Consider the following 143,719-nt stretch of genomic DNA (forward strand, 5'->3'; position numbering starts at 1 on the left):
CCATACATTAAATGGGGACTTGTGAAAGGGGTTTGTGAAAGAAAACGCAATGATCCCTCCCCACTTCGTCCGACGACTGGGTGGTTGGATGGAGGGCCACTGGAGATGCACGGGCCACCGCACGTCATGCGCAGTCCCCATTCCCCTTCCCCGTCTCAGTCCTCCTCCTTCTGTCCTTGAGAAGTGACCAGCTTGCCCCCAGGAGACCCTGAGACAGCACTTTTGGCCACTCCCCATTTATATGGTGCCCTTCATTTACACACTTAACCTATTGTTTAAATACTTTTCTTAGTCTGAATCCATGTTCTTTTCAATCCTTTATTATTTATTGTTACGTTTTCTTTTTATTTATTTTATTGTATTATCTTTTTATTGTCTCATTAATTTGACATTATTGTGTATTTTAATTTTTTAAGGTAATATTTAAGGACACATCATCAGTAGTGGACCTTGGAATCATTGGGTGTTTCGGCCATTATCACTAGACACCCTCTTCCAAGGAAGGCCCTCCCAAGGTTGATCACGCCTTGGAGTGTGTCATCAACTAAATAAAATAACAGTAATTAATTAATGCCTATCTGGGCTTTAATTTTTAATTTTTAATAAAGAAAACGCAATGATCCCTCCCCACTTCGTCCGACGACTGGGTGGTTGGATGGAGGGCCACTGGAGATGCACGGGCCACCGCACGTCATGCGCAGTCCCCATTCCCCTTCCCCGTCTCAGTCCTCCTCCTTCTGTCCTTGAGAAGTGACCAGCTTGCCCCCAGGAGACCCTGAGACAGCACTTTTGGCCACTCCCCATTTATATGGTGCCCTTCATTTACACACTTAACCTATTGTTTAAATACTTTTCTTAGTCTGAATCCATGTTCTTTTCAATCCTTTATTATTTATTGTTACGTTTTCTTTTTATTTATTTTATTGTATTATCTTTTTATTGTCTCATTAATTTGACATTATTGTGTATTTTAATTTTTTAAGGTAATATTTAAGGACACATCATCAGTAGTGGACCTTGGAATCATTGGGTGTTTCGGCCATTATCACTAGACACCCTCTTCCAAGGAAGGCCCTCCCAAGGTTGATCACGCCTTGGAGTGTGTCATCAACTAAATAAAATAACAGTAATTAATTAATGCCTATCTGGGCTTTAATTTTTAATTTTTAATAAAGAAAACGCAATGATCCCTCCCCACTTCATCCGACGACTGGGTGGTTGGATGGAGGGCCACTGGAGATGCACGGGCCACCGCACGTCATGCGCAGTCCCCATTCCCCCCATTAAAGCGACCATACAGCAGCACGCCGGTCTTTGTATCCATAACAATACTGCAGAGACGCATCACTTCCTCTGTAATCAAGGATTTACTCACAGCTGCTTGTTTTGACAGCCTTACATCAACTGTTTTGACAGCAGCTCAGCTCAGTTAAACTTTTCAACCATTCAGCTCTTTTTTAGCCATTTGCTAATGTCTCTGTGCTGCTCATCACACAACAAACACACACGTATCTTTATCATTTAAATTTTAGAGCACACGGGCAGCTCCAGAAACCCTAAACATGACACGTTTGAACTCTCAGCACAAGTTTTTTGCTTCAACTTATGTTCATTGCACTTCATAGTGTCTGTTAAATAATAATACTATAGGTGTTAAACTCAATTACTCAAAAGCCATTTTTTCACTCCACTCCACAGGGTATAAAGTTTTTGTTTGGTAGAGTTCCTCGATGTCCTGAAATACCTTGAAGAGCTGCTTTAAATGTGAAATCGCTATTCAGCAAAACAAAGAGTCCCATAGTCTGAGGACACAAAGAACATGAAGAGGGTTTGTGATAGAAACCAGAAGGACAACCTGAGTGAACATCAGGTAAGCATTTACTCAGTCGAGAGCGCTCTAGGACTTATGAGGGTTCAGAAGCTCCATTCAGTTGGCTTTATGTCCATTAGATCATTCAGCAACAAAATCTGCCTACTTGTTAGTGTACTGCAAATAAGACTGGAATGCAGTCTGTTCAAACAATGATTTTAGAGTTATCACAGATATCTACAGTTCAGTGCAGGAGAAAAGAAAATAAGGCAGATTTCACGTTCACCTCAACGGACTACAGGCAGGCCATGGTTGGAAATATTTTGGTTTTCATACTTTCACCAGTTCTTGCAGCCCAATTTGGCCTCAATATGCAGAGACCTGTTACAGCTGCACAACACCCAACGTTTTTGAATGTAAAGAAGTACATTTAAAAGAATATCAGGTGTGGTTGCATGTCTTATTGCATGTGCATTACAGTTCCATTCATTCGGTTCACAGAGCATATATAAAAGTTTTACATGGGTTTTTGGAGATTTGTTTTAACTTTATGTCATAACAGAATAGTAATCAACAATAAAGCCATCTTTATATGAACGTGCCTTTTTGCACTCTGCACAGCAGCAGCAGTTCTCCACCTGCTGCAGATTCTGCTTAAAGCATCCCTCCGGCTTGCTGTGGATCTCCAGAGTGGAACAAGGACTATCGTTCCCAGTTGGAGTTCAAAAAGGTGGCGCTGGTGTCTGTCTAGTAGCTGGATTCAAGACAGCTGAACGACATCCAGCACCGCTAAAACTGCAACTTGGTGTCCCTGCCCTCAAGATAAAACTAGATGAAAAGCTGGTTAGAAAAGACTGAGATCAACTCTGTTGTTTTGGATGGACATAGAAAGAAAAACACAAATATATGAAAAAACCCAGGCAAGTGAAAGGTCCATGTCTGAAAAACACTGCTGCATAGATGAAGAGAAACAAGTACATGCCTTGAACAACAAGAACTGATTCAAATTTAAGGCTAAACCACAGAAGCATCCTTTGCATATGGGTTAGCTGTAATGTTAAGTATTTGTGAGTCTTATGATTAAGTGTTGCTGTACTCAGTTGCAGAAGGAAAGACTGTTTTTAATTTTTCCAAGTCCTTGCTGTCCAGCGCCAAACGATAGAGCCCAGCCACTGTGACAGTGACATGTGTAACTTCAATTTTATTGCCTTTAGCTCATTTCACTCTTCATGTTCCCCAGCTATTGTAGGCCTGCTGTGTTTCTGACAGTACTGACATGGAGACATCATGCGAACACGCGTTAAACCTGCAGTCCTGTCCTGCTCTGCAGAGGCTTCTGGTGAGGTTTTCTTTTGGTTGAGTTTCTGGAGACGAGTCACTGAAAAGAAGTTAAGATGGGTAGCTTAAAGAAAGCAGCATCTTACATCTGCCTCGTCTCATGTCGTTCTTGTTTTTTTGTTCGTCCTTCATTCTTTTGTATCGCGGTTGCCATTCCTACGGAACGTCTCGGGATCGTCTTTTCCATTCCCAGACAGCTGGAGCGAGTTACTGGCTGTTTGGCAATCGGGCCAGCGGGGGAGAAGCAGATGGTTCAATTCTCATGTCACCCCGTCTGCTTGGCAGAGATGTCGAGGAGCAAGTGGAGAAGGATTTACTCACACATACTGAACATATACTGTATATACATGCATACAGATGCACACACAAATAGGATTCAATGCATACGCGGTCACGCATGTATGTGTTGAGAGCTTTCGCACACATTTTTTCCATTTACATTGGAGGCTTTTCCTTGACGCTCTCATCCAGAGACACTTTAACCGAGCTGCAGTTTAAGCCATCAAAATGAGAAAAAGAAAATGACTCAGAGCAATAACAGCCACGCAGGACATCACAAACATACAAAAACTGGTGGAGTGGTCCCAAATGTTTATTCTAACAGTTCTGTACTTGAGGTGAAAAGCCAGACAAAAAAACAAAACAAGGAATACTTGCAGATGGATTGCTAAAAAAGAATAGTTTTCATTTACTGCTAGCTATTTTCTAACTTTATGAAAAGTTTTGTTGATAAGATGTTATAAAATGATGATTCCATGATGCTACCAATCATGCTGTCTTTAAGCTGCAGTCCAAATATTCAGTCCCTGCAAATGTGTCATTTTTAATTATTTAGGGAGCTGGGTGAGTGTTTGGCATTTTCATATTCATATTGGTTATTTTTTGTCTTATTTGTTATTCCCAAGGTTATTAGCAGTCAGTCAACCCTCATATACTGATGAATTAATTCAGTTGTTGAACTTGAAGGTTCGTTGTTGACTTTGAAAATAGGGACTTTCGGCTGCTTGATTGTTTCCCAAGGGGTTGCCACAGCAGATGGATCAGCATGTGTGATTTGGCACAGCTTTTACATCGGATGCCCTTCCTGATACAGCCCCAATATTTATCCCGGCTTGGGACTGGCACTACGACTACACTAGCTTGTGACCGCCTGAAGCTGGGTTTGTGTCTCCTCCTGATCTCGAATCAGTGTTAACAACTACGCCATGAAACCAAAATGGACCAACAGTTGAAAAAAAAAACTCGTAGCTTTCAGTTTACACAGGAGGTGTCAACCACCATTTTAGATGGAGTACACTTCTTGTTATTGAGGTAAAGATGTAGGAAACAATTATTTTACATTTTTTCTTGCCTTATTTTATCTGTATCTATTAAATGAATAAGCAAAGCCTTTGTTCTATGCTCTGATAGCATGAGCAGTGAGACTGTGTCAGCATGCTGTATTGAGATGCTAATTAATGCATAATTGCTCTGAAACTGCAAAGGAGTTCAAGGACAAAAAGATCTTTTAACCCTTATTTTGGGTCAAAGTCACCAGACTTTTGTCTGTTATATCCCTTTAGCTTTAGAAATGAAACATCTGGATCGTCCTGGTCATATTTTTAGGAGTTTTAAGTTAACACCTGCACCTTTGCCCAAATTTGCAGCAGATTCAGAATCAATACAGTGTGGCTGAAGACTCCAGAAATGTATTCCTGATCCTGAAAATCCATTTACTTGCTTCACAGGTTATCCCAAAATGTACTTTTGTTTGTTTGTTTAAATGTGCAGTTTCAAAACTTAAAGGTGAAAATATTCTGAACCTCATGGCCACTTCCTGTTTTGGTCTGACAGCTAACTGATAAAGTACCCAACCCTCTACTTTGTGTGTTCACCAGCATGGGCATGCCCAGTGTAGCTGAAAGGTCATGTAACCCTTACCTCTAAACCTGTTATAAACTGTTATTAACACTGTTTTTTATTGTTTGCTTTTTAATGAGAGTATTGTAGGGTGGATGTAGCCTTATAATAAGCAAAGCCACACATCAAGTGAAAAAAACAGTACATGCACACACACTTACACCAATGCACATCTGTTTTCGGTTGGACCTTTTTTAAATGATCATCTGCATGTTTGCTGTGTTGTGTTCAACCTTCACATTTTTCCATATTTTGCAGAAAATATACATTTTCTAGTAACAGTTTTGTAAATGTGAGAAATATCTGAAAGAAACTGTGATACTGTGGAAAAAGTGGAAGAAAAATTCATCTTCATCAGATGAAAGCAAAATCAGAAAATCAACTCCTCCACTCACTTTCCTACACAACTAGAACATGAGCGGGCTTACTGTTTACACAAATACACAAAAAACATCATGCACTCCCAGTCATATTAATATTTACCTCACCACAATCATATTTTTCACGTTGCTACAACATGAGTGTGCCACGCGCCACACTTGCACTTTATTCAAAACATACTGTTGGCGGTGATGTGGCTGCCTGGGAGCGATACTCTGAAAAAGCCCCAGAGCGAAAAAGAGCTTCAAAGGTGTCGTTTTCTACTTGAATAACTTCGTCTTCTCTCTTTTTCTTTTTGGCTTGTTTGTACAAAAAGTTCAATTGAGTAGTTTTTTTTGTTGTCATACCTAATTTTGGTAGAAAGGCCATCAGCATTCCAGCTCAGCCTTTGTGCTCATCAAGGTCCATCTCCGGCTGGGTAGGAGATGACTGTTGCTCTGTGTGACTGTGCGGGTTAACTGTGCTGTATCTGTAGCAAGAAGGTCCTGCTGACAGCTGCAGACAGGTGGGAAACCTTGCAATAATATCACATTAGAGTTAAGGGAATGGGTGTTTGTGAGGAAATGAGTGCATACGTGCTCCGTTCGCATTTTCACATTGAACGACAGTGTCAGACTGAATTCAGCTAGTTTCAGCTGATATCTACTCATCTAATATCTAATATGATAAAATGAGCGGATATCAGAAATGATAAAATCTGCCTCACATTTTTTTTTTGCAATTTTGAAGCTGCTGTTTGCTTCTGCATTTTTACATGTAGGGGTAAAACGCAGGAAGCTAGCTGATTGGTTGGCATCACATGTCTGACCCAACTTACCCTACCATATAGTGCATTCCAGATTAAGCTGCAAACTGGAATTTTCAAGTTTCCAGTTCAAATTTTCTACAACACCCCCTCATCTTGGAAAGTCGGAGCAGCCCCGCCAACCGCTAGTTAACAATCTGAGATGGCGGCAGTGAATGTAAACAGTAATAAAACTTAAACTTTGAATCTGTTCGGCCACTGTTGTGTATTTGAGAATCGCTAAATAATCCATACGTAGAATATTGACCAGGCACACACACAAAAGTATTGCACTGTTGTTAGTGACAAAGTAGCAAAACAAATCCTGTATATCTTTGCTTTTCCAACTTTGCTACCAGAACGGACTCAACGTCACATCTGAGTTTCAACTTCCAAGGTATCTGGAATGCAGTAGTCTTCCTCATCAGGGCTGTCTTCATCCTTGACAAAACTAGAAAATCCTTTTTAAAATGGTGATCTGCAAAACCAAGTAGCAACATCTGGAGACAAAAAACAAATGAAGTACCTGTAACTGCAGTTCTTCTATTGGTCACTTGAGGCAGACTTCAAAAGTGTCACTCCAATATTAAAGTACCCACTAAAACTGAATCAAAAAGCATGTTATTGGCTCATCTAAGTAAAAGGTTTTGGCTTTTATTGATATTTCTTTTTGATTGTAACCCACTCATCCGTTTGGTTACTGGAAGCCTTTGAGGCCTGGCTGCTTCACTGATGTCTGCTAGGCCTCAACCAACTAATCTAAGTGTTTGTGCTGTTGTTTACTTTTGCATTTTTATTTAATTATCTCACCATCCAGAGGTAAACTTTGCCATTTGGATTATCTTTAGTATCAGTTGGGATGTCCAGCTCTTTTCACTGTGTATCTCTCCTCCTCTGTCTAACATCATTAGCACATGACATTACAGTTAATGGGATACATTTCCATACAGCTGCAGGACACACTATTGAAGTTACTGCTCATGCTGAATGCCACTAAAATACCACACTTTTTACTACTACAATTTCTACAAGTTTTTTTTTTTAATTAAAAAAGAACAATATCCATTATATTTTATATCCCCCTCAAAAAAAAAACCCAAAACATTTTTTGTTTAGTTTTAAAACAAGTTGCTTTTTTGTTCATCCTAAAATAGTTTATTGGTCTGGATCTCGGTGACTGGTTTTGTGTCCTATGGCTTTCCCACAGTAATGTGAACACTGAATTCTTGTAATATTTGTGGATTTAATTTGTCAAATGTGTGGATATTGAATATCAGGACCTAATATCCGTAACTGTCTTCAAAGTCACTGCTGGTCGAACCGTAAAACATGCATGTGTTTTATCCATACTCCCTGCTGCTAAAGAATCCTCACCTGTGGACCGAGTTCATCATTTTATCTTACTCCCTCATTACATGACAGCCAAGCAGCCTGTGCACAAGTATTGCAGCACCCGCCAGCCTGCACACACTGAAAGGAAAACTTCACATGCAAGATTACACAATCGTGCCAACATGAGTCATATCATCGAAACTGAAGTGAAAAATGAAAAGCTCTTAGAAGTGGCTTTTTTTGTTATCTGTGACTCTGGATCTGCTTTACAAATGTGTGCAGGACATCTATGACTGAGCTGTCCCTCGCTGGGGTTTTTATGGTGAGATAAAAGAAAACCGAGGAGGTTATCTCCAACTCAGCTGACATTCCAAGTCGGAGGATGGTGTTGACTGCAGATCGCTAATTGAAGACACATTTGAAAGATGTTGCATTGCAGGCTGAATAAGCTTTCACTGTCTTGCAATCCTGGTGCAAGAGAGACCTCCAGTGGCTGTGGCACTCACAAATGATATACTGCTGCCTGTCAAAGTATCAAATACGATGTAGAAATGACAATTATGATTGAGTGGAGTTCACAAAAGATCGAGCAGATGAACACGTACAGTAACTGTTCGGATTGTTTCAGTAAAATGTTTGGATCTGTTTATTAATAATTTATCAGAATGTGATACTTTTTACCTTTCAGTGAATGTTTTTACAGCTAAAGCACTTTGTGAATTTAGTTTGCAGTTCTTCTGTTTAAAAAGATGTACTTTAAATGCAATCATTACGTTACAATGGATCTGTTTTTGTACAAAATGCTTTTTTTGATTTAGTTTTGGAAAAAATGTTTTGAAAAATACGTAATCTGAAGGAATGAACCAGAACGTGGACCAAACAAATATGTGTAAAACTGCTGATTCTGGATCTGTGTTGCTGCGCCAACATTTTCTTCTCAGTTTTAGACATCAAGTTTAAAACAGGTTTCATCAGGTATTCAGGTTCATCCTGATTAAAAGAGTCCCGACACAGACAACATGACACACACCCAGCAGGAGTAAAACTGTTGCTTTAAAGGCTAAACAAACAATGGCCGAAGTAAGACGTCGTTCCTTCACTAATGATGTCTGACACAAAGCTCTGAGTTTCTTGCCAGGGTCTATGACTTCTTGTCTTTTAAGGTGCCAAATGAAGGAAATACAAGAATTGGTGACGTTAAAATGGGAGAAAAAGAAGAAATAGATTGAGTTTGGAAGAAAAGTAAAAATACTCCTGCCCTGGCACACAAAAGCCATTTCAGGTCTGAGGGAAAATAGATTGCAGCTGTTGGAGCCAAAACCTGAAGAGGAAATGTTTACAACCTCGGTACACCTTGTATAGCACGTCGGTGCCAGCAACAGGACTCAAAGTCTTGCTGGTTTTACACTGAAGGAGAAAGTCGGCCCAAACAATTGTCCAAAAACGTGACAGAGGCCATTTCTCTCCTCTATGGCGTCATTTTCTCATGACATCAGATCTAAATCACACTCTGCATTCCTGAAAGGAACGGTTTGACATTTGCTTCGACATGTGTTTATTTGCTTTTTCACCGACATGACAGATACCGTTCTCATGTTTTTTGTGGTAAATACAATGCCAGGGGCAACAGACAGTTAGTTTACCACATAGAGACTGGAAACGGGGAAACAAGTCTGACTCTGTACAAATCAGGTCTCTGCAATGTGGCCAAAAAATAAAATGTCTTTATTATTTTTATTATTTCACGTTTTGCTTCCAGCAAAATACAGGAAAGCTAAACTGTGATTGAAACATCATGTTTTTCAGAACTTAATGTTCTAAACAAGCAAGCAAAGATCTGCGCTACATGCGAGGCTGTCACCCTCAAGCATGTTTTTAAAAAAATACAGTCCTGTAGTTTATCCTTCTGTAACTTAATATTTATGTATTTAATTCACTCAACATTTTGCAAGAAATACTGTATGGATTTCATTCCCCAATAAATTGGGAAAAAATTGGCAAAAGACTAAGAATATAATATACAAGAGAATAAGAATAAGTTAAACATAAATAATAGTGTGACTGACAACAATGAGATTCAGTTTTTTTCATGGAATTAAGACGCTGTTTCTTGTTATTAGGATATTTTTCTATTCGTTTTTTGTCTGTTATTCTACTTTTAAAGAGGGCTCGTTATTATTATTTTCTCTACAGATCCAGTAGGAAAGTCAGCTAATAAAGATACAGTATGTGCGCTTGTTGTTTGTGTTTCCTGACTGGTTGTACCTTGGATAATTCAAATTGCTCCCCGGCTGCATGAGCCAAGTCTTCAGGCTTCTCGAGATTTGCTTTGTTCGCAGGTTCCTGCAGCACTCGTGGTCTCCATGAGGCAACTAAACTGTAACTCACTGGTGAGTGCTGGAAGACAAGTTTGGAAACGTCCTGTCAAAGGTTTTTATAGACAACTCTTCATGATTTAGTTCTCTTGACAGTGTAGTACAAAAGACAGATGTAGCCACTGTGACATCACCCACTGGTTGATGAACTCTAAGCTTCAGGCTGAGCACCATCACCATCTTGTTGTGACAATAACAAGGATCTGACTATGAATCTGTGTCACGGTCCTGGGTCGGTAACCCAGTGTTTTGTATTTTTTTATTTATTAAATAGTTTTTGAGTTCATGATTTACCACTGCTAGTTTCTGTCTCAGTATTTCTAGCTCCATAGTTCTTTTGTATTTCCTTATTTCTAGTTTTCCGGTTTTGTTATGTGCCTTCCCTGTGTTCCGTGTTGTGTTTGCTCTTTGTCTTCCTGTCCCACGTTTCAGGTCTCTATGTTCTCTGTGTCTCCTCGGTCATTGTGTTATCTTACGTGTCTTGAGTTCAGCCTGTGTGTTTCCTGTTTTACTTTGATAGTCCTGGTCCTTTGTCAGTGTAGTCTGCTTTACTTCCTGTGTCTCGTTATGTCCGATTAATCCCAGCCGTGTCTCCCTCCTGTTGTGCATTCCTGCCTCGTTACCTGGTGTGTATACAGTTTGTGCTTTCCTTTGTTTAGTGTTGGATCGTCTGTGTTTTCTCCTGCGTGTTTTCATCCATATTGCCTCTGTGATTCATCCCCTGCATACCTTTGTGAATCATCCTTGATATTTTCATGTCTCAGGCTCCTCATTCCTGGTTGTCGAGTTTTGCTATGTTTTCTACATTTCACTTGTTCCTTTGTTTAGCTGTTCCCAGTCTAGGCTTTGTTAGTGTTTTCAGTTCCTCATGTTGTTGTTGTTGCTTTGTAATGTTTTTTGTTGTATCTGTAAATAAACACCCACTTACAGTTTAACCTCCGTTTGTCTGTGTTTGGGTCCACTCTCCATCATCTCCACATGCTTTGCCTCACAAACTGTGATAATCTGCACTCTCATCAGCTAAAGATGTCTGTATAGATTTTCAGTTATCCAGGTCATAGTAGTTTGAGTTGAAGGTAAATTGTCTTTTAGGTTCTTGAGATGTTTTATCACTTGTTCGAAATGCTTCTTAATTTCTGAAAGTTGATGGCATGTCAAAATACCACCAGGATGACTCGTCTCCTTAAGGTTATATACCTGAATTTGCCCATCAAGATTTCTCCAGCGACTTAAAACATCGTCAGGAGTCCAGAACGAGTCCAGCTGCCTCCAGTTCAAGCACTTTAGACACTGGCTGATAGGTGATCGACAGGTTGTTAGCTAATTAGCATATCATGGATAATCCCACTTTCTTAGACTTAGAATGATCCAAGCACAACACCAGTTCACACCAGTAATGTGAATTGGTGTTACGCAGCTGGAATCATAATTTCCCTGAGGGGACCTCCCCAAGGGGTTAATAAAATTCTATTTTATTCTAAATGTACTACTTAATTAAAATTTTTATTGAGTATGATCTGAAATATGTGACTGACCACATGTAAAATCTGAAAATTATTTGCTGACAACTTATTTTTCTTTTTTGCCCCTCAGTAAGTACTGTGGGGAGCAGGCAGTGCTCCCTGCAGACCGAAATGGAAAACTATTTCCTGTCTTCAGTTTCCATGACCGTACTTTAATTATTACGTAGATATGCAAATTGACAGAGAATCCCATGTTTTTCGCTGCTCAAGTCCAGAAGAAAAATTTGTCAACTAACACCCATAAAGTTTGTTAAACAACACTTAAATTTCAGCATAGATGAAATGTATGAAACGGATGTAAAAGTGGGACCAATCTTCTCATCTGACTCTCAGTAAGAAATTAGATAAGCCTACTTCCCAAAACTATTCCTCTACAAAGAATCACAACTTCTCCAGATTTGTATAGTCGCATGTCAAGAATAACAAAATAAACGGCTGAATGGGAATCATTCAATAATCACGTGGACTCAATAGCTGAACCTTTACCCTTGTTTTCACAATTTATGTCGCTAAGGGGCTGAAGAAAAACTTTATCTACATCATCTGTGTGTGAATGAGATCATGAAAAGTTGATTTAATAGCTGAAAATCAAATTAAAGCTTTAGCCTCCATCCATCTGGTCAACGGGTCATCCTGAAAATCTCCCTAAAAGCCATTTATTAAAATCTAGCAAGAACTCTGGCAATATCGACAGAGCAATAACAATGAGAAACAGCCACCATTAATGTCAGTCAAACAGTCTTGCCAGTGTAAACACTCAATAGAGTGGAAAGAACATTTCTCAACATAAAATACATCTGTCCTCCAGACCACTGATATTTAGTCTCATACGACAGCGAAGGGAGGCTGTTCCTGATCGACCTCGTCGCTGTGGTTCACCTGTGCACTCGATGGTCCCAGTGGCTTTGCCATCCATCTGGTGCTCATCGCTGCCTCCACACACGCATACACACAGAGTCACCTTTCAGTCAGTTCACGGGGTGTAAAATAAGCCACTGCCACATGCCAGATAGGGGTCAACTGCATGTCAGCGTCTTGCCTCTGTCAAGCAAGAAGACGCAGCTACACATGCTTATATTACTACACTAACGTCAAACCAGTTTCCTTCCAGCTCTACATGCAAAACCACAACTTTTACCTTAAATCTAACCCAAGTCCAAACCTGTAAATGCTACTTGAAGAACCACAAAGACCTCACCAAGGAGGGGAAAAAAACACCAACTCAGACACTGTTACACCTGACGTCACCCATAATTCGTGTGCAGAGACTCAATACAAAGGGGCATTGAGTGAGATAGTTTCCTTCTCCTGTTAAAGAAACCCCTACCTTGTCAGAAACCTCAGATACTTCACTCATTTGATATCTTTGATATTTCATACCATATTTCTACCATCCTGTCACCACATCAAGAAATCTTCAGCTCATTTATCAAAGAGCAGAGGGTGTCTTCCTGTACATTTCGCAGGGTAGCATTGCCATCTCAGGTATGCTAAATTTAAAGGACTATCATTGTCTTTTTTAAATTCTTAAGCTCTATTATTTAATTCAATTCAATTCAGTTTTATTTATACAGGGTCAAATCACAACAACAGTCATCTCAAGGCGCTTTATATTGTAAGGTAGATCCTACAATAATACATACAGAGAAAAACCCAACAATCAAATGACCCCCTATGAGCAAGCACTTTGGCGACAGTGGGAAGGAAAAACTCCCTTTCAACGGGAAGAAACCTCCAGCAGAACCAGGCTCAGGGAGGGGCGGCCATCTGCCGTGACCGGTTGGGGTGAGAGAAGGAAGACAGGATAAAAGACATGCTATGGTAGAGAGAGAGAGAGATTACTAGAGCAGTTTTCCCTGTTAAGAAATCTAAAGAATATATATGTTCTTTTAGTTATAGTGGTCCTACTGCAGGCCCCTAGTCAACGTTGCCTAAAATGTTGAACAAGTGATTTTTGGTAAGACTACCTTCCTTTTAAGTCATCTTTCTTGTGATTGGCTGCCCCTCCCAAACAGATTGTTTGAATAGCTGGTGGGCGGGGCTTCTGTGTCTCAGTTGACCATATTACGAATATTTGTTCTCCTTGATATCATACAGCGCCTAAAGTTGAGTTTTTGGTTTACTGGGACTTGCTAATACGCTGACCTCATTATTTGTGTTTAATATGAATGAATATACACTGTAACAGTATACATTTGATAATAAAATAAGTAAAAGCTTAGTAGGGCTAGCTGTTACGAAACTCAAGCCCCTTTTGATTAAAATTACAATTTTAGGTTTTGTATCATTTTAAACTATATGTAAAATGTATCTATATACCACTGTGGTAAATATAAATGTGGTTTTATAAAAAAAACTGTATAAAAAATATGAATAGACTTTCAGTATATGCCTAACGTAAGTGGCTAGTTGTTTTACATGAACAATGTCACAGTGGTGAGTAAGCAGAGAAATATCAGCTGAATTTAAATCTACTCTCAGATTTTAAAGTGAAATGAATTAGATGTCCAAAAGCCCTGCTTTACAGTCTGGTACGTGCTCATAACCATAGACTTGGTTTAAGGTTAAAGCTAAAAGTTTAGACGTCAACTTTTAATATCAAGCGGCATTGTCGAAGACTGAAAAAACAAGTGGAGGTTCTAAAAAGTAGGGTGTAGTTCCTTTAATGGCCAGTTGGGGTTTCCTCATTGCCCATATTTTTCAATTTTAAAAATACCTGACTATAAATATGAAAAACATGTTTATTCTCTGGTACAAAGACAGATGTGGTCTGTATAACTTTTTTAATGATTATTTTATAAAACATTTAAAGTTTTATTAGTCATCCATCTGGAATTCATCAAGGCATGTTGACACAGGCAGCTACTAAATAGACTTTAGCTAATTGGAGTTGCTGAACTGGACCTCTTGGTCATGTTTGTTTGTTGATGCCTTTTGGGTCGTCTTTAATATATATCACACATAACACAGCCTGCTGTGAGGTAGAGACCATTACAATGATCTGTGCTCTCTCTGTGAGCTGTGTCTCTATTTTTGTTGGTTTTTCCTCATTGTGTTCTGCTCTATGGTCAGTTCTCGCTTTAAAAAACCAGAGTGTTAGCAATAAGATTTAAAGATGCCCAGTCCAGAAAGCACAAGGTGACATCAGTCATTTATTTACAGTCTATGTTTAAAATATGCCAGATTTCTACTGCTCCCAGGTGGCCAAAAAAAAGTAATTTCAAGATTAAATCTACAATCAAGACACAGACATCCTTGACTATTGCCATCTAGTCAAGGCTGTCTGTGTCTGTAGAGAACTTCTATTATGCCTCTTCTTTGCATCCATATTTGAAAACACAAAGCACACTGGTCATAAATGCCTAAAGTGTGCTGTTTGCTTTTCTTTTGCTGCCAAACTGCTAAGTAAAGACTGCCTGTTTGTTACACTGCCAGCTTTGCATCTTAGGTATTTGTTTGGTCTTTGAGGATTCCTCTCCATGTGACATCAGTGTTTCTTTAAGGCAACGATAGCTTCGTGTTTACATGACGCTTTGTGCTGCGAGGTTGCTCGCAAGTACTCGGCATTGGTTGTCAACAGCTGCCAAACAAGGCCCTCTCAAATCCCGACACCTAACCTTCATGTGCGTTTACTCACGCCACTATTAAACATTTACATACTCGTCCAAACAGTGTCAGCGGGAGAGCCGAATCATCTCGCTCTGTTTTGCATTAGCATGCGACCAAGCAGTTTGATTCTTCCTCCAAAAAGGAGTCCCAAAGCATCCATAGTAATCAATCTGAAGAAACCAAACAGCTATATACACAGAGGATACAGGGGTAAACAACTTCTAACGCCGCTGGACTCGAGTCTCATCTCCATGAGAAACGACAAAGTCGTGACTCCGTGTTGAACCAACTCTTTGTATTTTAGTTTATGCTCCAAACCGCAAACAACTTTTGTGTGTTTTGTGAGTGGAGACATTTCTCCAAATGGACCCCAGCACTCATAAATGTTTAATAAACACTTTTCTATTTGCAATAACCGAACCATTTCCAAGCCCATGTGGTGCTCTTTATAATCCACATAAGCTATGGACACCACATGCTTGTTCCCAATAATCTGTGTTTGTACAAGCAAGTGCACAGACAAAAGTCACACGTGGAAATACAAGTCTCCCGTTCTGCGTTTTAACAAGCCTCACTTTTTAATGGGTATATCCCGGTGTTAAATGTCTGTAATGTGTTTTCCCTGGCTGTGACGACGCTCGGACATAAACATGCTATTCTTGCCGCACCTATAATTGTTCTATTAATAACACGTATAACGTCTGAGTCTCGTTCTGCATGGAAGGGTGCAAGAGTATTTACTGTGTGCAAAGGCGACCCGTTTCCAGCTGCCACACGTTGTTAATCTCTGGCTACACCTCGGCCGTTCACAGCCCATTTGGGTCAGACTCTTTTAGCGCTTTGCAGTCAGAGGGCAGGCTGCTGCCGCTGCCACTGATGTCCCTCGTGGTAAAGGGCGCCACTGCCAATCCGGGGCCACACCTTTCTGACGAGACGTACGATAAATTGAGAACAGCATCACCTCGCCGGAGTTACCTATGCCCTCAGGTTTCGGTATTACAAAACCCTCCGATGTGCGCACATTGCTTTCCAGTGACATGCACATGGTTTAAGTGGCAGGGGCGCACATGGACCACCTGTACTGGTACTCGACACAGTTGAAATGTAAGAATGTGTTAAGAATTTTTGGTTTTCAGGAGAAGTTATCGAGTGTTTAAAATCAGGCTGAAGAGTACTAGTCTTTTTCTATGCATGTTTTTATTATAAATGACTGCTTGAAGGTTTGTGCTGTGAGCCACACAGACAGTAGTTTCACAAGCTGCCTGCAATTGGCTCTGACCTACAGACAGCAGGGATGTAATTGGATTATTAATGTATGACCCAATAGGTTTGTTTATTAAGCTTGAGAGCTGGCCTGTGTATACTGCCGGCAACTATCCTGAATGGATTGGGATAGATGTATTAGGGAGAACTGAATTCCAGTTACAAGATGGCTACTCATTAATTTCAGTAAAAAAAAAAAAAAAAACTGCTGAGTGGTGCACAGGCCAAAAAAGTTTGCAAAAAACATTCAGGTACATGATGATGAAGAGAGATTGGAGTTTCCCAGTTTTGAGCCAGAGCATGCTCATTAGCATCTTTGTCAATCACGAGAACATGTGTGAATTTGTTGCATTATTACACATAAATAAGCTTAAGTAAAACAAGAGCAGTCCAAGACCACATATCGCCGCCAAGGCTAAAAATTCCCACAAACCAGACGGTTGAGAGCAAGATTACTTCATTTCTTGATAATAATGAAGATGATGTCTTCCAATTTCTCTCATTTCATTTTAATATTTGTGAAGTTGGCACAATGTGTCCAGTGTTGGAGATCCTGTAATGGCAAAGGATCTTTCCAAAAACCTGCCATAATTAATCACAACCTGTAGTAAGATTCATAATTCACAATTTCTTAATCAAAAAAGAAACAAACTGAATAAATGTCCATCTCAGTTACAAAAGCCCAAAGACCAATCAACGACCCCAGCATCCACCAGTTGCTAGGTAAAAATCTGTATTCCCTGACTGGTTGTTTGTTCACTGTCATGGTCTGGTGACCTCGTGTTTATGTTTTGTTTATTTAGTGTTCTGTTATTTAGTGATTCTTCATGAATATGTCTTTTGCACTTCTAGATTCCTTAGTTATTCTTTAGTACTTTAGTGATTTTCCAGCCCTTAGGTTTTGTCACTGTGCCTCCCTCCCTTTCCTTGTGTTACGTCTAGTGCTCCTAGTTTTGATGTTCGTGTATTTCCTGATTTAGTTTGACAGTCTCGTGTCCTGTGTCAGTGTATTCTGTTTTGCTTCCTCCCTGTCTCGTCTCATCTAGTTAGATTCAGCTGTGTCTCCCTCCTGTTACATATTCCCTCATTGCCCTCTGCGTTTATACAGGGAGTGCAGAATTATTAGGCAAAAACAAAACAAAAACAAATCAGTGACCAATATAGCCACCTTTCTTTGCAAGGACACTCAAAAGCCTACCATCCATGGATTCTGTCAGTGTTTTGATCTGTTCACCATCAACATTGCGTGCAGCAGCAACCACAGCCTCCCAGACACTGTTCAGAGAGGTGTACTGTTTTCCCTCCTTGTAAATCTCACATTTGATGATGGACCACAGGTTCTCAATGGGGTTCAGATCAGGTGAACAAGGAGGCCATGTCATTAGTTTTTCTTCTTTTATACCCTTTCTTGCCAGCCACGCTGTGGAGTACTTGGACGCGTGTGATGGAGCATTGTCCTGTCATGTTTTTCCTGCAGGATGCAGACTTCTTCCTGTACCACTGCTTGAAGAAGGTGTCTTCCAGAAACTGGCAGTAGGACTGGGAGTTGAGCTTGACTCCATCCTCAACCCGAAAAGGCCCCACAAGCTCATCTTTGATGATACCAGCCCAAACCAGTACTCCACCTCCACCTTGCTGGCGTCTGAGTCGGACTGGAGCTCTCTGCCCTTTACCAATCCAGCCACGGGCCCATCCATCTGGCCCATCAAGACTCACTCTCATTTCATCAGTCCATAGAACCTTAGAAAAACCAGTCTTGAGATATTTCTTGGCCCAGTCTTGACTTTTCAGCTTGTGTGTCTTGTTCAGTGGTGGTCGTCTTTCAGCCTTTCTTACCTTGGCCATGTCTCTGAGTATTGCACACCTTGTGCTTTTGGGCACTCCAGTGATGTTGCAGCTCTGAAATATGGCCAAACTGGTGGCAAGTGGCATCTTGGCAGCTGCACGCTTGACTTTTCTCAGTTCATGGGCAGTTATTTTGCACCTTGGTTTTTCCACACGCTTCTTGCGACCCTGTTGACTATTTTGAATGAAACGCTTGATTGTTCGATGATCACGCTTCAGAAGCTTTGCAATTTTGAGACTGCTGCATCCCTCTGCAAAATATCTCACTATTTTTGACTTTTCTGAGCCTGTCAAGTCCTTCTTTTGACCCATTTTGCCAAAGGAAAGGACGTTGCCTAATAATTATGCACACCTGATATAGGGTGTTGATGTCATTAGACCACACCCCTTCTCATTACAGAGATGCACATCACCTAATATGCTTAATTGGTAGTAGGCTTTCGAGCCTATACAGCTTGGAGTAAGACAACATGCATGAAGAGGATGATGTGGACAAAATACTCATTTGCCTAATAATTCTGCACTCCCTGTAGTGCGTTTTTCCTGTGTTCCTTGTCATCTGCATGTCTTCCTCCGTGTTGCCTCTGCGTTTCCAGGTTTTTTTCTATCTATTTCTATGTCTCAGGTTTCTTGTTTAGTTTTTCTCATTTAGGTTTTTTTTTTGTTTGTTTGTTTATCTTAGTTCCCCGTCGCCTTTTGTTTTGTAGTGTTTTGTGCAGCCAACAATAAAGGCTCACTTTCTGTTAGACATCCACCTTCATCTCTCTGTTTTCTGCATTTGGGTCCAATTCATTCTCTCCACACTATCTGCCCTACACGAAATCGTGAGAGTTCACTTGCACATTGCTGCAGTTTGCCTCTAACACTCTGACTCGTCTGCAACACTTGGAAACAACAAAAAGCAGGTGACCACTGCAATCTGCTAGTGACCAAAGCAATCACTGTATATCGCTTTGCTACTAATTTCCCCTTGTGACTGTCAGCACCCACTGGCCAACCATTGAGGGAATCCACATTTTTACCTAGCAACTGGTGGTAGGAGGGTGACTGACCTGTCTCTAAACCTGTGTTACTGAAGTCAAATGGCCTTTTAAAAAACAGCCTGAAATTGAAAAACTTTTCACTATCTACTGTAGAAATTTCAAACCTTTCTCTCATATTATTGTTTCTATTACTTAGTTACTTTGGTGTAGTATTAATGGCCATCGGAGGAGTTTTTATTAGTAGGAATAGCTGCATGTACACAGTTAAAAGTCCAAAATTTATAAGCCATCCAGTGGATGAAGGGAAACTTTGACCTTGAATGCCACCATATAAGATCCTCAAATGGAAATCTGCCTAATTATCACATGGATAATAGAGAAAAAAAGACCGACTTGGCTGAAGTGTTCATAAATATTCTTTCATCATTTAAAATGACAAAAAGACTTTAATGCCTGAGCAATGAGTATTCATCGTCAGTATTCACTCCAGTATCTCCACTTTGTGTAAATGTGTTTTCACAAAAAATCTGCCACTTTGTTAGGAGTTGATTCTTTTCCTTTTCTCTGGTTTGCTTTTCATTTTTTTCAAGGTACTTCTTCGAAGATATTTACACTTTTGTGACCCATCAAACTCCTCTTTAAATCCTCACATTCCCCTGCTGTTGGGTGCTTAATAGATGTGTGACCCATCTGGCATCAGTTGGAGAGTAAATGAAGAACACAATGATTGTGATTCAACTTCATGCAAAGTCAGCCTCAGTGTACATCGACCTCAATATGCAGGATTAACTTTGGTGTGTGGTCTAATTATCACACAGGAAGAGGTGATGAAATTCAGTGTTTTGGTTGATGACTAAGATGCTGAACTAATCTTCAGACTGAAAAATAAAGAGTCAGTAGAAAGTATTTGCTTAAAAAGTTTTGGTCGGCCTCGAAGGTTAATCGTATTACATCCCCTGAAAAGGTACAAAGTGTTATCCATTATCCACACACACCCTTAAGCATTAATATAGATCTTACTTATATATGGTACTGTCTTTAGTTATCTGCCAGGTGTGTCTTGGTCCTTTCAAATTCAAACAAGTACATCCAAAAAGATTACATAATATATATCTCACAAATATGTAAAAAAAAAAATGTAATTGAATGTTAGCAAAAGTATTTGTGATTTATTTATTTCCATAAAGCTAACCTTTTCGTAAGTTTCTAATTGACACTGATGTTATCAATATCATTATGTCAGTAGCTAAAATTTTAGTGGCAATGTTTACGTGAAACCTTAAATTGTTTCTACTCTTATATGTTGAATACACACATTTCAGTGTAGATTTTAACCTCTTAACATCCCTACATACATAACCTGCTTTGGAATAGGTTATGGTCGCAGAATAAGTTACCACCCTGGAAAGAAGTGAACCAGAAAACCCAGGGTTCCCTAAAGTTACCTGGACAAAAGAAAGTCCTGCTTCGTAGTACTGAGGGGGATGTTCAGAGGTTTATTTGCTGTCAGACAGGCTTGTAACCTGTTATAAATTCATTTTTAAAGAGCATAAGTTCATTTGGCAAAAGGAAGAATTCTATAATAGCATAAACTACCAAATAAGTCACTTCCTTTTCTGTCAGTTTGTTACCATAACAACTAAGCAAAAGAGTCAAGAAACCTTTCAATTTGGGGGTTTACAATTAAGCAAAGGCAGAGCTCCAAGATGGATGTGGTCCTGGTGTGATTTAGTTGAATATGTCCTCCAGTTCTGAAATATAGAATTTCATTTTTATAACACAATTTATAGGTTAATGCCCAACTATCTCTCCTCTGTAGTACACCATGTAAAATTTATGGTCTGATAGGCTATGGGCCAACATAACTTAATCATGTAAGTTAATCATAACTTAATCATGTAAGTTATGAACATACATATATATATATATATATATATATATATATATATATACATATATATATATATATATAGATAGATATAGATATATAGATATATATAATTTTTATTTCACATAGAGAATTAGTGATATTTCCAGGCTAAAAATTGATTACCTCAAATACTGGATCAAGCCCTGAAACCAGTAAGTACTTTAATGGTTCACTCATCATGAAGTCAGCAGGTTTTTGGTTGTGAGCTTTAAACATAAAATGTGTAGCAATATACCCAAAGTTTTAGTTATATGTTTGATATTTGCAAACAAATGTTTGCTATTCAGCATCATCGGACTGAGTGCAGGAGCTTGGTGGTCGTGCCATTAAAGCTATGAGACTGTGGTGTAGTTTGTGTAAAGCCTGTTGAACATGGAGTCAAAACTTAAATCACACATCTTGTCTGCTGTTTGTCAAACGAACCCCTGTCATGCTAACAAAAAATGTTGTCCCAGCACCGCCGATGAAATATAATGATGCTTCCTGTATCATTAATGGTTTAGTGTTGTTAAGATTTTTTTATGCATGTTGAAAGTTTGCTGTAGTCCTGAATAAACGTGTAGCTCCTCATGTTGATTGCAGTGTAATGTTTGTGGTGTGACAGAATGCATACTTTAAATGTCTTGGCTCACCGTGTGTAAACTGCGTTTGCAATAAGCATGTATCATATGGTTCACATATAATAAAGCGTCTGAGTCACCGTGTTTAATCTGAGCCACATGCAAATTGATGAATGAAGCGATCTGCTCATCAGAGTCAAGCAGTACCAGTGGGGGGATAATCAGTATTGCTTCATTTTGGTTGAAAGAACATTTGTTGCTTCCTCTGCACGCCAGCTGCTGGTTGTCCTGCAACGTTTCATTGGCAAAACAACAAAAAGAGAACATTTGCAGGTGCTTGTGCTCTTGTTAGTGGTGTTGATTACAAGGTTTGAACAATGGACAATTACTGAAAAATGTGACCAGACAGAGTCGAGGCACATGTGATGTGCATGTGTGACATCAAAAGCGGGACAGGAGCACATTGTATTTTAATTCGGTCATATATCACGATGAACAATAGTGGAAACAAAACAATGCGTGTGTGGTTTCACGGGTGTGTTTTTCCAAGGGTGTTTGGTTTTTCAAAACAATGACTGGAAGGTAAGCTAACCACAAACACATAAAACATTGCATCTCCTGGCTTGCAGAAAGTGAGAAAAGAAAGCAAAGACATCCAGGCTTCTGTCCTCATGGAGGTTTTTGGTATCCGTCGATAGGGCTCCCTGCCTGAGGGCAGAAAAATAAAATGTAAGTGAAGATGACCAAAGACAATAAACATAAGAGTGCACAAGAAGGGAATTGAGAGTGAGAAAAAACCTCAAAGAAAGTAAGTACAGGTCAAAGGATGGCTGGAAATGAATGCTACAAGTGAGATTGAGGGATATTTCTATTTTAACCAGCTGTATTTTCCTGTTAATGTGACTGTCGTAACTCTGTGTATTCTCCACACCGATTGTAAAAAGCAAATCTACTTGCAAGCAGCATATATTATAGCAAAAAGTGCAAGCTCTCTGCAGCTTTCCAAAACACGCAATTGTACATATAACAGGTTAGTCTGCTTTGTAATTTAATTCAAAACTCAAAATGGCACTCAGCACTTGTTCCTATGGTGTCCTAGGGGATCTCCTCCCAGATCTAGACAGGGCATCACTGAGCTCCTGAAAGTCTGAGGTGCAATCTGGTGCGTCAGATGGACAAGCATAATGTCCCAGAGGCATTCTATTAGATTTAGGTCAGATGTGCGTGGGGGTCAGTGTTATCAATTCCTTCATCTTCCAGGATCTGCTTGTAAAGTTTTGCCTCATGAGGTCGGGCTTTGTCATACATCGGGAGGAAGCCCAGGGCCCACTGCACCAGTGTATGGTCTGATAGTGGGGCCAAGGATTTCACCCCGATATTTAATGGCAGTCAGGATGCCACTTGCTGAGTCTGTAGAGGTCAGTGCATCCCTCCGTGGTCCCTCCCTGAACGATGATACAGGCAGCATAACGTTCTCCACAGCTTCTCCAGGTCCTTTCAAATCTGTCACATGTCTTCAAGGTGAAGCTGCCCTCATTTGTGAAAAGCACAGGGCACTAGTGGTGGACCTGCCAATTATGGTATTCTGTGGCAAATGCCAATCAGACTACATGGTATCAGGTATATTCTGTGATCTTGAGACTGTGCTGGGAGACACAGCAAACCTTGCAATGGCATGTATTGACGTATTAATACTGAGCAATCGGAAAAAATGGTCGGTGGCCTCCACCTGTAAAACCATTCCTGTTTTGGGGTTGTCTCATTGTTCCACATCTAGTGGACCTGTTGTAAATTTAATTAACACAAAAGAACCAGAATTTATTTAACAATCCTCTCTGTTATTCAACTGAACAGATCAATATCCCAGAATTTTAACTGAGTTGATGCCATACTCTGATTTAAAAGGGTTTCTTTTTTTAAAGGCAGAGTATCTTCTCCTATATTTCCAAAACTACCCAGAGAACCAGAGTTAGACTTATTGGTCTCTCAATAAGTTACTTAATCTAAACACTAGAAGAAGATTCACACTGATATTTAGCCAAGAATTTGAGACTTTTTTATTCACCTGTACTTCAGCAGCACCACTCTGTCTGAAATAGCACATCTCTCTATCTCTGCAGATGTCAGCCCAATGAACAGTAAGCGTCCTCCTTTTCTCTTTCTGTCATCTAACAATACTTATGTCTACACAATGTGAATCTCCCATTTGTATAAATCATGTCAGAGCTGGTAATGTGTTTTTTCATGGCTGTTTCCTCTATGACTCCGGTGCTCCCTGCTCCTCCAGCTAAATTTCTTCCCTCTCTCAGCTCAGCAAGGACTGCAAAAAAACCCCACTCTGCATCATCTGCACTCAATCAGAATAATTATCCCAAGAAATGCACTGCAGAGTCTGTGAGAGGTGAGGGGAATGAAGCACAGAGGCTATTGGCAATCACCTCCCTCCAGTCATTATTAGTCATCTCTTTGCTGCTTTGGAAAAGGACTCGAATGGCTTGGGAGGAAGCCATGTGCAGCCGACAGACAGACAGACAGTGAAAAGGTCTGATGTGAATCCGGAGCCCAAAAAATATCAGCCACCTCTGAAGTCTCTGGCAGCCTGGCAGCTCATCTGGGGGACTGGCAGCCATCCGCACACGATTATTAGCCTTATGTTCTGTCTGTCAGGCTTCCTCTTATCCCCATTTTTTAAAACACTGAACTTGTCATTCTGAAGATGTGAGGGCTTTGAAAAATCCCCAAAGTGGCCAGGCAGACACCTTCCACTATAAAAATCCTGCAGGAGGATGAAGTGTTTGAGGTCCTGTCAGGATTTGTGAGCTCTTCCTGAAGGACTTCTTTGTGAGACATCGTGGGGTTCCTATTTGATTGCAAAATGGCTTTGAAACCTCAAGTTCCTCAAAGCCCTCTAACTTTTTAAAGCATGCTGCAGACAGAAAAACAAAACACTGATTAGACTCTGGTACCCATGAAGTATCAGTTATATGAATGCTCTGGCTGTTCTGCAAGTCCACAGGGGACTGGCAGCCATCCTCGCATGACTATCGCTGTTTTGAATGTCTGTTTTGCTCTTGAGTTGTGCATTCTTCTTTTATCCAAAGATTTTAAAACATTACACTGGTCACTCTTACAGAATCCTTTCAAACAATCCCAAGGCTGCTACTATCTGCACACTGCTCTTCAAATGAATACACTCAGGAGAAATATGGTTAGTTTAGCTTAGCATAAAGACTGGAAAAACTAAACTGGAAAAACATAACGTTCTGGTTTTATGGGCATTAAGCAGAGGACTTTTCTTGGCTTGGAGCAGTGACTCACTGGTGAATCTGCTGAGTGATGGAAAACATCCCAGTAATGACATATTTGTTGTTTTCACACTGTTTATTTTATAGATTAAACAACCAATATAAAACACAATACTAAGTAAGCTGAAAAGCCAGTGGTAGATTATGCTACCTGCGCACAAAACTAGACTGTTTCCTTGTATTTCGGTTCTGAATGCTAAGCTAAGCTAACTAGTTGCTCGCTCCAGCTTCATATTCAATAGAAAGAGGCTTCAATGCTTTCAACTAACCCTTGAAAATAAACCCATTAAGCTTATCTCTCAAAATGTTAAACTTTAACAAACACAACACGTCAGACATATGAATCCTCCTGAACAAGTTTCCTCAGAAAATTCAGCAAATGTGATGCCCCTATCAATGCCATCACAGCAACAACAACAGAAAACTGTGTGTACTCAGTTCTGAGTGTAGCATACTATGGATGTGTATAAATAAAATAATAAAAGCCCCAGTTATACAAAGAATTAAAAACTACTAACACAATCTAAACTGGTACTTTGATTAAATCCAATATGCAATGAACATGTCATAAACTAAGCTGCAACTTTCAGTGCATAAAAATTAGGTAGTGGGAAAGAAGAACTCCCTTCCAACAACTGGTTTGGTGATTGCATTGCATTTTTTCACATTTTGTGACCAGTTTTCAAGCAGATGTGGCAAATAACTGATCGCCCAGAGGTTGAAATGCATCATCTTCAGACTCTAGGTGACTATTGTCGATAGCAAGGCGACTGCATGGGTTGCCTGGTGGGAGGCAATTGCAGTCTGTCTCAGACTGACTACAATCACTCTGAGACAGACTGGTGAAGGTTTGAGTGAGTTTGTGTCAATGAATGCAACTTGTCTGCAATATTCAACCAAACTGGTTACCAACTGGTTGCATTGTGGTTATATTCCTGTATAAATACAAGGGTACCAAGCACCTGTGCCGTGTTGCAGTTAAATTGCCGCTCTGCATCAACTATGTCACTATTTGTGGAGGAATTTCTGTTTCAAAATCTATGAGGTCTTACTGGACTCCGGTGTGTTAAGACAGTGATAAAACACCAGTGAGACAGTCTGCTGCCAACTATTTACATTCAAAGTCGGTTTGACGATAACAACTGATTGCAAGTGGTTGCACACCTGGTTCCCATCTTAAGAGCAAGTTACAAGGAGATAGCTTAGATGGTTCAACAACATCATTTAAACAAAAACAACATGGCAGTGACCAAAAACACTAAAGCTGATGGTTCAAAATGGAAAAATCCAGAAGTCAGTGGGTGAGGTCACTGTGCCTACACCATCTTTTAGATACCGCCTATAATCATAACTAATTTATTTCTATCTGTTTTCATCTGTTACATTGGTTATGCTACCCCAACTTTTTCAGATGTGTTTCACTATTGGATTCTCCAAAGACCTAAAAAGTCAACGACTGCCATCAGTTATTATTGGAAGCAGTCCTGCAGGGTGACTTTCTAAAACTTTGAATGGTTCCACTTTATGTGCTGAGTGGATATTTGTAAATCCAGTTTTTACCCAGATTGTTATTTTTTCAATGTTCTGTTTTTTGGCTTATTTAGTCCTCCTATATGCATGCAGTCTGCTGTACAGACTCGTGTGTCCATGTTTAAAAACACTGATGATACTTCAGTGCACATGAATGTTCAGAGTCTTTTGGAAAACTCTCTGGCACTGCAATGAGCCCACAGCGGACTGGCAGCTGTGACCAGATGAATATGGTTTGGATTTCTAATATTTCAACACGAGTCTGCTCTTGTTTTTGATCCAAATATTTCGAAACACTGAAAAGATGGCTGTAGAGATAGAGGTGACATTGGAGGGGGGAAAAGGGGGGGAACTACAGACTGGTTCGTGAATTCTAAGGCCAAAGGAAACAGCCGATGTTTCAGGTGTCCCAAAGAAAGCACAGCACGAGCCGATTGTTCAAACAGCCTACTTTTACGTTTAGCAGCCAACAAGAACTCCATCTATATGATTAAATTGGACCTTTTTCTGTAGTTCCATACAGAAGTGTTAAAGCAGAGATTGTTGACCTAGGAGGCAGTACATCTGACTGCCCCCACAAGGGTCCCAATACAAGGATTCAATGAAGGATGGTGCTTTGGGTTGAAATACGCTGAGTTACAGTGTATTATAAGATTAGAAAGGTCAGTAAAAGTGACAATACAAGCACACATTTACATGCACATATTATGCCAACTGTCACAGTTTCTTCATGAAGAGGACACTAGAACTGTATGTATGTAAACTTGGTTATTTGGGGAACGCGCAGCAGTTACTCACTGAATACTTGAAGACTACTCAACCATAAAAAGTAAAAAAGAAAAAAACAATTATTAGACTGTGAGTCTCCTGGATATTTGACAATTCCTTCAGGGACTGGCAGTCACATCCAGATGAATGTTAGCTCTCTTTTTTCATGTCTTCTATTTCAGTCCTGAGATCACCACCAGATTTCTTAAAATAAAGGTTCATCTGAGGGCTGCAGTGACACGCGAAGAGAGCCAGCAAGCATTCGAAACTTCGAGCTGCCACAAAACTTCAGTTTCTCATAACATTATTACAGAAAATAATCACCGCCGTGCTCCACACATGAGAAGTAACAGAGCCACACAGGTACCTTAAAGTGTGCCCTTTAGACGATCCACAGCAGAGATGTTAGACACGTTTATCCAAAGCACACTTGTAATTTCTGGAAGAACTGACAGCACGGCAGCTCCTCTGGGGACTGGCAACCATACTCGAATGAATATTGGCACTGTAATGAAGGTCTAATGTTTCACGTCCAAGGTTTCCACGTGTCATCAGAGATTTCACGAGACCGAACAGGCGTGGAGACATTTTGAGTAACCTTTAAGCTGCCGTGAGAAGATTTCTTCTGCAGCAAATTTCGATAAGAAAACCATTCAGGAAGAAAAAATTAAAGTGATACCTGGTCGAGGAGCTCTTCGCACAGCATGTTTGACTTCTCCACCTGAGACTCCAGGTTGGTCACTGTGTCTGCCTCCCATGATATTATACTGCTTTAAGAGACAGGAAGTTTAAATGTGTTATAAGGTGAGTAAAAGTTGAAAAAGACACTCAGATAATAATGAACTAGTTCCTCATTAAATCTGTTCATCTATCACTACCTGTCACAGCCCTCGGCGTCCTGAAGGGGGCAGACAAGTCTCCGTGTTGGACTGCCGTCGTGTGAACGCTTTAGTTTCTCAGCTTTCTTTTCCAACCTGCTGACCTGTCGCAGCAGAGCTTCTCTCTCCTCCATGAGGCAGTCTTTGAACCTGTAGAATATGATAACTCAGCAACTCTTCGAGCACAGCGTACATAATCTCACGAGTTTCTAAATATTTGCTAATTAATCTATAAAGGAAGCAGCAGCAGCATGTAGCCTGGCTGGAGGAGGGGGTTATAAATTGTAGGGTTGATTTCCAGACCTTCCTATCCACATGTAAAAATGTCCTAAAGCAAGATGTTGAACCCCCGTGTGCTTTCTAAATTTTAGCTGCTTTGGATACGAGTTTGCCAATGTGTCTAATGCAATGTGCATAAGCAGGGCCCAGAATATGAATTATGTGCACTACCTGTACTGATTGCATTAGAAATTTCTGGAGCGGGGCTTGTAATATATCAATGTATCAATTTGAAGTGAAAAGATAGGGGGGAAAAATGCACATTTACGCTCTCAGTCAAAATTCCTCTGATGTAAACACCAGACCAACAGAACAATACAATTTAGTTTCTTACCCTGTCCTTGACAGACTGTCATACGATCCAACTTATCCTAAACATGAAATCTGTATTAATCTTTTGGAAAGTTTAATGTGAGGAATTCTGGGGCCTAAGGCTGGGACACTAACAGGAAACATTTGGGTCACAGAGGGGAGATGTTTGAAAGCACTTAACTTTCTTCAAGAATCATCAATCTCTATTTTTTTGTATAAAGTTGATCTAGTGACTCACGAAAACAGATTTTAAGTGATTCCTTAAGGCTGCAATGTTTCTTGTTTCAGTTATAAAGGCGAAACATGGGAGATGCTTTAAAAATATCATCCAGTGTGTTAGAAGGGCCTCGGGGATTCTAGCAGAGCTTTCTGACTGATGAACAAACATTGCTGGTTAGTTTTAAAGAAACTTATGGTTACTTCTGTGACCTAAATGCATGATGATGAGTGGTATCCTACCCACATACACTATAGTACTTAGTTAATTTCTAGCAAACTCAGCTGTCAGACCTCTATCTCAACTTATTGGTCTTTCTTTAATTACAAGAGACATATAAAAGTATTAAAAAGAGGTTTTTGTGACATTTTTGGAAGCTACAACACTCTTTCCAGATCTCTTGTCCGTAACATTTTAGCACCTTTAAGCATGTTGTTTCAGTTTTACGACCTGTAGCAGCTTATGTGCTGTGGTGCACCCTCACTGCTGTTTCCAGCTGGTGCAGACAGCTGTTTTCAGCTGTGACAAACCAACCTGCATGGCAGCACAAAGATGCAGTCAGAGGCTTGTTGGGAATTGAATTTTGAAGTTTTTTTCCCCAGAGAAGATGGTGAAGACGGAGTTAAAGTAAATAAGATGGGTAGAAAGCAGACTACAAAGTCAATTAGGTCCCTCTGTGTCTGCTTATTGTGAGTATGTGTAGCTCATACTAACACAGTGCTACCAGTAACATCATAACAAGGCCAAATCATACCATGGGAATTTTAGGTAGCTTTGTAGTTCTGCCACAAAGAAACAGACAGATCAAAGATGTTAATGCTTAAAAAATAGTTTAAAAACTTTTTAAATTCATCCAAATCTCTCAAAAACAGCTATGATGTTACATCTATTGATGTCTTTGTATTGTGTTGCAGTGATATCAAGAAATCAGGATGGACTGTGCTCTCTTGTAATACCACTTTGATCCACATGATGGTGCACTGAGTGTCTATTCCAGGGGTGTCAAACTCAAATACACAGTGGGCCAAAATTCAAAACTGGAACAAAGTCGCGGGCTAACATTAATATTTATTGAAATATATTTATTCCTCCAGATATAAGAATGAATCTTTTCTTATGGACTCAAACACGTTTTGCTGAAAAACTGAATATGGAACAAGCAAAGCTTAATACTAAACAATATATATATATTAGCTGTATAATACCAGTAGGCCGCTCTAATAGTAATTTGGTATGGCTTCGCGGGCCAAATGTCATTAGGCTGCGGGCCAAATGTGGCCCGCGGGCCAGAGTTTGACACCTATGGTCTAATCTGATTTAAGTCCAAAAACACCCATTACAGCAGTATTCACGCAACATTTTAAAGAATTCTTGTTACTATCACACTTTTGTTGTGTTTTAGGTGGACAACTACACTAGAACCTTCTGGTAAAACACTGCCATCTTGTGGTGAAATGTTTAATGACATTTGCAGAAGGTAATTGCAAAAAGTACCTTTAATCACTGTTTAGAATAAATCAAGTATTTCTATACAAATAAAAAATAATTGTGTTTGAGTAAATGACAGTCAGTTAAACAACTGGAATAGTTTGCTTGTTTATTTTAATCACATTTGACATGCATTAACTCTGGTAGATGCTTTGTATATTATAAGAAATCAGAACTTTACTCACTTCCAGCTAGATAAAAACGCAAGTAGATAAGTCTCCTTTCCAATAATCATTTACAAATGTATTTTCTATGCAGAACCACATTATTTATATTAAGAAGGGGTTTTCAGGGTTTCGTTTACATCAACTTTGAGCATGTGTGCAGACTTTAAAATCTGATCCTGTTATGTTTTTTGGTACACACAGCTGAGATATATTTAAAAACAAAGCAAAACAAAAAAAGAACCCTACTCACCTCTTCACACAAGACATCCAGTAACGCTGTTGCTGACAAAGCCACTCGAACTGCTCTGCCGTCTCCTGAAGTTTCCTCAGGCTTCCCTCATTTTCCTGCTGCAGTTCCCTCACCTCAAAAAAAAAAAATACAAATAAATAAATATATTTCTCCCAAAACCAGGATGTGACCAAGACAACAAAATTAGAAAATTATGATGTGGGCGTGTAAATATAAATCAGGAAAAGACGACATGTCATGTGGAAAAATGAGCGGGTCCAGTGGAGTCAGACTTAATCTTCTGCTCCCAGGCCTTTCACAATAATTTACAGGCCTTATCCCCTGCAAATAATTGTTCTCATGAAGTTTCTCACTGACTCTGCAGTCTGTTGTTCTCTTCTCTTGGCCTTGTGGAGATGTCTCAAAGGAAAGATAATTGTAGACCTGGATTGTTTGCTGTTTGATGGACTGGATGAAGCAGACGCCAATGCGGGAGTGAGTCTTTGAAGCCGAGTGTAAATAAATGAGGAATGTTCCGCTAATGCCTGGACCCAACACACCGACACACACCAATGCAGACCTAATGCCAGCAACATCTGAATTAGTGCTCTCACTTGGGTGGTTGTAGTTTTTAAAATTTGGACACAGTACATAAATTTGAACCGTGAGGTTTTCGGAATCCAGCGGCAGATCATTATTCACAGCTGGCACTCTGCCACACTGACCTGAACTAACCTGAGACCGCACAAACAGTGTTAATCCATTACTTCTGATTGGAGGAGCCGGCTACAGAGAAATAATCCCCGTTCACGGCAAATTCATTAAAGCTCTGTCACTCATCAACAGTTTTATTTGTGTTTCAACCCCAAAAAAAGGCCAAAGCAGTGTTTAAATAAGTGTCTGATCCTGACATCTGCTGGACAAAATCAGCACTGCAATCACTAAACTGATGATTTTATTGAACCTCCTCATTAGCCAAAGTCTTGCATTTTACACTTTTTTTCTTTTCCAGCAGCATTTGCCTTGATGAAGGGATGTCTCCCCCGGTGCTTCTGCTGAGATTTCTCCCATCATGTACAGCTAATAGGTTGTTTTAGAGGGTGGTTCTTTTCAGGGTCCAAGAATAGAGGATTTTGATGTTATATGTGATAGTCCTGAGCCCTCCTTGTTTTGCCTGCATGCTGCACCTTTCAGGTACAAATGCTTGACTGCTCTTACCTCAATAAGGAAATTACTTTACTTGCTCGATGTGCAGTTTATAGTCAATTTTGCTTATGAATTTTCCTAATTGAATGAAGTGACCCATGAGTATCTGCGTAGCAGCCATAATAAGAGCTGGTCAGAGTATATACATACTAAGGAATGTTGCTCTGATGCTTCCTTTATTACCTGCTTTACCACAAGACACACTGGCTCATCCTTTATGAAAGGAAATGCAGTAAGGCTATCTCATAAGTCGAAGTGACACACTATCTGAAGATCATTAAAAACAAACAATCAACATAACTGACAAAACCCATGAGCCTCTCAACGTTCTTTTTTTATTGTCTTGCAGTTTCTTGTTTAAGCCAGAAATGTTTGACTTTGTTAAATAAATGTTAACGTAATTAAAATTCTTGCCGCGTGGGTCCAGCATCTTTATAACATCAGAGTGAGGTTATTCACGATTTGAACCTGTGACTTTGCGCATACCAAGCAAGATCACACTCAACAATGTCCAAACACATGGACAGTTTCACACAGGAAACTTCTTGCCTCCTTTATTATTTTATTTAAATTCAATCAGTTTAATAAAGCACTGTGTACTTTTTGTTATGATGCTATGGACAGTTTGCTTTTACCGACAGCAGTATTTACTTTATTGCTTCAGAGGCCTGATATGAGTTTGTTTCTTCAGCAGTGTTTATCTAACAGTTCTCAGATCACAGCAGAGAATCATTTTAAAATACTTTTGCTTTTTCCATAAATCCTAATCATCAGTAAGGACGCGTATCAGATCTCCAGACGCAGTGCAAACACTGCAGCTCTCTCCGCTTGGCTCATCCTGAACTACTCATCAAAAACATGGTGAAGCTGCTCAAATGTGGAACAAATTACCAAAGGAGCTCAGGCTGGTGCCGACTACTTTTAAAATAGTTTTACATTCAAAATATAGACCTGCACATTTACCAGCGATTTCAATAAAACGTACTGTATCCAGATTTCTTACAGCAGATTCCCCTCCTGACGCAAACCCCAAAGAGATTTGGCAAATGTGTAAACTGCTACACAATAAAGAGAACTAAAAGTATGGAAGGTTTTGGAAAGTATGAGTAGCTTGTTGAGTGTTACTAACGTCATGAGTGTGCAGCTTCCCCTCACTGCCCCCTCACCTGTGATATCTACTTTCAAAGAATGAAGATGACCACCCTGAAAAAGTCGATGGTTCAAAACAGGACCTCACAACACAGTGGCTGTGTCCATCCTTTGTATACAGTCTCTGCATGACTTTTCAGAGACACTTTTTAAGTCTTTGCACCACAAATATTACACCTTCAGCCTTTTGTTTCGAATTTATATGCAGTAAACTCTGAGCTTTGACCCACGTCACTCCTAAACTCTTCCTTCTCACCTCCTTCTGATAAGTTCTGCGGAGATCCGTCAGCTCTTCTGTCAGCATCCTGTTAGTTTCTTCTAGCCTTTCCAGCTCCACTGTCTTACTGTTGATGACAATTAGAAAAATGTCTTATTTACCTGTGTCAGCTCATTAAACTCTGCTTGTAGCCAGTTTAATTTTAGTATCTTTATTTGATCTTTCATCAATGTAAAGTTTACTGTAAGATAAACACTCATACTTAAAATTTACATTACTAAAGTAACTAAAATACTCACTCTTATCGTAGTGTGCTTAGATGTATTTTGTTTTTTCACACTCCATTTATTCATTTCTTTGTAGCCATCAGATAAGGAAACATGTTGGTCTTGATAAAAGTTTTAGGGTAAATATTTTGCTCTCTGCGAACGCCCAAATTTCTTTCATCTGCATTTCTGGAGTCATAATGTGATAACAAACTCTGACACTAAGCCGACACTCTGCAGGGATTTAACGTCAGCAGACTGAAGCTCGCCGCTGCTCGGAGGACTTTTCAGCTGATTTAAAGTCGCGGGTCCAGACTCGATGTTTTTGTTCAGCCTTGAAACAACAGTCTGAGACAATTTTCTTCTCTGTGCCGGGCAGCCCGTGACAGCTTTACTTGGCTTCAGTTTCCACAAGATGGTAATCAAAAGTCAACCGTTTTAATGTTTTTTCTTTTTCTGTCTGCAGCCTTATCTGGGTTAATGTTCATTGTGTATGTTTTAATGTCGATAAGGTTTTAATCAAGTCATTAACAATTCAGCAATACAGAGGACAGGCGGCTATTTTAGTTTCTCCAGAGCTATGCAATTTTTAAAAAATGGAAACTGTACACAGAAAGGTCCCAGACGGGGTTTAAAACTCTTCTTGCTGTGAGGTGACAGTGCTAACCACTGTACCACTGTGCCACCCACAGTAATTAGTGGATTAGTCCATTTTTTTTGTGTAGAATACGAAGTAAGAACACAGCATTATAATGACGGCTTTAAAGCCCAGAGTAGAGGTCCTGAGCCTCTTACATCTAAAGTCAAATGTTAGTATGTTAAAAATGGCAAAAATGACTTCAGACAACCACAAAAAGAAAATAAAGTTAAAAAGTAATCCAAGATTTCTATTAAAAATAACAACAAAGAGTTTTGAAACAATTACAAAGAGCAACAAAATGACCACAAAGAGACACAAAACGTATAAATTGTTTCAGAACTAGCTGGTGTCAGTTACAGAGAGATGCAAAACTACCACAGGAGATGCAAAATGGCCACAAAGAGATTTAAAAGTTAATACAAAGATACCTTAATATAATATAAAAATGGCACAAAGAAAATGTAACAACGTGAAAAAGATGCAAAACTACTGTCTTCATCAAACATAAGGAGGTGCTTTCATGTCTCCGAACCCCTCCACTGTCTAAATGTGCGTCTGTTTTGGAGCATGTCAGAGTATTAACTTAAAGTTAAAAAAATGTATTCCTATATTACATGAACTCATTGTGTGTTTTGCGGCTTACCTCTGCAAGTTTTTCTAAGTAAACGTAAACCAAATTGTGCTGTGTAAAGTAAAGAAAGAAAACATGATTCCGTGTTTTGTCATACTGGAGAGACTGAAGATTTACCTGCGCAGCTCTGCGTGGAGGCTCTCAGTGAGTGTAGCTCTGTGCTGGGCCTCAGCGTACAGCTCTGTCTGGAGATTTTCTGCCACCTCAGTTCTGTGTTGGGCCTCAGCCTGCAGCTCCTCCACCAGGCTCTCCAGCTTCACCTCAGAGCTCTGCAGGCAAAGCAGCTCTGCGCCGACCTGCCGCAGTAGCTCTGCATCCCGGGAGCTCGCCTCCACTAGCAGGACCACGCGCTGCCGAAGCAAGTTCACCAGGTCCTGCGGGGAAGATACGGACATACTGAGAATACTGCAGATGTGCTCACGTGAACACTTCAGCACTTCCTATCCTTTTCAAATCTCACTGGAGACATGCTATGCTCCAATACAGTCTGCATAAGTGATATCAGACACACCTTTAGGTCAAAGAGTTTGGGACAAGCCTAAACCTGATACTGTCTTTGAGGGGAAAGTGAAGGAGTCAAGCTCTCCAAAACTGTAATAAATACCACTGATGTCTCTAAGAGGCCTGATAATTTGTTACTGTGCAACCTTAAAGTAGGACACAGGATAAATGCTGAGCTGTGCCCTGCTGAAAAATGACTTGTGTCTCTAAAAGCATGAAAAATAATCCTTCTGACCACTTTGATAAGCTGCTGAAACAACTTTAACCTAATTTTAGAAGTTCCAGGGAAATTAATATGACAAGAAAGCTGTTTTGATGCTCATTAGATTTCTTTAGTTCAGTGAAATGTCTCTGTGGTTCAAAACTCTTACTTCTTGTAGCTCATACTTATGCAGTTTGTAAGTAACCAATGCCAAAACATCAGCATTTTCCATGTGCAAACACATTTACTGTAAACTTAATTCCACTGTAACTAACAGACAGCAAAGATGAGCTGATTTGTTGATGTCAGAGGTACAGATTATGTGGATAAATGGAAAGTTTCCTATTCATTTCATAAGCTGTATTTATCCACTACTTCTTAAGAATATTTAAACTAGTTTAAGTCTAGTTTAAATGATTTAAACTAGACTTAAACTAGAAGCAATATATTTAAAAGAGAGAGATTTCTGTACAGAAACCAACCAATAAGAAAATCTATAGATATACACAGATGTCACTCAGCAGCAACACTCAGTGACAGTTTAAATTTCAACCAAGTAACAAATACAATCCAACAAATACTTACATCCTGCAAAATGTAATTTATTTCCACTTCTACTGTAAAATGAGTAGCGTATGAATGAGCAAGAACTATTGGGAAGTGGCAGTGATTACAGATTCAACTAAAAGCGAATACCTCAGAGCTTTGTGCAAGTAAGATGTGAAGGTAAAACTTTACGGTGTATTTATTAGTAAATTATTAGCAACTTACTCTATTTGATCTATGTTGAATATATAAATGTAACATTTATAGCAGACAGCCTTGTTCTGTCTACATGTAAAATATAAGTCATAATCGGTCCACCTGCTGCTGCTGGATCCTGCTGATGAGTTGGGTCTGGTTCATCCTGAGGTCCATATTGAGCTGGTCTTGCTTGAGGAGTTGGGCGGTCACAGCTTCCAGATCATTCTGCAGCCTTCTCTCCCTCTCTCGGGACACCAGAAACTCTCTGTCCAACACCGCTGAGGCCACAAAACCAAGAAGAGTTAGTTAAACTGAGCACATTAGATGTAACTGTGTGGCTGACTTTACTTAAATACTTAATGTTAAACAGTCAATTTTGTACTGCAGACATTTATCACTCCAAAGACATTAATCACTGATGGTTTCATTTCATTAACTGATTAGTGCGGGAAAAAAATAAAAAACAAAAAAGTAAGTTAACTAAAAAATAAATCATATTTTAAAAAATAAAATATGAACAGTGTATCAGAACTTCTCTGTAGTTTGTATAACAGTTGCCAGTATGTCTATTATAATACTTAATGCACTTAATGTAATAAATAAATTCTGCTTAAAAACTGATACATCAGTTTTACCAAGCAGAAAATCTACTGCATAGACTACTTTTGATACTTAAAAATACCGATTCCGTCAGTTATACTTAATTAGCTCAGTTATTTAAAAGTTCTATATTTAAACCATTAAGTAAGTAAACTCTGAATTGTTGTAGTTTTATTGATGTAGCTGCTCAATAATTGTTTTTGCTGCAACAAATTATTTTTTATTCAGGATTAACATTTTCTTAAAGAATAAATGAATATAAATAAATAAAATTTAAAAACAAAGTTAAGATGTGAACTTTAACCACTGATTGTTTTAGTTTTGCTTGTACTTATTTTTGTGTGTGATATGTTTAATTAAGGAGTAAAAAGTTGTAATGTAGCACAATTTTGTAGAGTATAATACTTACATTCTGATTTTTTTCTATAGTATATTTTTCTATAATACAGTACTTGAGTAAATATACTTAGTTACATTGTTAAGTTTTTATGTCAGTACAGCTCTAAATCCTTATGATACCAAAACAATAAACACACAACCAGAAAGGCTCTCAAGTACTAACATCAGTACTAATGTAGGATTTAGCCTGTTACAATATTTTTTAATTTTATAACATGGAATAAAATTTTAATTAAACATGGAATTTAATTGAATTAAAAAAGTAGATAACACCACTGTCACCACTCGCTACTCTTACATCTTATTACAGAGGTAAATGTGCATTGTAACTCAGTATGGGCTTTAAGTAGATCAACACTGACCCAGATTGCAATAAAAACAGATAATACAAACTGTAGTTATATTACATGTTAAAAAAAACTACCAGAAATTTCTGTAAATAAACTTTGCTCTAGTCAGATACCCTGTAACTGTGACTGCATTGACTTGGAAACTGTTGCACAATGACTATAAAGTTGATTCTGTTAAAGTGTAATCTGCTGCAGGAAACATGCACTTTGTTTTCTGTTTATTAAGAACACCGGGCTCAAACTAATGCAGCGACCCTGCAATAAAGCCTGTTTTCATTAAAGATCAGTGTTTTAGTTTGTCACATTTTACTTGACAGCGTAAAGATGAAAGTATTTCTTTTCACGCAAAACATGTGTGGTTCTTCTAACAAATCTGTGACCTTCGATTGAATTTGATGTTTATTTGGCAAGCGTGTTTTTCCATTCAGGAAATTTGACCCTGGGTCAAGTGGATTCCAATGCACACACACAATGCAACAGCACATAAAGAGATATTTACATATAAATAGATGAAACAGCAGGTCAGACTGTTCCTATACATGGAATGCAGAATGTATTAATATGCATTCAGCATATGCTCTTTATCATAGTGTAAAATAAAATTAATACATTTTATAAACTGAGCTAAATTAAGTTTAGAAATTAAGCTAAACTGAAGCTAATCAATTTATATTTTGAAACATGTTTGCCATGTTTCATGTAGTTTTTCTTTCTTTTTTTCCAAGACATTTTTCAAATTATTATTACTTTATTTTTCAGATTTATTAGTAAAGTCTAACTATGGACATTTGTGACGGGCATTTGTTTATTACCTTTACTATTTTTACAAACAAAGCAATCTTTAAAAACTCATGAATCTATAAGTAAGCAGCAGCACTTCCATTTTCAACAGTCACATAATTATACTAAGCAACTTTTTCTGTGCAGGACTTTGACTTGTAGCAAAGCATGATAATAAAGCCAGCAATACTTTGACTAAAGAAAAGGATGGGAGCACTTTCTGCAGTTCTGATGACATTTTAAATATTAATTTCCATCTTATTTAAACTGTTAGCTGTATAGACATTGTGTGGTGCTCATCTGATCTACTACTTGACTATAATCTGAACGCCTCAGTGGACTCAACATTATAACCTTCCTGAAGGGAGAAGAGGGTTTTTTTTCCCTTTGTAGTAAACTAGCAGTTTTCATGTAGATAAGAGATTAACAGTCAGCTGAACCCGTCTTGACCTTTGTGACTTACCTTTGTCATGAGCTAGGCGGGTGCACTTGGCCGTCAGATACTGGATCTGACTGAAGTCCTCGTCCCGGTGTGCTCGGAAAAACCGCCTCATGATCATCTGTGTCTCATCTGCTCCCTGAAAGACCTAAAACCGCCTTCCCATGATCCTCGGGGCAGGGCGGGTGTGTCCCACATGGTCTGAGAGGACATAGCGTGCACATTTCCCGCAATATTTAACCTTACCTGAAGGTCTTAAAGAGGACTCCTACCTGGTGCACACCTACAAGGGGCAGGTTTCAGCATTAAAACAAGCTGCTGTTGTCACAACATGGAAGCGAGTGCTGCTGCGGTGTCTCACTGTGGATTTTCTTGCCATCTGGCCTGCTACTTGAATAAAGAGGGAAAACTAAAGTTTGCATCATGCACAAAGTAAAAGGCTGATCTTATTTTATATGCAAATTGTGTTGTGAAGTTCTCCCCCGAGGCAGTGGCTGAGCTGAAGAGGTTGGGCATGTTGTATCTAGCAGACAGGAGTCTTTATGGCAGCAGCCTCAGGTTAGTGCTTTATTATATATGACTGCATAAGAGGTTTAATAAAGGAAAATCCCATGAATGTGCATTAAAATCTAGAACTTTATCAAATGTATTCTGTTAAAGTGTCTATGTGTTGGTTTAGGTTTGATATATTGCCATGGAGATGAGCTCACTATGTTTTCAGTATTTTGTTGCTAGCAAGTAAAAAAATCCAGAGGACTGTGCAGCCTTGGTGAAGGTGAGCGTGTTCAGGTCACTGACTGTTATTTACTTTACAAACAACATGGAAAAGCCTTCTCTGTAAGTGATACACAGCTTTTCCATTTATTTGAGGTCATGTACAGGAAGTCTTGAACTTTTTAGGACAAATTTACCTTCAGCGGTGTGAGGCCACGGCGCATTGGTGCTCATAAAGGAGACGCTTTGTCTTTATTTTCCTAAATCCTTTCTCCTGCTTTATATAATAGAGCTGGACACCTCGAGAGGGGACTGTGGTTCGCTCTCGAACCTGTGGTCCAGTTTTTCTGCCACCAGAGGGAGACACACTGCCTCTAAGAGCCACTCCCCTGTGTGTACAATCGAAGACATTTTTTGGATTAGGTTTACATTCATGGATATTTAAAATGAAGACAGCCGCAAAGCTTGTTACAAGCCCAGCAAAGGAACACGAAAATAATAAATAATAAAATATTGAAATTATTTTAAAAAACATAATCAAAATAAGTTGATATTTTAATTAATTAACTGGTACTATTATTTATTTAGTTTGCTTTTTCTGGTGACAATCTGCACATTTTCCACCATAATGGAGAACCATGTCCCAAAGCAAATGTAGCAGATAGCTATGAGGCTCAGAGATCTCCATTTTGGATCTACAATCAGGCCTAAAAAGGCAGGAGAAGAACAAAGTGATCAATGTGGAGCACTGATAACCACGCATGGATCGCCATCAATCAGGATTTGATTATCTGAATGCATCTGAATAAAAAGTGAAAGTGAAACAAAAAGTTCTGCCACTATCAAAATTTGTGTTCATAACTGCAGAGCTAGAAAATTAACTGGGAGATTTTTTTTTGATAAGTTATTAAAGCAAGCAGGAGATATTTACCAAACTTCTGAGGAGTGACACCTTTCTTCTTTTTATTATTTTACACAAGAGTGAACTGGATATTTGGGGGATTTTGTGCAGTAGGTTAGACAAAAATAAGACACTGGAAGACATCGGAGTCCGTGTTTCTGTGTCTTTAAAAAATAACTATGGAAATGTTAAGCATATCAGAATACTATTCTTGCAACCTACAGAGGGTTTATGAGACGTTTTCGCTGTTTTTTTTCCCCTCACACTCATGAGCGTCTCTTAACAGCATCACTAACTCACTCAGTTATTCCCTCTGAAGACAAATCAGCATCTCTCCACCTGATACAGTTGTGCTAAGTGCATCTGTAGTCATTCAAATGAAGAAGACTTTCAAAAATGGCGTTTATTAAAAAAAAAGAAACCACCATGCTGACTTCCTCATCTTCAACATAACAATTGAGATAGAAAATGGCGTTGAACCTTGACACAAAGCATTCAGTCAAATAAATAAATACAACATCCTTCAAAGATCTGTGAGAGAAACCTAAGAATAATCCCACATCTTCACGCCAGACTGACAGTTCAGAATTAACGGCAGACTACAAAACAGAAAATCTGAGAACATTTAGAACACGTTTAGCTAAACGTGTCATACAGATGCGCACGTCCCAGAAACACCACGCAGAGTTACCCTGCTTGTCTGAACCACAGACAGGCTCACAGACTACCACCAGAGGATTCGTTCATGGGATTACATCGTGATACGCACAAATCATGTCAGTAGTACATTTTAAAGCATGTTTTTAACATAAAACAAAAATCTGCCGTCAATGTGTTGCTTTTAAAAATATTTGTATCTTTCGTAGGGCTGAACGAAGGCCGGAAATATGAGCTCTGTGATCACAAGTTCAAATTAACCCAGCAAAGGTCAGTCAGCCCATATATTTCAGCCAGAGGGTCACTCAAATGGTTCCTAATGATTTTCTTGGATGGTCTTTGACTAATGCAGGAAATACTGTAAGAGTCATACTCGAAGTCTGATTTGACAAAGCTCAAATACAGATCTAATTAATTGACCATTAAAGACTGGAACAAAGGGGTACACAGCTATAATACAGCTCTGCTAAAATACCTAAAGTTTACTTTTTAAATTGTAAGTAAAGGGAAATTAAACTAAAATACAAAATTACCAATATTTCTTAACAAAGAGTAGTTAGAGCTCAAAAACTAACTCTAAAATCACAAATAGCTTTAAACTTTAGTTGTATGGATTAAAACAAATTCAGTAAATTCTGATTAATGTTGAACTTTGGACTTGTTGACAGGCTTGGTTTTCTTTCAGAGCCCAGATGTCCTCCTGTGAAAGTTCTTATGATAAGCAATCAATCACGTCTAGCTTCATATGCAAGACATGTGAGCGAGTTCACCAAAATGCTAAACAATTCCTGTAGGACTGTTTGTTTTATTTGCTGGATGTGTGCTTCTAAAACCCTAAAAATACGATTTAAATATGGAAATTAAACTGATTGACGGCCAAAACGTGTGAAGATGTCCACTGGAAATTTGCATGGAAACAAAACATTGGATTCTTGTAATGGCTGGAGAAACTCAGAGATTTTCAAACAGTGCCATCTACAAAAAAACCAAAAAGAAAAAACCCAAAGAAAGCAACAAAACACACCTGAAGCTCCATTAGTCACTGCAGTTCTTTACAGGGTAGCATTTGCTTTACTCTTTGTTTAGTCACTACTAATGCAGTTTAAATGTAACAGCAGTCTGAGGCGCTGCACCTGACTGACTGCAGGCCCTGATTATCAAGAAGCTGCAGCAGATTACATAAACCAGCATGCAGACTTTTTTTTACACGACCCAGTACTTTCAAACTTTAATCATACGGTGTGTTTTTTTGTTCTTTTTTTGTTTTGCTGGTGTGAGGAAATACAGTATGTGCCAGAGCTGGAATGCAGAGCAAAGTCACTGGATTCTTTCACTTTGAGGGAGTCGCGTTCAAAAGCTTAAAGGCTGTTAAATGACTGACTGGGCCTCAGTTATAAGTAGCCTGGCTCTTAGGGTAGCTTGGCCGAGTTTCCAACAAGGCTGCTGTCCTTGAGCTAATCCAATGCTAGCTGGCGGCTGCTACTGGCTTTGCATGCTTTCTTGACCTAACAGAAAAACGCTAACTCACACAAACTGGAATACGAGCCAATTGGATGCAGAAAAACCTGGTGAATAAGCAGCCCGCCATGTTTGCACCTGGGAAATCACTAAGTCAGTTTAATTTGATCTCTGGTGTGATAGAGAGGGAGTTTAAAATGAATCCTTGCACACTGCTCCTGAACACCACCTCCTCACTTTGTGTCATGAGAAAAATTTATATCACATTTACACATAATGGAGTTCACATGTTAGGTACTGTTGGTGGCAATAACAGCCTGCTGCTTTCACAAGAACACTCAAGCTTAGTGTTGTTCACATTTTACTGACTGAAAGCTGAGAAAAGCCTGCATTATATCAGCTGAACTGTTGACACTCAAATCCAGTAAGACCTGTATGAAACAGAGACGTGTCTGATGAAATTTTGGCTCATATTGTGCAGATTTTTCCTCAATTTCCAGCTGACTTACATTAATTTCACAAAGAAGAAGCTCCTTCCAGTGTTTTTAATTGCAAAAAGAAGGCCAGACATTACTGACCGTATCCTTTTGGTCATTCATTTTGAAATCTTTTTAACACATCTTCAAAGATACTACACTGTAAAAGTTGTTCACCAGCTTGTAATCCTTTAAATAAAAGTGGACACATACAAAAAGATGGAAAACAAAGACTCACAGCACAAAGTCAGAAAGAGTGAAACTTAAAAATGGGAAAAAATCCAACTGAAAGTCAGCATTTTCCATCTCACTTGTGTCAGTTCAGCATGATGTGAGTGGTAAAAAAAAAAAAAAAAAAAAAGTATTGCACTGGTTTGATGTGAGTCTATGGATGGGCGGTCATCATATAAATAACAACAAGAACCAAGAACGGTAATACCATAACAGTAGTAGTAATAATAATAATAATAATAATAATAATAATTGTAACGCTAATAAAAACAGTTCAGACTAAGGTCCCCTCCAGCTGCCGTTTTACCACTGCTGCCAACTGAAGTCATCGTTGGATCCAAAGACCAGGAAGAAGCCCAGGATCGTCCCAAAGATGACTACGTTACCTGTTAGCACAAGCGCACATGCTCCCCAGGCAATCTGTAAAGTGATAAAGGAAATTCAGGTGAATGCTGAATGCTACAGAGCTTATTTGGGTAACTGAGACATTTTATTTTGCTGATTTAAAGACCTGCTTTTTGTAGAATTCAGCTCTAAATCATTAACATGCAAAGTACTTTTTCAGAGTTGGACAAAAAGGAACTGACAGTTAAAGTTAGACAATCGTTCACACACCCTTGTTGCACTTTTTTCCACCTTTTACGAAACAAGGCGGTGACTCGTTGACAAGCAGTATTTAGCAGTTGCTAAATTGTCCTATCAGTTGGTGCAGTAATAATAATAATAATAATAATAATAATGGATTGCATTTATATAGCGCTTTCAGGGCCCTCAAAGCGCTATACAGTTCCACTATTCATTCACTCTCACATTCACACACTGGTGGAGGCAAGCTATGGTTGTAGCCACAGCTTCCCTGGGGCAGACTGACAGAAGTGAGGCTGCCATATCGCGCCATCGGCCCCTCTGGCCATCACCAGTAGGCGGTAGGTGAAGTGTCTTGCCCAAGGACACAACGTCGGGGCTCGAACCAGCAACCTTCCAGTTACAAGACGAACTGCCAACTCTTAGAGCCACGATCGCCCCTTAACATTAACTAAGAAATCATATTTAAAAATCAGATTAAAGACTATATATGCTGTTGTGCACCCTGATCATTTCATAGCATACGTTACTGTTCTTTTAATTAATTCAACTGATTATGTTATTTAGGCCCCTTTGCTGGCTGCTTTCAGCCAGTTTAAAACCAAAATAACCCAAAATTGGTTATATTCTTTTTTTCTTTCTTTGCAACAAGCTGTGTCATGAATGCTTTAAAGCAAACTGCATATAATATAGTCTACTATCTTTTTTTTTGGATGGCTGGAGAAACTACAGAGACTGCTAAGGACCAGAAAGTCAAATCAGACTTCCTCAAACTAATGACTGAGCTCCAGCACTCTACCTAAAATGTCCTAAGAAATGATGTGCTTGCATGCATGTCGCTCATAGAGAAATGCAGAACCTCTGCATTTATCTGCACAACTGATAATCATTTGAAACACTGGATGCTGTTTACAGCACCTTTGCAGTCATTTATCACTTGCTGGTGGTGAATATAATCTGTTTATAATTGGCCCTGCTGGCTGACCACACAATGAAACTGTCACTTTCATTGGGCGTAAATACTGAAAGATACAGGAAGTCTATGACCTCACAACACTATACTTGCAGTTATCTGTCAGAGTTTAGCTCTTTATTGTTTTACACTTAGATTTTTGATTAACTGAGCTCTTCTGCTTTCGCCATTTTTCCATACTTCTGTGATACTTTTGTATAGCTTTTTTTAGCCATCTTGTTTTATGTCATTGTATTTATTTTATTGAGCAAGGCACTTTTTTTTCATGTTTTGGTTGCTGTTGCTTTTAGCTTATCTTAAAACTAAGCCCTTATATAGTTGTGTGTACTTTATATAGACAAAAGTCAGAACATTTAAAGTAAGCCCAACGCAGAGGATCCAGACCCTTGGTTTGGGAACCACTGCTTAAATAACCATGCAGTACACGCTGAATTAACAGGTTTCAGTTACTTACTACTTCAGCTCTTGCAAAGACGATTGGCAGGCCGAAAGCTGAGATGACGATGCCCGTCGTGAGGAAGATGGCCAGCTCTTTGCAGGCGTTACTGGCCGAGTCTGTGTCATCGACCACTCTCCGCGAGATGCAGTAAGGGATGGGAGAGAGGATGTAGAAAAAGAGCAGGAACAAAGGCCAGTATTTGCTGCAGAGAGGCGAAAAAGCGAGAGAAACAGGGGGCATAAACACCCACATGCTATGATGACAAAGGATGCAGTGAAGTGAATCGAAGGATAAAGAAGGAATCGCTGCTGAGCACTCCACACGCCAACTTAAGGGGTTTCTTTCATAAGGCAGGAGCTACGTTTCTGTAACCTCTAGATTTGAATACAGATCAGATGCAGGCCTGCAAAAAACATATCCATCTATATTGTTTTTAACACTAGCATGTAATTTGACAAGAATCTCAAAGAGCTAGATTATTATACAGTTGCGTGAAAGCTCTGTACCTGGGGAGATATTTCACTGGTGAAAAACGAACAAAAAAAATAAAACTGTAAAAATAAAACTGTGTGGAAAACATTGTGCTATATATATATATATCCAAGGAATTACGCATTTTCTTGTCACTTATAGGCTGATAAATACGCATTATGCTGAAGTGAAGCTGTTATTTACTGTAAATACAATGGCTGAAATGCAAATTAGATGAAAAAAGGCCAAATATGTTGCTGTTGCTCATCCCACATACAGCAAACGAGAAACTGTCTGCACTCATTAGAATAATAACCAAGAGGTGTGATGGTGTGCACACACACAAAACTGATCAGGTTGTCTTGTAAGTAAAGAGTATAATTATCCTGCAAACTGCAAGAACTTCTATTAACCTAAAAGTGTATATAAAGTGCTATAATTCTAAAACAGGCTTTGTACTATGGCTGTGCAATTACACATCACTTAAAATTATAATACACAGATTATTATAACAATATAGCTGAGATAGATGCTTATTTATTTTTTTTCTACAGGTTTAGTTCAGTTCACATATATTTAATTAATTATTTATCTTATTAAGGTGAATTATAATTAACGTTGATGGCAAAAAGTAAGCTTGTACTTTTAAATAAAGCCACTGTTTTTCCAGAGTGTGAGTAATTCTAACAAATAACCATTTCTCATTAATGGCCAAACTAAATGTTATTTCAAAACTGAACAGCCTTACTTTTATAAAAGCATCAGTAAATCAGCCTACTTACTGGTTTAAATCGCACCTTTCGAACATTTAATACCATCAAGATTCCAGCTTCAAGAATAAGACTAAAACTGTCCTGAACACCATCGGGAAACATCTAAGCAGCACATCAATTTAATGAAAATGATACAGTTTTATTACAACATCTTCCCATCCCGAAACAATTGTGCAACTTTTTTTTTTTCCAGTTTACCTTCTTATCTTTACACAGACTGCATGTGTAGAGTTTCTCCAGTCTAACAAACCACTAACTGCACTTACACTAAAAGCCACATGAACACATTAACACAGCACTTTTCCTATCACATACATCATATGTTTAACCTCTTCACTCTTCTCCACTAGGATCATTTTCTCTGTTTGTTGCCAGTGTACATTCATAGACCTGAAAAACCAGGATTATTTAATCATCAAACAGCTTCATATGACCACTACATCTGATTGGCAATGTTAGGATGAATTAAGCCACAAAAGGTAAAGATATCCTGGGTATGTTGAATTTACCTCTATTTTTTTGTTATTCTTTTTTTTTTAGGAGGGGGGTGACACGTGAAGATGATGTGAGTCACATTTAACCTAAAGTTATGATTGTTCAAAAAGGCATGAGAAAATAAAGTAAATTTAAAAGTACCAAATTCCAGCCCACATTTATGTACTTCAAGAGCCTGTAACTCTGATAATTGCTTAATTTAATGCAATCCTGCTTTCCTCCACTAAAAGTGGTCAGGTTCTGTCACACTTCCCTGGTTTTATATGGTGTCCTTATGCTCTAGATGTTCTAAGAACGCTAATCTGGTCATGAATGCAGCTATAGTTAAAGCTGTGAAGCTGTGACGGGATCATCAAAGGTGCCAGGAAGTACTAGGCTCACATGGTCTGTGATGGTTATACTTACTCATACACAGGGAGGGCACATCCAAGCATGAGGAACATGAGGCCGATGGCCCCTCCAAAGGAAAGGCTGATGAGAGCTGCAAGAGAAGCAGAGGATAGGGGGACCCCAGTGTTAGCACAGGGTATTATCCACAGGAAATCACTAATCTCATGGTGGCTGCAGGGCCCCTGGAGATTTGGGGCTACCATGTGATGAATCAGCTGATTTCACGTGTGTGACAGCTACGTTAGCAGCATAAACCCTGCTAACATGGGTCCACGTTAAACCCAGACAGCCATAGTCCGTGCGGCCACTGGTTAAATTCTATTAAAATCCCAGCGGCTGCCTGGAATCAGTCAGCGGCTGTGGGAAGTTAAGGCGCAGCTAGCATTAGCGTTACGGTTATTTCTGCGTTGTTGTAGTATTAAACAAGAATGGCGTTAACTGTGGCGCAAGAATGCAGCACGCTGCACTGCTACATTGTTTTCATTACGAAACGCAGAAGTTGGTTTGGTTATTTTTGTTATGTTGCGGTTGCGGTTGCCTCTACCGAAACAGTGCAGGTTCATCACCGAGCTAATGCTAACGTCTGTCAGTACTGGCCCTGCGCTAACTCCTTCTATCGTTACTTATCTGAGCGTGGCAAACGTGCCTTGTGCACATTTTGTTGAAATTATATAAACAGAGGCTGAGTTCAGAAGCTTTCTGAAGGGAATGAAAATCCCCTGCTGCTTACCTTTAATCCCGGCCATCTCTGCTGGACAAAAGCTCGCCACACAGCCCGGACGAATGACAACAGTCCCCCCTCCTTTGCTCGGTAGCCGAGTCCGACCGAAGCCAACCGAGTCTCCCCGTAGCTCCTACCCTGCCCACCGTGCTGCTTTCATATGCTGACACAAATGTAGGAATTCCGATAATTACCACTACGATCCTAAAAGCACCCAAATTAAAAGCACTGACACCGCAGAACTGTTCGTTTTAGAATTCTATAAACTCCTCCAAAAGTATTCATAAATATAATTTCCTTAATGTGTAGGCTAATAAATGTAGTTTAATATAAAGTACTATGTTTGCACTTCAATTTAACGTGTAGTAGGGTTAGCCGTGAATGCGTCAGTTGCATGCGTCATTTTGAAATTAAAAACTACATGCCCCCCAAATAGTAGGCTTTTATTAACATTGGAAGAGCGTCCCAATTTATGACTACGTTTCATTTATTCCGCACAGAAATTATTTAAAAATTAATAAACGTATTTGTTGCTGTCCCGGATGTAAACACATTCTGTTTCCGGCACCGAGAGCGTCCACTCAGCGGAGATGGCGAGTGGAGGAGTATCTGTGGCTTCTCTTTGGACCGAAGTCAACCGCTGCGGACAGAATGGAGACTACACCAGAGCCCTCAAAGCTCTTACTAAAAGTAGGTATACAGGCTGACTCTGAAAACGGAACCAGAGAGCGGACACGCGGCGGATTTTCCCCTCTGCTCCCGCAGAGCAGTACCAGCTGTTAGCATGTGTCTGAGCTAACGGCAGTCAGGGTGTTAAATACACCCGTGGAGCTTCGTGTATTAAGCTCTGATTAACGATGTGTAATAAACATATATATATACCTGCTGAATTAGCTATTTGTTGTGTGACTTTGAGCCATCGTTAAATAATATTTAGCCCCCTAAATCCACTGTCTCATGACTGACGTGTCCCTAGCCAACCACGACAGCTAACCCATGATTAGCCAGGCGGCTGTCCTGGAAACGTTAAGCGGCTGCTTTACACTCCTCTGTCCTTGCACAATCACATCAGCGTCAGGGCAAAATCTTTTTTTTTGTTCGTAGCGAGTGATGTTCACTGCTGTTTTCTTTCTGTCCTGTCGCAGTTTTACACGAAAACAGAGACGATGTGACGGCACTGCACTGTAAAGTGGTTTGCCATATCCAGAATGGGAGCTTCAAAGAGGCGCTAAATGTGATGAACACCCACTCAAAGGTGCTCGGCAGGTAAGCGGCACGCTGTCACTCACCTGTGCTTGACGTATAAATTACTCCTGTAGTTCACTGTTGACATTTAAGTGTCTAACGGTGTATAGTTTCACAGCAATTCTGCCATGCTCTAAGAAAAACGTACAAAAGTCTTGTAAGGTTTGTTCTTTATGGTGTGTTGCACATTTAACCCCTTTTTCGGGGGTGGATGGGGGTCTTTTTTCCACTCAGTGAGGTGGTGTTTGAGAAGGCATACTGCGAGTACCGGCTGAACAGAGTGGAGAGCTCCCTGAAGACCATCGAGAGTTCTCCTGAGCAGACAGACAAGCTGAAGGAGCTTTACGGTCAAGTGGTGAGGCTTATATTATATTATATTATTACTGTTTGTAGTCATGCAGTTGATGGAAGCTGTAGGAAAGAGTTGATGAAGCTAGGTTAAGACCTTAAGGCACTATAGAATTTTGCTTTAAGAGCGGCAGAGAAATATGTGAGGGTAGTGTAGTACATGTATGAGGACAGTAAGGAGGTGGCAATAGAGACTTGCAGGTCGACAGATGAGGTCAGGCAGGAGCCTCAGTGGACTGATGTTCACAAATAAGACTGATTTGTAGTAAGACAGAAATACAGCAAGACAGAGAAGCAAAACGGAATATATGATGTAACAGTGAAGACGCAAGGAGCAGAGGTGTATCTTGAGTAGTTTAAATATTTGTCAGTCATCCAAAGCAACACACAGTACACCAGAGAGCTTTATAAGAGAGTGTAGGCAGGGTGGAGTTAGTGTTTGCAGTGATTTGTGACAGAAAGATAGCAGCAAGAGGGAAGGGGAAGGTTCACAAGATGGTGGGGACTTCTATGATTTATGGTTTGAAGATGTTGGCGACACTGACCAAAAGAACGGAGAGCGAGCCGAAGATGTTAAAATTTTCATTGGGAGTGACCAAGATAGGAGTTAGAGAGGCAAGGCTGAGATGGTGTGGACATGTGCAGAGCAGGGATAGTGGATATATTGGACAAAGGATGATGAACAAGAAGCTGCCAGGCAGGAGGAAAAGAGAAAGACCACAGAGAAGTTTCGTGGATGGTAGTGAAGGAGGGCATGCAGAGGGTTGATCTGACAGTAGAGTATGCTGGAATATGGTGAGATGGAAGCAGATGATCCCTAAAGGGAGCTGTTGATAGAAGTAGATTATATTACTGTATTTATTTATTTATTTTTTTTACATTTTTTTTATACAGTTTAGTGTATATTTACTGTTTGTGCTAAAGAAGTCAGTCATTGGTCATCTACTTGTTGAAAAGAGCAGCAAAGTTAGAAGAAAAGAAAGTGTTGAGGCCTTTAAAGCTGCTGATTGTTAATATGTGGCATTTTAAAATCTGATCATCTAGCATCAGAACTGCAAACAAATCATATTCAAATTAAACGGTATACAATAAATGCAAACAGCTTGCTGTTTGAATATGTGGCTTCTGTATTTGAAACATGATTGTAAAAACATTTAAATGTTGTTAAGTAACATTGTAAAAAAGCAGATAGCAAAAGTGTAATTGAGCAATTTTTCTCTGAAACGGAGACATCAGGGTTGTAGAGCGAAGCATTTTCACCTCTTAACGCCACTGCTCTATTTATGTTTGTCTTAAAGTAACTTCAGTGTTGTTAAAACTATCCCCAATATTTGTGAATATCAGCTTGTTACAATCTTTATGCAGTCTGTATGATTTACTATTATTATTTATTACAGTGAGACATTCTTTTGAGAACACAAGTGTTTTGGGTTTTGTTGGTTGGTGAGTGAGAATGAGAGATTTGTAATAAATGGTCAGCTTGGCAATTTCTGTGTATTTCTAACAGGATATTATTTTCGTCTTGTTGTGAGAAGAGTGACGACGTCTGCTAATCTGAACCAGCTCTTTTCTTTGTGCAGTTGTACAGACTGGAGCGCTACGATGAGTGCAAGTCTGTCTACACGGATCTGATCAGGAACTCCCAGGACGAGTACGAAGAGGAGAGGAAGACCAACCTCGCCGCTGTGGTGGCTGCAATGAGTCAGTGGGAGAAGGCTCCAATGGTAAGCATTCATTGGCACAGTTCATCAGTCAGCTTTTCATTTGAGTTTTTAAATCAAAAACTTACTCCCTCCACTTTGTTGCACAGAACTGGAGTCGGACTGTTTGAGTAGAACTAGAATAAACTCATGTTTGAACATGTTATGTTTTCCTTTTGCAGGAAGATCTGGGTCTGCCTGAGTCAACGTATGAGCTCTGCTACAATGCTACCTGTTCTCTGATTGGCCAAGGAAAGCTTACAGAGGCCCTCAATAAACTACAGCAAGCAGAAGGTCAGTTTATATTCAGTCTCTGCTATCAAGCTGGTGTTTGATGTATTTTTAAAATGATGTAATGACCTCAGACATAAACTGATCATTTCTTCTGACAGAGCTTTGCAGAGTCTCGCTGGCAGATGATTCTGTAAGTGTTTTTGAGACCTATTTCAATTTCACTTCTAGTAATTTCACCTAAACGATGGTCCAGAAGTATGTCACAAGTCTAGTGAAATTTAGTCCACTCTTAACATACTTTTAAGTCTTAAAATATTCTACATTTATGCATTATTTACATAAAAATTGTATGGGAATAACCTTGCTGTAATCATATTTTGGCCATATATGTATATTGATATGCTAAGCTTGTTCATAATTATCTTGTATTTGTAACACTTAGTTTTCACCGTTTTCCAGCTAATCACCATCATTTCTTGTTTGTCCCTTTCAGGATATGACTGAGGAGGACATCCAGTCGGAGCTGGCCGTCATCCATTCTCAGATGGCGTACGTCATGCAGTTGCAGGGTCGCACAGATGAGGCTCTGCAGCTCTACAACCAGGTCATCAAGCTCAAGTGAGTTGTGGCATCATCGCATCAAATTTAGTCTCAAAAAAGATGATGGGGATGCATTTAGACAGTTCAGAAGCATCTAGAGGCAGGCATTAAGTTGTTAAATAGATTTTCCGCTTGCTCTAATTCTTTGATTTAATTTCAGGCCATCTGACGTGGGGCTGCTTGCTGTGACTGCCAACAATATCATCACCATAAACAAGGTGGGTTTGAACCTCCCTGAAATCCACTTTCAGACGCTAAACAGGGATCATAAAACTAAAATTTCAGCCACGACGCTGGTGCTAAGGCTCGGTCTCTTTCCTCAGGACCAAAACGTGTTTGACTCAAAGAAAAAGGTGAAGCTGACGAATGCTGAAGGTGTTGAGTACAAGCTGGCAAAGAAACAGCTGCAGGCCATTGACTTCAACAAAGCCTTGCTGGCCATGTACACTAATCAGGTACGGGTGTGATTGGAGGAGGAATGAAAAATAATTAATAATAGGTAATTATTTTCACACCGATGGTGCTTTTGCCCGTTAACAGGCTGACCAGTGCAGGAAGCTGTCATCCAGTCTTCAGGCTCAAAATCCAGGACATCCACGGCCGGTCCTTATCCAGGTGGCTCAGCTGTGCAGAGAGAAGCAGCACAGCAGGGCCATAGAGCTGCTCCAGGTATTAATGATGCACACTGCTCCTTATTATGAGAACCGATACACATTCTCCTCCTTTTGTCTGATTATGAGAAAATGATCAAATGATGCACCAGTTAACCTAAAAAATCACAGTGGTGAAAGCTGATTGAATATATAGTTAATATCGCACTTTAAAAATCCTTCAATGAAAATGTTAAAAAGTATAGAAGCAGAAAAAAGTACTGAAAGATTTGCTTTTTTCAGGGGTTTTTTTTGTTGTTTGTTTTTTAAAAGAATTCATCTACGAAATGTTTTCACTGTGGTTGTGTGGTTTTTAAAAATACTGAAAAATGTCTTCACAGTTAAAAGTGATGCTTAACTGTGAAGACGGGAATACAAAAAGGGATACAAAAAAAAGATGCCCTAAAACACTTACAACACTATTGGGTTTGGATGAAAATGTTCGTATTTTGTCCTTCAGTAATTAATAGTTTCATTAATTCTGTTAACTGATCTTTTTCTTTTCTTTTTTTTTATTTTGCAGCAATTCTCCGATCAGAATCCAGAGAGTGCGTCTGGCATCAAACTGACAATGGCACAACTCTATTTAGTACAAGGTAGTGATCTGCATTCGAACACACACACCCCGCTCTGTCTTACTGTTTTTTTTTTCTCTGTGGACGTGATAGTATTTCATATTTCTAGCTTCCTAAAACAAACACGCACATTGATTATTATCGCCTGAGTACTGAAACAACAATAATTAATAAAGAAACAAACGAGTGCAACTTCAAAAGGTTTTTTACCTTTAAACTTTGAGCAGTTTAATTTTGATACATGCTCCTCATTAGGTGTTATAATCCAATGAATGGTTTGGTCTTCAGGTCATGTGACAAAAGCCTGTGATGTCCTGAGGTCCATTGAAGAGTTCAAGCACAAACCAGGGATGGTAAGACTAAAGATGCTACTTTGACTTTTTTTTTTTTCTTAAATTGTTGTTTTTCTTAATTAAAATGCCCCGTTAATGTCAAAATTGTTGACTTTTACGTTTTTTGTTCTCTCATATATTTATTTTGACCATGTCATCGTCTCTTCAGGTTTCAGCTCTGGTAACAATGTACTCCCATGAAGAAGACATCGACAGCGCCATCGATGTTTTCAAACAAGCTATTGAGCATTACCAGTCTGAACAGGTTTGTGTGTCACGGATGGTGGTTCGTGTTGTGCAAGTCTGAACCACTGTTTTACACTTTAATTTCTGTTGTGTATAGGTCAAACACTTTTTAAGTGTGCATTTTGATTTCAGTTAGCTTTCATTTTAGACGTGTGAACGTGTTCCCACTGTGTCTTTTCTCCTACACAGCCTGGATCTGCTACACATTTGGCTCTTGTAAGAGAAGCTGCCAATTTCAAGCTGAAGTATGGACGGAAAAAAGAAGCCATTAGTGACCTGGAGCAGCTGTGGAAGTGAGTTAAATCCCTGCTAAACACTCGGCTGGTTCAACATGTGTCAAGTCTTTTTAAATCTCACAGATGCTGGTTTTATTTCTTTATAAAATATACCTCAAATGTCATCAAACAGTTTTCATAAAAATCACTTTTCTCAAAACAGACAAAACACCAAGGACGTCCACACATTGGCACAACTCATCTCTGCATATTCTCTAGTGGACACGGATAAAGCCAAATCGTATCCTTTCATATTATTAAATACAACTTATGGACGCTTAAACGGTTTTGTTTTGTTTTTTTTACTAACTGGAACATATTTGGATTCTCAAATAACATTTGTTTTGTGAAAAATATCAAATATATTCTGATTTTAGCTCCTTCAATTTGAGGATTTGTTATTTTTCTCTGTGGGAAACTAATGTTTTTGTGCTTGGAAGTCAGAGAGAAAACAAAAAAGATAAAAAGACCTTCTTTAGCTCATTTTCAACAAAGCTTGGTATTATGTTGACAAAATAGTTTATTAATTTTACAAATGATCCATACCTTATTGAAGTAAATGTAACCCAGGAAGACCAGGATGTAATCTGGATGTCAGCAGTTGTTGCATCCTTAGCTTTTTTCTACAGGCTCAGCAAACACCTACCGTCTGCAGACACCATGTCTTTCAACGTGGACGTTGACGAGCTGGAGAATTCCCACGGAGCCACATACGTCAGGAAAAAAGCCGCTAAAGTCGTGGGAGAAAACCCTCCCAAAGAACAAGGGTAAATGTCTGTTACTCTCTTCTGTGGCTACTTTTGTTATTTTTTTTGTTTTTGTGTTTTGTTGTGTTTTTTTTTTTGGGGGGGGGGGGTTGTAAACAAAACATTCAAAAGAACGAGGGACACATTGACAAGTTTCTTTGTTTTTTTTCTCCTTTATTTTCTTTAAAAGCCATGGTGAAATCAAAAAGAAGAAGAAGAAAAAGAAAGGTATGTCTTTCAATCACTTGCTAAGATTTAGATTGAATCTGTTCTGGAAGTTTTTATTTACACATACAAAAGGCCATGAAATTATTTCTTCTAAATGAGCAAAAACATCTAATTGTATCTTTTTTGTTCTCCTTAGAGAAAAAGAGTTTGATTAATGATGTAGGAAATTCAAATGCACACTGAGCGGCCAAAACATTAAAACCACTGTTAGGAAAAGAGAATAATTCAGATTTTTTTTTTGTTTTCTCTGTTGAAGATATTTTGTCTAGTTATTGCTCATAAAGTACTCACACCATACCATCTTCCTTTTAGGAAAATTGCCCAAGAACTATGACCCCAAAGTGACCCCTGACCCCGAGAGGTGGCTTCCTATGAAGGAGCGCTCCTACTACAGAGGGAAGAAGAAGGGCAAGAAGAAGGATCAAATAGGAAAAGGCACACAGGGAGCGACGGCAGGAGCTTCAGCAGAGCTGTGAGTAAACTCCGCAGTCACACGCACAACCAGCCGAGGCGCCTGGGTGCAATTTCCTGTAATTGTAAACCCAGTTATTAACGGCACTAATGGAGGAAAAGCAACTGAGATTGTTCTTTTGTTTTCATGCCAATGAACTCTGAAATCAGATCAGAGCCGCAGCTGCTTTGCGGGAGGAAGGGCTCATCTGTTGTTGAGAACAAAATTATTCTCAGTCTCTCCTAAAGGAGAAATCCATCTGCCACCATTCATCTGAACTACCGCAGCTCCAAAACAGAACAGGGGAGAGAACGACTCCATCTACAACAGATTTTTCTGCACATACCCTCACTTTTACTTTGAAATTTCAATTGCTATTAACCAGCTACTTACAGCCCTTGAGCTTGAGTTTCCCTATTAGCAACTGAGCAGGTTACTCTTTGATGCCCTCCAGTTTCTCTTTTACAGAAGCTAAAATTATTTATTAATAATCCTAACAAAGTTTGTGCTGTTGTTGCACCACCCAAGGATGTCTGAAGATGCAGATGCAACTTATTGCTCTTATTTTGAAAGTTCAGTCGCCGTTAACCAGCTGGACTTGGACCCTAATGGCAGGCTGAGCAGGTCACTGTTGAAAGTCAGTTATTCAAACATGGATGATAAACTTATCAAACATCATGCTGCTACCTGAATTTATAAATACATGAAAAGTGGAGGTGGTGGGAGACACTGTCCAACAAAAGCTTTGTTGCTAATCAAACGTTTATTTCACTCATCCACGTCACAGAAGGAAACTCAGATCCTGAATAAACAAACTCAGCGCTATAATTTTCCGGCCCTTCTAACTGCACTGTGGCTCTTGTCTCTCTTCAGGGATGCCAGTAAGACTGCCAGCAGCCCCCCTACCTCACCGAGACCAGGGTCTGCGTCCGGCTCTTCTACAGCCCCCGCCAGCGGCGTAGTTCCCCCACGACAGCAGAAACCGTCGTCCTCAGGCGCCACTCGCAAGAAAGCACCGCAAAAGAAGAAGAAAGGAGGCAAAGGAGGCTGGTAGACAGTGGGAAGCAATGTGAGGAAGAAGGCTGTTGGCATCTGAGCAGCAGAGAATTTAGAAGCTTTTTTTTTTTTCCTTCGTTTTTTTAAAATTCAGTTTTATTTTTTTTTTCTTTTATTTTTTCTGTTCAGGTCATTTGATCAAACCAAAATCCTCCCCGCTGCTCATCGACACCATGAATCTGACTTTTTTTTACAAAGTAAAGGAGAAAAAAAAGAGTTGACGATTGAAAGGACAGTTCCACTGAAATTGACTTTTTGTTGCTCTGCAAAACCAGCGTTTGTTTTCACTGAATCAATAACACCACAGATATCCATATTCTCATTAAATGTCCATTGAATTGTCTTCTTGGCTGCATATTTCTACACCTTAACAGTTGCACTGTATTTAGCATTTTTCTTTATTTTTAAGCAAAAACAAATTCTGATCAATCAAAAATGAATTAAGTGTTTAAATCATGTATGCATTAAGGAGCTCAGTCATGTCTTTATTGCATTTTAAGCATTGTTAAGTACTCTTAAAACAGCGAGTATCCTTCATTAGAATTAGGGGCGTTATAAAACTGCTTTTGCAGAGTAACTCAAAGTTCAGAATTTAGGGTAATGGTGCTTAAACCTGTTGAGTTTCAGTATTAGCGTGTCCAGCTCCACCTGATAGTTTCACCTTTCTTTAATATTTCAATGTATTTTCAGTTAGCTACAGTAAAGTAACAGATATTTATTTTTGAATTTATTTGTCTGAATTCAAGCAAAAGGATTTTGATTCTGTCACATGCATGTGTTCAGAAAGACACTATTTTGGCCAAACAGGTTTTCATTTTGTTAAGTCTAAATAAAACTGAACAGCGATGCTCCTGCTGTGAGTTTTTTTCCTAGTATGGCTCATTTTGAGGCTTTGTGCATGAATGGAGATGTTTATAGAAGAGACTGGATGTATTTGTTGATGTTTACTGAAAATTCTCTGCTGGTCTTCTTAAAGATGGGTTGCTGTTTAAATTTTATCCATCACTCCAAAGTTCTTACTCTCACACATTAGAAAAAAAATTTCACCTTAGAAGCTTTTTTTCAGCGGCAAATTTTCCATGACAACATACCTCCTGGGGTCATTAGAGCATACACTGAACGTGTATGGAGAATAGTGGATGTGCTGGAAAAGAGGAAGACCACAGCTATGAATGTGAGATGGAGCCAAATGATCCAGATCATGATGAAGAAAAAGATCATAACTTTGACATTTAAGACTAAATGTAGCTGAAATTAAATTATGCAATGCTTTAAAATGTCCTGTTAATGTAATATTTGGGGGTTTTTTTAATGGTTAACGCAGGTCATTTTTTATAATTTAAGTAAAGGAAGTTAAACTGCACCTTAAATTTTCTCATACTTAATAATCTCTGTTGCTCTGTGAGATATGAAGCCATCATGTGGTCACAGAGAAAAATTACATGTGTAGCCATTTATTTAAAATCTCCAAAAATCCCTTTTTTGCTTGTTATTATAGGAGGAACTTCTATTATACTGAAAATCAGATTACCGTGGTGTGCTTGTAATATTTTAATCCAGCATTTTTGAAAAAAAACAACAGAATAAACATGGATTTCACTTGCTGTAGTAGCACATAATCTAAAGGTCACTGGTGCATCATTTCTAAGTGATTAACAGCAACAAATGTCAATTTACCAACCAGCTGGTTCACTTCCTGATGCTCTTGCCTGGACTCTGCCTCGCCTCTCTAACGTTGGTCCAAATCCACTAAATCTGAGCAGTCCCTCTGATAAGCTTCTGTCTAATCTTGTCCACCCTGGTTACTCCCAGTCTTATTTTCAGTTCTGCCATGTCCAGCTCACCCTCCTGTCTTTTTGCCAGTACAACTCCATGCTGGTCCTATTCCTGCCTACCTACCTGTATGGCATGAGGTTGCCATAGCACTGCTTTACTCTTACAAAATGTCATAAAAAAGGAAATGTTAAGTTTGTCAAAATAAGCTGTTATTAAGAAAAACCCAGCCTCTCATTGTGCAAAGTCATCCCCTGGGCTAAGTTAGGGCCCAGTATGTTTGATGCACCTGGTTTAAATGGTTTTTACTTGGTACATCCTGCCACTACTGGGCGCTCTTGCTTGGTAATTTGCCATCAACGCACTACACCTGCTTTGACCACAGCTCACTTGTGGAGCAGCCAGCCTGAGTGAATCTCTGTGGGTTTTGGATGAAACGATGCCTCGTTTGCCGTGTGTTTACTCAGACTTCTTCTATGGCCCTCTGACTGAAGATGTGGAGGAGCTACTGGGGCGCTTCCAGCAGATAGACTCGGTCAGGTATGAGGATTTTTCAGCCCTCTGGAGGGAGATGGGCTTCTCTGATCTCTTCATTGGCACCATCAATGCGGGTGAACTGAAGCGGTTCTGCAGGGTGACTCTGGCCACAGCTGTAAAGTACTTCCTACCTCCATACAGCTACCAGATCCGAGTGGGGGGCTTGTACCTGATGTTTGGTTTCTACCACACGCAGCTCGCCGAACCACCTGTGATGATCCGGCTCGCTCTGAAGGACTGGACCCACGTGCAAGCCTTTCTCAAGGAATCTGTAGAATCCGGCCATCTTGATGTAGTTTATATCTACAAGAAGCTTGTGGCATCCAAAGCCATCCACTACACGGCCATGCCGCATTTTCTGACCTTCCAGAAGCAGCAGAAGCCAAAGAAGGACCATGTGTGCCCTGAGTTTCTGAGCAGGACAACCGCGGTGCGTGAGCTCATCAGTGCAGACACCCTGGAAGAGATAGCCAACCTCCAGAGCCTGTACGAGAAGCTGAAGGAGACCACCAAGGATGTGGGTTCCCAGATCACAATGACCCACAGAGACTTCACCTCACGCCTGAGAGACTGCATGTCAGAGTTCATCACCTGGCAGAACAAAACGTTCACCTCACAGCTACTCAAAGACAAGAAGGAAAGAGATGAAGAGGAGGAGGAAGAAGAAGAAGAGGAGGAAGAAGATGAGAAGGAGTCCTGCAGCAAAAGAGCGAGGCTTCTGTCCTCCATCAAGCAGAAGAGCTACAGCAATGTTCAGAAGGCGCCCAAGTCCAGGAGGCACCAGCAGGGTGAGCCAGCGGACTTGTCCAGTTTGGGGACTGAGCAGGTCCAGCGGGTCCCACAGAAAAAAAGACCACCTTCTCTCCGGGCCCGGACCTGGAAGAACCTCGGGGTGAAACAACAGGACAGCAACCTGCCACCCTGGCTGCTAAGTGCTCCTGAGCTGGAGGACGGGGTGCCAGTGAGGAGGACCAACCAGGCGGAGCCCTACAGGATGTGAAGGAGGAGGAGAGAAGATCATTAAAATAATTTAATCTACTATGTTTGTCACTGTTCAACTGGAATAAGTTAAGAAACTATAAATAAATGTTTTTGTTATAAAAATCATAATTTGAAAGGCTTCAATATATCTAAAATAATTTTTCTATACATTTTCGAATCTAACATTAGAAACCAGTTAACTGTGTTTTGTGTTAATTTCATGTTAAACTGTTGCAGGTCTGAATCCTTTTGTAATCCTTAATGAATCACTTACATGCTTTAAAGCCTCTGAAATCACCCAGAAGTGTATTTTAATACCACGGGTGGAAATAGAAAGAAAGAATAATATAATAGGTACCACCTTTGCAATGGGGAAAAAAAATAAATGAGGAGGAAACTTTTATCATAGTTAAAATTAGGCTATAAGAATTGTAAAATGAAATAAATTTCGTCTTATTTATTTGATTTAGCCTGTCTTTGTGTTACTAAGCGAGATTTATTTACATTTTTAAGGACCACATTGTAACCTTTTTGAGTTTAATTTAATATAAAGTCTGAATTACCTCTGGAGTTTTCTCCTTTGATTTGTATAACAAAAACAATATAAAATAAATTCTGAGAATGCATCTAATGCCCTATCCATTTGCAAAAGAAAGGGGGGGGGGACTAAGAGTGTTTTTTTTAAATATATATTTAATTAAAATGTATGGATCCCAGTCTTTAAATCACAAAATGCTTAGATGTTAAATAAGAAGGGAAGGATTTTATGTATGCGCTGTTATTCAAGCAATTAAAATGTTAAACATTTTAATTTCAGTTTTTTTTTTCTTGTGTATGAGTTCAGGTATCTCCACTGCAGGAATAGTAGTTCATTTTATTAATGACACTTGGGTTAAAGCCACCTAGCGGTCTGGATTCAACCCTTTTGTAGCCAATTTGATCCCCAGCTTGCTATCCCTCCTTCAACATTTTCACAATTTTTTTTATTCTTGAAAATAAATATTTACTTTTTCCAACATTAAAAATAAAGAAGGTGTGACATTGGGTAAAATTACAGTTAAACTAATATTAGCACTTAGCTCAAATAAGTGATCAATAAAATAACATGGAATAATGACAAAACAATGAAAAAATATGGGGTAAAAATAAAAATACATAAAACCATCAAATATCGCAAATTAAATAAAAAATTATACTTTGACTAAGCAGGATAATTAGAACAGTTACCACTTCTTTTTTTACTGCAGTAATTGTTCTTAAAATTTAAACTTTATATTGGCTACTAGTAATTTATATATTTTAAATGCAAGTGTATTATACAGTAGTTGGACACCCTAGCGGTCAGAGTGCGAATAACAGCGTTAAAGAAATGGTTGCATTAAAACATTTCAAGATTATTTTGCGCCATCTGGCGGCCGGTCTCAGAACTGCATCAACACCTCCGCGCACTTTATCCGGAAATATCGTTTTGAGAAGTTCCTCCGGAGCTTCCGGTCTGTTAATCCACTTGTTGAGCAGAGGAGAGGGGCGGGGAAGCGCTTACGGACTTACATTTTCACCAGAACTCCAATCATGTCGCAGGCAAACGGGTAAACGGCGCCCAGACAGAGCAGCAAAGCCGGCAGTTGAGCACCATGTTGAGTTTGAGCAGAGCTGGTATCGTCGGCGCCTCCGTCGCTGTGGCGGGAGGAGTCGCTTTTCTTATCTGGAACTATGCGTCCTCCTCCGGGGAGGAGAAGCCCGAAACACGCCTGGGAGAGGTCGGTGAAAGTGACAGAGAGCAGCGGGAAGGAGAGAAGGATGAAATAAGAGAGGAAGAGACTCCGGTGATTAAAGCTCAGCAGCAGCAGACACAGTGTGCTGAGCCCACAACGGCCGTGGTTGAACCTGTAGCAGCTGCTGAAGTTCGGAACACATCACAGGTAACGTTCACCGGACACACCTGTGTGGAAATGTTCAGACTGCTGCTCCTAAAACACTACATCTGTGCCTTCACCCCAGCTGCCCCCCCCCGGGTTTTACACTTAAGACGAGACGAAGAAGCGTTTCGGTAAAATAACTTATTTTACATGTTGCGTAAAGTTGTACATATTTCAGCGGCAAATGCACGTTCTTTGGGGTTCCCACGTGGTGTTCTGGGAAATGTAGGCTGTTCCATTCAACTCAAAGGCGGTTTTCGGGACAGTTTAGTGAGGCAGCGGCTGGATTAATCTGCACATTTTATATATTAATTCATTTTTTTTTATTTACATCCCAAGAGAAGTTATTAAATAAAATAATTAAATAAATACAAAAGTAAAAAAAAATTTCACTGAGTAAATGGACATTTTGAAATATCTAAAATAAAATATGGGATGTGTAAACCAAAAAAGAGATTTTTTTTTCTTTTAGGTTATTATTATTATTATTAGTGCATATTACATTTTACTAACTAAACTAAAATAATGTCTGAGCTCGACCTACTGGACGGAAGCTTATTATAGTTAACTTAAAAAAAAATCTGTCTAATTGTATTTAACGAATATAAAAATAATAAGAAAAAAAATTGAAAAACTAAGTATTTTTTAAAAAAAAGACCAATTAAATGTGCTAAGTTTTGTTATTTTGGTTAAGACTGGAATCAACTGCTTTCAAAAAGTTCTGTGTTTATATTGTAACATCTATAGTCAATTTCCTAAATCCTGCATCTGGCATGTACCCCAAATACAATAATACTTTAAAAGACTAAAACTCTGGCCCTGAAACTTACAAAAACTAAACTAAAACTAATCATTTTTCAGACAATAAAAATAAACTAAAATGAGCAATCACACTCTGGAAATTAACTGAAACTAAACTGAAATAAAAACAAAAGTCAAAGTGAAATAAATATAAAAACTAATCAAGAAAATACAAAACTATGATAACTCGGCCTGGAACAAGTTAAGAGACACTATTTGGCATGATTATGAATAAAGAGTAAAAAGGACCTTCCTTCCAAGATTTAACATGAGAAACAGGAAAAACTGCTTATTTCTGCACAGTTCTACACTATGCCGTATATTAGACCTATTCACAGTATTTTTAAATACTAAACAAAATCTGAAACATTAAGACAGTTGTTTGGTATATATTATCAATATTAGCTGTTCCTAAATAATATTTTTCTAAAGAATTATATACATTTTGGCGTTTCTTTGAGATTGAGAAACTGTCTACAGTACTTCTAGCCTGAGATTTATTTTTAATTACTAACCTGCAATATCAGTTCTGTCAGCTAACATCTGATTTTCTTCTTAAGATAATAATTAAACATCTTTTTTTGACTTAAATAATTTTTTTAAATAAAACTCAATTTTTACATTTACATTTCCTGAACCAATGACATCATAGAGGAAATAATCCTTTTTAATATTGGTGTGAATATCAGGCTCTGATCCAGTGTGGTCTGTGTTCCAGTCCCAGCCTGTGAAGTCAAAGGGAACACAGGTTCTGGTTCTGGGTCTCGATGGATCCGGAAAGACCAGCCTGCTGCAGTCTTTGTCCACCGGCCGCCTGGAGCAGGACATACAGCCGACACAGGGCTTCAACGCCGTCTCCATCAACAAAGATGACTGCTATATCGAGTTTCTGGAAAGTAAGCCTGAGCCCATCTTTAGTATGCTCTGTCTCATATGATCCAGTTGAAAATCACATATGTGTTGCTGTATAATGCATAAAATGTAACAGAAATAAACACGGGAGTTGTATTTGAACAGTGTGTGTTGTCTCTCTCTTTTGACAGTTGGAGGTAAAGAGGATCTGCGGCCATATTGGCAGAAATATATCCCTAAAGCACTGCTGCTGGTATTTGTAGTCGACTCGTCCAACCCGCAGCTCTTTCCAGTGGCAAAGAAACACCTACACGAGCTGCTGGCCTCTCGTCCAAGCCTGCCTTTAATGGTGCTGGCCAACAAACAGGTGGGCGTGAAAGAAACAAGTTCAATTGATTTGTTTCAGACTTGCAACTGATGCAACTAAAGTAAACACAAAATAGAACTGGCTTTTAATGTGAAGAATTGCATTTATTTATTTATTTTCTACCCTGAACTCCTATCTTGTAACATGTCAACAGCAGGAAACAACAAAATAGAGATTTTCAGATATCAAGCTAAGCTGCAGCTGCCTGAAGTTTGGAGAAGGCTGCATTAGGCTTCGATGAACACACCTCATCACAGTCTTGTGATCACTCTCACTAAGCTCCTCTGTACGACATGTTCAGCTTTTTAATAAAAGGCATGTCTGTGCCACATAAACATTTTAACATGCACCAGTGATGTTACTGGTAGATGTGTGCTCCTTCCCTCTGCACGAGCTGTGGATAGCGATCTAAAGGATAGAACACCTTGGCCAGGGTTCAAAGCGAGCTAAGTTGATCTGAAAATGTGATGTCAACAGACTCCATGCACCGATTAGCCATGAGAGCAACTTGCCCAGACGCTTGCAAAGAAAAGCGTCTGGGCTTCTTTAAGTTGCTTGAAGACGTTTCACCTCTCATCCGAGAAGCTTCTTCTTTGATCCTTCTCTGAAGAAGCTTCTCGGATGAGAGGTGAAACGTCTTCAAGCAACTTAAAGAAGTCCAGACGCTTTTCTTTGCAAGCTCCTTTCACTACGATGACCTGGATGACTGAGAACCTTCACAGACAGGTGTTTTAAAACTGAATGATGTGTCAGTCTATCACTTGCATTTCCTTTTGATTTGTATCTGTTTGCATTTTCTGTCCATCTGAAAAGCACGTATGTCGATTTAGATGTCACTAAATAAAATCTGAAAGATGGCTTCCATCCTTTTCTCATTTTCATATTTTGGGTTAAAATCACTGAAGCAGCAAACCCTGCAAATTTTATTCTGCAGTAATTTGGTGGTGGATAAAATGTCAGCAAAGATTTCTCAGACATTACGCCCTTCAAATAAGTTCATCTTTATATTTTTTTTTATATAATATAGGAGTATATCATCCTTATCTTACTTAATGCTCAATGTTTTTTTCTTTCTCCAGGACCTTCCAGGTTCCTGCGGCATCACTGACCTCCACGACGCTCTGTCTCTGTCCGAGCTCGGCGACCGGCGCTTGTTCCTCATCGCTACCCACGTGAAGGAGGGCGAGACGGAGCTGAGCTCTGGCGTGCAGGACGCTCAGGCCCTGATCTCCCAGTTGGTTTGTGACGGTTTATGAAACGCACTGTTAACTCCTGTCACTTAATCACATTCAGTGAGCTCTTTGCACTTTTTTTTTAACTTTACTGTTTTCACTACGTTTGTAGGCTAAACCTCTGGTATTTATTTCTGTTGGTATTTCACGTTTGTGAGGAGGAAAAAAAACCCTCACTGTTTGTTGGCCTGTTAAATTTTTTTTATTGATTTGTGTCAAACTGGGAGAACACAAAACCATTATCTCTATTTTTGTCCCAGCAGGTGATGTGTGGAGCCACAAATGTTAACATTTACAAGACTGTTACTGTGTTTTAAATTTTTAATTCCTTCTAATGTTGTTTGGAGCTGCAGTTGCAGTAGTTTTCAAATCGATCTTAATGATTTAAATGTGTCAGCGTATTTCATACTTGCATACAAATCTCAAGCTGCTTAAATTCGTCATATCAGCTGAGACAAGTGGTCCAAACTAACTTTTACTGACTGAGATCTCAAATTAAAACATAAAATTTTGTGCTTTTGGACTGTACACCACCACAGTGAACATCAAGTCCAGACTTTCAGTATTAATTCGTGGGTTTTAATAGAAGTGCTGCATAAACTGTTGAGGAATTACAGCCATTTTTATACACACCCCTCCTTCTCCATACATTTCTCTACCCATTATTCTGTTAGTTAGTCTTGGTTTAATCTGTTCAAACGTATATATATTTATATGATTTTTGACAAAGTATGATCGGGCTTTCCTGGATTGTACACTAACAGTGATTTGCCCACCTCCCTGAGAGCAGTCTTGACTGGTTAGATAGTAATGATGTTTCGTAACCATGGAAAGAACTCTGGGATCATTCTCACTGATTTTTCCTCCCCGGTCTTCCAGGCCTTTAGGTTTTGCTGAGCTGGCCGATACCGCATTATTGATTTGGCCTCTCCTCAAGTGTTTGCTGTCTCTCTGATAGGTGTAGTTTGGTTTTCAGATCAATGAAGACCTTCTCCGCTTTAATCGACACTTCTTTGGACCTCATATTGAGAAATCCAGTGAACGGCTATCAGATGCAAGTTTAACACTTCAAATCATTTATCTGCTTTCTATTGAAAAACGAGCAGGGAATTGTTCATCAACTGTCCAATTACTTTTGAGACTGGACTGTGTATTAAAAGGCTGTAATTCCTAAACAGTTGACATTTTTTTGTTGAAGCCCTTAAATTTAAGATAAAAGTCTGTTCTTCAAACACATCTGGACTGTTTGATTTAAAATCCTCTGTGGTGGTGTATGGGGAAAGGCAAAATTACAACAACAAAAAATTCATGAAAGGTTCAACTGTTAAAATGTCTGAAAGTGACACCATTTTGCCATGTGGGGCCGCTAAAGTGCAAACTTTGACTCTGTTCTGCCGTTAATATCAAAATCTTGAAACATTTAAGCATAACGGAAAAAAACTAAAAGACATGGCTCTTTGCTGCAATACTGCTGCTTTATTTTGAGTTTATTATCGCTCAGGAGTGTTACAGCTTTAAAAACACACGTATGTAACGCGTTCATTGTTATCTTATTCATTGTGTGTCATCTTAATGCTTTAAAAAGGAGTTTGGTTTTTTATCTTAAGAACTGAATAAAACGAAACACCTTCATATGTAACACTTTGGTGATTTAAAAGGGCACATTACTTTTTGTTTTTTGTGACTCCTATTTTTCCAAAACCAAAACATGCATTTTACAGTAATGTGTAAACAGTTTGATGATGTCTTATTGGCCATTATTTCACATTTAAATAAACAGTTTCCACTGAATTATTCTTTTGCATTAAATCTTTAGTGTTTTGAACCACTGACCTTTCACATAGTTTTGTTTACAACAGCACAGCTCTGTGTCGTTGCTCATGTGAGCACAAAGCCTCATCACAAACATAGCGCTTGACATTTAGTCACTTCACACCATTGGAGCACATTTATATTTTGAATCGAGCTCTCCAGAATGCCACAGCAACAGTAGGCCTCCCAACTGACCTAGAAGTGTCCACTTTCCTTATAACATTCAGCTTCTGAAGTCTTGAGTGGGCCGGATGGTTGAGTTAACCACACAGACTCCAGTTTCAGGGCGTCCTCAGGTGTGGAGCTGGTTGCTAAGGACTCCTGCTGTGGCTATGGAGAGAGTAATGTGACATCAAGCTGACGCATCCAGCTCACAGCAGCCGCAAGGGGAGATGGTGTCTGGAAAACAAGGTAAATTTATCACTTTATACATGCAAAATAGTCATCAAATATTGGGGGGTAGCCTTAACTCATTTTTTGCTTTTGTTTTTTATTCTTGCAGCTGTTCAGTCCACATTTGGTCCATCACAGAGGTGAAATGGTTTTGATCTTTATGCCTTTCTCAGAAAGTTAATCATTCTCAATAGATTTGGTGTGTTTGTGTAAAATATTGACCACTATAAGGAGATATTGTGCGTTGCAACATTCCTACCAACAGTCTGCCCCAGGGCAGCTGTGGCTACAACTGTAGCTTGCCTCCACCAGTGTGTGAATGGGTGGATGACTGGGTGTGTAAAGCGCTTTGGGGTCCCTAGGGGGGACTAGTAAAAGCGCTATACAAATACAGGCCATTTAACTATAAACTCAGGAATAAACAGCTGAAACAGCATTTTCTTGCTCAAGAGTTTTCCACCATATCGGGTGTAACAAAATGTAGGTTGTGAGGGGGAAAAAATATCCCCCGATAGGTTGGCGAAGGGAAATCGGTTGCAGAGACGATACTTTTCCAAAAAAAAAATCTCTTTGTAATTGCATTGGTTGCTTGCAGATTGCTGCAGTTGCCTATAATTTTCATAGAAGATACAAACTTGTCTGCAAACTGAGCAGTGGCGCAACTTTACTGCAAAATAAAAGTTAAAGTTTTTTATGAAGTAGAAAGGTCTCTGTTTCCAGTTTCTGGGGGGTATCACTAACACTCTGAGAGTAGTTGCAGGTAAAGTTGGTGTGTTCCATACAAACTGTGGGCGACTGCTAAAATGTTACTCGTGGACCAGTCAAGGCCTGTGTAGTTGGGGCCTTATTCTAAACATGGCGAGTGCTCATGTGAGTACAAAACCTCAATAGTAGCTAACAGTTTTAAAAAAACTCAGTGTTGAGAATAAAAAGGCTTAAGGCAGGAATGAAGTTAAAAGTAATAAAAAGTCTGGAAGAAAAATTTAGCTTCAAGTCTGGCAAAGAAATTTGAAACTTAAATGTCAGCAATAAACAGTTAAAACACAAACTCTTAACAGGTTAGGTAAAATCATGATAAAACCATCTAATTAACATAAAGTCATTAAGAAAGAATAGAAACATTAAGCTAAAAGTCAGGATTAAACCATTTAAAGGAGCTAAAAGTGTAACCAGCTGAAACCAACATAATGAATAAATGGGGGAAATAGTTTGCCTACAGTTTTAGATTAAGCTTTTGATGCTAATACTGATGCAAGCTTAAAACCAACACCTGAAAATTCAAAGCTATGTTGTAAAAATCCATGTTTTATATAATCAGTAACCTCTAGTAGGGAGTATTTTTGGAACATTGCAGATATTAAAGGGGTTAAATGGAGGTGGTGGTGCAAAATAGGAAACCACTGTCATGAAAATGAATGACTCACAGTCAAACTCTGGCATTCGCGTCTTTGCTTTTTGATTGGTGGTAAAGATTTAAAGTTGAAACAGAGATTTTAAAAAAATGAGCGAGACTGTTTGGGAGCCAAAATATGGAAAACCCTAAACAGAGAAGGGAAACTCGCTGAGCGATTGCACAGCCCCGCTTTGGGCCCACAGTCCCTGAAATACACTCGTATTTATTGTTAGTTTTTGCTGTTTTGTGAATGCTGTGTCGTTTGACAGAATCTTGGAGTTGGCTCAACACAAAACCTCAAAAACAGTCTGGGCCACGACTCCTTGGTGAGTAGCTGACTCACACGAGCATCTTCCCCTTGATTAAAACCGAATTCTTTCTGCACACAGACTTTTTGTAACGCCACAATGGCCACTATTCATCACACGTCTGTTTTTAAAGCCCTAAACATTTTGAGCATACTTAGTTCTCTTCCAGCTGTTACATCATTTGAAAATTGACTTAAAACTGACTCCCAAGAATTCAGGAGCCTATGTGGTCAGTGTTTCCTTCTTTTGAGTGCAATTTCTCCAAAGTGCATAATTAAAGACAGATGTCTGGCACCCACCGAATGTGTGTTTAAAAGAGAAAAACAATAGAGAAATGAGAAGAATTTATGGTTTGTTGATTGAATGGATCTTTTTTTTTTTTCTTTGGGAAAATATTTATTCTGCCTCTGCACAAAGATGCTTATCATCAGAGCTCCTTTTTGGAAACCTTTCCATTGATCAGTGAGAAGCTGAGCTGGGGCAACCAGGGGCCTGTATGGCCCATCTCCGCTTCAGCGCTCGGAGCCGCTCCAAGTGCAAGAATCCAATACCTATCCAGGCACAAAAGAGATTTCTCAGCAAGGGAGGACCACCGGAGGTAACTGTAGCCCGGCTGTTCCTCCAACATTATTGATGACTCTATCAAAAAGACATGAGAGGGAGGGCTGTTTGTGATCAGAGCAGTGTACACAAGCTTTTTATGTTGTGATGCATCAACATATTTGTGTGGAAATCTTCGCAGAGCTCTTTAGCACAGAGTAAAGTGATGTTCGGGACTGATGCCAGGTGATCACCCTCGAGAGCTGTCAGGCTCGATTAGTGCTAGCTACAGGTCCACAGCTCTTCTGTTTGTTGTTTCTCCTGCATCAGCTGTCGGATGAGAGGAGCAACGATGTTCAGTGTAACTCAATCAGAAACCCACGCGCAGGAAGTGCAGCTCACTGAACTGCAGTAATAATTCACTGTAACGGAAGATGACACTGATCACCTGCTGGTTTGGTGCAGACCATCAGCTATAGAGGAGCTTGATTCCCGATGCTCACTGCATACATACTGATCCTTTTTTCCCTGCCTCTGATTTGCTGTAAGCTACATCAGTTAAATGTATTTACAGGGCTATTGTATCTGATAATTAGCCTCAATGCCTAATTTAATGAGAGTGCAGGCAAGATGTCTAGTCCGCTTTGTTCATTTCTAATCTGATTATTTGGCTCTGTGGTCAAGGTTTCTTTATCAATAGTGTCACGTTAATTATTTTACTTGGCAGCTGGAACTTTTGAATTTTTCAGGCCAATTAGGTGTGCAGCTAATTATTATTATTTATTATTATTATAATCACTATTTGACTTGATGATCCCTAAATCCAGACAGATGATGTCAGTGTTAATATAAAACAAAGAAAATCAACAAATCCATATATTTGAGAAGCTTTTTTGGCATCTGTAAAGAAAAACAGCCTAAAAAGATGATAGGTAATCACTGAAAATCTTTTCAGATGTATTAGAAAATTAATATGTTAACATGTAAAATCATTAATCAAAGGTACGTTCTTTAATTACCCTTTAATTAAAGGTTTCACCACAAGGGGCAGTGTTGAAATGTGCAGCTTCTTTTTGCTCGCCCTCAGTTTTTTGCCTTTTCCGGGTCACCATTTAAGTTAAGATACCTTTCTGAAAAAAGACTACATTACTTAAATACACCATCTTGTGGTATAAATTGGTATTGCACAAAAATACAGTCCAGCCCCATTTCAACTTCAGCAAACGTCTCTCCAGCATAATACATAATACATAGACACTATGGACATGAAGTCATAGCAGTTGGTTCTTCACATTATAGTGACAACTATAACTATTTTAAGCTCAGGAATTTACAATAGTTACCTTTAACAATTAAATATTTTCTGATTTCTGCTTTTTAAGAGAAAATTGCTCAAATTTGAACTGTTGTGTGGATAAATTGTTTGTGGTGGCAATTTTGTACTTTTTACTCAGCTTTTTTAGATTAGAGGAGTGGATCGTTAGTTCAAGATAACGGCATTAACAACAAAAGAGTAAGATTTTGTATTTTTTATTGCTAGTGTCAACAAATGCCATGAAAAGTCCAAAACCAATTTGTTAATCTTTCTATGTGCCATTCGTCTTTTTTATTGATATAAAAAGTTTGATCAGATTTTTTCCTCGTTATTTGAATCAGGAAGGATTCTGCATCGGTGACACACCGTCGAGGAGCAAAACAATGCGAAGCGAGCATTTAACCTCGAGTGTCACTCCGCAGTCTCGGCTGCGTAATGAAATTTAAATGTTTTTCCGGCTGCATTTTCCACTCATTCCCCCGTCATCAGCTGAACACTGACACTTAACCATTGTTCTGAATTGCCCCTTCATCATCATCCCCTCCTCCTACTTTCTTCTTTCTGGCTCAAGACAATGTTTTGTTCCAGACACACAACACAGCACATAATGGGCACGCTAATGGCTTCCATTTTCCTGCAGGAAGGAGGAGGAGGCGACGGCGAGCCTCTTCAGGAAGACCCAGCGACCTTCCTCCAAGACGTCCCAGTACGAAAACACCCTGCGTTTGTCGACACCCAGAACCAGGACTCGAAGCTCCCAGGATGCAGGGTAAAAGCCTCAGTGCATGCTAAACTTAATCCATGTGTGTTCATGTTACATGCAAACATATTATCTTTGCAGCTGGAGAGCCCTGCACAATAAGCATCTTCTACTTCTACTTCTCTATTTCAATGTGAACCATTTCCAAATGATCTGTCTGAAACAGCTGTTACATGTAACCTACAGCTCAATCAGTGACACTCAAGGGATACTATTTCCTCTGACGTCTAGGCATAAGAAGCATCAAACCCGTGCTTGGTTTAAATGTTTTTATGCAACACAAGATGGGATGGAAACGTTTTTTGTTTCTGGTCATAAAAAATGAAAACACAAAACCTTCTCCTTCACGGTTGTCTCCTTGGAGGCTATCGCCAGATCGTCCTGTTTCAGGAATACCAGGTCCATCACAGGTGACGCCTCGCACCCCACCCACCACTGACCCTGGTCAGTGCCTCAGGGCAGTCAGGTCCCACACCTCCAGACTCACAGCACCTTCTTCCCCTGAGCCATTTAGACTGTTAACAAACACTATCTCCTCACAAACCACCACTGCCCACCCACCTCACCAATCTGAGCCACGGTCTGAGTAACTCTCATCACTCATGTCACTCACATACAGACTCCATTCAGACCAAGTCTTTTCTTTGCACTACCTCCAAGCACTTTGCTCTCCAATGTGTGCCTTTCCATTGTTTTGTATATATTCCTCCAGTTTATATGTATTCCTCTAGACTGTATATATCTCTTCTGTTTGCTATTTTTTTCCTGATGTTTTTACTATTCATAAAAATTTTTTTACTCCTGCACAGTTGGCGTGGAGCACCCATAATTTCATTTTACACGTAGAATGGCAATAAAGGGCTATTCTATTCTTGATCTCCCCTCAAGTGCTTCAAACGGTTTGAAGGTGTTTGAAGGTCCCTGGTGTTTTTGCGTCATCTGCAACATCAAATTAGCACAGAGGGCAAACATCAACCACTGTATCAAACACAATGAGCGACCATGATCAACTTTCCCAGTCATGGTTTAAGTCCCAGACTATAAGGAAAAATGCCACAAAGATCACCACTGATAATCTTTTTAGTCTAGGACTAGGCTTAATCCTAGTCTGGGAAACAAACACCATAATTTTTCTTTTCAGAGATTAACAGAGAGCTAGATGTCCGATTGCAACTCCCAGGTATTTAACCTCTAGTGAGGTAGACATCTTTGCACATGACGACCCTCAGGACCACCTCGAAGGTAATAACCCCACCACAGGTTAAATACCAAGACTCATCCAAATGAAACATTTTAAAAAACCTTTTCTCCCCAAATCGTTTGGGCTATAACATCCTGACGAGTCTGAGAGAAGACATTCAACAAAAAATGGCCGTAACTGTGCACAGCACTGTTAAAATATCTTTCCTTGGTCACCACTGGAAGCTGTCCAGAGGTGCTCAAGGAGAGGGCCTCAAAGGGGCAGCAGACAAGCTGAAAGATTTTCTTTTTGCGGAGGGAATCTTTCTTTGCCTGTTATATGAGCCATGCTGCTGTTTTAGAGATTAACATGATCAGTAATACAATTTATCATATATCACACAATTAAGGACCTACCGTCTACCAGTTTTCCAGATGTGAGGTGTCTTAACATGGAGCTTACTTACCGTAGATTAGTCCTGCATTGATGCAAATAAAATCACGAGTCTTTTATTTTGTTGCAATACTTTGGCAACTCTGAGCTTTTTAAGACTAAACACTAAATCAATTGTGTAGTAAGAAGTTTATAAATAAATGCATTTTCATTAAGTAAAAGCTTATGTGACTCAGTTTGGTTTGGTGGATTTGAAATTTTACATGGTATATTTATATATTTCCCCCATTTGCCATTATGTCAAACTGCTCGTTACTGCTTCGGCGTTGAGAAGCATATAAGCAGCAGCCAGACAAACTCTTTGAGCTGTCTGTTTTAAACGATATTTCCACGGCCCCCCATCACATGTCAAACTCCAAAGCCTTTATTCTCCCTGCAGGAGCTCACATGCAAACCAAAGTCTCAAGTTTAATTCCAGCAGAATGTAACAAATCATAAAGTTAAATCTGAGAAGGCCGAGCAGAGGATCAGGCCCAACACTGTGCAGTGTGAGGAAGCCAGCGTTCGTACATCTGTTATTTCAGTGACAGACTGTGGAAGAGCGAGGAGACGAGACAATAGAGCTTATTGTCCAAGGCTCAGCACCTCTGGGACCCTCGTAGACTGCCGCGGAAGTCTTTTTATAAATCCCGAGCCCAGCGGCAGCAGCTGAACATGTAGTTGGATGGAGTGAGATGCATCCCAGGTTTTTTTTGTTTTGTTTGTTTGTTTGTTTGTTTGTTTCAAATCAGTACAAGTTGATGTCTGCATTTTTTAGGCTACAAATATCACAGTAATTGCTGTTTTAATGTCCTGTATAAGAAGTAACAATTGCCAGACTCTCATCTTGTTGCTCTAAGAGATACAGACGGATAAATGAGTGAGACAAAACAAAGCAGATAAAATCAAACCCAAAAAGGAGATTGTGAAGAAAAAAAGCACAGAGTAAGCCAAAATGATTTGGGAGCATTTCTGTATCTGATCCTGTAGTGAAGATAAGCTGAACTACTGAGGCAATAATTATACATAAATGGAAGCACACGAAGACTGAATAATAACAAGCAAACTGGACACACGATCAGGCAATAAACTACCCAAAAAAGCTTAAATGTTGTAAATATTCTCTTTTTTTTTTTTTACATTTTTCCTTTATTAGGCTGTGACAGAGTTTTGTTGTACTTACATGACGCACATCTTAGTCACTTTCCCAGTAAGGTTTACTCATTTAGCTTTGTCTGTTTGTTTTCTAGCTTTTGGCCTTATCCGTGCCTTCAATGGGAATGAAAGTTTCACCATACCATAGTGTTTAGAATACTTATCAGCTTATCTTTAACATGTATTTGCATATTTTTTGAAGCTGCGTGGCAGAGAGCTGCTGGTACTGACAAGAATGATAAAGATTTTGAGGATTATTTGAGGAACACGATTGTGCGAGGCCTAATGTAAGAAGAATGTGAGAATTACGAAGCCCTGCATTATCAGGGGTTTATTTCTCGCGGTATAAGATGCCGTCTGCTTGTCCCACAGGCCTCCTCACATGCCTCAGTGTGAAAAAAACTGTCCTGTGTGGCACACCGATCCCAGGGTGAAAAGTGCCGTGATCACACCTCGACTGCTGCAGCTTTCCAAACCCAAACTCGCACATCCGGACTTCCAGAGGAGCAGGGAGGTAAGAGGAGCAGAGCAGATCATTTCAGAAACAAATCCGTGCAAACATCCATGCTCTTTTTCAGTTTGGTGCCTCATGGCTTCTTGTGTAATCACAGGGAGGCTTAATCACACACGCTTTTGTGAAATATGCTTTCAATATTTTATTGGCATAGATTCAGCTTGAAAATTGTTGTTTTTTTGGTGGTGAAAGAATTTGTTTAATGGGGTTTACACTGCATTGAATTAGCTGTAATAGGAAAAAAAGAAATAAAAGCCACATATTTGTAGCTTAAAAGATAAAATCTTTTTAGGTTCGGGTAATTAGGAACTTTTCTTCCACGTAATCGTTAGCAGCCACTTTGATCTAAACTAAATGTTTTAAACCTCGGGCTCTTAAATTTTTTGCACCTAAATGTGAAGTGGTCGAGCAGATTTATAAACAAATCAGCCTTCCTCTGTCTCTGCAGGGATGTGTTGTGAAAGTAGAAACTAATACCTTCTGTTCGTCTGCAGAGCGTTGCTTCCATCGTCTCTCTCTCATCCAGAAAAGCTCGCATCTCGCAGAGACTCGTCCAGCTGTCGCTGCCCAGACTGAAGGAGAGCAACATCTGCTGCACACTTGGACGTCCAGAGGAATCCATCTGGACTGTAAGTGCTCTCACTAACACAGCATCACCCCATGTCACTAAATACTGTACTACTTTTAGTCTAGCATGCAGACTCCAAGAACAAGAAGTGTGTTCTTATTTTATCATTTCTTCATCCTCTTGGAGGCCACTTAAAAGAGCCGGTGTTGCTGGTGGTCTTATTTTACACCTTTGCAACCTCTGAAATTTCCCCAGCAAACCCTCACATACTCTGTTACAGATAGTATAACACCAACATTAGTCTAACCCCAAGTTTATGATGCCAAATAAATACCATCAGGAGGCTCAAAGACCAGTAATGTGCGGCTTTTAAGGAACACTAGAAAAGTCTTTCAGCAAAGCATAAATTAAAACTGTTTGTTAGGGTTGTGTATTCAACATCACACTGTCAATTCAAATATTTTCCAGCTGTGTGAACCAGTTGTTTTACATCATAAAAACCTTGTTTTAATGAACTGTGACACTTTCCAATAATTATAGTCAGGCAAATGAATATTTAATGTCGTTCTGCCGATGGAGAAATTCTGGGACTTGTTGTTTTGCAGGATGCCTTTTATGTTTTGATGAAGGTCATAAAAATGCAGCATAATTACCAGCTTTTACCACTAGAGTTTAAATTTTTATTGCTCACTTATTCTTTTTTTCCAAGTGTCTGTGATTAATGGAATTTAATGTTTGAATCTCAATAATAAGGTTTCAAGAGCAGCGAGGAGAGCCACAGCGAGCGCTCGCATTGAGATGCTGGCAGAACCAAAGCAGCTTTCCAAGGACTACATCCCACCACGAGACCCAGAGTGGAGCCGGAAAAACGTCCAGTCCATCTGAGTGCGCGTCGCCATCGAGTCGGTGTTTCACCAGACTGAACTCTTTGTGTTTTCCACCCCAGACTAAAGCAGAAACATTTAAAGGTCGAAATTCAGATCCTGTATTCGTGTTTCTGTGCTTTATTTACATTCACAGCCTCTTTAATGGTAATTATGACAGTTATTTCGAGCGAGTTATCACAGCTTGTGAACAGAAAAAGTAGTACCAAGAATGAACCCCCGACTTACTGTGAAATTAATGACGAGCCAGAGAGATCCAACAGGGAAACACTGGAGTGTCTGTCTCTGTGTAGCTCTGTCGTCATCATCATCAGCATGTCTATGAAATCTTAAATGAGTTAGCGTTGGACTGGATATGGCTGACATGATATATTGCTGGTTTAAATCTCTGATGCCTTGGCAGATTGAGGGAGTAATGTTAAGAATAAAAACATGTCTGTGGCTCTCTCTGTCTACAGTCTGCAGCTTTTGTCTGAGCCTTGGCACGATACTGCGATCCACGTGGTTTTTGCCTTTGCAGCCGAGCAGGATTCTGCATTTTATTACAACCATGTGTGTATGAATCTATAATCACTCTCAGAGTCATGTCACAAATCTCTGGATTTTTTTTTTCAGGGTAAAGTAGAAGCTATTCAGAAGCTGCTCCTATGTCAAAGGTCATGACTTTGACATAGGGTGCCGGGACATCATCGTGAAAATCCTGCTGTTATCTTATTTACAACACTGGCTGCTGTAACTAAGCGCTTTGTAAAAAATTGCTCATCCATTATTCTAGAGTGAACCTACAACCCACTGTGAGGCTAATCAGGGATTAGCCGGCTGCAATCACGACATCCAACCGTGAGGTGTAAAGAAGGCAGAGGAGGTGGCGAGGATGGAGGCAAAGCAAATAATAAAAAGTAGAAATCCTGTTAGCTGAGAAAACGTTCTCAGAGGTGGGAATTTGACTGAGATGCAAGAGGAGTCAAAAAATCGTTTAGTTTCTCCATTTATGCTTTGCATTTAACATGATTTTAAACAGTTCCCCCTTAATTTACCTTAAACATTTATTCATGAGAGTAAAGCAAAAAATAAGAATTTCCACCTCTGCAACTGTTTACATTGTTGTTTAGATCCACATCTGTCCTGATATGACCTTTGACATTTCAGATACAAAAAGGACTTGCTTTATCATTTTGTCATATTAGACACCCAAAGACAGTCTTTGGGATCGTGCTGAAAAATGAAGCTGTAGTCAATCGGATGCTTTCCAGACGATATTGCACGGTGATAATTTTCCGCATTTACAATTCAATCGCTTTTGACATGAATCCCAACACCACTGGCTGAAATGCAGCCCAAACCACAATAGAGCCACCACCATGTTTTACAGATGGCTGTAGAGACTCACTGTTGTACCTCTCCTCCTGACCTCCTCCGTGCAAGGAAATACTGCTGATGATTTAAATCAAAAACTTTTAATCTGGACTCCATGAGTCCTGATTTCATTCCAGCTCTTGTGTAATTTGGCAAAAACCTTTTCTCCCTGTTTCCCTCCCATAAGGATGTCTTCTTTCAGGCTTTAACCCTCACCCTGAAACTATTTCTGCTGAGGCTTCAGTGAACAGTAGATGAATCAACTGAAGGATCCCAGGACTGACCTGAAAATGGGTGGGATAAAACAGCAAAAGCCAGAGAAAAACACTTTCTGAAAAAGTAGCAGCAAAAGCTTCAGTAAAAAGACAGCAACTGGCTGAGGCGGGTACATTTTGCTCTCCTGAGTTGAACTATCATGCGAGTTGTACCGTGATTCCAGGTTAACAATAGTGTGCTCAAAGTAGCAAGTGTAAATATGCAAATCTTTGAGACTAAACAAGAAATATTGATAGCACGTCAGGTCCTGAAGGGTGTGAGCATTTCTTTACTCCTCTTTTTTTACAGCTTATAAACGGAGCCGTTTTAAATAAAATGATGAGTCCATTTATTTTATGTCCACGCCCACGTTTGTTTTGCCGCCGGGACTTTGTTTCTGTGTCTTTGCTGTCTTTGCATTTCACTTCACTTTTATCTCTCACATGTGTGTTTTGCCAGCAGCCTGACACAGGATGTTTTGCTGCTGTATGGTTAGTCCACACCTGCTAAATACAGGAAGCAGTTAAAGTGAGATGTTCTTAGGGTGATGATGCAGTCACTCATGGCACAATGTTCATGTTATAAAACCATCCTGTTTTAGACCCGAGTTTAAAACTAATATTTACCAGTCCGGTTATGAAGATCCTTCAGAATTACCACAGATAAATCGTAGTATTTAAGAATTCATTTATCTCTTTCATTCCTGTTTGCATGGCATTGCTCTGCAAACAACTGTGTCAGGGTGGAGTTACAGGGACTTTCTACAAACAAAATCCCTTTGGTAAATATTTCCCAGAGCAGTGAGAACCTGGCAACCACAGCAGCAGCTCTGCCTGCTGCTTCTGTGGTTTTGAACTAATACATCTGCTGGACTTCAGTCTGCAAACTCTTTTAATCAACCACCATTTATATGCATATAAGTTGAGGTAAAAGCAGAACTTCTATATGAGTTCACTTTGGGTTATTTCTTTTGAGTAAATGTTCCAGAACCAGACAAAACAGATAAGTGAAAAATGGTCAGGAGGAGGAAAGGATGCCAGAGTGTAAATCCCAAGTGCCTGAAAGTGTGTCATAAGTCCAAGGATGTTCAAATTTTAGTTTGGAAAGCGGGTTAGAGGTCTGTCTGCGGGCCTACAAGTGTCTAAACAGGATTGTGTACTTCCTTTAACCCTTGTATGGTGTTCGGGTCTGTGAGACCGACCCGTGTTCAGTTTTTTTCAAAAGAAAAATTAAACAATTAATTATTTTTTCACGTGTAAATGTGTTGTGTCTTTCCACTCACTCCACTTGATTATAACTGATTTATTTATAACATTTTATATAAAAGAAAAACGAGAAGCACATTAATTCATAAATGTGATCTAACAAAGGTAAAGGGAAAAAATTAACCATGTTTGCTGTTCATATGTCTTGTAATTGGGATGAAGTAAACATCTGTTGAGTAATTTAACATAAAATTGTTTGATAGTGTTAATTTGGAAAGCCAAAACTCTAGCGGGTCCACCAGACCCATGAACACTGGCTGAGTAACAAAAATACGAACACCACACAAGGGTTAATATCCCCAAGTAGTTCAGAGGTGGTTTGCCGTTAGTGTAGATGTCTTTTCGCAATCATGTAACATTGGTCAGCACTGCAAAATGCATTTTAAATATCTGTACTCAGTGTTGTTGTTGTTTTTTAGTTTTATAGCCATTTAAAAGGACAAATCTTTACAAATATAAGTGCTGATCTCTCTGTGATGTGTTGACTTTTAATATGTGGGTGAAATTTCTGAGTAAGTGAGTGGTGCTGGACCTATTAGAAAATGAGGAGTGTTCTTTCAGAAAGAACTTTGCTATTAATAGCACATAAACAATGACATGCATTAAGTCTGACACCCTGCTGAAGGTCTTTAAAGCATCACTGTGTGCGCTTGAGACTAAGTATCCCATGCTTCTGTGTGCACAGGATCACCAAGCTGACTCTTAATTTCAATGATTATCTTCAGTTAAAGCTTTTTATACAAGGTGTCGATTCTTAGATTGATGACAGATTATGGCTACCTGTGTTTTTTCTTCTGTTTGGCTTTTGAATAACATCAAGTGATGTTCAGTTTTGTTAGTTTTTATAATGCAAATGATCCAAAAATGAATTTTCAGTTATCTGTAAAGTTTGAAATCAGTTCAGTCTAAAACTAACTGCTGTTAAACTAATAAAACGTCAAGTTGGGCCTTTAAGATACAGAAAACAACTCAACCAGAAAGATTAAAACACACAGGAAGTCTCAGTCAGAGTTCAGGAAGCTAAAAGAGATTATCTATTTTGTTTTTCTGTCCTGGTGGTTAAAATGATCAGAACAGTTGCCCTTTTACTGGACCAAAAAAAAGTGAGTTGCAAACTGAGCAGTGCAGATTCCTCGCAGCTCTGCAGAGTCCTCTTAGCAACACACAAAACCAGACTCCATTCAAATTCTGCTCACACGCTCATCGGGGAGGCAGAACATCCTTTCGCTGGAGTGACTCGAGGACAGGCGCAAACATTTCCTCTGCCAAACATGATGAGAGCAAGAACATCAGCCTCACTTCCACAGCTCCATGACCTTTGACCCTTTACAACATCAGCCGAAGTCTTCATGTTTATTTCTGCAAGTGTTTGGCCCAGACCAGCAAACCTGAGCACTCGGCCCTCAAACACTTAAATTACTTTACCTGTGTACACAGCGGTGAATCCTGAATGTGAGACTTCATGAAGTGTTCGAACATATGTTTGGTGTTACAGCACCAAAACATATTTCTTAGTATTGTGAGTATTTTAATGCCAAGGAACCTATGGGCATTGTTGGGAAGGTTACTTTTCAAATGTATTCCACTACAGATTACAAAATACATGCCTCAAAATGTATTTTGTAACGTATTCCGTTACGTTACTCAATGAGAGTAACGTATTCTGAATACTTTGGATTACTTAAGTGAGGCCCATGAGGCTACATTCTTTTGAGCAATGCCTGTAACACTCTGCCTATTGCCTTCATATTAAATAATTTAAAAAATATTTCTTCACGTCATTATGAGATGCGAGATTGCAGGGATTTGAGCCTCTTAATGCGTGTTTTGTTTGGGTTTCCACCGGTATGGAATTACCAAAAATAGAGAGGGCATAGTCGAACATATGAAACAGGAAAAGACCGCCGTGTAATCCCTTTATTTCAACAAAGTAACTGTATTCTACATACCACCTTTTTAAACGGTAACTATAACGGAATACAGTTACTCATATTTTGTATTCTAAATACGTCATGACGGTGCATGTATTCTGTTACTCCCCTGGTATAACACTGGTTATGGGTGATCCGAGCATCCACCAGCCTTTTACCTTACTTCTCATATAACACTTTTTTACTCTACTTGAGCACTCAAAGCGCTTTGCACAACTTGCCTCATGCCTTTTTTTCACCTAAGTGATTTCTATCTAATGTGCAGCATTCCTTTGGCTTTCCTTATTATGATCTGCAAATCCGGTCATTAAGTGATGACGTGACGAATCCTACTTCCGGGCCTAAAGTAGTCGGCGTTTAATATGGCTTTTGTGTTGTTAACATGTTCAATGTTATGTATTTTCTTCTGTTTAATCTCAAAAAGCTCCTAAAACAGTCAGTGATCACTGTTGACCTCGCTCGGCTTTTATTACCACTAATCATTTATTTAAGCTCAGTTTTTAAAACCTTAGGATGTAACTACAGCCCAGCCCATGCAGCAGTATATGAATGACTAACCTCGTATTGTGGATGGATTATCTCAGTTGTTCTCCTGGTTGAAGTTTGGTCCTTTTACAGCATCCTGCCATGCGATTACATTTGTTCCTGACCGAGAACACTCACGTTAACATTTATCGAGTGGAAATAAAGTTAGCTTGTTTATATTATGCTAACATAGCTGTGTCACTAGCGATCACGTAGCACATCATTATATACCAGCTAGCCCAACTTCAGTAACCCTACAAACGTCACTGCTGTTTAGTTTTCTGTCTTCATTTATGTTGGAAGTGATAACAGAGCTGTACGTTTTAATTTGTTTCCAAAACCCCGCAGTCAGGACATGCTATATTGTATTTAGATAGAAGCTAGCGAGCTAACTCCCTGCTAACTTCTAACTCCGTTAAATGTCATAAATTCCGTTTTCATGGATGCCTGGATGTTAAACTCAATTGTTACACCTGGTAGAGCAGAACACTGATCATTTTATTAAAGATGAAAGACTTTAGACAGTTTTTCAACTCTCAGTAATGCCATAGTGATCGTTTGATATATGGACCTGCAGCGGAGTTTAGACCCAGACACGGCTAGTGACGTCAGACTGAACAACCGGATACTTTTAGCTCACACTACAACTCTCTGTTTTACATCACAACACTATGCACTGTGGGTATTTCCCTTAGATAAAGTCTGCCTGTGCATTACTGGTCACACAAGTGATTATAGTGATGAATTTCAAGCCATTTGGATGAGCAGTTCTCACATTATGGCTGTAAATTGTCACTGTTACACCAACAGTGACTGCTGCCTGCTCCACCCTGTGTGCATGCACACACAGGCATGCTTGTTTGGCTATGTGAGGACGTTCAAGTACATACCCAAGCATCTTACAACCATCATAACTGAAACCCAGAACCCAAAAAACTTTATGTCTAAATCGAGTCCTGTAATGGGGTATGAGAAAAAACCTCAAACTGATTCTCACAATCGCAACTTTATAAAACTACACAAACTATATTATTGTCTATGATCTGCCTGATTGTGTCTATTTATTATCTTTGGTTTGCTGTTACGAATAACCTCAAACACTTGCTCATGCTGGCTGAGTAGTTCTAAAGCATAGGTGTCAAACTCTGGCCCGCGGGCCAAATTTGGCCCGCAGCCTAATTACATTTGGCCCGCGAAGCCATACCAAATTACTATTAGAGCAGGCCTACTGGTATTATACAGCTAATATATATATTGTTTAGTATTAAGCTTTGCTTGTTCCATATTCAGTTTTTCAGCTAAACTTGTTTGAGTCCATAAGAAAAGATTCATTCTTATATCTGGAGGAAGATTTTTTTTTTTCAATAAATATTAATGTTAGCCCGCGACTTTGTTCCATTTCGAATTTTGGCCCACTGTGTATTTGAGTTTGACACCCCTGTTCTAAAGTATTGTCACCCACAAACCGACTGTTCTGCACAGCCACGGTGTGAATAGAAACAGGTGCAAGTGTCCTATTTTCAAACCATCACAATGTTTTTTTTAGAGAAAAGACAAGAAGAGAGTGAAGATTAGAGACTAAAGGAACACAAACTGATGTTGGAAACTGAACATGTGCTAAAATGAACATGGAGAAAATATCCTACAACATGCACCATACACCTTGTTCACATGGTGCCACCAACGTGTAAATAAAGTGTAGCTTTAAACACGTCTAAATTGAAACACAGACAGGCCAATTACACAGCTTAGTTTCAAGAGCAAACCCTATGAGGTAACTATGGTTAACTACTCATATTAACCCTTTAAACCTGGTGAATCTTCTAACAAACCTGCTGAACTTTTGTACTGTTATAGGCAGTAAAGAAAAGAAAAGTCAACCACATATATCTCCTGAAACCAATTTACAATTTTAAGCAATCCAAACTGTGAGATAAGATGGAGATTTATGAGGAGGCGAAGAGGAGCAGGGTCTGTGATACAATGTGTGTTTTCTACAGGGACTATAAAAAATGCGCTTGTTTTTTCTTTGGTGGGTGTGACTTTTTTCTCTTTCTTTTTACGCTTGGTTGAACAGAGGAAAACACCCCCAGGCTCAGGAAACAGACACCACCACTGTGTGTGTGTGTGTGTGTGTGTGTGTGTGTGTGTGTGTGTGTGTGTGTGTGTGTGTGTGTGTGTGTGTGTGTGTGTGTGTGCGTGTGTGTGTGTGTGCTTTGTATTTCTAGACAAGTCCTCTAAAGCCTCTCAATAATTGTGAATGTAAACGCTAATAGGTCATAATTCACGAGTGTGCCAGTTAAAACATCAACTATGAAAAGCAGCTGTGTTAATGAGCAGTGGAACTACCTGTTGGGTCGGTGTTGGTTTCTGCAGAAAGTTCCCACGATCAGGGTTTTTGCTCCTGGCCTCTTGGCAGGAGACCTCCTTTCCTTTTCTCTCACACCAAATTTTCAGTTCAGATAAGTTCAGAACACATTTTCATATCTAAAACGTCAGCAGCATAAGTAAGTTAATGCTCAGAGTAGACTTTAAATTTAATTTTTTTCATTGTCATTGTACTAATACATGCTCATGCTGCTGTATTGTTTTTCCTGTGCTTTTTATTACATTGTTATGTGGTTGCTGGGCAACATGATGATGTCATAATTTAGTTTACGTATAATGAAAGTTTTGTGTATATAATTGATAGAAGTTATTGTCATGAGATGAAAATGATAAGATGCCTTTCAATTCAATTTTATTTATATAGCGCCAAATCACAACAAAAGTCGCCTCAAGGCGCTTCATAGATACAGAGAAAAACCCAACAATCATATGACCCCCTATGAGCAAGCACTTTGGCAACAGTGGGAAGGAAAAACTCCCTTTTAACAGGAAGAAACCTCCGGCAGAACCAGGCTCAGGGAGGGGCGGCCATCTGCTGCGACCGGTTGGGGTGAGAGAAGGAAGACAGGATAAAAGACATGCTGTGGAAGAGAGACAGAGGTTAATAACAGATATGATTCAATGCAGAGAGGTCTATTAATACATAGTGAGTGAGAAAGGTGACTGGAAAGGAAAAACTCAGTGCATCATGGGAATCCCCCGGCAGCCTACGTCTATTGCAGCATAACTAAGGGAGGATTCAGGGTCACCTGGTCCAGCCCTAACTATATGCTTTAGCAAAAAGGAAAGTTTTAAGCCTAATCTTAAAAGTAGAGATAGTGTCTTTAAAAGGTTTTTTTGCAACAAACAGGCGATTTTAACTTGTTTGTAGGAGCTTGCTAGGCAACACAATGACATCATAGCATCTGATATAGATAAGAACCTTCGGGGACCTAATGGGCACCAGTTTTGGTTGCTCATCTCCTGATCATGTAGAAGGAGCTGACGTGAGATTTCTCTGTTGTTTTTCCTCAGCATTTGTTCATACAGTAGCATAGTGCATTTTCACTCGCGTCATCTCATAACTTTAATGCGCTTTCATACGATGACGAGAAAAGGTTAACGTGGTTGCATGGCATCACTATATTAAGCTTAACTACAGGCTACTGCAGAGCTGTGGCCCCCAAATGGTGTACCTTGAGACAAAGCCAGGTGTGTCACAGGATATTTTGGATATTAATGCATTATATAACTGCTTAAAAATTTACTAATTTACTGCTGCTTACTTTACAGATTAAATTCCCTTTAAGTTAAACCCTTCTGTTAAAGGGAACTGAAGTCTGTTTGCACAGTTTGCTGGATGACGGTAAATAAGATGGAATGTGAACTAAGGGAGCATCAAGGGCTCTGTTTGACAGCAAGAAGGTTAATTAGTTGTCTAATCATAATTAAATACCAGTGCAAATGACCCAACACCCAAGAAAGGAGAAAAAAAGATGCCTTCTGAAGGCAGGATCACAAAAGTTCCCTGTCCAGTTCTTTCAGTTGCAATAGGCACACCAGCCTCCCTCACCTTAAGTGCATCATCAGTCAGGAGAGGTTGGGTGTTGCTGAGTCTATGCCAAGCAAGCTAAAGAGGCACTTAAAAATCCCAACCACCCCTTCCAAGAGAAACGATCTATTTATGAGCAACAGCCAGCGATATATCACATATCACTGCTTGTGGCTAGATTTTGCCCTGCAAAGCGATGGAGTCAAGGTATGTCTGTGTGTGACATGAGTGCGGGCTCAGTCGCTTAGTCTGACAAAAAAAAAATCTGAGGAAAGCTGACAGAAATACAGGTCTGCTTTCTGTTGTATGGAGGAGCCTGGGAGACGATGCTTCATGACTGTCTTCACTTATATGAATAGATACTTTACCTAAAAATCATTCATTTTGTAAACAAGAGTCGTAAAGAGCTTAAGTCCTGTGTCTTGTAAGATATTTAGGATTAGGAATGTCCGTAATTATTTCTGTCATGATGTCTGAGAACAACAACCAAAAAGATGCCCATAAAAGTAAATGACTGACAGAAAAGAAGTGAATTTGAATTCAAAGGTTTTTTAAACTAAAAATCTGCAGGGTGATCCTTTTTTTTATATAACATTCTAAAAAGCAATACCAGATTTCACTAAAAATAAAGACTAAAGATCATGATAATTATTTTAATTGTAAAAATTAATTCAGCAAAACAAAAACAAAGCAAAAAGACTTTGTGAAATCTATGTATAACAGGCTCTACAGAGAAGAACAAATTAAAAATTTATATTTTTTCAGGTAAATTAAACGTAAGTGTGTAGTACAACAACACTGATGGGGGTTTTTTTTGGCAGTGATGCCAACCGCACTGGATTTGTTTTTTTATAATGGGACTTGTTTACAGTAAGTGAAATTATATACTACTGGCAGCTTGGACCCTTTTTGAGGATTAAAGCTCCAACTTTCTGGTGAGTTTACATCCTTTTTACTGCATTTAGTTATGCGGAGGAGGTTGAACAATGAAATTACATCACCTGCATTTGTTTAGCCCACCGTGTGACTTGTTTCAGTCATGTCCTGCCCCCTCCTCTTTTCTCCTCTTTCACTAATGGAAATGTTCCATGTTTGTCCACAGAAGTTCCTGGATAGTGGCAGCTGATGCCAGCAGCATCTATTGTAAACCCAGCGCTTCCTTACATCTTTTATAGTCGAATAAACAGCTCTGCGTCCAGCTCCGGTCCCTGCTGACAGAATTGCATGTACACTAACCAAACAATGCCCCCATCCTTTTCAAACCACAGCCCACCATTATATAACCTGGCTCCCTCAGTGAATGTGACTCCCAAATGTACAATAGTTGCAAAACACACTCCAAGTCATTTTAACTTACAATAATAATATGTTTATTTCTGTAACCATGGCAGATATATTGGCAGCAACACACAAAAACCTTCACATTCTGTAAGATAAAACAGCTTCAAAGATACAAAAACGAACAGAGAGGGAAACGTGAGGAATAGGAGGGGAAGTCAGTTCGTCCAGAAGGAAGTAGCTCCCTGCATCCAAAGAGGTGGTTGGAAAATCTCAGTCCAGCACAGATCCCTGTTTAGCTGGAAGACCCTCTGACTGCCTCCACTGTGCGTTACGTAGCGTGAACCATTTCTGTAAGAAACAAACAGGACAAACACACCCATGGGTGGGGTTAGAACAGGTGGCAGGGGGTTTTGTTCACTAATGTAAAGCCTGAACACAAGATTGATGATGTAACTCTTGGACTTCTCATATTTCCAAGAATTAAATACAGGCTTCTTTAAATGCATTTTCAGCCTGAGGCTACTGGTTACAAGCCTACATGTAGACAATAACCTAACCACTACTAATACCAACTAGAGCACATTACTCTATGGGTCTCTTAAACTGGTAATCTAATCACCCAGTTTGTGTGTATTATTATCATTGTGTGTGTTCAAGTAAGACACATGAGCTAAAGAAATATGATATGTATGTGAAACTTAAACTTGACTGTTAAAAATATAGTGGTGGATCACATAATTTAATATCTTTAGAGAATAATTGTTTTTTTCTCATGAGACACTACCACCTAAATCTACTGAGCTCCTATCTGTGGATTTAGTAAGGCATTAGAGTCTGGACGTGACTAGCCTAGCTTACCATAAAGATATAGTTAGCCTGGCTTAGCATAGAAACTTAAACTGTCAATGTTTACTATCTAGCCTATTTACATTTTTAATAACACTTATTAAATTTAGCCTAATATAATGTTCAGTATTCATCATTTCAGCATGCCAACATTTTTATGTGTTGCCACATGGTGCAGAATATTACATCAGACTCTCAAGCTAGCCTAGCCAGACATAAAGCCTAAGATTAAGTGACAAAAAAAAATCTAAAGTAAAACATGCTGATATTTAACATTTGTACATGTTAATGTTAGCCTAATATATCTTTAACAATCAATAAATTTAATAAATTGTAATAAAATCAATATTTTAATATTTATCGCTTCAGCTAAAACTGGCTAGCCCGATTCTGGTCGAAATTCTTATTTTATTTTATTTTTACCATCACAGCATTTGCAAAAGTAAATTTAAAAATAAATAAATAAATAATAATAATAATAATATTTACCATCTAAAATTTTATCACGCTAACATTGACCTGGTAACGTTTTCCAAGTTAGCATAATAAAAAATATATCATTTCAGTGTGCTAATATTAGCTTGTGGCTCTTATTTAATTAAAAGAAGGGACTTTAATTAAAATTTGTAAGCTAGGCAGCATATACATGTTGTCTTTGGTCTCACAGTCAAATTAAGACATTGCTCAGTCATGTCCAGTTTCAAAACTCACAGCTTTAAAAAGGATATAACTAACAAGTGTATGATAAGGAAGCTGGTTGTTGCAGACATCTTTTATATACAGTCTATGGACAGCATCACAGGAAGCAACTTAACTCAAATTATCAGAGGTAAATATTAATTGTTATTTGCGACCAAAGCATAATCATCATACAGAATCCCCACATGGAAATATGATTAACCAACACCGAACTAAACAAAAGCCCCTTTCCATCTGACTCTCATTATCTTCACAATCACACTACAGTCACATCTTTTCAGTGCATGTTAATGTGGTCGCTGACTCATCGTGGCAGAGCAGTGACCCCACAGCAAAGTTTTTTCAGGGCAACCGCACAAAACGAATGTTTCCATCTAATTTTAACAGCATGTAGTCATGGCCCGTTTCTCTGACCCCTCTGCCAAAAACTGCTACACTAAAACTCTGACCAGAAGATGATTGCACGGAGTGCTTTCACACACACGCACACACCCGTGACCCATTGCATTGCTGTTTTAAAATTCATGTTGTCTTGGGATTCACAAGAGTGCTGATGTAATCTGGGGAGGGATGCAGACCCTCTAACATGGGCCTTACGGTGGATGTTTGAGCCGTGTGCCTGGCGAGAGGGATGGTTTCCTCATTTTGTACTGAAAACACACAAGATTCCCATTTGGAGTCATCTGGGATTGCACTTAAACATGATCAGACTAAATAAATTCAAGAACTATTCTCTGAACTCGGCTGTACGCGCTCTATCCCGTCTGTAAAGCCAGTCCATTACAATGCAATTTTCTTCACCCACTTTTCAATGGAAGCTGTCACTTTTTGTAATCCTGCTGAACCACACAATGGTGCTTATGTCATTTTTTCCTGTTGACTTTAAGTGGATTACGTAAGACGGTCTTTCACACTTGACTCTTGGCCATGCAGCAGTGCAAAACAAAGAAAGAGTTCACTGAAAGGAGCTCAAACATGCAGCACGGAGCCCATAACATTGTAAAGGTTAATGTGGAACAGGGAGTGGTAGCCGGGGTGAGTTCATTCAGTTAAACCTTCTCCAATGAAAGCTTTGTTAACAAATACAAAACGCTTAGGAGGGTCGACAGGAAGAGAAAGAAAGGCAGACACAAAAAAAAGATCAGCTGGAGACTGAGTCAGTACTTTTTGATGAGAGGCCAGACCTTTACATTACCCTGCCTGGACTGGGCTTCCCTGTCAGGTTGGCCAAGCACCTTTGTGTGCACTGAATGGAAATACAGAATAGCCTGATTATTAGCCTTGGCAGCAACATGTGTTTGCTGTAGTTCAACCTTTTCTTGGTTATAATTCCTTCACTTTATTTCCATAAAGGACGTCTCCTAATAGATGCACAAGGATCTACTGCCAAAGTGAAACGTAGGCCATAAATCGTCCACATCTTGCAGGATGAAGCGATGGTTCGAGTTACTCTTTAGTTTTGATGTTTGTAATAAACTTTCTCTCAGACTTCTGGATCCTTGAATTACTACTGTTAGCAATAATCCTTTAAATGTGCAAAACCTAATCCTTTAAAGTGGAAGTTGGTTACAAAGGAAGACCTGTGTTTGCCTTTTCTCTGCATACTCGGAAAAAAAGATTCATATCTGGGATTTAAAAGGTAGGAGGACATTTCGACCTTTGCACTTGCATAGATTCCTGGAGTGTCTGTTTCTCCAGGCTGGGGATGTGGGTCAATGCCATTTTTTCCAAAGCTGTTGTGGTTCATTTACATACAAGGTGGAGGTGGAGTGTGTCTCTCCCAACATGTCATTAATGATGTGAAGAGGTGGATTTTAATCCAAACCACAATGTTTTCCTAAATTTACCTGATGAGTCTAGGGTGCTCTAACCTAACTGAGTAGTTTGCAGAACCTAAATCCAACCAGCAGGTGAAAAAAAGGTAAAAAGAAAAAAACCTCCTAGTCTCCTCCTGACAAACCCGCTACTCTTCCCACTATCATCACCTCCTCATGTGGCCTATGCTAAATAAAAATTACCCCCTGTATGTAACAGGAGGACGCAGGTGGGATCATTATATTCCATCCTGGGGCAAAAACACATTGGCTTTTCTGGATTACACACACAAAACCACTTACACGGCTATTGTCTTCTGCTTCTACACTGTTACCAATCATCCTGCACACCTCCAAGCTATTTGATTACTCATAACACTCTTCTCTGCTTACAGTCAAACAGAGATTGTCAAGATCTTTCATCACCTGGTGCATTATCCAAAGATATTTACTGGCTTTTAGCATTTGATTCAAAGGACTATGAATGCTTATTAGTCTACCCTGATGGCTCCATGTTTCTGCTTGATGTCACAGCAACAACATGAGTACGGCTTTATAAACAACATTATTTAAAAAGCAGGAAAGACCAAACTGATTGTCGTGCCAACATTTTAAGTTAGTTTATTTTATAAAAAGGGCCCATGGGAATGTTTTCTTTGTGTGTGATTAAATAATTGACTAATATTATTTTTCTTGCCTCTTCATATTTGTTTTACTTTTTTTCGGCACAGCAAGTAACAGAGACATTAAATGACAGCATCTTCTGGCATCACTGATTGTTGCTTTGGCTATTTGTTTTTGTCAAATTGTGTTTAAACCTAAAACTGAGTTGTGATGAGGTGGGAGTGAGAATGATCCTTGGTTTAAAAAGCTGTTTCAAATCACTTGAGTTCAGTTTGGGGGTTTTTGTTTCATTTTTTTGCTGCACTTGTGTTACTGCAGTCCAGAAAAATCTTCTGGGACTGGTTTGTTGGGTTACAGCAGAAAAAATGGCAGGATGCACAAATCTGTCATACATGAACTGTTAATGTACATGCCATGTCTTCAGCTTTATCACTCCTGACAAACACAAACACGGGCAGAAATTTGCCTACAAAACGAAACTGATGCTGCATCAGCTCAGATGACAGAGCCACAGGTTGGGCCTCGCCTCCTGCTGAGTACAGCTAAGCAAACAGCCAGGTCATTTGCCAGCCAAATCACGAACAGGAAACTTGTTCTAAAAGGAAACATCCCACCGTTTGCAAAGTTAAAACATCATCATGGATAGCAGCTTCAGAGTGCTGCTTGCAAAGAAGAATTCATTCAAATATTCTCTTTATTAAGCTGCTTGAATATGAAAAACAAAAACAGTGTGTGTTTTCTATTCTTAACATAATTAAGCAAAAAGTAGATTTTAACTTTGGATTTTCTGGCTATAAATAAGAGATTTGGTACCGTTACACTGAGCTCTATAGACCGGTGAGGGGTATGTATTGGCAAAATTATTAAAAATGTTGTAAGTAACAAGGTCTAGCTCAAATTTGGGGTACCTGAAGATGAAATTAAAAGATCATAAAAATATTAGACAGTAAGTTATACTGCAAAGAAATGTATAATTGATGGGTTAGGCATTATTAAAGCCCAACTTGATTTATCAATGGGCCAATACTGTGGGCCAATATTAGCTATTGTTAGTATTGATGTTTATAATGAACATTTAAAAAGTAAAGAACAGACGGGAGAAACACCCTTCAACCATGTTATCAGTGCTGATGTTGCATAGTTTGCTCACCAGAGGGCAGTGAACAGATTTATGCAGAGTGATAGTTAAATAAAAGAAAAGCTCTATAACTCTATGTCTCTATAAGAAAAAATTATCAGGCGATACATCAGAATATCAGGGGGTTTTTTAACCAAAAATATCAGTATAGGTCTTAAAAATTCAATATCAGTCAGGCTTTAGTAATTATCCCTTAAATAACGCATTTGTTTTGTCAGTGAGGTGTCAAACATTCCTGTGAAACACCCATAGCCACTATGATATTCAGGGGGGTTTTCTACACAGCAGAAACAAATTAAAAGTAGCAAAAACCAGGAAATGGTTTGCATTTTTGTTTGAAAAGCTAACTGATTATGATTAAAGAAGATTTATATTATAAAAAGAATTTATTGACGTTGAAGCATTGATTTTAAATGTATTTTGTGCTGATATCTGAAATGTAAGCCAGAGAAGACGCATTTCTAACATCTGAACACACACGCTAATCTGGCACAGGTATGAGCAGCGACCACATCACCAGAAATGATATCATCTGAAACAGACGCAGCAGTCCCGCCCTCACTGTTTGATCCCAGGGCTCCTCTGAAAGTCACCCTGCGCAGATGAATCAGTGTTATGAGTGTTAACAATAGCTGACCCCCCTGACTCTGGGGTGACTTCATCAGGAAAGACAACTTGGAGTTGCTCCACTGCTGATCAGCTGTGGTCACTGTTGGTTTACACTCAGATGAGGATTATTTCATCACACTGTGATGTAAACAGAAACACTGAGCGCTCTGTTCGGTGTCAGCGGAGCTGCCCCACAAATTCAAAGTCTTATTTCTTAGACACTGCATGATTATTTCCTCAAAGGTCACCTGACTGAGCCTCTGACAGGATTTACTCAAACACTAGTAAAGCTGTAAAGGAAGTCAGATTTACAGACTCAACATCTCTGAGTAAAGTTAAACTTCTGAAAACCGCACAAACGGAAAGTACATTCAATAAAGTACGACTTTAATACATCTCAGAATGAAACAAAGTACTTCCTACTATAGGAAAAAGTATTATGATAAAAGACTAATGCTTTTTATCAACAGGCGTTTTTCAGCCTTGAACAGTATTTAAATATTAAAAGTACATTTTTAGTAGAAGTTGGAATGCAGGTATTTTTTATACTTTTTCCTATTAAAATGTTTCCAGTTTATGTTATAAGATAATGACTATTATTAAATGCTTGAATAACAATAATCACCACTGTCAGTCTCCACAGGCCTGTCACGGTGATCTCCATGGAGATAATAACTTAAAGGTGTCCTATGTTTGCTCAACACTATCGTTTAAACAGCTCCTTATCGATAAGCCTCCCAGATCAGTAACATCGGGAAAACTGAACTCCACACTGTTTTAAAGCATTCCCGCTCACAACGACAGTAAAGAGAGGCTGCGGGAGTTTTTTCGGTTTTACTCACTTGTGTTTCCTCCTCTGACAGTCCGCACTCCGCCGCGATCAGCATGAGCGTCGTGCCGTCCGGATGCTTGCTGACTTTGTTGAAATTCTCCTCCAGGATAGCAATCTGATCCTGAGACAGGTTCATACTGTCCATTGCGTTAGAACCCATATTCCAGTCTCCTCCTGCTCGCCAGTGGTTCCGGCGGGTTCTTGCTTCGGTCCTGATTTGGAGCTCAGATGTGCGCGCAGAGGACGCAGAGATGAAGCAGCGCGTACTCACAGCTCGGCGGGAGTCTGTGAGCAGTGTGGGTGTGTGAGTATGTGAGCGCTGGGTTTACAACTGTCAACAGAGCAGAGCCCTTCCCTGAACAAGGGAGGCGGAGAAATACAAATGTTACACCAGGGGTGTCAAACATGAGGCCCACGGGCTAGAACCCGCCTACCGGCCCACTGAATGGGCTTTGCAACATGTCAACACCAGGAAAAACAAAAAGCTTTTTCAGAATATTGTGCAAACAACACAGTTCTGGATTATAACTCTTCCCTGGCCAAAATAACATCTCTGATAGACAGTCTCCCACCCCATGCATGTGATTGCTGCTGAACCGCAGAGCTCCTTCAGTGACAGACTGCTGCATCCTCGATGCATGAAGGAGCGTTTCGGCAGGTCCTTCCTCCCTGCAACTGTCTGACTGTACAATCAGAACTGCTCCCAACAATCATACAGGGAGTGCAGAATTATTAGGCAAGTTGTATTTTTGAGGAATAATTTTATTATTGAACAACAACCATGTTCTCAATGAACCCAAAAAACTCATTAATATCAAAGCTGAATGTTTTTTTAGTTTTAGCTATTTTGGGGGGATATCTGTGTGTGCAGGTGACTATTACTGTGCATAATTATTAGGCAACTTAACAAAAAACAAATATATACCCATTTCAATTATTTATTTTTACCAGTGAAACCAATATAACATCTCCACATTCACAAATCTACATTTCTGACATTCAAAAACAAAACAAAAACAAATCAGCGACCAATATAGCCACCTTTCTTTGCAAGGACACTCAAAAGCCTGCCATCCATGGATTCTGTCAGTGTTTTGATCTGTTCACCATCAACATTGCGTGCAGCAGCAATCACAGCCTCCCAGACACTGTTCAGAGAGGTGTACTGTTTTCCCTCCTTGTAAATCTCACATTTGATGATGGACCACAGGTTCTCAATGGGGTTCAGATCAGGTGAACAAGGAGGCCATGTCATTAGTTTTTCTTCTTTTATACCCTTTCTTGCCAGCCACGCTGTGGAGTACTTGGACGCGTGTGATGGAGCATTGTCCTGCATGAAAATCATGTTTTTCTTGAAGGATGCAGACTTCTTCCTGTACCACTGCTTGAAGAAGGTGTCTTCCAGAAACTGGCAGTAGGACTGGGAGTTGAGCTTGACTCCATCCTCAACCCGAAAAGGCCCCACAAGCTCATCTTTGATGATACCAGCCCAAACCAGTACTCCACCTCCACCTTGCTGGCGTCTGAGTCAGACTGGAGCTCTCTGCCCTTTACCATCCAGCCACGGGCCCATCCATCTGGCCCATCAAGACTCACTCTCATTTCATCAGTCCATAAAACCTTAGAAAAATCAGTCTTGAGATATTTCTTGGCCCAGTCTTGACGTTTCAGCCTGTGTGTCTTGTTCAGTGGTGGTCGTCTTTCAGCCTTTCTTACTTTGGCCATGTCTCTGAGTATTGCACACCTTGTGCTTTTGGGCACTCCAGTGATGTTGCAGCTCTGAAATATGGCCAAACTGGTGGCAAGTGGCATCTTGGCAGCTGCACGCTTGACTTTTCTCAGTTCATGGGCAGTTAGTTTGCGCCTTGGTTTTTCCACACGCTTCTTGCGACCCTGTTGACTATTTTGAATGAAACGCTTGATTGTTCGATGATCACGCTTCAGAAGCTTTGCAATTTTGAGACTGCTGCATCCCTCTGCAAGATATCTCACTATTTTTGACTTTTCTGAGTGTCACGATCCTGGGTCTTATGACCCAGTGTTTTGAGTTTTAGTTCATTTTTGATGTTTTAGTTTATGTAAGCCCTTCAGGTTCCTAAGTTCATTTGTTATCATGCTTAAGTGTTTCTAGTTATTATTTCCCCCTCGTGCTTCCACCATGTTAAGTCTCCCCTGCTTTTCATGTATTTCATGTCTGTGGCTTATGTTGTCAAGTTCAGGTTGTCATGTCTATATCTCACTCTGTTTCCTGTTTTATTGTGAAGAGGTCTGGCGTTTCTGTGTTCATCGTGTTCAGTTTTACTCTCCCACTGTGACATCATTATGTTCATGTGTGCCAGCTGTTTCCCCAGGTGTTGCCACTTCCCCTAATCACCTCCTGTGTATTTAAGTCCTCTGTTTTCAGTGTGTGATTGTCAGGTCGTCTGTTGTCCACGCCATGTTTCCTATGCCATGCTTCCAAGTTTCTTGTCTAGGTTTTTCTTGTTTGTTTAGATTTCCCAGTTTAGGTTTGTGTTAATTTTGCTTCAGTTTGCCTTGCCCTTTGTTTGTACCTTTTTTACCAGCCATATTAAACGGCTCGCTTTTTGTTAACATTCAAGTTTTGTTCCCTGTTCCTTGGAGTCTGCATTTTGGGTCCTTTTTCAATTCATACAGTCTGCCCTCGCCAGACTGACACTGAGCCTGTCAAGTCCTTCTTTTGACCCATTTTGCCAAAGGAAAGGACGTTGCCTAATAATTATGCACACCTGATATAGGGTGTTGATGTCATTAGACCACACCCCTTCTCATTACAGAGATGCACATCACCTAATATGCTTAATTGGTAGTAGGCTTTCGAGCCTATACAGCTTGGAGTAAGACAACATGCATGAAGAGGATGATGTGGACAAAATACTCATTTGCCTAATAATTCTGCACTCCCTGTAGATGTTTACATCAGCGCTGTAACTTGCACTATTTTATCAACCGATTCACACTATAACCAGGGTTGCCTCTTATCTGTATTTAATTTTATTTAATTTGATAACAGTATGGTACTCAGTTTTTGGTAACCATTGTCCTTCATGTAAATATGTAAAAATTGTGTATGTTTCTGTTGTGTCTTGTGTACTGTTTGTTTGTATATGTGTCTTTCTTGCTGCTGTTACACCCAAATTTCCCCTTGTGGGACAATTAAAGGATTATTCTATTCTCAACCAATAAGCAGTATCTGCCATGACTGTGTCAGATCTGTGATGTTTGGCCCCAACTGCATTGTTGTAAGGCTAAAACTGAGAAACTGACAGCCCTTCATGCATGTTCACATTCAAATCTAATTTAGCATCATCAGTTAAGTCAACATGAGTGTCTCTGGTCTGCAGGAGGACGTCAAAGTTGTCGGGTAGAACCCAGGCACGCAGAGGGAGAACATGGAGACTCCACTGCACTGCTGAGCTGCATGAGTGGGATTATCCAGAACCAACCAGATCTTGTCAGAGGATGAGAAGCAACACCAGTATGTGCTGGAAGGCGTTGAGTACATCATCACTTCCTGTATATGATAAAGACAGAGACTCACTGACTCAATATCAATCCTCAATGAACAAACTGCATCTGTGTTGCTAGTGGAAGACATCAGCACCACACCAAGGCCTGTGCTGCTCGAAAAGCTTATCTGCAATACATCGGGCGCTGTGCTGTTGATTGAAGCCTTCTACACCACATGGTTTGTGCAGCCTATTTAATTCAGCATCAACAATCATAGTGTATTGGATAATGGCTTTTTTAATAACTTTGCTTTGCTTATTGGCCGTGGGGGACTTTTGGACACTCAATTTTTCTAAGATGAGAACATTTAACACCATTCTGCAAGACATGGTTCCCAGATCTACATGCGTCACTGCTGCTATACATCCTGTACAATTTCCAATGTATTTGGAACAGGACATTAATCATTTTGAACTACAGAAAGATTTACCTCATCTTCAAAACCTTCTTGCTTTGTACAATTACAAAATTAGTTACAAAAAAATCCTGCTTTGTGTCAACATTTCACACGTCAAAATCAATAAGTACAAAGCAGAGACTTCTGATCGTCTTACTACTGCTCTTATCTGGTAATGTGCAACCTAACCCAGGCCCTGAGCTGCAATGTAGCTAGACACCATCTGAATTTAAATCCTCACCTGGGCTGAAGATAGTTCATCTTAATGTGCGCAGTTTGTTACCCAAGATGGATATGATCAAGATCTGGGTTCAATCAACAGATGCAGATATTGTCCTCATTTCTGAAACTTGGTTGTCTAAATATATATCTGATGAACATGTTAGCATGGCTGGCTACAATATCTATCGCACCGATAGGCTTAAGAAAGGTGGTGGTGTTGCTGCTTATGTTAAGTCAAAATTTGATGCTACAATAGTTCTATCAGAATCAATTTGCAAACAATTGGAATTTTTGGCTCTGAATGTGAATGTTGCAAAGGGTCTTTGCATAACAGTTGCTTGTTGCTATCGACCCCCTTCTGCCTCCACAGAAGCTCTGCGTTCTTTAAACCTTTTGCTGTCCAGACTAAATTATGGGGAGCTTGTTCTAGCTGGTGACTTTAACTGGGATTGGCTCAAAACAGTTTCAGATTATTTTAAATCTTTTTGTGATTCTATCAGTCTTACCCAGCTGGTCAATTTACCCACTCGGCCAAATCTCAAAAGCCCCGAAAAGTCTACCTTGATTGACTTGATTTTGACAAATGTTCCTCATAAATTTTCATCTTTGGGTGTCCTTTGTAACGACTTAAGTGACCACTGTGTTGTTGCTGCTATTAGAAATACTAAAGTGGCCAAGTCACAACATCGTATTATTTTTAAAAGAACTGTTAAACATTTTAATGAGCAAGCATTTTATCATGATTTGTCAAACTATGACTGGAAGAAAATAGGATTGATCCCTGATGTAGAATTAGCGTGGGCATTCTTTAGGGATGGGTTTATGCAAATTGTGAATAAACATGCTCCATTAAGAAGATATAGGATAAAAGGTCGTGAAAACCCCTGGTTCTCCCAAGAGCTGGCAGATATCATTCATGAGTGTAACCTGGCTTGGGCCAAAGCGAGGAAAACTGGCTACCCCAGTGATTGGCTTCTTTTCAGACAACTAAGAAACAGATGTACTTCCTCTATTAAGAAAGCTAAAACAGAATATTATCTGTCTGTCACCACTGAGAACCTAAATAATCCACAGAAGTTCTGGAAAATCATTAAGTCTCTTTCAGTGAGTAAAAGCTCCCACGCTCTACCCACCTATGTTTTTAAGGATTCTGTTCCTGTTTATGATAGGAAGGAGATTATGAATTGCTTTAACAAGCACTTTATATCTTCTGGCTCTTTGTTTGACTCTCTGAATCCAGTCTCTGTAAAATCTGGCACAAACCTTCCAGTGTACACTGGTCAGCCATTTAACTTTGTTCCTTTCTCTGTGCAGGAGGTCTGTAAAGCTCTTAAACTGTTAGATCCTAGAAAATCTCCAGGGCCAGACTTACTAGATCCTTACTTCTTGAAACTGGCAGCTGATTTTGTCGCAGAGCCTCTCACAACACTTTTCAACCTCACACTGGATATGAATAAAATTCCCTCAGTATGGAAATCAGCTTTTGTTGTTCCTCTATTAAAAGGGGGCGACCCAGCAGTGTTAACTAATTACAGACCAATATCTAATCTATCTGTGCTGGCCAAAGTTCTTGAAGCTCTTGTGTGTGAGCAGTTAAAGGAGTTTTTACACACCAATGCCATTTTATCTGAATATCAATCAGGCTTTAGGAAGAATCACAGTACTATCACAGCTGCAATTAGAGTGGTAATATTACTGGGGCTTTGGAGTGGTAATGCAATATTACTATTGCACTTGATAAAAAACAACACTGTGCATCCCTTTTTATTGATTTGTCAAAAGCATTTGACACTGTTGATCATTGTATTTTAAAACTTAGACTCTTCCAGTCAGGGCTCTGTGAGAGAGCAGTGGCATGGTTCTCAAACTACCTCAGTAACAGGACTCAGTGCATTAAATCTGACGGTCTATGTTCTGACTTTGTTACAGTGCACAACGGAGTGCCACAGGGTTCTGTATTAGGTCCCCTTCTATTTATCATTTACGTAAACAATCTTAGTCTACATGTGCCAGATGCAAACTTGCACTTCTATGCTGATGATACAGTTATTTACAGCTGTGGTTCAACTCTTGTCCAAGCCATTGACTCCTTGCAGAAAGCCTTTTCTGCTGTCCAGCACTCATTACTTCAGCTTAAACTTGTTCTCAACGCAGACAAAACAAAGCTCATGTTGTTTTCTAAATCAAGGAGACGAGCCCAAACAATCCCATCAGTAACCACTCTTGAAGGTAATAAAATAGAGTTGGTTCACACCTATAAATATCTGGGAATCTTAATTGATGACTCGCTTACCTTCAAACCACATGTAGAGAATCTTGTGAAAAACCTGAAGTTAAAACTGAGATTTTACTTTCAAAATAAGTTGTGTTTCTCTTTTAATACAAAGAAGCGGCTTGTTGCTGCAACATTCTTGCCTGTGCTGGATTATGGTGATATTCTATATATGAATGCTTCTGCTCAATGTCTTCGAATGGTTGATTCTGTGTATCATGCTTCTCTGAGGTTCATCACTAACTGTAAATTTCAGACTCACCACTGTGAGTTATACTCTCAGGTAGGATGGCCTGCTTTGGTAAGTCGGAGGAACTCTCATTTATACAGTTTTATATATAAGGCAATACTTGGGTTGCTGCCTTCTTATATATGTTCCCTGCTTATAATGAAACATGCTGGTCGGTATTCTCTTTGTCCGCATGGCTACTTGTTGCTTTTTGTTCCATTTGCCCGAACTGAACTTGGTAAAAGAGCTTTTGTCCATTTAGCACCCTTGGCCTGGAACAAACTGCAGAAGGAATGGGAAATGACTGAATTCATTTCATTAAGTGCTTTTAAATCTAAACTACGAATCCTTGAGGCCAAGTCCATAACATGCAACTGTTTCAATTAGATTGATTGTCATTTTAACTGACTTTTTTATTTTTATTTTTATTTGAATTTTATTTTATATTTTATTTGTATTCTTTCACTTATTGTTGCATGTGTGTTGTTGCTGCCTGTGTTTGAGTAATTTCTGTAACTGTGAGACATCTGCTGCTGCCTATCTTGGCCAGGTCTCCCTTGAAAAAGAGGTTTTTAATCTCAATGGGATCTTCCTGGTTAAATAAAGGTTAATAAAATAAAATAACTGATAAGTGATTATTGCTGGAAACTAGAAGCAGCTGATACTTTATGGACTCTTCCTCACCAGGCAGTGTCAGTCAATGCTACAGGACTTTGGGGAAATGCCCATTTTGTTTGTGCCATCTTCAGGCAAGAAATGAAGCAGACTGAGGTGGACAAACACATGACTTTCATTTTGGAGACTAGAGCTTGTGTCCCTTCTAAAACCAAAAGCTTTTTTAAAAAATCTTAACTTACTTTATTATTAGGTTTGGTTAGAAATAAGAAAAGCTCACGGTTTGTTCACAGCTTTACCCGTGTGAAGTCAGAAAGTCCTGAAGGAGAGCTCTCCCTGCTGGGTGAAAGCCCTCTTTTTAACCCATTCATGCACAGCCTGCACCCTTCACAAACGTTTTTCATGCTTGACTCATTTAACATTTCACTTCAGTTGCAAAACTAATATCAAATATCAAATAATAGGGCAATAGCATCGTCAGCTTTTACTGAGCTCTGGCTGCAAAAAGAAATTAGATTGTGTTGAAGTTTACGAGAACATGGCCCTACTTTTTGCTTAATTTATGACGTCCATAAAAGCTGTTCTGATGACCCATCGCTCATGAAGGCGAGCTTTAGAGCAACATTTTGGCGACAACCAAAAATGCGTACATTTTTGAAACATGGTGGACATCACAGTGGTTGTGTCACATGTATATTTATTATTGCGTATGGGTTCAACTGTGTTAATGACATTTGAGAGAATGGGATTAGCACACTATATATCTATAAAAATCCCTCTGCTTCACTTTTAACTCGCTGTAGTATCACAATAATATTCAAATATCTACACGATTACCAAAATCAGACAACTAAAAAGCTGTTTCATTCAACACTCACTTAACAGTCTTGACATGCAATTGAAGCTTTGAAAAACTGGAAACAATGCACCAGGGGGCTGACTAAAACCTGCTAACACAGCACAGCAAACATGGCTCGTGTCCCAACATGAATACTTTTCGAATATAAAGATGAGCTTTCATGCCAAATCCTGAAAAATAAAGAGTGAATAATTCCCACCTCTGCATCTCTACTGCAGCTTAATCTGCATGGTTATTTTCTCAAGGCTTTCCCGCTATCATTTTTCAGAACATGGTGACTGACTGCTTTGAAAGCATCTGTCCAAGCATGACTAAAACCAAGGCACTCCTAACAGAAAAAAAACTTTCCTTCTGCGTCATTATTATGTTTTTCTCTGCACTGCTGTTCTCTAATGAGCAGACACTGACTCATTTAGCAAACCAGCTATTGTGACGATCTTCCTACAAAGTAAAAACATCCTGATTTCAGATGATAGAAACTGTAAATTCAGGCCTGATAAATGCTCCCATATCCTCAACACACAGCACGCAGAGTCTCTTGCGGTTCTATTTTTGGATTTTGATTAGACCCATAATTATGTGGTACTCTCACTGAAAAGCTTGCTGGGTGACTTTCCTGCACAAATCCATGCAATCATGCAAAGCAGATCCCATTAGACTCTAAGAGTTTATATATATCCTTTAATACAGACATATATCCAGTATTCATTTAAGCTTTCTGGACATCTACAGGCATGTTCAATGTGCTTGGAGATACGGAGGCTCAGATTCACTTAAAATGAGGCTACAGGGGAAAAAAATTACTGTGAAAACATAATCTAAACCAAAGAGAGGAAGTGACCCCAATGTTCAATGTTTAACTTGCGTGAAGAAACCAAAGGAGATATCTGATAACCTGCAGGCCCTTGGGCTTAAAAGGCTGAGAAAGGCGAAATAAAGAAGGTGTTTCTTTGTTGTCTTTGTATCCATAAGATACAGATTCCAAAGAAGGATATGAGGTCTAGGAGTGAGCGTCCATGCACTGACTTCAGCTGTGCTTGTCAAGGAACTTTCAGGGTTTCCTCACAGTGTTACAGGAAGCCAAGATAATGCCAGTCAGAGGAAGTATTTGGTGATGGCACTAATGCAAACCAAAACAGCCTTCAAAACAGATTATGTACAATTAGCACTAATCTTCCATGTCTGACTTGCAATTAAAATGGATTAAATGCACTATTTATTGAAAACAGACAAGAATGTTCCATCCATGCATCTTAACAATAAAATAATTACCTTGCTAACCCTTCAGTCAACAGCTATATATCTCTAACGTCTATTTATCTAACAAATTTTGATCTCAAACAATAACAAAACTGTATTTCGCCTTGCTTTCTGAATAGGAGTTGAATTAGGCGCTTAGTTGAGGAGCTCAATAAGATGAGGGCTGTAGAGCTGGCAGAGAAAATGGGATCTTTGTTTTCTGTTAATGGGTTCCCAACAGTACTTTAAATATGGTTAAAGATATGAAAGATATTGGACATTAACAACAGGTTCACACCAAAACACACCATTGTGCATGGAGATACTTTGATCTTCAGATGCATCATCGGGACTCAAGTTATAGATGATCAAAAGACACAAATGAGTATTTAAAGAGGAGGATACACCTTGAACTAAACAGCTCAAAGACAGATATCCGGAAATGCACAAAGAATTCAAGGCTTTACTTGACACTGTTTACATTTGTCACACTGTTTATATCCTAAAATATTAATGAAGCTTATGTGCAAGTTCAATCACTTCCACTTTCCCATGCTGTCAGACTCAGTGTTGACTTCGAGTTTGTTGTTGCCCCCGTCCTCCGAGACAATCGGCCTCCACTCTGCGTACTTTGAATCTGTCATTCTGCATTTCATATTCTCATTAATGCAACCCAGCTCCTCCCCATCTTTGCTTTATCCTGGTCACTCCATCCAACCTCCATCTTCATCTACACCACCACCAGTGTACAACTTTCCAAATTCCTATTACCCCTGGGAATCTGCTCTGTTATGATGGGTCACCACAGTCTAATCTCCAAAATGCTTAACTGAATTCTGTATCTCAATGAATCATGTTCAAAAAAAAATATGAGGAACTAAAGCATTTTTTAACACAATTGATTAATTTCAGGGACTTAAAATTAGTTGGACAAATTAAATAACTGAAAATAAAATGTTCATTTCTAATACTTGGCTGAAAACCCTTTGCTGACAAACTGTAGTCTTGAGCCCATCGTCATCAGCAGATGCTGGGTTTCCTCTTTTTTAATGCTCTGCTTTTATCTGCCTAATTAATAATGACATAACGAAGCCCATGAAATAACCTTTGAGTCAATTGTCTAATTACTTTAAGAGGGTGGCGCATGTTAAAAAGCTGAAACTCCTAAACCCTTTTTTCCAGTCTGAATGTGGATACCCTCAAATGAAAGCTCAGAGTCTACACCTTATATCCATGTCCATTATGTATGTATAACTGGAATATATTTCACTAAACAGGTAACAAAACAAAACTTGTGTCAGTTTCCAATTGGACATATATATGGTACAATTCTACGGGCTCAAAGATCAATATTTAGCATGACTACCTTTATTCTTTAAACCAGCTTTCTTTAACTGGTTTTTGGGAATAGTTCTTCATGCATCTTGGAAGACATTCAAGGCTCATCTTTGGATGTTGGCTGTTTTTTTTTCTAATGTCTATCAGCAGGACCCCACCCTGCTAATGTAATGTATGGGCTCTGGGGAAGCCAATCCATGACTGATAGAAAAATAAACAGTGAAACACTATGAAGGTTGTTGTTCCTCTCTTGATCTTCTCTATCTACTGAAGACAGTTTCAACCAAACATTTCAAATTTAGATTCATGGCTAGATGTCAGGAAAACACTGCCAACCGACGGTTACTAAATGCTGAAATGTGTGCCTGAAAATGGCTTATAATTTTAACTGCTCACAACCACGTCAATATTAGAGGGTTTCATTTTAGAGTAAAAAGTATTTCCAATAAATTTACTGACTATGAAGAGGAAAATCAGAGCAGCAGTCACTGATTCCAGTGACATGTTTCTAAGTAACATACCATGAATACTTGTCTCCACCCTGTTTGCTTGCTTTACTCAGATATTACTTTACTCTTTACTTAACTGCAGATAGGGCTGAACAAAATCAAACAACACTAAAAAATAAGAAAAGCTTTTGATACTGGACAACATATAGTGAGATACAAGTGACAGCCTAATAACAGAGAACTGGATCTTTGAATTTTAAAAAAATGTATGAAAGATCTTAACAAAAGCATTACAGAATAAACACAAAGCAGCACTGAAGTATCTCCTGCACGAGACAGGCACATGTGGAAACTGTCAGATTCCTTTTAAGAAGCAGATGCATGATCCTTGATTGTTATCCTTGCCTGACAGTAAAGCATATGATAAACCTGCGAGCAAGGTTTATGGTGGACAAACAGTATACAGTTGTGTTGAAATGTCACTGTACATTATATAGTCAGAGCTGATTGGCTGCTATTGATAGTGAAGGTTGTATTCAGTGATAAGAAAAGAAAATGGCAGCAGAGAGGTCCAAAGTTCGCTCTGAGTGCCTGTAAACGTGACCACCTGCCTCGGTTGTGTTTGAAAGTGATATAACCTGCAGCAGTACAAATAGTTATAAATAACAACCTTTGTCCAGTGTGATCAATTCAAGTAATTATACATGGCAACGTGTGTATAGTATCTATGACTTGTTTGAAACCACATCTTGTCGTGTGTCGGCTGTGTGCAGGCAGGATAGGAGGAATGATGGACCTGAAAGTGCACTCAAAAACAAAGATTCATTACTAAATGACAAAAACAGAATACTGGGAATACAGAAACTAAACTGGCAGGCAGCTGGACAGATGACAACGCATGGGATGACGGTAGAGCACAACACAGACAATGGAAAACACAGGGCTTAAATACACAGAGGGAGCAATCAGTGAATGAGAGACAGAAGGGAAGCACAGCTGGGGCAAATCAGGGCTAACGAGACAGGGGAAGCAAAACCTGATACAAAAACCCGAGACACGGACTTCAAAGTAAAACAGGAAACATAACACAGAGAACGCGGACTTAACAAGGGGATACAGCAGACAGGAGAGACAGAGCAACTAAGGAACACTAACAAAGAAACCAAAAGACTAGAAATGATAAATAATATCAAAATCAAAGTTCAATAATAATGCAAAAATGAAAACTCTGGGGAAAATGTCTGTAATTCCAAAACATTACATATAACACTTTTGTTAAACTCCTTGAATTAAAGCTGCAAGTCTCTACTTCACACACCTTGACTGTTTGATTTAAAATCCACAGCGATGGTGTACAAAAAATATCATTGTCCAAATACACTTGAACCAGGCTGTATCTATTTAAAATATATTTGATTAAAAGGGCAGATTTAAAAGATCTGGAAATATTTAGCACAATTTTTTTTTTAATGGTGAATTTATGGTTTATTTATCGTTAATTTATGATCAGGCGGTAATATGCTGAGAATTTGTGGATGTTTATTTTGAAAGGCTTGAAAGTTATTTTATTAATGATGTTATCTGCATTACAGTTTTGTTTGGAAATCCAGCATTAAATTACTTAAAGACTCAAATATTTCTTTTGTAGAGCTGCATCTAATAATATCAAGCTTATATTATCTTGAAAGAGTTAATTGGACAAACAAATGTTAATAACTGTAATATGCCAATTAATAATAATTGAGCCACTCTAACTGCACCAAAGTGAACATACTCATCATCATGAATCATGACTTATATTTCTATGTTAATAAAAGCTATAAATGTGAAAGAACGTATTATTTTTATGTTGTTACTGTTTGATCACACAGGAGTTCATTCCCCTACAAATAAACGTCCAAAAAGTTACTGAGGGCAAACAATACGGTGTAGGATAACAGGACTTACGAAGAGCTTAAAATAGAGCAACACTGTGATAAAGTGAGTGGCTGTGAGTCTGTAACAGATATCAGACCAGCCAAAGCAAAAATATCACAGGTTGTCATGCTTTAATTTGGAGGCAGTGCAGATGACAGACAGTAGCTGTTAATGAGGGATGAACGGGTGCTGTAAAACCAAGAGCAGAAACATCAAGAGTATTTCATAAAATATTACATGCATTCACTTGGCAAGCCAAAGGTTGCTGGTTCAATTCCAGACACACAAATCCACTTTGGGGCTGCGTCAGGAAGGTTATATCCAAACCAAAACTCAGATTTTACTCAGTCTTTTTGCATAGTAAAAAGGATAACACCTGTGGTCAGCTGTTTTACAGATTTACTATCATGTACCCCTGAATTTGTTTGAGCTTAGATATTGGAAACAGTCAAAAAGTGAAGACTTGTCATTGACAACATGATAAGATCAAGACGCCAAGAGAAACTACAGCTTTAATGGATCATTGAGTTCATAGACAACCCTAAAGAGGACTAATAGGAACATGATCCCGTGAAATATACTCACAAAGAAACACTCACAGAAAGACAGAATTTTAAGGAAGTGTTTCGGAGGTTTATTTTTAAAAATTGGGTGGAAACATTTCAGGGATTTGGCAGCACGGTGGCACGGTGGTTAGCACTGTTGCCGCACAGCAAGAAGGTCCTGAGTTCAATTCCACCATCAGGCCGGGGTCTTTCTGTGTGGAGTTTGCATGTTCTCCCCGTGTTTGCGTGGGTTCCCTCCGGGTACTCCGGCTTCCTCCCACAGTCCAAAGACATGCAGCTTGTGGGGATAGGTTAATTGGATAATCCAAATTGCCACTAGGTGTGAATGAGAGTGCGAATGGTTGTCTGTCCCTGTGTGTTGGCCCTGCGACAGACTGGCGACCTGTCCAGGGTGTACCCCGCCTCTCGCCCTATGACAGCTGGGATAGGCTCCAGCGCCCCCCGCGACCCTGAAAAGGATAAGCGGAAGCGAATGGATGGACATTTCGGGGACTGTTTGCTGGTGTAGCGGTAGGAATTAAATTAATCATAGCTAATTAAACAACATTCAAATGCTGGTTTACTTTGCACTGAGAAAGCTGTGGCAGGCTGGAGCAAAGAAGTCTTCTTGACTAACTGTCCAGATAAGGCTCTGTACAGTCCAGGCTTCACTCATCACCTGCAGATAAGAAATGTTCTGAGTTATTTAGTATCTGGAACTTTCTCTGCTTCAGAGTAGCATAACAAAGCTCAATATAAGAACATCGGAGTTGGTTTTGTGTGGGTTTAAAGCTTCCTGTTGCTTCACAGTGGGATTAGCACTAGAAAAATAAAACAAACATGATGTAATGGTGCTCGTGACAAAAGTTGAATCATGACACTCCGGTGAGGCATTCCCGCACCGAGATGTGGGACGACCTCCTCCCACTCTGTCAGTGAGACGGCTCATCGGAATCAGACAGACATGCAGTAAAGTGTTGTTTTTACAACTTCGACACTTGTAATTAGAGTCAAACGTGTCAAGGTCCCAAAACAAATGCTTATCAAAGAGCTCCCTGATATGAGACACTGATATTCACAGCTGTTTGCTGCTGAGTCACAGGATGATGTCATCATAGAAGACAGACGACTGATTAAAGTATGATGGAGGGCATTGGAAAAAATTAATAAAGCAAAACAAAACAAAGACTTTCAAAGCTGAGAAATGGAGTATATCAGTGGTGTCAAACATAAGGCCTGGGGACCATAATTGGCCTGCCAAAAACTCCAATGCGGTCAACTGAACTGCATTGGAAAATGTGAAGGAGGGCATAAATTCTGGACTTTTTATGTGTTTTTATAAGTTTTACGGCTTTTCCTACTGAAAAACTGATTTATCATTTTATATTTTTCTAATTAATTGCTCATCGTACAACACTAAGGTGAATATAGATGAACAACTGTGATTATCTGTATTATTTATACATTTATTTCTTAACCATTTAAGCCCTGAGTCATGCTGACAGATATCTTTCATTTACCACAGGAACATCTCTTTATCATATGGAAAAAACTGAGCTGTGTTGTTGAAATTGCACTTCTTTTTCTTATATTAAAATATTTCACGGATTCAATGTGTAGCTAAGGTTCTTTAAAGCGTAGTTTCACTGGTCAAAGTTGGCTCTACGTGGCCCACCGTGTAAACTGAGTTTGTCATACCTGCTCTAGGTGGAAGTGACAGCTCCAATGTTGAATAATCATCATTTATGGAAATAAACTTGCTACGTCTAAATGATTTCTATCCAACACTCACACACCAACATTGATGAACACATCGGGAGCAACCCAGCAAAGCCAGAAGCTTCCTGTTGTGATGTAACCGAGGTTAGTGATGATGAAGGCTTATTGTGTCAGTCTATGAGTTGTTACAGAAGGCCGTGTGCCAAATAAGGCAGCAAAAATATATTGTGCTGACTATACTGATGAATTCTGAAAATGAAACCTTTAAAAAAATAGAACCTTTTATAAATGCTGTGCAATAAAGAAAGGATTACCTTTGTGTTAATTGAATTACGACTGGAGGAAATTAAGATCATATAAGTGCACATAGTGTCAAACTTATGAATGTGTTGAAATCATGATATGGTTAACACTGGTGGATACCACTGGTTAATTAGATGCAACAAATGTAACAAATGTTTTTATTGTGGAACCACATTTGAATGAAGATCTAAACTATGGATTCTTTCATTGAATACTGAAACAGGGTACATATAGTAGCACTGTTTACACTTTAAATTCGCTTCCCTGTCAATTTTAAGCAACAAGGAGGATGTTTAGTTCACTGTGAAGAAAGGGGAAAGGGACAAACACTTAGAAACGGAACCTCATCTTAAGACAGTTAATCCACAGAGAATCAGATATGTGCCGTGGATCAATCTTCGGACCCTGTGAGAAACAGGGAAACCGATTCGCCAGTATTCTAAGCAGTCATGTCGTGTCCCAGCCTCACCTTTTGGCCCTCGTAATTCACGCTGCGTTGTTTTCATTAAAGGGAGGCTGCGAGTTATTACGGATGCTTGGAAGACAGCGTTTGTATGTAAGGCCACGTGGCCCTTACATAAGTCTGAGCTCCCACCCATTCGCTCCCTCATCAAACAGAAACATCTGGGAATAAAGAATCTAATTCACGCTGACCTGCGAGGGGCGGAAACATGGCACGTGTGCCGACGATGGATCATTAGATACACGGGGCTTGACTGATGATTTTCAGGAAATTGCACAGTTTGGGATACAAACATTTATCTGAGGAGCAAATATTTATGAAGACCATTAACCCCAACTGACAAAACACTGACATACATGCAGTGTGATGGTTCAGGACACAACAGAGCAAATATCAATAACATAACATGATTGTTAAAATAGTCATTAAAGACAAAATGCGATTACTTGCAAGTCATCTAAAGCCTAAATTCAATTAAAAGTAGCACATTTTAAAAAACCTTTTTGAATGTAAATTGCTGGTTTTGAATCTCATGCCATTGGACATGTTTAAAAATAAAAAGTTGCAACACGGGCACGTTTGCCACTGTGTTGCATCACTTATTCTTTCAACAGCTCTCTGCTAACTTCAGGGAACTGAGAAGACCAGTTTCTGTGTTGAAAGAGATATGGTTTACCATTGTTGCTTAACATAATATTTCAGCAGTTTAACAGTTCAGGGCCTCCTTTTTCATTTTTCAAAAGTAACACTCCAAATGTTTTAGCGGCTGGTTTCAGGCCTGGGTAGGAGGAAAGCTGTGATTCGGCATCAACCTGCTAAGATTAACAAGGCCTTCCCTGAAAGAGATCATCATGCTAAAAAAAAAATCTGGACATGTTTTTTAGAATTAGTGCCTGATAACAAGCAGGATGGTCCCTCTTCTTTAAAGCTCAGAGGATATAGTACCCAGCTTATCTTTAAAAAGCTTAGGCCCAGAGAAAGTAGTAATCCCATCGAATTTTGCAATCTATGGAGAATTTTAACTTGCAATTTGTGTTTTGTAGCAACAAGCTGTGCTGTAAGTTTTGTTGAGCACATACAGTGATTTCCACGACTGAAACAACCATTTCTTTTGCAGTTTTACTTTCTTCTTCTTCAGGGTGTCAAAAGCCTAGTGCCAGTCCCCAGTAGGGACAACAGGAAGGGCATCTATAAACATATTTGCAAAAATTAACTCATATTTTTCCAGACAAAGCAGAATTTTCCAGTTTCAACATTATATTAAATTGAATCTTAAATTAAATACAGGTTTGTAACCAAAACAAGCACCTAAAAGAAGGGTGAAACTCTTCTGATACAAAAGTTGGAATCTATATAAACTACACTGATAAGAGAAATTGTGACCCGTGCATATGAAAGCCATCAGCAAGCTCGTGTCTGTGCATTAACCCTCATTAGCTGCTTTGCATTGACCACTTATGGCTGAATGGGAGCATGTCAAAAGCAGGATAAAGGATAAAAGTCTGATTCACATTTCCATGTGAGCTGTGATTTATTAAGGGAACATTGCTTGCAGATGTGAGCATGGCTTTATAAAATGGATTATTTTTTCAGCGCATAGCTTTTAGTTTTTGTGTGGATCCTGCTTCCTTATCTGAGCTGGTTTCCAACAGAAGTTGTGGATACATTTTTAGCACTTGATTGCTGAAGCATGTCCCAAGTTGAGCATCAAGTTGAAGTCATACAGGCACATGGACGGCGACAGAGAGATTTCTATCAGGATATTTTTGGTTTGGTGCAGGGCCATTGTAGAGGAAGTGCTAAAGACATTTCAAACTGCCAGAAAGGGAAGCCAAGACATGACAGCAGGAAACAACTTCCTGAGGCAGAATGGAGATCCAACCATTACCGAGGAAGGAAAAGGCTTTGAGGAGCTGGACTTCAGGCAGAATAAGAGAAGCGCTTCTTACATAACTGGGTGGATTTTTATGTTCTACATCAAACACTGGGGGCCCTCAGTAAGTAAATACTCTAGGGAAGGGGTTGAGTTTGAAACCCAACCGGTTTCCTTGGCCAAATACAACAGTCCAAAGGAGCAGACTGAAGAACTGCCACTTTCTATGGTTGAGTATTGAAGAGCTCAACTGTACTCAAAGCTTTTAAACTGGCTTTTTGTTCATTTTGGCTGTTTTGGAAGTGCAAATCCTCTGGGAACAGAAGATTTGCTCAGTGCTGAAAGGAACAGAGACAGACAGTTATTCACACCTACGGCCAGTTTAGACTCATCCAGCCTAATCTCACAGAGTTTCCAGTGAAAATGCACGCAAGCATTGGGAGAACATATGAAGTCCCCTGCTGGCTGGTGGATAACAACATTGGTAACCACTGCCCTACTGAGCTGCCTTAAAAAACAGTGAGAGAGAGAAAGAACATCTGTGTGCTCATAAATTAATGACTGTTAATTATGCTGATTGTGAGTCAGCGGCTGCAGCAGGATATCATCACTTTCACTTTACAACACTGGACCTTTAATAAAAGTGCCAGCAATACCTCCTTTCAACATTATGATCTGTTACGACAGCTGTTTTCTGGGGGAGTTTTTTGTATTAAGTTTGGGTTTGAGCCAGCCGTTAGACGATTAGCACCACCGCCTGCCTTCCTTCACGTCTTCCTTTCCCCCCTTTGAAATCAAAACGAGATAGTCAGACACATGCGCAGCTCCGGTCTGGTGTTCTCTGAGGTTATCTGCCCGTGATATGCGGCTCAGCAGTCTCTGGGACTTTTCTGTGGGGGTGCAGTCTTGGCTTCACTCAAAAGCAGTTTCTGTGGTTGTCCTGTAAGCAAACAATGGGGTATTGTGGTACCGGATATAGTTCAGATGGACTCATTCAGGAGTCAAAATAGAGAGAAAAGTTCTTTTTGTAGTCTGTGAGGGAAAACATTGGAGTGTAAGGCCTGATAAGGACCTCAAATGCCTTGTTTTCAGTCTCCTGCTAAGAACAGAGGTTTGCTCAAATATGCCTGCACTTTGAGTCTTTTTGAGGCAGATCTGTTTGATTTTCCAACGATTTATTTAGAAGAGTTCATTTTTCACAGTTGAAGGCCAGAGGATATTACCAATAACCACCAACAAAAGCCTGCTATCATTACACCTGTCTGTAAAAGCATCATCAATATTTTCGGCTTTCAACGCGTCTTTTTATGGCCACGCCGCTTTGGGACTCACAAACACTCACTGTTTGCTCAGCTTTCCGGGAGCTTGACACACCACCGTGCCAGCCCTCTGCAGGCTATCTGTCAGGCTTCTTAGCTGTCAGGGGGAAGAAAAAGGAGTTCAGCTGAGTTTATTATGATGAGCATTCCTCCTTAGACGGATCCTCAACTTGAACCACATGCACAACGACTGAAGAGAAAATGAATACAGTCTGTTAAAGCGGGTTAGACTTTCTCTCTGACAGTGAGCCTTAAACAGGTCATCTTTGGGCCTTGAAAAATCTTTAACACAGATTTGAGATCCTAAAATCTTTAATAAGTGTTTCAAGCCAACCATGGGATATATCAGAATTGGCATAAAAACATGAAAGGGTGTATTTATCCCACCTTGTATTAACAGTTCAGGGTGGCAGTGGTGTAATGCTGTGGCAGCACACTTTGGGCTACTTAGTACCGCCGAGGATCGTTTAAACGTGCATTACCTGAGTAATGTTGCCGACCATCTCCATCCCTTTATGATCAGAGTGTACCCATCTGTTGATCGCTGCTTCCAGCAGAATAATCCATGTCACAAAGCTCAAATCACCTCATGTTTCCTTAATGTGACAGTGAGTTCACTGTACTCAAACAACCTCAACAATCAACAGATCTCAGTTCAACACCTTCGAGATCTGGTGAAATGGGGAGATTCCCATCATTGATGTGCAGCAAGTCTGAGACGCTGTCGTGTCAATATGGTCCAAAAATCAGAGAAATGTTTCCAGCAAGTTGTTAAATCTCTGCAATGAAGAACTGAGGCAGCGCTGAAGGCAAAAGGGGGGGTGGGGGAGGGGGACCAAACCAGTAGCAGAAAGATGTTGCTAATGAAGTGACCATTGAAGATATCAGAGTGGCTGTAGCTCAGGAGGTAGAGCAGGTCATCTACTAATCGAAAGGTTAGTGGCTCAATTCCTGTCTGCTCCAGTCTGCAAGTCGAACATCCTTGAGCAAGATACTAGACCCAAGTTGCTCTCCGAGGCATCGATCAGAGTATGAATGTCTGTTAAGGTTACACAGAAAGCACTTATGTAGAGAAAGCATAGATAAAAGTGAATGAGGGGAGTAGTTTAATGTGCTTTGTGTGCTCAGGTAGAATAGAGAAGCCATATATAAGAAACAGTCCATTTACCCTGTTTTTTTTTTAAAGAACGTATTATTGTTAGGGATTATTCTGTCATTGCTTTTTAACCTCCCTACGTGTCATTTCTGATAATAACTACTGTAGCAAAAGTAAAGGTACAGCTGTGAGGGGAAACTGTGACTTCATGGTTTTGAATATATCAAAGAGGGTCTGTTGTAAAAAAGGTGGGATGGAACTGAAGCGGGGTTTAGAGGGGAGTGGGGTTGGACACTTGGAGGTGGGCGTGTGAAAGGGTGGACCAGTCAAAGCTGGAGTTTAAATATAGGCATCAGAACAGCAGTCACTTGTTGTTTGGCTCTTTTTTCCCCCCCAGCCACCAAACGGACCAGTTTGTGTTGTTGACTGGTTTAAAAACCTCTAGTTCTGAATGTTCATGGCGCAAAACAGCAAACATCTGGCATCACAAATCAAACTGCTTTTAGACTGACTAAAAAACCTATATAAAATACGGCTGCTTTGAAGTGCTCTACATGACTTTCCAACGCCCCTTTCCAGCCGGGTGTGGCCTTTTTTTCTTCTTCCCAACAAGCTTTCTCATATCTTAGACTGAACTATGTTTTTAAAAGTCAAAAACAAAAATGTGAGGCCACTTAAGACAACTTTTTCAACTTCTTCTGGTCTTAAAATATTTGAGATTTCCCGGGTCCAGTTTTCCATGAGAACAGCAGCAGTCAGACCATATGGGAGCCAGATCTGTTTGAGAACAGTTCACGGGCTGTTTGTGTGTTTGCTGCCAGCATTTCACAGCTCCGTCTAAAAGCACCTCACTTACGGAAAACAAATTCTCACACAGGGGCTGTGTTTAATGGACTGACGAGGCTAAAAAAACAAGTGAAAACTGATTTGATATTTTCCAGCTCGGGAGAATAACAGCACAAGGAAAGCAGTGTTTGCCCATTCAGGCGTAGTCTTGATTTAAATGCAGGTTTTTAACATCTCATGGGATTTACTCCAATTTCAACCCTGGTGCTGAAAATACAAAAAGACTGAAAATGGTCAAATTTAGAAACACCGAGTGCCAGCTGTTTGCATGACGTCCTTCATGTATAATAACTTTGTACATTTAATGAAGCAATGCAATATTTCACATTTATATAATTAAAATTATGTTTCAAGAGTACAGAGGTGTGAAATTAATGCTCTTCTTCAGCATTAGTTTATTAGTCCAAGACCTATTCACATGAAATTTTCAGGGTTCAAAAACACATTAAATCTCTGTTCAAAACTGCAGAAAAATGAATTTTACTCCCACTCTGAAGCTAAAATCTGTTTTTTGTTTACTTAAAGTGCACATAGATGAGGATCGACACCCTGGATGTGTGATCGGAATTCTGATTTATTAGAGAGAAAGGATCATGAAATTCCAGATAAGTTTCTGGACACATGAGCCAAAACTCAGACCAAGAAACTCTACGACCTTCCTTGAACCACTCACACAGTAGAAAACTAGAAATCACAGATGCTCAATCTGTGATTGGATGGTTGCACATCTGTAAAGGAGACTGAATGTTGTATACAAGCTTTGGGCAAACAGACAGCTTCTTACTTATTTCAGGAAGACAAAGCCAAAAATGCATCGTGCGCTTGTTCCAACAGCATGACTTCAAAGTAAAGGAACATCGAGAACTAAACTGATCAGTCTTCATTCCAGACTCGTCACCTACCAGAAAAACCTGGAGCATAATCAAAGAGGAAACCCAAGAGAGGAAGCCCGGAACGGCGAAGCAGGTGAAATCATCAAGTAAGAATGGGGAAACACTCTGTTTTTCATGTTGCAACAGAGTGTTACACTTTGATAAATTTGCACCCATCTTCTTGTTCTTTCTTAAATAAACACGTTGTTGAGCAGATATTTAAAAGGCAATCACATTTTTCACCTCTCTGATTTTATTTGTTGTTTTGCACCCAGCGTTTCAGGAAACAGAGTCCACGGCATGATGCAGAGAAGAGATAAAAACTAAAGTTACACTGTGTTAGGCACTCTGGGCATTTTGATGAAGGATGCTGCAAATAACGCTTATAGGAAATCAAAATTAAAATGATTAAAATGTCCATCACACAGACTTGGAAGCAAACACAGTCGAGCGTAAGCGGATTTGTAGCACAGGCTGTTTCTATATCAGAGCACAAAACGGAAATTTGTATCCTGTTGGGAATGATGAGAAAGGAAAGACAACGCCAAAGTCAACCCCAAACTTCCACAAATAGCCTCTAAACGTATTAAGAGCTTGCTGTTTTTTGCTTTCTTTTTTAGAGATGATTCAATTTTATGTTTACACGAGAGGAAATGCCCTGCTGCTCGGTGTTTGTAGCAAAAGAGTAAAATCAGTAAATACAAAAACCTGCCTCCAAACAACATTGTTTTAAAATACAAGCTTGGACACATACAGTAAACATTGACTGTAAACCACAAGTTCAAATGTCCTGAAGGAAATCCTTTCATAACTTTTCCTACAAAAACATTGCTGCTTAAATCTAACACACTCAAAAGTTGAAGATGCAGTAAGAGCAAAAACATAGAAGCAAAGCTTTTATCTGGTTACCTGCTGAAGTTTTTCCTCAGAAATATCACATCAGCCTAAACCAAGCGTGCCTCAAGAACACACTGATCCTGAAACCAATCATCTGTTTCATGACGAGCACAAAGTGATTAACTAAAAAGAACAGTCTGTGGCCATTGAGGCCATTTTGTTCACATAAGAAAATAACTATCACTCTCTTTTTTTTTTTCTTTTTTTAGATACCTACGACAAAATATTACTTCCTTTGTTTCCGAATCACTTCAGCTTCACCCCAGAAATAAAAGGTGCATCTTATTTCACCCCAGTTTGGTTAAATATGTGTGTTTACTGTGTTGCTTCATTTAGATCACTTTAATAAGAGCCACTGGTGAAAAACATAACAGTGAACACAAATCTAAGTTCTTCACACGATTTATGGGACAACATTATTTCCTCTGCATTCACAAAGGACGGTTAAACTCGCTTTACATTATACAGCCTGCTTTGAGCATAAGATATTCCACTTCCTGTCAGTGTGAAGACGTTTAACCGAGACATCTTAATGTGAGAAAAGCACATCGCAGTATTTATAAATGATTAAGACATGCTGCTAGAGTAAATGAAAGAAATCCTTCAGTGTGAGTAAATTAATGTGTAAAATTAGGTCTGGTAACTAATTTCACAGCCTTTGCAACAATTATAAAATCTCAGAAAGCTTTTATTTTATTCCACTTTTAGGCTAGTTTAGTATTTAAAAGAAAAAAGTAAAAAAAAGAATTACCTGTTTTGAAAAGCCCGGGAAGTCTTTATCATTAGCAAAAGTTGTAAAACTTATGAAAACATAAAGTCCAACATTTATGGGGTCCAGATTGGAGTCTTCACCTGGCTAATTCTGTGGCTAACCCTGCTGTAATATTTCCATTTGACCACAAGGTCTGGGTTACTTCACCCAACTTCTTGAGAAAATTAGATGAAAGCTGTGGCAACACCAGCACAACCAGTCTGGAATGATATGAGATGCTGTCCAAAAAGGCTTTGCAACTCTGCCAAGAAAATAAATCTAAATTTTAAAACAGTGACCAATTTGAATTAGGCCACTTCCTTATTCAAGGTCATCTCCTTGTGTCATTTCAAGACCAGGTCACTGGGTGACTTCTTCCTTTTCCCTTAAATGAAATTCATGTTGAAGGATCCCCTTTTTGAAGAAACCGAGTGCTTAGTCATTGGGCTGATGGGGTAATATCAATAATCACGTCACACGAAACAAGCAGAGTTCTGTTTTTGTCTTTATTTAATAAGCTGGTTCATAAATAATCACACATAAAAGATTCTTTCAGTAGTTACAAAGTGGGTAGCAACTTAGTTAGCGCCTGGAGAAAAAAAGATAAAACAAATGAAGAGAAGACTGCCGGCGGGTGGGGGAAAGTTTATGGAGAGCGATCTCAACAACTCGGGAGTTCATAAAGCGGAGCAGAGAAGACGGAGCCGACGGGAGGGTTAAACATCCGACTGGTGTCCCATCACGTTCCCGGCAGCCGTCGCTCATCAGCAGACTAGCAGCGGACAAAAAGGCGGCATGCGTGTCGCCGTTCAAAGCACATGCCCGATTTTTGTTTCTGTTCTCCAGTGTTTTCAAAACAGTCTTGAAATGAAACAAAGGGAAGGGAATGTATCGGGAAATTTAAAAAAAAAAAAAAAAGGAAAGAAAAAGAAAGAAAAAGCACAAGCTACATTTTAGGCTCACAAAACAAACTGAAATAAAAGATGTTGAAGTGGCATCTTCTTGGCTCGACTTTCTCCTCCTCCTCTCGGGAGCGATGGATTTACGAGAAGGTTAAAATGTTTGACAGTGGTTAAAGAGGCGGCAAGAGCCGCTGCAGGATGTTTGTTTTTTAGCAATTTCATTCGTTCATTCATTCTTTTCGGTAACTCGTTATTCTTTTCTAAAACTACCTCTTCCCTCCCCTTCTGCTGGTCTAATCGCAGGTGACCAACAAGCTTTGATTTGAATGAGACCGTTTAAAAGAAGGGGAGGAAACTCACCTCGCTAAAACTGGTCTGACGCAGCGATGGGTGTCCATTGCTGGCTAACACTAGCTTTCACTCTATCAGGTTACAAGTCCTTTCACGCTCTTGTTTAAGGAATCTAGTGGTCAAAGTTTTTCTCAGCGTGATGGGAGTCTACTTGGACACTTGCTGCTGAATGTGCTGCAGGAATTCATGATAGGAAGAAGCCCACTCTGACCGGTCCTCCACCAGGTGCTGGAACAAAGTGGCTTTAGCAGAGGCATCATCTCTGCGGGAAAGAAGGAAAAAATGCATTAAAGGGAAAGAAGAAACTGGTTTGTACATTTTAATGCTCTGTAAGTCTAAGAAGTGTTGGAATCTATTCCACATAACTTGAAGCATTGCTGACATGTCAGCTCTTAAACACAACACTCTCCTGCATCTTCTACCTCACTGACTCTGAACTGACAGCTGTTCGTACAAATCCCCAGCATGAGAGTTTTTCTCTAAGAGTTTGCGGAGCCACCTCCTCAGGACCACCTATTCAGCAGTCAGAGCCAAAGCCCTCCCTGCCTGTTTTTTTCATCTTCTTTTTTTTTTTTTTTTTAAATGTCTGTCTTTAATTTCAAAAAGACATCCATGAAGGACGAGTTCCCAGGCTGGGCGAGACGTTGCTGGCTTCTCTAACCCGACTTACAAGAGCAGAAACTGAACGTCTGATCTGACGTCTGGTTTCTCTCTCAGAGCTCGCAACTGCTTGTAGTCAGACCTTGGCTTTACTTTGAGAAATATATTCCCAATGCAAAAAAACCCCCAAAACTGAGATTTGCCAGAATGAAATGTTATAAAAGTGACAAAACAAGAGCTATTAAGGAGCCGCCTTGAGCTCTGGAGATAATGTGGTGTGATATTTTTATTTATTTGACATTTAACAGGCTTTAGAAAGTCCCGCATAAACAATAAAGATGTAGCTCTCTGCTGCTTAGCCGTCTGCCTCTTTTGCCCCTTTGTTGCTATGCTTATAAACAGCTCATTGCGCACCTCTTCATTGTTTAACTGATACCTACAGTGTGTCTAAAAAAAACAGAGATGACGGTCTTACGTGTAAATGTCATTCTGCCACGTAAGCGCTCTGGCAGTAACAGGCACACAGCTTTGATGTCTGGACCAAAAAAGGGGGAAACACCATCAACAAGGCTCAGATGGAGCAGAACATGAGCTCAGTCAAACCAGGACATACTTGTACATATACGCAGAAATACAGGGGTCGATGCTTTAAATGTACTTTTTATGCTGTAGTAATCTCTCTGAGCCAAAAGTTCAGGTTGCAAACGACCCTAAAAGCTGTTTTCTTCTACTCTTTGCTCTGTATGATCTCACAGAGAGCAGGATTGGCTAACACAGTCACCTCAGGCAAAGCTCTGGCCAGTCAGAAAAAAACTGGCTTAAAGGGAGAAAACCTTAAACAGCTTGTGTCCCCCTGGGAATAAACTGGGTGCATGTCCATGAGATGAAGGCTTTAAATGCTTTGTCCCTTCCTTCACGGAGCATCAAATAACACCAGGAGTCTTTCAGAAACATGGTGTTAATTCTTAAGGCTTTTAATCTGAAAAGTGACGTATTTTTTATGCCATTCAAGTGTCCGACTTCCTGTCCACATCATTCTGAATGATGTCGAGTTGAGAGCTGCTTCTGGGACACTTCTGAAATGTTGAAGTACAATCTGATAGAACTGCAAGCCATCATTTCATGAAGAAGGGTGGATTATTGTGAACTATGACTCATGCAGAGCTACTCTAGCAGAGATCAAGTCCAAACACTGAGGTGGAAATGAGGAGAATAGATCCCTTTAACTACACATCCATTGGCTTCTCTGTCAGGTGCCCATCCGCTTTTTCAAATATTCGAACATTGCTTCCTTGAATATTTTAGCCACTCTTTAAAGTTCTTGCACTTTTAATATCATTAAAAAAACAAACAAACATATCAACAACTGAGAGGTTCGAAGTCACAGAGAACTTGAAACCACTTTAAGAGCCGTTTTTAATTCTTTTGTCAAATCTCTCTCGTAGTTCCTGTCATTTCAGATCATTAAGTCCTGTCATCATGCAAACATCTGTTCAAATACCACTCAGTGCATTTTTACTAACATGTCATGTAAACATGTGGCTAAGCAACAATGCCGTACCACCAAGAGGAGGAGAGAGAGGAAACCGAAACAATGCGTTCCCTGCGGATGACTTTACCGCCGCTGTCAATCTGTGACCTCAATGCTCACTTTGTCTTTGTGTTTACACTTCGGAAATACTTTTCCATCAACCTCGTGCCGATCTCTGCTATATGAAACTGTCCACACCTAGTTTCTGTTCAATGCCAATCAGAGCAGATCACTATCTGGATTTACGAGATTCCAGGGAGGTGACGAAGCAGAAGGGCGAACTCGGAGAGGATGTGCAGTATCAGACAATCGTAATGTTCTTTATTTGCTTTATTTCCTCATGAACCTCAACAGAATGTCAGATTTAATTTGGCCAAGTAGCCGATAGATATAAAAAGGCACCTATCACATGACTGGAACATTAAACTTAACGCTGAACCCGGAGGTTCACAGGAATGAGAGATGATTCTTTTTAATTTGAAGTTTATTACTTCCAAAAATTATTGCCTACTTTTTTCTGTCAGTAATAAGCCAGCTCAGTGTCCAGTAGTAACGGCTCACTGTGCAGCTGTCCTGACACAGCATCCACAGAGCCTGTGCTCCAGTTTAAGTGAAGTTTTAGGATTTCGTCAGTCTCTTAGTTCGCACTCATTACCAGGTGTCTTTGTGTACAGTTTAAAAACACAAGTTCAGGCTAACATGGCGGTGGCCAAAACACTAATGCTGAACCTTCAAAATGAGTCCAAAACCAGTGGTTGATGCCACGATAGGCTGTGTGCCTGCAATCTTTTATGACATGTGAGGCCCTGAGGCGACTTTAAACAAGTAAAACACAAATGACTGCTCGCTTGGGGTCAGCAACTCTCTGTGTTCCCAACAGAGCACAATCCCTGCTTTACACTTCAAACCTCAGTTTTCTGCAGTTCTGTCTTTGGCGACAGAGCAACTCAACACTTTTTCCTTCAGTGACCTCAGATTTTGTATTAAAGCAATATGTGAGATCCATTTCACGCAATTAAAAAAAAAAGAACAAAACAAGCTGTCTATGTATATCTGTGACTGCCCTGAAGAAGAAGCACAGTTTCCAGTGTGTTTGCAAACAGTCAGATATGAGTCCAGATGTGCGGCAGTGCTTACTTGACGACATGTATCGTGGAGCTGAACGCTCGGTTGTCGTGGAGCCAGTCGAGGAAAGCTCGCACCCTCTCAGAGAGAGGAGTCTCCAGCTCCGGAATGTGACTCTAGGAACCAAAGAGGACAAGAGGGGAAACAAAACAACAACGCTGTTGTTAGTGGAGTGTTTCAGATAGCGCAGATTCACACAGTCAACCCCAGCCATACAATGTGGTTAACGGGAACATGCCTGTGGTGGGGAGTGTGGGCTTGTAGGTGGATCTATGAGGCACTGACCCCTTGCTAGAAAGATAAAATAAGCATAAACAAGTGCTGACTCGCCATTTGCTCTGGGTGTTGCCATCACGCTCTCGGCGTGGTAATGACAGAACTTTCTAGGTGGCTGCACAGTTTGTTAAAAAAGCAGAAAAGCTACATCAGCAAGTCTGTTCTGCTGGACAAGTTGTTTTTTTCTAACTAAGTGAACAGAAACACAGCTCCTTCACTGTGGAGCTCAACTGTGAGTCATTTTCAGGGGAAACAAAATGTCGCATTGCATCATTCAGCCAGCGACTGGGCGGCGCACACACGCGTGTGTGTGTGTCAGTACAGACATTTCCCTAATCACACTTCTCTGTAACGTCCTGATGTGCTGGATGTAGAGGGAAAATAAAAGCTTCATTGTACTTCAAAAGATTAATTGTCTCTTTGAACTGTTTGCATGTGTCCTTCTACTCAAATGAGTCTTACTGACCATGTTGGGGGGAATTGAAGCGTAGTTCGGGCAGCCCAAAACATCTCGGATGAACATTTCGTTGCAGCATTTGCCAATCCACAGATAAAACACCTGGACAGGCAGAAGAGAAGAGGAGCATTACCGCACAGTATACTTTCTACACACTCTGACATGTGTGCGTCTTAATCTGCCATAACTAAAGAGCCAGCAGGGCCAATGTTATTAATATCACCACTCTAAACTATGACAGTGAGGAAGAAAAAATAATAACAAAACAATTATAACAATAATTTTCTCTTTTAGTTTTTTCTAGGGTTTTTCCCATAAATTTCTATTTCTTATCAATTCCCCCCTTCGTATGCATCCTCCCATAAATTTGACTGTTTTTCTCATAAATGTTTTTTCCTCATAGATTAGAAATTTATAATTCTTTCTCTTAACTTTGAGTTTTTTCTTGTAAGTTTTTTTATTTTCAATAAATGTGTGGCTTTATGTTTTGCCTTGTTTGTTTGTTTTTTGTAATATTAAAACCCTCCCACCTTTTTAAAAAAAATCTTTATTGCCACCAAATACGCCATTGCACTAGTGAGAAGTTCACTCAGAAATTAGATTTGGTACCAAGTTTAAACTTCAAACATCTAACTACCCTCCATTTATTACTGATACTTTCCAGTGATAGTCTGAAGATTGGAGTGTTTCGGTTTCTTTCTGTATTTAATTTGCTCCAGTGGAAAATCCCTTTAAATTAAATTATGTGACATTAAACTTAATGAAAACTGGGCTCCAGTGCTGCTGCTGATGTTACTCCGAGGCAAATAATGAGACGATAAATCCCAACTCCAGTCCTCAAGCCATCACATATTATTTCAGGCAAAGACAACTTCTCTTTGATTTGCTCTAAATTATGACCTAAGGTTTATTGCATTTTATTAAAGGACTAGATGGTGAGAAGACAGAGACGTGAAAAATATAAACGAGGTGAAATAAAGACTTCTCGGAGCTTACGTTGCCACAGTCCATGAGGAAAGCTCCATCTCTGCTCAGCCTCTCAGCAGACAGGTGGAGCAGATGAGGCTGAGGGACTACGGTATCGTTCAGATGAAGCGCCCCCTGCAGGTCAGACAACTTGTGAGCAGAGTATAAAAACAGCTTTACTCTGCTTTACATGTGCAGACAACATATACATAATAATTACATAGTGTCACAGGTAAAGCTCCCAAAGCTTCAAACAGAGAGCATACAAACATTAAAGTCTGATATTACCTCATTTAAAATATGTCTCCACTATAATATAATTTTCATAATTCTTGTTATTACAAGTGTTTAAAAGTAAATGTTACACGTGAGACTATTTTCACATTTTTAAATACAACTTTAAAAGAAACGTTCAGTGAAAAAAAAGCTGATGCATATAATGCAAACTAAAAAATAAACACTAAAATAAAAGTTTTAATCACGTTTATTATGACATTTCTGTCATTGAGTTAAATCCTTGTTGTTCTAAAAGATACCACAAGCTTAAAAACACAGTTTCCTCATAAACATTTCAAGTCATCTGTTTTAACTAGCAAAAGCAATCCCAATGATCCCAAACCAATTTTCACCAAACTTTCTGTGAATTTCCAGAGAAAAAAAGCAGACTGGCTTTGCTCTTAGTCATCATAATGTTCAGGATTAAGGCTTTGATGTGACACCTTACCAGATGCTGGGATTCCAGTGTTTTTAGGCAAGACATCTAAGTTATCTAAAATATCTTATCAGCTCACTGTTACATTTAACCACTTCGCCAGGTATAAAAAACAACCTAAAAGAGTGAGTCAAGCCATTAAGCACAGGTTTAATAATAAAGTTGCACTGCATACAGAGATATAAAATTCAAATTCAAATTCAAATTTTATTTGTCACGTACACAGTCATACACAGTACGATATGTAGTGAAATGCTTGGACAACTGCTCGTGACCTAAAGAAAACAAAAAAAGGAAAAGGCTATGAATAAGATAGGAAATAAATATGAAAAATTAAAAAGGGTAAATTTAACTAGGAAGGAATAAAATATAAATTAAGGTTAAAAATGAAATAACTGTACAACACAAATTAGAATGAAGGGTAAATTTAACTGGGAAGAATAAGATAAAATATATAAATTAAAGTTGAAAATAAAATAACTGTACAACAAAATACACAATATAGAACTATATAAGAATGTATGAAGAAATCTAAATATAAATAAATATATACACAATAACAGCAGCTGTACAAGTATTAACCGGAAATGAAGAATATAGTGACCAGTGTTGTGCAAAAACAAAGTCCAGAAAGTCCAGTGTGTGTGTAAGAACTGTATGTGTGGGTCAGTACTGTGTGGTGGTGTGATTGAGAGACCGTATCGCCTGCGGGAAGAAGCTCCTCCTCAGTCTCTCTGTGTTGGTCTTCAGGGAGCGGAATCGCTTTCCTGACCTCAACAGAGAGAACAGTCTGTTGTTGGGATGGCTGAGGTCCTTCACCATCTTCCTGGCCTTGGTCCAGCACCGCCTGCTGTAGATTGAGTGCAGGTCAGGGAGCTCGGAGCGGATGGTGCGCTCAGCTGACCGCACAACCCTCTGTAGAGCTCGTCTGTCCTGCATGGTGCTGTTCCCGAACCAGGTTAAGATATTTCCCGTCAGGATGCTCTCTATGGTGCACGAGTAAAAGTTCCTGAGCACCTTGGAGGGCAGTTGGAAGTCTCTCAAGCGTCTGAGGTGGTAGAGACGCTGACGGGCCTTTTTCACCACGGTGTTGATGTGACAGGACCATGACAGGTCCTGCGTGATGTGAACTCCGAGGTATTTGAAGCTGTCCACTCTCTCCACTGGGCACTCGTTGATGACGGGGGTCTGGTAGTTCCTCTCCTGCTTAGTGCTGAAGTCCACTATCAGCTCCTTTGTCTTACTGACGTTTAGAAGGAGGTTGTTCCTCTGGCACCAGTTCTCCAGATTCCTAATCTCCTTCAGGTAGGCCGTCTCGTTGTTATCAGAGATCAGGCCCACCACGACGGTGTCGTCAGCAAACTTGATGATGGTGGTGGAGCTGGTAGTGGCCACACAGTCATATGTGTACAAAGAGTACAGCAGGGGGCTCAGAACACACCCCTGGGGGGCTCCAGTGCTGAGAGTGGTGGAGGCTGAGACATGTCCGCCCATCCTTACTGCCTGTGGTCTGCCAGTTAGGAAGTTGGAGATCCACTGACACATAGATGAGCTGAGTCCCAGATGCTCCAGCTTGGTGGTGAGTGTGGAGGGAATTATGGTGTTAAATGCAGAGCTGTAGTCTATGAAGAGCATTTTAACATAATTCCCCCTTCTAGTGTCCAAGTGAGTGAGTGATGTGTGGAGGAGATGAGAGATGGCATTGTCTGTGGAACGATTTGGACAGTAAGCAAACTGTAGTGGGTCCAGTGTGTCTGGTAGTGAAGAAATGATGAAGTCTCTGACCAGGCGTTCAAAGCACTTCATCACTACTGAGGTGAGGGCTACAGGGCGATAGTCATTGAGAGAAGCAGGGTGGGGTTTCTTCGGGACAGGAACAATGATGGACTCTTTGAAGCATGTGGGGATCACCGACTGAGATAAAGAGATGTTGAATATCTCAGTGAACACAGGAGCTAGCTGGTATGCGCAGTCTCTTAGGATACGACCTGGGATGCCGTCTGGTCCTGCTGCTTTCCTGGTGTTCACTCTCTTGAAGGCTCTCCTTACTTCATGCTCGGAGATGACGAGCACGTTTCCGGTGCTGGCAGTATCTTCCTGTCTGCAGCCGTTAGCGCCGCTAACACTAGCATTGTTGGAGACCTTAGCTGCAGCCTCGAAGCGAGCATAGAAAGTGTTCAGCTCGTCTGCCAGAGTCACGGCCGCGTTCGTCATACCGGTTGTTGGTGCTTTATAGTCCGTTATTGTCCTTAGTCCCCGCCACAGGCTCCTAGAGTCACTCTGTTGGAGTTGTGACTCTAGTTTCCTCCCGTAGCGCTGCTTCGCCTCTTTCACCGCCCTCCGCACGTTATATGACGCGGCTTTGTACGGGTCCATGTCCCCCGTCATGAGTCCCGTGTTGTAGGCAGCGGTGCGGGATCTCAGAGCGTCGCGGATGGTTTTATCCACCCACGGCTTCTGGTTGGGAAACGTTGTGATAGTCTTTGTCTCCACGGTATCATCCGCTAGTTTCCCGATGAATCCCACAACCGCTTCCGTAAACACGTTGACGTCATCGTCGGAGCTGTTTCTGAACATGCCCCAGTCTGCGTCATCGAGTGCGTCCTGTAACGCGGCCACCGATTGATCCGTCCAGCGCGCGACCTTCCTCTGAACCGGAACTTCCTGTTTCAGCCTTTGTTTGTATTTTGGCATGAGGAAGATGGCGGCGTGATCAGATTTGCCAAACGGGGGGCGGGATTGTGCCTTGTAGCCGTCCTTGACCGTAGTGTAGCAGTGGTCCAGTGTCCTTTCACCCCTGGTGGGGCAGGTGATGTGTTGATAAAAGTTCGGCGCTGCGCGTTTGAGGTTGGCGCTATTAAAGTCCCCCGTCACAATAAGCGCAGCGTCCCGGTGTTGTGTCTGGTGCTGTGTGAGTGCCTCATGCAGCTCGCATAAGGCGGTAACCGTGTCCGCTTGTGGTGGAATATAAACGGCACTTACAATGACCGATGTAAATTCCCGAGGTAGATAAAAAGGACGACACATGATGGACAGTAGTTCCAGATTTGGTGTGCAGGAGCGTGTGAGAGGAACAACGTTCGCACTGTTGCACCAGTTGTTGTTCACCATTAAACACACGCCGCCTCCCCTTGACTTCCCCGAGTCCCGTGTCCTGTCCATGCGGTGAACCGAGAAGAAGTCGGCCGGCTGGATGGCGTGGTCCGGCACCGCTGGGTTCAGCCATGTCTCGGTGAAGCAGAGGAGATTGCAGTCCCGAATGTCTCTCTGGAACTTTATCCTGGCCCTGAGGTCGTCAAGCTTGTTCTCCAGTGACTGGACGTTGGCGAGCAGGATGCTAGGCAGAGGTGTGCGGTGTGCACGAGCTCTCAGCCTGTTCCTGACGCCGGCTCGCTTCCCTCTAGGCCGCCGCCGCTTCCCTTTGTTCTCCCTCGAGATCTCACTCGGCCAGCTCGGATCCGGAGTTAAAAACTTCGAATTGTGAGTACATTGTAAACCAATAGAAACAAGAGTGTCACTGTCATACCTAATGTACCCAATGGTGATGATTTTGCCGATTTAGAAACGCTGAAAACTAACTTAAAAAACAAAGACAAAGAAAAAGTGGTCGGAGCAGTCGTGACGGCAGCCGACCTCACCGGCGCCATCTTAATTCCGAAGATGGCGAATATATGTTAACGATGTTATGTTAATGGGTTAAATAGTAGTCATTTTGTTTTTCCCTCTCTCTACTATTCTTTAGTGCACTGAGTTATGAGAAAAGCCATCTGCATCCCACCTGGTCAGAGATGTTGTCCAGTCGGTAGAGGTCAGGATGAACCATTCGCATCAGCTGCTGCAGCGGCTGAGTCTTGAATTCGCACATGGCAAAGACCCGCTCGTCCAGCCTCGTGCTGGTGCCCGTCCGCAGGGCTTTCTGAAAGCAAACACACATCACATCAGCAGTGTTGGATTTGATTTCTCTGATTTATTACGTCAAGAATAAGAATAAGTTCAAAGATCTATAAAAATTAAAAATGCAGAGCAAAGCTTTAGCCCCATTTGCAGAGTAAAACAAATCCTTTTGCTAAAAATGGAGAATTAAACTGCAACAAGTTCAGACAAAAACATTGTGGTAACAGTTTAACCTTTAATCACCAGGAATAATAGGCCATAATGTGCTTCTTTCAATTAAACAGTGATGTTTCCGAAGTTTATTCTCTGATTCATCAAAGGAACACACTGTTAGAGTCCCACAAACACCTACAGGGAGGATTTGTCTCAGAAACAGGGTGTGTATGTGCTTCTGAACATGGACACACCCTGGATGTATGAATGCACACATGCCGGGTGGATTAATAGTCTTTAACCCAGGCATTGTGACTGTGAGCTCACACTTTTCTACTGTGTAACATTTGGTCAGAGGGTGTTTTGTTTTTAGGGTTTGTACTCAACTACATCTTAAAATGCATAATAACGTTTTGCAGGTTTAGTCAGTAAAACAAAACTCTCTCCTTTTACCTCAAAGTGAATTTAAAAAATAAAAACTTTCCAGAAGAAGTCTGCTAACAGGGAAAAGTGGAGGGCTGCATGCTTAAACACACATTCACAGCCTTTTCTTCTCCTTCTTTTTAGTGTATGTCATGCTGTGTGACGCGTGTGTGTTCATGTGCCGATGACAGTCAGGCAGCCGCACCTGTTTAAGTAGAGCAAGGATGTAGAGGGGGAAGAGACGCATGGCTGCAGGGAGGACAAGTCCAGACTGCTGAAGGTTGGAGACGTTGCTCTTGTAGGCGCTCCCCAAGTCCACCACCGCATTCACCAGTGCGTCCCGGGCGTCCGACAGGCTGGATGATATCGATCGATCGATGGCTGGATTGAAAAGACCAAATGAAGACTAGTTTACCTCCAAGACAGCATTTTAATCAGTTCTGAACACAAAGTTAAGTTAACAAAAGCCCAGAGTACGTCCTGATGAGACATGTTTACAAACTAGGGCTGTGCGATATGATGAAATATATCACATGACAAAATGAAAACATCGTTTCAAATTATTTGCTATCGTTTGTTTCGTGGTGGCGCAAACTACGCTGTTTTTCATTGTGGCACAGAGAATACCAGCATTGCCAGTGAAGATGAGGCAGAACCAGGTAGCTCCAAACAGAAGGACCAGTCAAAACAAATCCAGGACCTTATTCCTAAACGAGGTTCTACCGCTGTAGCATGGACATGGTTTGGTTAAGGAAAGTCTGACACGGACTAGAAAATTGTACCATGCAAATTATGGCGCAAACCAGTCCCCACCACAGACTCAAACACAACAAACCTCTTCTACCACCTACACAATAACCACGTGAAAGAGTGTGGAGAGAGTTTGCAGATGAGAAGCAAAACGGAGCCGACAGGTGCACAAAATAAACCTTAGACTCAAACGTTAGAACAGGCTTTTCCCCGCAGCACGCTGTGTAATAAATACTCAAAGAAAATGGCGGCTGTTGCAACTTCTATCTAAAAATACATAGTTTTATGCATGGGTCAAAACACTCAACTCCAGGTACACGACGCCAAGCTGAAAACATTTCACACAAGTCGAGTTGCCCGAGTTCGAAAACGTAAAATTTTTGCGAGATATCTCGTTATCGGGATGAGAAATGTCTCATATTGGGATATGAGATTTTGGTCATATCGCACAGCCCTATTGCAAACATTTTCATATTTATGTGGACATTGTGTGTCTGTGGGACAGGCAAACTTTGCACTCTTCAGCTCCAATGCACAACCTCTAGGGAAACAGCGGTGGTCAACATGACCCATAAAGCCACTCTGCACAGACTGAATAAAACCTTTTAATCATTAATATAAAATGCAAATGTATACGAATGTGACTCTTGAAACAGGAAAGACCTGGCTTACAAAAAGCTCTCTGTGGGTTATATACCACCACACAGGTATCGCTACATTTCCACCCAGGGTTGGTATTTAATTCCAACTGACTGCGTGTTTTATGAAACCCGATGGAAACTTATTCGATACATTTTGATGCATTTTTTTCTGCCAACTTTTCTGGAAAAAAAACACTGACAATATCACTTTATCACTCTAATATTTTTAACATGTTATTGGATTTGTGTCAACCACGGGGAGGCTAGAGGCCAACTGTCATAAATGTGTAAAAAGTCTTAGGTTAAAAGTACTGCACATGAAAAGGCGTGAAAGCCAAGGATTTAAGCTAAACACTTACCCATGTTGGCTAACAGACAAGTGATGGCTTGGACGTCAGCACCGGCATACACATCACTCAGCTGACTGACCACCGGCAGACACAGAGTGTGGACCCTGATACGTCTCTTTCCTACAGATGAATTAATAACAGTCCCGTTTTCAAGATCTTTAAAGAATTTCAACCTAAATGTGTTACCATGAAAATGAGTCATTCTTGTGTATACCTTTACTCGACGTGTAGAGCAGAGCAGCCTGGAAGCAGGCCAGAGACGAGTCTGCCAGAGAGTCTTCGACTGACATCTGGACAGCGAAGGCAGAGTCTGGGTTCACATTGGCCAGGGACAGCAGGTCAGTGGAGCGCACAAAGAAGTTACCGTGAAACGTGTGGATGGATAAACCTGAAGAGGAAAAAGGCAGGGACAAAACTTGTGTTTGACACAGAAACATTAAAACGTGCATGAAGCTGCATCTAATCTGATTACCCTTAGTGCATCTTATTCTCATGACCGCCTCAAAGCCGATCTTCCTGGTGAGGTAGCGCTCGAGGTCTCTCTGGAACTTTTCCAGCTGGGCCGGGTTGTGGATGTAATGAAAGGAGGGATAGTAAAAGACGCTGCCTGCTGAATACCTGGAGATACATGCTGAGAAATAAGAAAAACATGAGGATCGACATTAAGAGAATTACATGTGATTATCTTCAGTCTGTGAAGACTGGGAAGAAGAGTTCAAATACATCATTATGATGTGTGTGATTTGTAAATAATGCCTTAATCCCACACTGGACTGAATTAAAGATTAAATAATTCAAAACACAGATAATATAATATTAAATATGACATAAAGATGAAGAAAGCAAATAGGTCGATGATGGCGAGAAAGCAGTTTAGAATAGGTTTCTCCTTTATTAGCCAGAAATAAGCTGTTAGGAGATTTGGTATCCGTGTCAACAGATGACCTGGTGTGTGGTTTAACAGATAAAACAAGGTTGATAACACTGGTAACACACTTTCTGGATGTTATCACTTGAGCCGAGGCCTGAGCTTCTGCAGGACATTTTCTTCGAGGCAAATTATTTCCAGTCTCCTGAATCACATGTTAGCTGCTACTACTACTACTACAGCAACAGCAAAACAACAAGCTCTGATGATGATAAGCTGAAGAACCTGAGTGCAGCAGCAGTACACACTCAGAAACCAAACCACAAAATGCTCCTACAGGGTTATTTTAAAGCGATCTGATTTAAAGTCTACGTTTGCAAATCTGCACAAAAAAGGAAATATATTATTTTTAAAAAAGTAGAATAAAAAAAATATAGAATATAAAGAATACTGGGAGCCGATTTGCTCATTAGCATTCATAACATAAGCAAAAATGTTGACACTTTGGATACATGGACAACATGAATGATGCCAACAGCTGACTCAATCATGCTCTCACCTAATGAGGCGAGGTCGGCGTACTGGGAGCTGAGGAGGAAGAGATCCACTCCTATCTGTTGTCCTGAGCAATCCAGTGCAAGTTTCTTGTAGAAGTCAGTGGCAGGACCGAGGTGGTGGGCTCCCTGAAAGATATGAGAGTTATTACCAGCAACTCCTCATTTTGATCACAGGACTGAGGGAATGGGGACCTTCCTGACAGCAAAAAAAGACAATATAATATCTTTTTCCCCCGAGCAAACAAGCACATCTGTTATTTGTCATTTTCTTTTTGGAAACTCTTATCATGACTTGTTGGCAGTTTATTCAGAATTAAAAAAGAAGATGCTAAACTTGAATAAATCACAATCCTGGGATGACAATAACAGTGGTGTTTAATCTGAGATGAAATGTGAGACAACGTTGGGACAGGTAAGAAAAGTGAGCTGTTGCAGGAAAGTATAAATACAACTCAGCTGTGAAAATGCCAGGACACAAAGTACTAATCTTTGGCTGTACTTCATCTGTCATATGGTTCAATTTAAGCTTCACAAGTCACAATGCAGCCATGATTTAAAACTCCCATTTGATGTGAAAAATATAAAAATTAAAACAGGGCACCCGCAGGCACTCCAACTTCATGATCATGAGACAAATTCAAAAAATACGCATGAAAAACAAACACCATGAACATACCGCACAGAGGTAGGAAATAAGGATGTTTTTATTTATGTCTTACTTATCAATAAATATCTAAATAAATAAAATAAATATATAATTAAATAAGGATCTGGCAGTTCAGGGTGGTGATTATTAGCTGTTACAGATGAAGCACAGCAGCCCACTTTACACTAAAACAATCTGTTCATTAAACATTCGACGGCTTGCTGTGTCCAAACTTTTCACTGTTAACATCCAAATAAAGACAGAAATAAGAAAAAGGATGCTGTTTAACTCCAAATAAGGAAGATATGATAAAATCCTGCATCTGCTCTTGCTCCCACTTTCTCTGGATAGTTGTTTTTCTCATTATAATCACAAATAAAAGAAAATATAATTACCTTTGAGCTCGAACGCTGATTGGGGTCTTCTCTCGACTGCAGCTTCCCGGCTCCCAGCGTCGGCAGCTGAGTCTGGAACACCGTGATGCGGCCTCCGGTGGGTGACATGAGCTTGAAAGCGGCCTGTAAGGCAGGACCGAGGGCGCTGTGGGTCTCTCTGCTCTGGCTGAACAGCGCCGGCAGTGACTTCAGCAAGTCCTTCACCAGCTGGAGGATGGAGAAACAATACATGAGAAAATTAAAAAGAAAACCGTTTCAGAAACATCATGAAGCAGGCACAAACATGACAGAAGAGATGCAAGGGAACAAAGCAGCACGCTCTACCTCGTTGCTCTCCTTTAGATTCACCATCAAGCTGTCATGAGATGGTATGAAGACATCTGCAAAGAAAGCAGGAAAGACTATTAATGCGGCTATAGATGACACATTTCTATCAAATACACTAGAAAGGGTCATTAGTCACTCTAATAGACCACCACCTCTGGTCTTAACTGTGTGGCAACAACTTTTGATCGTGGGTCACTGCCACAGCTCTCATGTGTCATTTTGAAGTAACTTATATTTACCATCGATGTCTGACACCACCAGCATCTGTGGCTGGGACAGCCCCTCCTGGAGATTGTAAAAGTGGATGGTGCTATCAAAGGTGAGGAAGCCCACTCTGGTACGCGAGTCCCCAGGCAACCTGCAGCAGGAAACATTGTGTCAGCCTGGTTTCTGCCTGTGACAGACGCTAATAATCAGCTTGATTAAATAGCTAACTGACAAACTCATGAAGCAGCAACATCAGGACTCACTTATCCAAGTTCCCAAGAAGTGATTCACAGAAGTACTTCAGGTATCCTGCTTCCACAGCATTGTGAGACACGTCGAGTACAAACAGGTAGGCCGCCGGCTGAGGAGGTCGCAACTGAAAAGGAACAAAAACATCAAAGATCCCTGAAGGTTTGAAAAAAAAAAAAATAATAATAATAATAATAATAAGTTTTTATATGACCTTTGCAGGTGTCACTTCTTATGCATGAGCCTTCTTTTTTTCCCCTCTGTTTACTAAACACAACACTGCCCTCTAGTGGACAGAGAAGCAAAGTACGTGTAATATGAATAAGAGGCGTGTTTACCATGTAGTCTGAGGAGGCGATGAACTCCACAGTGGAATTCTGGACCTCTGGCCTCTTGTGTGGTTCACCGTATGACCTTGTGACTGGATTGTACATGAACTCATCTGGTACTGAACAAGAATTAAAATGGCATAAAACATTAAGGCTGCAAAACATGATTCAGCAGTAAAGAAATTGCAGGGACAATATATAAATAGCTTGACTGGACTTGTACCATCATTGACCCGGTAACACAGGTTGCACTTCCACCTGCGCTGGTCCAGAAAGGTGACGAACGGATTGATGTAGGTGCGGCAGGAGCGACAGCGCACGATCGTGTTTGATGTGATCACCGGTAACTGCTGCAGAGAGGCAAACGGGGGAAAAAGGCTTAGAGAAAGATGGACTAACTTCCAATAAAAAAATAAAAAATACAAAAGACATGTTTATGAACTTTTCATCTGTCATGCCTCAATTTTTTGGCCTCCACTTTCTTTCTCCATCCCATGACCCTTTCAAAACAATCTTCTATTTATATCTCAGCAGATGGCTGAATAGCACTTTGTTTCCTTTTCTGTGAGTGTGGTTGGAAAAAAAAAAAACCAAAACAAAACTGCAGTTCTTTTCTCCTCTTTTTTTTGGTGTCATGACTTCCGCTGAAGCACCAGAGTCACCCAAAATTTCTCCACCTTTTCCTTAGAACAAAGTCTGTTTATCCTCGGGTACACCTGAAGGCCACAACGGAGGTTTTGGGACTACTTTCTTTCTCTGCAATTTACTAAAAACAGCTAAAAATTATTATCAGATCAAATGCTAACATAACTATAAAATAATTGACATCTATGTTGATAAACAGTTGAGTTGAGCTGCAGTAATTAAATAAAACATGACACTGATAGAAAAGATTTTGAAAACTTGTAATTTCACACTTGGGTTGGATCGCAACAGTAATGTGTTACTTTCACAGGCGAAGTAAACACAGATGTCGAGAAAAACGCCTCAGTAGTGAAACCAAAATATCTTAATCACCTCTGTTTGCTGGTTCAGCTGTAAGGTTAAGCAAAAACTAAGAATTTCCACCTCTCTGGGTATTCGAGTAAATGGGTGCCAATGCTGCTGCTGTAGTGCAAAAAATTTAAATGTAGCTTCATTTTTCTTGTGCCATTTTCCATCATGATCAAATACATCCTCCCTTTCTTTCTTCTCATATCTGGATCCATGCAAAGAGACATCAGTCTAAGAAGAGATGCCCAAACCATCCCCGCTTCTCCCACTTCGTCTAGGTGGTGCTTTTCAAAACAGGCAATGAATGTTAATGTCAGAGCGCAGACAGCCTTTGGGGAAAGAACAATTTCTACTAGTTGGTTAGACTATTAAACTAGACGATACCACAGTATCCTTGGGAGATCAGAGAAGACGAGGGACATGAAGTTCCTCATGATGGGGCATACACCCATATTTGGGCTGCATAAGAAGGGAGGACCTCGATGTAATACAGAGTCTCCTCAGAGACCACAAACAATGTCACAAGCTGAAGATTTAAATGCATCATAAAGCCTCACTAAACCACCTCCAAGAAGAAAAATTCTTTAAAACTATCCGTTGACAGTCAGGATGCTCTGACGTATCTGACACCAAACTGCAGGCTCACTCCAGACTACACCAAACAGCTCACAGCTGTTTACTGAGACACTGTAGACTTGACTGACTCAGAGGAAACACCAAATTACATTCAAAATCAGGAAATACTGTGTAGGTGTAGCATATGATTCCAAAAATACATTTTCATAACATATCCTTAAACTATCAGAGTTGCCAAAATTAAAGCTGTAGGCAGAAACTGCAGAGGAGCATGAATGTCTGTTTCACACGTCCACAGGATCCACACCTCTGCAGTCATCTACTGTAAAAGCAACACAGCCTGGGCAATTCTGAGATATCCTTTTGAAATACACACTCACAAAAACGACGAGCCAACAACTGACGCTCTGTCAAACATTCAGTTATTTAACCGTTAGTCCAGGAAGTCAGTGCCAGCCTGTCTTTCAAGCACTTTCCTATTGTTTGTCACTTCACATCTACTGACACGTCTTCACCTCACAGCTCTATAAATACCCTCCCTTATCTTTCCTGCACCTCTTCATCGTTGTCATTCTGCTCCTCCTGCTGACTGGTCACGAGTGGAAAAAGACAGCTACAAAGGACCCAGATAGTATTTAAACACTATGTTCCACCTTTCTTTAATGTAAAACTGTGTCGACTAATGTGAAATACCTCTGTCAGGGAAAAAACACCCTGCTCTGCACAACATATTTTGCATTTCACAGAATGAATTGATCACATCTGTTTGCTTTAACAAAAAAGTATCAGAATAAAATGACTCTTGATGAAGAAACTCAAACTATTGTCTGCTAAAAGGTACAGCAGCGTTTGTGCCCTAAACAAAGCTTTTGTATGTTCAATAAATAAATAGCAGAACAGCTTCATGCAGTGCTTGAGAAGGCAATGGGAAAAAAAAAAGACCACACACTGCTTAAAAACAGAACTAAACATTTGCCGACATCTTAACTCCATAATACCAAAATCTGAGAAAAATGTTCTTTGAGGGGAATTTTGATGTACCTGTAGATCTCTGAAGGGGTGGAGGAGGAGGCCCAGAGGGAGTCTGGCTTTGTTGAGTAAAGCCTGGGTCTGGGGAACGCTGGTCAGAGTACACCTGAATGTCCTGATTTTAAAAAAAAGAAGAAAAAAAAGACAAACGAATGACAAAATATACTCACAGATAAAAATATACGAAATGAAAAAAGGTTGAAATAATGCAGTAAGAAAACAAAAACCATGAGCTTAGAAGTTGAAAAAAAAAAAACAACAACCCGTAATTGTATACTACTGTTGTACTATTTTAAGAATTTATTTATTTTACTACTCTAAAGTTTCTGTGATACACTGAAAGTAAATGGCTAAATTTAAGGACTCAGCTGCCACTCAAAATTTCCCTACACCAGACTTACTGTGGACTGCAGTTGACTTTCTTAAGGTCGGGGCTGAGGTTGGGTTCTGGAGCTTCCAAAGGTCTGGGGGGCAGCAAGTTTCTCTCCTGCAGCAGGTTGATTGGCCTCAGGGCCTCGACCTCCAGCTCTGGCACACCACTCAGCCCGCCGAGGGCTGCGGACAGCTCAGAGAGACTAGGGAAGGGCTGCAGAGAGGGACGGATGGTTTCCACACCGCGAACAAACAAACAGCTCAGCTTACAGCCAAAATTCATCAGGTGGGCTATTTTATAAAATAATCTCTGTGTAGTGACACCTTAAACATTTATTTATTAAGTCTGACCAGTCAGTCAGTTGTGGATTATGATCAAGTCTAGAAGTCTGGCAAAGTCCAGGGTCAGAATCCTGAACAGGTCTCTGACTCTGTTATAAGCCAGCTCATAAAACTAGAGCCTATCACCAGAATTGGTCAAAGCATAGGTGAAATTTAAAAGCCTACATATGCTTACTTAAAATCTAGTGGGGGCAACAGACAGTCGCTCTAAGTGATGGGTATCAAACGCAGGTTGGGTTTGCCTTTATCCAAACTTTTTACACACGAAAAATTAGACAATTTAATATAAAATCTGAGAAAATAGCCTGAAAAAAACTTTCAAACAATCCATAGATGTGCAAAATATTAATCAACATTTCTGTTGCAGGCTCACCTGTGAGTACTGCTGGTAGTTTGACTGGCCATACAGGTCGTCGGAGGGGGAGGCGTCAGTGTGGGACGCCGGTCCCTGCCGATAACCTGACTGCATGCCAGGGTAACCGTAACTACCGTAGGGCTGAGCCTGGTTGGTCACATTGCTGGATGGTGGCATGGATTCTGGAAAGAGAGACAGTGCAGGAGTACAGTAGTGTGATGTTAAGAAGACAGAACATTTTTAAGGTGTTTTAACATGACCAGAAAAATAAGATCACTGTGTTAATGTTGATTTTAGAATAAGTTAGAATAAGTGCCAAATTATCCCTAAACAACAAAAAAAAGCCTTTTCAAGTAGCATTTGCAGTCCCCTTTGCTGTCTCCATTAGCTTTGGTCAAACTACACAATATTGTTATCAGATTAGATGAATAAAGAGCCATAAGAGATGAGACGGTAGTATAAACATCAGGAACACTGTACCAGTAACAAACTAACAACAATCACATTTAAAGCGTTGTGAATGACACTGCTGTCTTCTGCTTAGAAAAGCTGGGTCGCATCAAAGGGAATATGTGGATTGTCTTAAAGCCCGTTTTTCCTCTCTCTGCTGTGAAAAGTTGTCACTAGATAACAGAAGACCCAAGTCTTTTTTGCCACATCAGCTGTCAGCAAATATAGCTGTGTTAACACTGCAGGAACCTTCCTCAGGGATAAGGAAAAGGATCTAAATTCAGTTCACGGAGAATTATTTTATCCTCTAAGAGTCCCTGCTTAGGAGGCAGCACTTTCTTTATATTCAAGAATATTTTCATCCGGTCATTCTCACATCTGTTTTCCAGCACTGACCTAAGACCCTAAAATTCAGCTTTAACAATTGATTAAGGTTTTATAACAGATTTCATTTTATGCAAATGCCAAGTTATAAAAATATTGTGCACTGTACATATTGTCAAAGAAAAGTTGATTTACAGTTTAGACAAAGCTGTGATTTTACTGAGAGTTGCTCAGGTGCATGAGGTGCAGTCTGTCTGTGATGAACACGTACCTGGATAGCTGCCACCTTCGAGGGAATCGTAGCTGTTGGGCACCGGAGAGGCACTGCCAGTAGAAGAAGAGGATGTGTCACCGCCTGCGAGAGGCAGAGAGGGGAAAAAATGAAACTCAAAAGGCATTAAAAACTGTTATTATGAAGGAAAAGACAGCTTGCAAATATTACTCTGTTCAAATAAATAATGGCACAATAAAAAAAATCTAAAGACAAATGAAGTGAATCGGGGAGGAAGGACAGGGTGTTGGGATAAAAATGAAAGACAACATTAAAGTGAATAAAAGCAGATTTTCTGGTTTGGTCGTGCATGGACTCCCTTTGGCCTCACAGAAAGAAAACGAAAGAGAAGAGGCAGACTGAAAGATGGAAAGAAAACATAAAAAGGAAGCACTTAAGTTTTGAGTATATGCAAGTTGCTGTGTGGGGGAAAGGACGTCTGAGGACAGGACATGTGTAGAGAACTGAGGGGGGGGAAAGAAGATATGAGTGTGTGCGATGGGCACAGAACGAAAGACATTTTCAGCATGTTCAATAAAACCAGTTAGCTACAGGCCATTAGTGAGGACAAACCACTGGAAGCTACAGGGTGGTGCCCTGATCAGAGAAAGGTGGTTTACCAGATGTGGATTAGTCAAGCCTTATCTTTTTTGTAATCTAAAAACCAAAATTAAATAAATTCTTTTTTGGAGAACTTTTATATTAACATCTACCATCTGAATTCAGCTTTCTGACAAAAAGGCTCCCAGTGTCCTCACAAACAGGCGGGTTAGACAACACATGCCTCAGATTCCTCTGTTCAGCCAGCAAAACTAAAGAAATGCATTAAATTAATAGCAGAGTCATTTATATTTAACACCTGGAACAAGTTTATCACCATCATCAAAACTCTGAACTTGCTTTTTTCCCCCTAGTAACCAAGTTTTTATTCCTTTTTACAATTTCTATATCTTTTCTAAACTTTTCATTTTATTACTGCCCATTTTATTTATTTTGTAGTACAGTACTCATTTAGTTTTATGCCCTTTTTAAAATGTTATCTTGTGACTGACTACTTTTTGTCATAAACTAATCTGTGTTCTCTTAAAGCACTTTGTGACTATGTCAAAGTATCTGAAAAAAAAATCACTACTACTACTACTACTACTACTACTACTACTACTACTACTACTACTACTACTACGTCTGTGAAGGTTCTCAGTCATCCAGGTCATCGTAGTCAAAGGAGCTTGCAAAGAAAAGCGTCTGGACTTCTTTAAGTTGCTTGAAGACGTTTCACCTCTCATCCGAGAAGCTTCTTCAGTTCTAAGGTCAAATGGTGGAGAGTCCCAGATATAAACCTAGTGGGTCCCTCTGTGGGGGGTTTCTCCCACTAGGTTTATATCTGGGACTCTCCACCATTTGACCTTAGAACTGAAGAAGCTTCTCGGATGAGAGGTGAAACGTCTTCAAGCAACTTAAAGAAGTCCAGACGCTTTTCTTTGCAAGCTCCTTTGACTACTACTACTACTGCCATCATCATTTTCAGTTTAACTGTTTCAGTGATCAAACACTAGGCATGCCCAAATCACCCCACCTAGGAAGTGTCCAGGACACATTTTTCCTCAGAGGTCCGAGCCACCTCGGCTGGCTCGTGTCACGGCTCAACTCTGAGCTCCACCCAAATGACCGAGCTTCTCACCCAATCTAGGGAAACTCATTTCTTGTGTTTATGATGTCATTCTTTTCGTCTCTATCCACCGCTCATGGACATAGAGGAGGGTAAGGCTGGCAGCTAACTCGAAAGCTTCACGTTACGTTATTTAAAAAAAAAAAAAAAAAAAAAAAAGCATGAAGGCTTTTAAAATTATTTTTCAAATCCCTCAGCAAGCTGCCATAACCTTTCAAGAATTAATGCTGCAGTCAAAATAGCGTGTGGACTCATTTAGTGCACTGCAACACTCCCGGTTCAAATCCAACATTGGTTGCATGTTATCCAACTCCATCATATCGCTTTTCTAATTTGCTTCAGTGCCTATGAGGTAAAATATCCACAAAATAATCTTAATAAAAAAACAGCAGCAAGCAAAAGGATCTTTTCGTTTTTGTCTGTTTATTCCTTGCATGTCATGTAATGAATAGGTTTTCCCAAAGGATTACATGGGCAGTAATATTTGAATGGATCCACTAATCCATGTGTGCCAAAAGGAGGGATCAACAGCAGCAAACCAAGATGTGACAGGCCTCAGGGACAGAGCTCATTGGACAGGGCAAGATCCAATTATCTCAGACTAAATCGGACCAGCAGACTACTGGATTAAGCACTAGGGATGACGAGGACACCAGGAGAGCCAAGCCTTCTCCTCCTCCTTCAAGAAAATGGATACTACCAAGACTATATAGAGCTCATTGTAGCCAGTGTTGATTTGCAGTTGATCTTAAAAGTTTTAATATGAGCCCAGTTTGGACTCCACATACATTTATATTCTATTACTGCACCAGTACATGTGTAACTTAATGGTTACTGAGCCGACTAAGGCCTATTTCAAACCAGGACAAACCTTGCATGTATTTGAATACTTGATTCACACTCAGCAGTAAGACCATGACAACAACAGAGATGACACAGCAACACAAACCAAAGAAACCAAAACGCCGTCCCTGACTCCAGACAGACTTAATTAGTGAACAAACAAACAGCCAACTGAGTAACGCCTTAAACTCTAGTCGTGGATAACTTTTGTTATGTGAACAGTTACAAAATAAAGATAAATTGATCAAAACATTTTGGCATATAATCAATAAGGAAAAACTTGTCGTGTGTATACAGATAACAAAAATGAATGGCCATACACAAATCTGAAATAAAACAGCTGTAACTAAATAAATATGAGGCAATCCAAGATTAAAATTCAGAACTACTACTGCTATTAGAAATATTAGTGTTGCTGTTGGCTGTGGTTGCCATTAGCTGCGAGGCTGGTTGTTGCTGCTGGTGTTATAGTCGGTTATTTTGGTTGGCGACTGCTGTTGTTGATAGTAGGTGATGGCAGTATTATCAAAATGTGACAGGTGATGAATTGATTCATCCTGATAACATACGTCTGCTGTTAGATTTGTGTTATAAATTAGTTTAATCAGGTTTGCTTATAATGTTCATTTTAAAATGTATTTAAACTATTTTTCAACTAATAACTTGCAAGCTTTGTCCTACAAAAGTCTAAAATGCACTGGTTGTTTTCTGCTTTACTTGTGACTCTGAACCCATTTTGTTATTTTCAATATCATGATTCTGGTAAGCGTGGCTTCCTTGAATCAACAAGTGCTATTTTGCTGCAACAGACAACCTGTAAGACAGCAACACTGTGGGGAATTGATGAGAGCACGAGGGATAAACAGAAAGCTAAACCAAGCTCCTCATTTTATTAGGCAGTGCGCTAATGAGTTGTAGCAGTGCTAACAATGCTCTCTTGTGAGAAGCAGGAGAGTCAGCAAACGCATGCATAGACAGCGGGACCTATCGGCAGGGGAGTGGTTATATTTAAACATCTGTTAACCTCTGGCTGATGACACACGTCTCAGAGGATCTTTAAAGCAGAACATCTGAGAGAGACATCACACAGGTGCATGACAACAATCAGTATCATGCTGACCTGACATTTAAATTATTAAATGTAAAATAATTTATTTCAAAAAAAAGTTACACCAAGCATTTTAGCCTTTTTAATACAATGCAAGGTTTTTTAGTACAGTGAGATTCAAGATTCAAGCGTGAGGGTCAATCAGTAGCCCCATGGACAAATAAACTTGTCAAAAAAATCAAACAGTGTACAAACAGCTAACTTCTCCGTAATAAACCAATCTTTTTTCTCCTTGTAAAAACTTCCCCCTGCAAAACAAAACAAAATTACCAGGCATGTGATAAAAAAAAATTTTTTTTAAATAAACCTATACTGACGTTTAATCTACTCACGCATGAAACACATTTCTGTTCATCAGCAATACTGAAAAGTTACTTCGTAACAGACCCCTTGCATGAACAAAGTACACTGGAGTCATTTTTTTTACTTATTTGCTTCTAAATGATTTAAAAGTCCCAAAACTCACCTGAATTAAATACAAAAACAAATCTAAAACATGCAGTACATAAACCAATCCCCCCTACATCTTAATGCTTTCCCTTTACTAGAGAATGAAAGAAAACTCTTGACATTTATGTTAGAAAATATATTTAAATTCACTTAGATTATTTAAAACCTTCATACCTTTTTCCAATTTTTAAACCCAAAGATATTCGATTATATTAATATTTCCTCTCAATACATTTTTATGTCATAAGTGCTCATCTTACATCTAGGACTCATGACCACATCTAATTCAAACTCATTCCCGAGGCTATCCAGTTTACTATCAAGAGCCGTGAACAGAGTGGAAAGAAAAACACAAAATATTGATTTTTTTTTCCATCAGCATGGATAACTGCTGATAAGTGGAGGGTCCACTACAGCTGGACGATCACACCCTGAACATTACTGAGAGACAGCAAGAGCGCTGCTCAGAGCTAGACAGCAGGCAAAGAGGACGTCGTCCTGTATATGACAACGAGCACTACTTACCTGCCACCTTTCTGAGGGAAAAAAATTTCATGTTAGCTTTCAGTGATGGAAGAACAGAACAGTGTGCACACACACTGAGGAGATGAAATCAATATTTTGAAAGAGGACTGATGAATGCGAGGGGGGGAAATGTTGCGTGCAGCGGGTGAACTCTGCAAGGCTGGTGACAAGGACCAACAGGGAGAAATATGATTAGCCTATTAGAAAGGAGATGGTGCTGATGATGAGCAGTGAACTGATTACAA

General features: G+C 39.8%; 8 protein-coding genes across 13 annotated transcripts in view; 4 read left to right on the forward strand and 4 right to left on the reverse strand.

The window, feature by feature from the left end:
- Positions 1-22,085: 22,085 nt before the first annotated feature.
- Positions 22,086-39,355, reverse strand: LOC113031465 (uncharacterized). 4 transcript variants are annotated; one of them, XM_026183588.2, is made up of 8 exons: positions 38,954-39,355; positions 36,482-36,639; positions 35,032-35,288; positions 33,417-33,504; positions 30,827-30,939; positions 28,114-28,263; positions 27,915-28,002; positions 22,086-22,340 (listed from the first exon to the last, which is right to left on the reverse strand). In XM_026183588.2, exons 1-8 carry the CDS (start codon positions 39,048-39,050, stop codon positions 22,302-22,304), a joined length of 990 nt encoding a protein of 329 aa, XP_026039373.1. In that variant the 5' UTR covers positions 39,051-39,355; the 3' UTR covers positions 22,086-22,301. The 4 variants fall into 4 exon arrangements, with proteins under 4 accessions (XP_026039373.1, XP_026039354.1, XP_080161226.1 ...); XM_026183569.2 differs by having other exon boundaries at positions 27,915-28,005; XM_080305100.1 differs by lacking the exon at positions 22,086-22,340 and adding an exon at positions 27,054-27,753.
- A 3,834-nt stretch (positions 39,356-43,189) lies between these two features.
- Positions 43,190-48,373, reverse strand: LOC113031479 (leptin receptor overlapping transcript-like 1). Its single transcript, XM_026183601.2, has 4 exons — positions 48,223-48,373; positions 47,508-47,583; positions 45,379-45,565; positions 43,190-43,786 (listed from the first exon to the last, which is right to left on the reverse strand). The coding sequence occupies exons 1-4, from the start codon at positions 48,236-48,238 to the stop codon at positions 43,670-43,672; spliced, it is 396 nt and encodes a 131-aa protein (XP_026039386.1). The 5' UTR covers positions 48,239-48,373; the 3' UTR covers positions 43,190-43,669.
- A 241-nt stretch (positions 48,374-48,614) lies between these two features.
- srp72 (signal recognition particle 72) lies at positions 48,615-57,747 on the forward strand. The gene is made up of 19 exons (XM_026183612.2): positions 48,615-48,903; positions 49,359-49,479; positions 49,693-49,813; positions 51,387-51,530; positions 51,689-51,800; positions 51,899-51,930; positions 52,234-52,358; positions 52,501-52,558; positions 52,664-52,795; positions 52,881-53,009; positions 53,514-53,586; positions 53,854-53,918; positions 54,067-54,162; positions 54,333-54,436; positions 54,582-54,659; positions 55,048-55,185; positions 55,355-55,392; positions 55,705-55,864; positions 56,717-57,747. Exons 1-19 carry the CDS (start codon positions 48,804-48,806, stop codon positions 56,895-56,897), a joined length of 2,007 nt encoding a protein of 668 aa, XP_026039397.2. The 5' UTR covers positions 48,615-48,803; the 3' UTR covers positions 56,898-57,747.
- Positions 57,748-58,443: 696 nt separating this feature from the next.
- On the forward strand, positions 58,444-60,342 carry LOC113031497 (snRNA-activating protein complex subunit 1-like). The gene has a single exon (XM_026183625.2). The coding sequence runs from the start codon at positions 59,112-59,114 to the stop codon at positions 60,207-60,209; it is 1,098 nt and encodes a 365-aa protein (XP_026039410.2). The 5' UTR covers positions 58,444-59,111; the 3' UTR covers positions 60,210-60,342.
- Positions 60,343-61,655: 1,313 nt separating this feature from the next.
- Positions 61,656-66,633, forward strand: arl9 (ADP-ribosylation factor-like 9). The gene is made up of 4 exons (XM_026183636.2): positions 61,656-62,112; positions 63,629-63,806; positions 63,954-64,129; positions 65,209-66,633. Exons 1-4 carry the CDS (start codon positions 61,825-61,827, stop codon positions 65,383-65,385), a joined length of 819 nt encoding a protein of 272 aa, XP_026039421.1. The 5' UTR covers positions 61,656-61,824; the 3' UTR covers positions 65,386-66,633.
- A 713-nt stretch (positions 66,634-67,346) lies between these two features.
- spmap2l (sperm microtubule associated protein 2 like) lies at positions 67,347-77,209 on the forward strand. 2 transcript variants are annotated; one of them, XM_026183655.2, is made up of 8 exons: positions 67,417-67,584; positions 67,676-67,706; positions 69,229-69,285; positions 69,731-69,865; positions 71,763-71,891; positions 75,022-75,163; positions 75,658-75,792; positions 76,485-77,209. In XM_026183655.2, exons 1-8 carry the CDS (start codon positions 67,566-67,568, stop codon positions 76,614-76,616), a joined length of 780 nt encoding a protein of 259 aa, XP_026039440.2. In that variant the 5' UTR covers positions 67,417-67,565; the 3' UTR covers positions 76,617-77,209. The 2 variants fall into 2 exon arrangements, with proteins under 2 accessions (XP_026039450.2, XP_026039440.2); XM_026183665.2 differs by lacking the exon at positions 69,731-69,865 and having other exon boundaries at positions 67,347-67,584.
- Positions 77,210-87,212: 10,003 nt separating this feature from the next.
- Positions 87,213-94,083, reverse strand: hopx (HOP homeobox). The gene is made up of 2 exons (XM_026183686.2): positions 93,720-94,083; positions 87,213-87,495 (listed from the first exon to the last, which is right to left on the reverse strand). The coding sequence occupies exons 1-2, from the start codon at positions 93,867-93,869 to the stop codon at positions 87,418-87,420; spliced, it is 228 nt and encodes a 75-aa protein (XP_026039471.1). The 5' UTR covers positions 93,870-94,083; the 3' UTR covers positions 87,213-87,417.
- Positions 94,084-117,950: 23,867 nt separating this feature from the next.
- The window catches only part of sec24b (SEC24 homolog B, COPII coat complex component), a 32,036-nt gene continuing 6,267 nt past the window's right edge, over positions 117,951-143,719 (reverse strand). For both annotated transcript variants that reach the window (XM_026183706.2, XM_026183697.2), the window contains 20 exons: positions 138,880-138,963; positions 137,853-138,016; positions 137,167-137,351; positions 136,778-136,880; positions 134,391-134,517; positions 134,177-134,286; positions 133,853-133,965; positions 133,622-133,740; positions 133,380-133,435; positions 133,056-133,262; positions 132,017-132,140; positions 131,062-131,220; positions 130,804-130,977; positions 130,599-130,709; positions 129,054-129,229; positions 128,157-128,294; positions 123,697-123,801; positions 122,710-122,802; positions 121,980-122,083; positions 117,951-118,973 (listed from right to left, as the gene is read on the reverse strand). In XM_026183706.2, coding sequence (XP_026039491.1) covers positions 118,859-118,973; positions 121,980-122,083; positions 122,710-122,802; positions 123,697-123,801; positions 128,157-128,294; positions 129,054-129,229; positions 130,599-130,709; positions 130,804-130,977; positions 131,062-131,220; positions 132,017-132,140; positions 133,056-133,262; positions 133,380-133,435; positions 133,622-133,740; positions 133,853-133,965; positions 134,177-134,286; positions 134,391-134,517; positions 136,778-136,880; positions 137,167-137,351; positions 137,853-138,016; positions 138,880-138,963 — 2,567 coding nt within the window. In that variant the 3' untranslated portion in view covers positions 117,951-118,858. The remainder of the gene's footprint in view (positions 118,974-121,979; positions 122,084-122,709; positions 122,803-123,696; positions 123,802-128,156; positions 128,295-129,053; positions 129,230-130,598; positions 130,710-130,803; positions 130,978-131,061; positions 131,221-132,016; positions 132,141-133,055; positions 133,263-133,379; positions 133,436-133,621; positions 133,741-133,852; positions 133,966-134,176; positions 134,287-134,390; positions 134,518-136,777; positions 136,881-137,166; positions 137,352-137,852; positions 138,017-138,879; positions 138,964-143,719) is intronic.

This window comes from Astatotilapia calliptera, chromosome 2 (assembly GCF_964374335.1).
Source record: "Astatotilapia calliptera chromosome 2, fAstCal68.1, whole genome shotgun sequence".
In the NCBI taxonomy this organism is placed as follows: Eukaryota; Metazoa; Chordata; class Actinopteri; order Cichliformes; family Cichlidae; genus Astatotilapia; species Astatotilapia calliptera.

Bases quoted from the DNA above. Each gene is read 5' to 3' on its own strand.
- hopx (XM_026183686.2), bottom strand. From the start codon at position 93,869: ATGGGTTCTAACGCAATGGACAGTATGAACCTGTCTCAGGATCAGATT. The intron at 87,496-93,719 runs GTGAGTAAAACC...TGTTTCTTACAG, and splicing joins TGTCAGAGGAGGAAACACAA to AAATGGTTCACGCTACGTAA.
- spmap2l (XM_026183655.2), top strand. The intron at 69,866-71,762 runs GTAACTGTAGCC...ATTTTCCTGCAG, and splicing joins GCAAGGGAGGACCACCGGAG to GAAGGAGGAGGAGGCGACGG. The intron at 75,164-75,657 runs GTAAGAGGAGCA...GTTCGTCTGCAG, and splicing joins ACTTCCAGAGGAGCAGGGAG to AGCGTTGCTTCCATCGTCTC.
- arl9 (XM_026183636.2), top strand. From the start codon at position 61,825: ATGTTGAGTTTGAGCAGAGCTGGTATCGTCGGCGCCTCCGTCGCTGTG. The intron at 62,113-63,628 runs GTAACGTTCACC...TCTGTGTTCCAG, and splicing joins AAGTTCGGAACACATCACAG to TCCCAGCCTGTGAAGTCAAA. The intron at 64,130-65,208 runs GTGGGCGTGAAA...TTCTTTCTCCAG, and splicing joins TGGTGCTGGCCAACAAACAG to GACCTTCCAGGTTCCTGCGG.
- LOC113031479 (XM_026183601.2), bottom strand. The intron at 45,566-47,507 runs GTAAGTATAACC...GCCTCTCTGCAG, and splicing joins TGTGCCCTCCCTGTGTATGA to CAAATACTGGCCTTTGTTCC. The intron at 43,787-45,378 runs GTAAGTAACTGA...ATCACTTTACAG, and splicing joins TCTTTGCAAGAGCTGAAGTA to ATTGCCTGGGGAGCATGTGC.
- LOC113031465 (XM_080305096.1), bottom strand. From the start codon at position 39,050: ATGATCATGAGGCGGTTTTTCCGAGCACACCGGGACGAGGACTTCAGT. The intron at 28,006-28,113 runs GTAGTGATAGAT...TGTCTCTTAAAG, and splicing joins GACGCCGAGGGCTGTGACAG to CAGTATAATATCATGGGAGG. The intron at 27,754-27,914 runs GTATCACTTTAA...GTGAAACATTAG, and splicing joins GCGAAGAGCTCCTCGACCAG to ACCTTCATTACAGTGCCAAT.
- LOC113031497 (XM_026183625.2), top strand. From the start codon at position 59,112: ATGCCTCGTTTGCCGTGTGTTTACTCAGACTTCTTCTATGGCCCTCTG.
- srp72 (XM_026183612.2), top strand. From the start codon at position 48,804: ATGGCGAGTGGAGGAGTATCTGTGGCTTCTCTTTGGACCGAAGTCAAC. The intron at 51,931-52,233 runs GTAAGTGTTTTT...TGTCCCTTTCAG, and splicing joins TCTCGCTGGCAGATGATTCT to GATATGACTGAGGAGGACAT. The intron at 52,559-52,663 runs GTGGGTTTGAAC...CTCTTTCCTCAG, and splicing joins ATATCATCACCATAAACAAG to GACCAAAACGTGTTTGACTC.